The sequence below is a fragment of the Tasmannia lanceolata genome, unplaced genomic scaffold (genome assembly GCF_043159265.1).
Source record: "Tasmannia lanceolata isolate RefF3 unplaced genomic scaffold, GAP_Taslan_0.1 ptg000007l, whole genome shotgun sequence".
Lineage (NCBI taxonomy): Eukaryota > Viridiplantae > Streptophyta > Magnoliopsida > Canellales > Winteraceae > Tasmannia > Tasmannia lanceolata.
In genome coordinates, this window is record NW_027518684.1 from 14972392 (window position 1) to 15094287 (window position 121896).

Here is a 121896-nt window from a genome sequence, read left to right on the forward strand (position 1 = left end):
GTGGTTTATAGTGTTTGTAAGTGGTTTATATAGGTGTAAGCAGTGGTTTAGAGCATTTACAAATGATTTATATAGGATAAACAGTTGTTTAGAGTGTTTGTAAGTGGTTTATATAGGTGTAAGCAGTGGTTTATAATATTTACAAGTGATTTATATAGGATAAACAGTGGTTTAGAGTGTTTGTAAGTGGTTTATATAGGCTCAGCAACGGTTAAGAGTGTTTATAAATTGTTTATACAGTGTAAGCAGTATATGTATCAGACTTCCAAGACATATATGTATTTTATTCCGACATTCCTGCAGAATTTCGAGAATTGTCTCGGAGTTCCGCGCTATTTTTTTTAAAACTGTGATGTTTATTGCGGAATTCCGAGAGAAAATCTTGGAGTTTTGAGGCACAAAATTTTGAGTATGACTTTTCTGCGGAATTCCGAGAATTGTCTCGGAGTTCCGACCAAATTTTTTTCACTATGAAGTTTACTACGGAATTCCGAGATTTTTCTCGGAGTTCTGTAGTTCCGATCACTGAACTCCGAGAAAATTCCTGGAGTTCCAAGCAATATATATATTTTTATATATACCATTGTTTGTTTGCAATGATAGGCTTATACATTAAAGATACTTCATGTTTGAATTACATGTAGTATAAGATACTAGTGTAACACCACATTGAGTGCAATATATATTGGCATCGTCCCTTAAACTAAAAAAAATAACTTCTTCAAAAAAAGCATTCTTTCCATTCCGAGATAATCTGATATATACTTTATATCAGATTTTCTCTTGACATAGAAACATTGAAACTAAGACAAAAAGGTTATTGCTACACCCCTTGGTCATGAGAATTCTTTGATACGTCCAACATGAACAGTTCAAGCACGAGGGATGTTCTCATTGGAGGTCAATCAATCTACCCATTGTCTCACAAAATTTCAAGCAACACCAATGCAACCCAAAGCAATTGGAACAACAAAAATAAAAGCATAAAAGAGAAAACGGGTTGTAAACTTTATCCAAGGATAGAAAGCTCAGCTTCCTTTTTTATGAGGCAAAACAGTTGAGAGTACAACCTATAAAAAAACACAGATGGGAGTACCAAATAACTCTTAAAAATGATCACAGGATCTGTACAAAAACAAAAAGACAAGTAAGAGATCGCAGGATCTGTACATAATAACCCTTCAATGGTTCCCTCCCTAGACAAGTAAGAGAGGAGTGGAAAACAACAAAAGGACAAGTAAGAGATCACGGTCACCTGCAACAGCACCACTACAGCCCCTACAAGTTGACAACCGTGCTACACCTGCCATCTAAGAAATCCTCCAGTAGTTGTCTTCTCATGACCGTGATATCTGCCTGAGTAAACTTTGGCGGAACATCACTGGTGGTCAAAATTGCCTTGTGCAATCTTACACCTTCTAGGTTAAGAAAGCCCCCAAATGGGCTTCTACTTAGGATATCGATATGTACGTCCCTCAACTGCAGGGACTGGAAGAGGTCGTGAAACTTAGAGGGGCAGCATCTCAACGTAACATAAGACGGCTGCAAAAGAAAGCATTATCAGATATATATACCACATTAGCAGAAATACAATGCTTAAAAGAATAAATGAAGGCCTTACCATGATTTCACGAGATGATTACTATATGCAAAATATGGAATCCAAGCCAAAAAATCAGATGTGGACCTATTCAGACACAATGTGAGGAAACAAATTAACAAAGTTGTCCATTTAATTTCTCACAAATTCATCACCTTTAGACTACTGACATGTCCATTTAATTTCTTAGAAGCCTATTAGGGGGTTGAGCAAATCACTAAGGAGAATAAACCCCTAATTGTCCAATTACACAACTATTAACATGGACAATTAGGGGTTTAAACCACTGACTTCCCACAAATACATCACCTATAGACCATTGACATGTCCATTCTATTTCTTACAAGCCTATTAGAGTGTTGAGCAAATCTCTATGGAGAATTAACCCCCTAATTTATCTATTAAACCATTGTTAATATGAAAAATTAGGGGTTTAAACCCCTGATTGCTTGTAAACTCAACCCCAATATACCAGGGAGCCTAATTTATGGGCCATTGACATGTCCATTTTATTTCTTAAAAGCCTATTAGGGTGCTGAGCAAATCACTAGGGAGCCTAATTTATCAATTAAACCACTGTTAACATGAAAAAGTAGGGGTTTAAACCACTAATTTCTAACAAATTCAGCCCCTATAGAGCAATGACATGTCAATTACAAGCATATTAGGGTGTTGAGCAAATCATTATGGCGAATAAACCCATAATTTATCAATTAAACCACTGATTTGTGACAAATTAGGTTTTTAAACCATCAATAGTTACTTAAAACACCTAATTTATCAATTAAATGACCGATTTCTCAGAAATTAGGTGTTTAAATCACTGATTTCTCACAAATTAGGGGTTTAAACCAGCGATTTATCACAAATTAGATGTTTAAACAATTGTATAAACAACTGCTTTATCGTAAATCAGTGAGATTGGTTTAAACCACTGATTTCTGAAAACCCTTACTTAGAAAACGACATAGAGAGTGAGAGGAAGAGAGATGGGTTACCAACCTGTGAGAGGAGTTCCCGGTGAGATTTGCCGAGAGAGAGAGAGAGAGAGAGAGAGAGAGAGAGAGAGAGAGAGAGAGAGAGAGAGAGAGAGAGAGAGTAAAAAATAGCGTAAAAATGAGGGTATACTTGTCCGAAACTCACCCAAACCTGTCTATGTCCCTTCAATTTTGTAATTTAGAAAATACCCCCCTTGTCACGTCATAGTCAGAAGAAAGCCCTTTTTTGTAGTCATTTTCCCTAAAATTTAAATTTGAATATGAAGAAAAGTAATTGTAAAAATCATGTGCTTACAGCCATCTCAAGTAGTGGGCCCACTTCTTAAGATGATCCAATGTGATTTAAGTGGAATGGCCTATAGGATCATCCTATGGTGATGATTAATGGAGTATGATCTATTTAGTGGTGGCCCATCAAATGAACGGTCTGGATCATCTTAAGAAGTGCACCCCACTATACTTTCTAAAACAAATACTGGACTTCAGCCGCACCGCACACATCACATAACATCTCTTATTTTACATCTAGTGGTATGTGGGACCCATCTTAAAATAATCTTATCTTTAAAGAAGGCCCATCACTTGTTTTTTTATTTTTTAGAATTAGGCTAAGCCGCATTTGACATCAAGGGCGCTGTCAGCTTGTCCATCGTGCAGGAGGGCATAAGCTAACACTTGTTTTGAAGTGCACTACTTGCGAACCGGGGTGACAGAATAAAAAAATGAGCTTCCTCCTATGAAAGTAAAGAAGATGAAATGAGAGTGACATGTTTTAATTTTGCTTATTTGTTATGGGCGTGTCAATGTTCGGAAAGAGGTTGAGAATATGACATCGGAGCCCACAAGGGTGACCAGTATCAAAATGATCTCAACCAAAAAGAAACTCATTGGAAACTACCAGCATTGTTTAATCTTTTATACTTTAACACTCCCCCTCACGTGTGGGTCCTCTTTCTTTGGTTTGGCCTACACGTGCACATGTGGCCCCCACTTTTGGGTTTGGCCATTGCATGTGGAATTCACTGTCAAGGAGGTTTGAACCCAGGCATTTGCTTTGATACGATGTGCAATAACCAATTACTCCAAAAGCTTAAGCCGTTAGAGAAGGCGTTATTTAATCTTTTATATTTTAACAGATAGTTTCGGTAATCTTTAATAAGAGGCAACAGACGCTACTCAACGTTGCTAATCGCAGAATTACTCGATGCGACCATGCCACACTCGAAATTGAGTTTTCAGAGTTTTCCTCAAACAGCGCAGAGCATGGTTTTAAATTTCGACCGAAATCCGAATCCGAAAAATCGGGTTTTGGTCGTGACTGAAACCGAAATGGTACATACTCGAAAATTTGAAATTTCAGTCGGAACTTTGTGCGAAATTTTAGACATTTCGACCAAAATTCTCGATTAAATTTTTTAATTTTTATTATTTTCCTGGAAACTTCGGTAATTTTGACCAAAATTTTGTACCAAATAAAATACACTTTTTAATATTTCGTTGGATTTCGGCCAAAATTTCGGTTCCGGTGAGGTCCGATACCGAAATTTAAAACAATGGCGCAGAGTGATGCAGAAGCATAATTTAAGTCACACGTAGCATACTTTAGCTTGGTCTTGAGTCTTTTAACATTGAGTCTTTGGGTGTGACTTAATTATTCTCCTACATCAGAATCTCTTGAAGCAACTCCACGTAACTTCGAAAATCTTACTCTTCACCACCATTTGTGCTGAATTTTGAGAAACATGCGTTGCAAGTCGGATTTGTTGAATGTGATTTCTTTGGTTTCTTTCAATTTTTCACACCAGAAAATCTTCTTTTTTTTTTTCATTTTTTACATCAATGGAATCTCATCATCCATACATAACGAATTGGAATGGTATATTCATACCATAACATTTGAAGAGTAAGAACTAGAATTCTTATCGATACTGGAACTCATAGGGAAGAAAATGGATTTATGGATGGAATAAAATATGTAGTCTTTACAGAAAAAAGTATTCGGTTATTGGGAACAATCAATATACTTCTAATGTCGAAATCACGATCGACTCCTAGAGAATCTAAAATCGGCAAAATCCCTTCTTTGAATATAGTTGTCGAACTCGAACCTAACATAATTTTTTTACTTTAACCTAAACTCCTAGAGAATCTAAAACTCATATTAATCTAACTCTATTTAATTTACAATTTAGCAAGCAAAACCCCTCAGCCATATTTTCCGGTTCTTTTAGTTGTAGCGGTAACGACGTTCTAGAAGCTTAGATCGTAGATTTCTACGTAAGACATCGACTAAATAGATGTAGGTGTTGATTGAATTCTTCTTTGAAGTACTTTCAACTCTTCGGGTGGCTCTAATGGAAGTTCTAGAACTTAGTTGGTAGCTTGAGAAGACTTCTACTAGGAAATAGACAGTCATGGAGATTTTAGGCATTTTATTTTTCTTCTCGTAGAAGAATTCTCAAACGGTCTTGAGATTATTACTTGCTATGTGGGAACATGATTCATGCAAAGCCCTGTTTGTTTTGGATTATGAGAAACTATTGTGAGTCCAATACTGATTATTCGACTCAGAATTAATTACTTTTAATTTTGAGTCCAATAATCAGCTTTGGACTCAAAATCGGTTCTCACAATCTAAAACAAACCGGGTCTTAGGCCTGTTCATTTTGGATTTTGAGAATTGAGTTTAAGTCCAAAATTGGTTTTGGACTAAAAAAATTGGTCCCTTTCGTTTTGGCTTTTAAGAATAGATTGAGTCCAAAAATTGATTATTGGACTCACAATTGATTCCCAGAATTCAAAACAAGCAAGGCCTCAACACAATTTCAACTCCAATAATCAGTTTTGGACAGTAATTTTCTAATTAAAAACAAACAAGGCGTATTGGAATCAAACTTGTCTAGCGCCTTAGAAGATGCTTCCATGACTAAATTTTTATGAATTAAAAAGTTGAGACGGGTCAAAATTGAGAACTTCACTTTATGAGTTCAACCACCTAAAGCTCTATTAATGTAATGATGCGATCTTATTGGTCAAATTTGGGTCCCACATTGCACACATGTTAATTGAGCCTGTTGATTTGATGGATTCCCATGAAGCTTTCTGCATGATCATTGTTCATAGTCACCTTTCTTAAAGATGCGTTATTAATTATTTGGTTGTGGTGGAGCATAGGGCAATGAGCAAGACTTGTAGATGTTAGATATTTTAGATTTTCAAAATCTTGATTTTTGGTGAAAATCTAGGAGCCGTTTGGATGCGCGGATTTTAGAATCCAGGTTTTTAGTTTGAAAACAATGTAAAAGAAGGTTAGAGACGAGAAGAAGAGGTCCAGCCGTCATTTTTTACTCATTTTTGGCTTTTCTTCCTTCTTTTCATCAGTAAGAGAGTAGCAGATGCTCCCATATTTTCAGGTTTTAGAAAACATAGGATGTAGGAGAGATTTTTGAAACCTGATTTTCTTGCTTAAAATCCAAGAAACGCTGTCAGGACAGCATCCAACAGCTTGATTCATACCCTCTTTTACACTGTTTTCAAACTAAAAGAGGAGTGATAAATCGACCCCCACGTGTCTATCTCTCTCCTCTCGATTTATCACTGCCCAACTAAAAACCTGGATTCTAAAATCCGCATATCCAAACAGCCCCTAGGTGTTTTGGAAAGGAAAAACTTCTCTTTTGGAAAAAGTTGCTTGTTGAAAAAGGGTGTGGAAGTGTGGTGGGGAAAATTGTCCCACATTAGAAGTTTAGAAAAGTTGAGAGGGGTATATAGAGCTTTATTCATTTCTCTTTTTTGTTTTATTGCACAATGGGTTTTAGCCATGGTCCATGGGTAAACCAGCGGGACGAACCGTCCGCGTGTGCGGCGTGGGCTGTAGGGCGCTAGTGGTCTATGTATAGAGCCACCTTTCTTTGTTCTCTTTTTTTGTGTGCAAGGCCAAAAATCCTTAGCTTCATATGGAGGTTTATATATTATGTCGTCCGTCTACAGATAGAGGGCTAGGATAATCATGTGGAGATGATTTATCGGCATGGCCTATTTATGCTGGGGCGAACTCTTAGAACAAAGTACACCACTAGGCCCAAGTATATGTTTTTTAATACACTTTATATGTGTCTCCACGTAGGTGCCCATATGTTTTAAAAAATACAGCAAGCCTAACTTGTTCAAAGATCTAAACCATTCAGTTGTTAGGCCCTTCAGGTTCGGGTTTAGAGAGAGCGAGAGTAAAGGGGGTGCATGGGGACTTGTAGGGAGCGAATTCATCAGTGCCACAAAAAAACTACAATTGGCTCACCTATTTGGATGATCTAAACCAATCATTTGTTAGCCACTCCATAGATAAGCTGTGACCACAAAATGAAGGGTCAGGATCATCCTATTGAGAGGAATTCTTTTCTACGGCCCTATCTGGATTGCAAGAATTTTGTGGAAGAAAATATTTTTTTTCCTAATTTCTTACTTTTGCAATGATTACACATAAAACAAAGAGTGACTTGATCACCATAGTAGTTCAATTTATTTTTTCTAGACGGTCCTTTAGATTGCAAGAATTTTGTGGAAAGGTTTGGAAAGAAATATATTTGTAAAATTTTGTACTTGTTTTGCTCACGAACAAGATATTTAACCAGCCCTATTCAATTTTTATTTAGAGGGACCTTCTATTTATCATGTTATCCCTCTAAATTAACCATAATCATATCACTTCCCTCTAAATCATGAAAAGAAAAAACAATTCCAAGAAAATGTTTTCCATCAGAAATGTTTTTCTTGCAATCGAAATAGCTAATTTATAACGTTGCCCAAAAATTTAGGGAAATGATATTCCCCCACCCCCTAAACGGATAAAATCCCCAAAAAACCTCAACCCAATGCCCGCCCTGCAGGGTTTGGCCCAGCCCTTGCCCGCCCTGATTGGCCCTGATGGGGTCGGGCCAGCGGCCCGACCCGGCCCTGATTGGGTCAGGCCATGTACCCAGACTCATCTTATTCCAGTTCAGCGTTTTGGCAGTTATGTGGGGAATAAATATATTTGAAATCAACGGTTCAGATTTATCAGGAAAGGCTCTACAAATTAGAGACTTAGAATAATTGAATGAGATCGGATTTTTATATCATTGAACAAGTGGACCCCACAAAAGTGGGTGCCCTAGTAGTAGTATCTAATATTCGTTCGTTAGGCTGGCTTCACAGAGCTGTTGATTTAGTTCATTAACCATGTAGGGCCCATTTGTTTTATCTTTTGTAAATATTAATATTTAATATCAGTTCATTTGATAGCCTAGACCTTGCCAAGATCTTAATTGTTCCCAGCAAAAAATAAGCACAAGTGGGCCCACATTATTAATCAACAATTCAGATCTTGACAAGGGCTATCAAATGAACGGTTTAGATCAATCAAAGTCAGACCCACTATTAAGTAGTGGGAGTGCCGCATTATATTACCACGGGTTGGACCCATTGTGACTGTAAAGTGTAAACATGGTCGGGTTGGATCGGTCAGGGTAAAGTGTAAACAGGGCCGGGTCGGGTTGGCCCGAGGTATCAACCCTTAGCCCGACCTGACCCTGAGTTAGGGCCTAAAAAATGAACCCAAGCCCACCCTTAGGGTTGGAAAATCCAGCCCAGACCCTGTTCGGGCTCAGGACAGGTCAGGGCTCACAGGCCTAAACTTGCACCCCTACTGCTATTGTTGTGGTTCGAAGTCAGAGTTCTCCATATATTTGTCCGAATTAGTAGATTTCTGGAGAGTAGGTCTTGTTGGTTACTGTTATTTTTTTAATGAGGTTCTAAGTTTTCTGCTTATGATTTCTACTCTAATAATGTTTATTTGTTGTGGGGCACTTGTAATATTAGATGGGGTCAGCCAATGATTTTCATATTTATATTCCGTTGGAGATGATATATACATACCCAAATGCACAATCTAGACCGTCCATGCTCCTCACCCATAAACACAATCTAGACCATCCATTATGTGGTCCCCATCGTGGGATAGACCACAACCCCAAAATATCATCTTAGACCATCGATTTAATTCTCAGATAACGTAGAGAACTTTAAGTTTTACACCGTAAAACTAGTGGTTATTGCGTCACTCTATTTGGTTTACATCTTATGTTACAGAGTACAATGGATCAGTGAAAAAGGAAAAATTTTCACTGAAAAAGGAAAAATTTTCACTGAAAAAGTTTACCATATAAAAGTTATACTCAGGAAATTTTTTCATGAATTGGAACGACCCTCTAGAAAATGATTTCCTAATACGCCAGATAAATTTTTGTCCCAAATTTAGCTAACACAATCTTATTAGATTGTGTCAAAAAAGTACTAGGTCAAGTTGGGTCAGGTCGGGCTGAGGCCAACCTTACCTGACCCCATTTCCAACCCGACAAGTATCAACCCAACCTGACCCAAGTAACCCCTTTTTTCCAACCTGAACCCGACCCGTGTTTTTAAGCTTAAAAAATGTAAAAAAATCATTTAAAATGTAGGGTTTCACTCGGATCGGGTTGCCAAACCCACAACCCGACCCGACCCGACCTATTTTCGGGTTGAACCCGATCCGAGTTGCACCCCTAAAAACTCCACCTTGTGTTGAAATTTGTGTTAAAAAGTCCATAAAACAAAGCCAATGAATTGGCCGTTGTAATCTAAGAAGAAAATATGTGGAGAGCTTCCCGTCTCCCCTCTGTAACCTCTCCAACCTTATGCAGCCTTAAATACTACTCACTATTTCCCTCACTCACTTTCTCTTCCTTTTCTCCTCCTAAGTTCTCATCCTTTTATCCATCACCACTTTTTCTTTCCAGTACTTCCTTATCCATTTCATTTTCTCCTCCTCATCCTCCTCCAAGTTTCAGATGGAGTCCATCAATGGTGGAAAATTCAAGGCATAAGGGAACAGGTTGGTGATTCTTTTTTTTAACCCATTTGTTCTGTTACCTTTTCCCCCCCTCTTTTTGGGGGTTATTGAGTATTGAAACCTGTTAATATTTTCTTTTAATGAAAAATGGGTTTGCTTGCCTACCAAATGAAAAAGACAAATGGGTTTTTCTAACAGAGGAAAAAGACTAATGGGTTTTCTTTTATTCATGATTCTGTGGCCTAATTGTTTTTTTTTTTCTATCAGAAGTTCGTGATGTGTTTGCTATTTGGTTGTTTGCTGACAATTATATGCTTTGTAATATGAGTAAAATGCATTTCATCCTGCATTCTTGTTGTTCTTTTTCATTAATTTTGCTGAGGACTGAAGAAGGCCTTGCTCTATTCTTTAGAATGGTCTAAGGGGCATCAATTCGAGATGAAGTCTTCTTTTCTTGTGAGGTTGGTGATGGGGAGGGGATTTCTTTTATATGAAATTTTAGTAGTTGCATTGGATATTAGTTGGTAATTTAGCGCAGTGGAAAACAAAGAAATTGAAAAATCCAAACACAAGCATATAATGAGAAAAAATCCAAGAAGAAGCTCAAGCTTCTTTTGCACAAAACCAAGATTTGGCCCAACCTGATTGAAATTGCTTGGTTTTCTAGTTGACACTTGGTGCATGTTCGCGGAATCAAAAAGCGTCGGACGCTTGAGTGCTGCTTCTCGATATTAATGGCCAACTTGTACATGTTGTTGTAACTCCAATAGTGTTGTAGCATCACCACATCCTGAATCTCCTTTTGTAAGCCTCCCAAATAGCGTGCAACAATTTGTTCTTTAGGGCTCAGTCACTACGCAACACATTGTAAATAAATCAAATTCCTTCGTGTAGTCATTCACTGTTTGATTTCCTTGCTGAAGATTATATAGTTTTATGTAGTTGTCTTGAAGGTAGTTTTTTGAAAAGAACTTTAATTTCTTCTTCATCTTTTCCCAAGAACTGATCTTCTCTTTTCCCAATCTTTCTCTACGGATTTTTAACTCTCCCCACCAAGCCGAGGCATGCTTTTGCAATTTGATAGCCACAAATTTCTCCTTGCGATGATCCAACACCTCTTTGTCATGAAAAACTAGTTCAACTGCGTTGAGCCAATCAACCTTAGAGATCGGGTAGTTGTTGAAGGGGACTCCTTTAATGTAATGAAGTGGCTCTAGGGACGTCTTCATGTCCCTTGGAGATTTGCTCATTGGTTTGATGAAATTCATGATAAAATAGAACGATCAACGATTTCCTTCAACCACGTTAAGAGATCAGCCAATAGGGATGCCGATCGTATGTCTAGAGAGGGTGTCTCTAAGGTATCCCTCGAGGTTTTTGATTTTTGGCCACCTTGAGTGGCTTCTCAGATGCCTTGTCAGAAGTCTTTAGTAGGTTCTCTCCTTGTGTTTTTTCTTGTTTGTAATAGACCTTCTTGGTCACGGCATCGCCCGCTCTTATTTAATAAAGTTATTTTGCCATTCAACCAAAAAATAAAAAAATAAAAAAACTGCATTGAGCCAATCAATGAACTCATATGGTCGAATCTTCTCTTCAAACTCCAGTGTACAGTCTCATCAACATCACAATAAGGCCGATAAGGACCCGTCCGATCTTGAACTCCCCTTTCACCCGTCTCACCGCGCGGAGCACTATGCTAAAAATGATTGACATCCTCCGAGACGAGACTGTCGTCATCGCGCTTAGAGTTTCGAAACGTGTTAAACGTTTCGTGAGTTGTTGCACTTGTCTCCTTAATTCTTCGATTTCATTGACTTGACTATCCGGATGAAGAGCCTCCATACGAACACCTCGTCCGTGTCCACAATTGTTTGCCATGGTAGTCGTCCCTTCACGACCAATGCCAAGGATTAACCGTATGCTCTTATACCAAACTTAATGTCTAGGAAACATAACAGAGAACATGACAGAGAAACAGTGAGGAAAGACTTGGGTAGAAACAGTGAAGAAATACTTGATGACTAGGAACATAATAGAGAACATGACCTTGGATAGGAGAGAATGGAAGAAAATGATCTCTATAGACGAACCCAACTAGTGTCAGGATTAGATTTAGTCAGTTTTAGCTTCGTAGATTCTTTCACCTTCTTCATGAAAATTTTCTAAAGGATTCATTAGCCTACCCCAACTAGTTTGGGACAAAGGCTTAGTTGAATTGAGTTGATTTGAGTCTGATACTAAACTATCGCAATGGAAAGCGAAGAAATTGAAAAATCCAAACACGAGCATATAATAAGAACAAATCTAGGAATAATCTCAAGCTTCTTTTGCACAAAACCAACGATTTATTTTTAATCAATCAAAAGTCCCCTTCTCTTCTTCCAATCATTCATATATCTCTTTTTGACAAGGCCCAGATCCTTTCTTATTAAAACTCCTTAATACTAAAAAAAAACCACAAAAGTAAAACTCCTAAAATACCTAACTACTAGTTAAAGATAACTAGGCCTTCTAACAGCTCTCTTTTGCTGGGAATCTAGCGTGGACCTTTAGTAAAAGTTGCATTTGCATCATAATTTCAGCAGTTTCCTTTTTATTCCAGTGATTTTATGGAGACGATGAAATTTAAAGAGTTTGGGTTAGTTTTTCAATATATATATATATATGAGAAAAGTGTTCCTGCGCAACTGCTCAAATGGCTTATCTGAGCAACTGCTTCAAAAACTCATGTGGCCCCACATTTTTGGGGTGATCCAAAGCATTCATTTGGAAGGCCCTTCCATGGATACGGTGTGTACCAAAAATGAGCCCTTTAGGATCATCCTAACCCTGCCATTTGTGGAGGGAAAAAATGGTCAGAAACAGTGTCTGTCCATTTTCCCCTCCACCTTTGATTGTGTTAGGATGATCCTATAGGGCTGATTTTTGGTACACACCCTATCCATGGAAGGGCCTTTCAAATGAATGCTTTGGATCACCCCAAAAATGTGGGCCACATGAGTGTTTGAAGCAGCTGCTCAAATAAGCTATCTGAGCAGCTGCGCAGGAACACTATTCTCTCTCTCTCTCTCTCTCTATATATATATATATATATATATATATATATATATATATATATATATATATATATATATAATAGTCGTTTTTGGAGGAGTTGAAGCATAAAGGACTTGCTGATTTTTCTAATGGAAAACATTTTCCTTTTATACTTTCCCTGATTTTCTTGTGCAATTTGAGAAGGATTTTACTGTTCTTTATGGTTAATTTTGTTTCTTTTATTTTTCTTTTACATATATACAGCTTCATTTAGCACTGGAAATAATGGAGGAGGGGGTAAGGAAATATTGGTACAACACTTGCTTGTGAGCGAAGACAACCTTAAGCTCCTGGTGGAGCTTCAACGGAGAATTTCAGGAGGTTAGTATGGTCAATTGGTGATGTTCAAATGAAATAAAAATCCCAAATTCATCTCTCAGTTTTTCTTTTTCAAAAATGAGGTGTTTGTTCAGTTTCTCAAATTTTCCTAAATTGACTTTTGATTCAAGGGAAACAATGATAATTATGTTAAAAAACATCTACTGTTGCAAATATGTATGCTGAGACTTATGATGATATTGCTGCTTCTGAAAATGTCATCATTGTGAAAATCAATCTTATCTTATAAAGCGCAAATGTCATTACTCACTCTTTAGACTTCACAAAAAATGATTATATCGTGCTTGTTGAATTGGTATTGCAATGGATAATATTGACAATGCTCATAATTACGGAACAGAGGGAGAGACAATTATGCCGTTAAGCCCCACCTTCTTTGAGCTGCATGTGTGTGTGTGTGTGTGTCCTAATCTGCCTCCTAATTCTGTCCTAGACAATTGTATGCCTATGAGAAGTGCTCTAACTTCCACCTTCCTCAGATCCATTCATCCGAGTGGATTTGAGATTATTAGAAGAATCACCATTTTAAAATGCGGATGCGAGTCAATACACGGCCAAAGCAAATCCTAGTCGACTTGGCACGACGTGGTTGAGTACTCAGTTGACGGGGGGGGGGGGGGGGATTGCAGACACGGACAAGAATGCAGCCAAGGTAAAAGGGAGTTGACTCGGGAGAGTCAACGATGGTGTGGGGGAGTTTTGAAACTATGAGAAGAATACCACTGTCAGCATCTCTAAAGACTTCTCCTATGTCCGCCAGCCCGGGGTTGCCAAGGGAGCAACCATCAAACTTGAGCTTAATAAGGTTCGGGGAGGGCTTGTCTTACATGTTTTGACCTTTGTCAGACCCGCTCCAAGTAATATCTCCTTCCAATTCATAAGTAATATCTCTTGAGAGTAACTCTTAGCCTCTTTCCGACTTAACACCCAATGGATGAGTGATATTTTGATCTTCATTGCAACTGATTTTTCTGAACTGGTCTTATTGTTGAACTTGAATGTTCTATTGTGCCTCTCATTTCAAATTCCCCACAATACAGCCAAAGGCATCAATATTCCATACGCCCGAAACTTCCCTATTGTTTACATTGCCAGATCTCCAACAACTCCTTAACTGCTATTGGCAGCATCCAGCAAATACCAAACCAATCAAACATCTCAGCCCATGCTGCACTTTCTCCTTTGCAGCGGCAGCTCCATATTTTTTTCTTGATGATTCAAAACTTTTTTGAAAGAGACAAAAATACAAAAGGGATAGGGATTGCCCTATACAAATCCCTGGACAGTTTCCTAGCCAATAAATCTGCTTTTTGCATTTGTCTCGCTTAAAGAATGAAGAAATGAAACCTCTAAACAAGTAGAAAATCTCAATTCCATCAAGAGTACCCCCCAACCTCCAAATCCTAATCTTACTCTAAAGGTCCAAACAATATCACTATTAATTTCACACCAACCTCCAATTTGAATTCTTACAATATAATTATCTGTCCTGATAGGACTTGTGGGTGTTGGGATTAATCTCAGCCTTAGATGGACTTTACAATAATCTATGGCTAGTGTTGGAATATGTAACTTGCCTAAGGGCATTTAGGACTTTGTACATTCCTTTATGTTTTAGTATAAAGATATGAGTCAGGGGGAGATCACTCCTACTCATTCATTTCTCTCAGCCCCCCACCCGCCACCGTCTTCTCTTTCCTTTCTCGCCCCCTTGCAGCCACCCGCAACTCCTGGTCGGAAATTTTTTTCCAGGAACGTGGATTTGCACCCCCCAAAATTTCCCCAGAAAATATTTTCTGCCCAGACCGGAAATTTTTTTCCAAGAACGAGGATTTGCACCCCCCAAATATTTTCTAACCCCCCCCCACCCAAATTCACTTTCCTGGAAATTCCTCTTCCTTTCATCCCTCGGTAAAACCTAAAACTCTTTTATCTTTTTTACTATATGTTAGATCTTCATCTCCTATCCTACTTTGATTCTTGTTTCTCTTTGTGGCTCCTCTATGTGCCCCATGGCTTCCCTCTTTTCAAGCTTCGTCGATAACCATCATTCTTGGAGCCGCGTCTAGCTTTCTTGGCGTGTCCTAGTTTGCCCACCTATTCAGTTATCTACTGTTATTCGTCTTAGTTTGGATTGTCTGTTTCTTTCTTGCTTGTTGTTATGGAGGAGGTGCTTGACAATCTTTCCATAGGAGTGGCTCCTGGTGTTCGTCCGACACCCTCCTTGGCGTCTTCTTCGTCATCATCTCTCTTTGTGGATGGATCATTCCCACAGATCACTACTGTTAAGTTGGATGGGGCAAACTACGTTACTTGGAAAGCAGCCGTCGAGAAGTATCTTATTGCCCGTGGGAAAGCCCACGTTATTCGTCGTGATCCTCCTCCTACGACGGATCCCACCTTTGATCGATGGGAACAGGAGGATGCTCTTGTTTGTACCCTTCTGTGGTAGAGTATGGCCCCTTAACTCTCTGGGCCACTGATGCTTCTGCCTACTGCGAAACGGATCTGGGATTAGGTTACTCTTCTTTATTCTGGCGTGGCAAACATTAGTCGGATCTGCTCTACCTATTCTGAGTTGGTGCGTTTCCGCCGTGGTGATCTCCCTCTTGCCACCCATTACAATCACTTTGTTCGCCTATGTCAGCAGCTTGATGTTTACATACTGCTTACCACGGATCTCACAGAGGCTGTCCGTCAGAGGGATCAGATCCGTGTTGTGCAGTACCTTGAGAGTTTGGGTCCAGAGTACATGCATCTTCGTCAGCAGATTATCGGTTCTGGCGATATTCCTTCCCTTACTGAGGTTTACTCCCGCGTCCAGCAGTGCTCTCCTGGTGATCCAGTGATATCTGTTCCTACCTATGATGGCAGTACTCGTCCGCCTCGTGGTGGGGCCTCCTCTGGTCGTGGCCATGCCGGCCGTGGTGGTGGTCGTTCTGGTGATGGACGTGGTCGTTCTTTTTGCACTCCTTGTCAGCGCGAGGGACATTATATTGAACATTGCTATACCCTGCATCCCAAGCTTTGTCAGGCACGCTCGGCTCACATGGGTGCTACTACTGCTTCTGCTTCAGATTCCGCTCCCTCTGCTTTTGTTCCTGCACCAGCGAATTCCGCCTATACATTATCCCGTGCCGATTATGAGGAGTTCCAGCGTTTGAGGCTCAGTTCTCGTCCTCCCTCTACAAGTTTCGCCCAGCCAGGTAGTTCACCCACTACCCTTCTATCTAGCTCAGGGCCATGGATAATTGACTCTGGCTCATCCAACCACCTGACTGGTAACTCTTCTCAGCTTCATTCTTTCGCTCTTTCTCGTCTCCCTCTTAATCTATCACCCTTGCCGATGGGTCCACTACACCTATCACTGGTGTTGGTCATATCTCCCCTCATCCTGCTCTTACCTTATCTTCTGTTTTATGTGTACCAAAATCACCATTTAGTTTACTTTCAGTTAGCCAAATTACTAAATCTCTTCACTGTTCTGTCTCATTTTTCCCATCTTACTACTTGTTTCAGGATTTCTCGACTGGGAAGACGATTGGAACGGGTCGTGAGGTAGATGGACTCTATCGTCTTAACTGCCGGCCGCCTACTGTCTTACATAGCTCTGTGGATACATTTCAGTGGCATTGTCGCCTGAGGCATCCTTCACTTCAGCGGCTGCAACAGACTTCTCTGGTTCCCGGACCTTTTTCTAGTTTTCAGTACGAGTCCTGTGAACTCGGGAAACACCGTCGTGTGTCGTTTCCGTCCCGGGTCATTAGTCGAGTGCCTAGCCCATTTGAATTAGTCCATTCTGATGTATGGGGACCCTCTAGGGTCGCGTCTAGTACTGGCTTTCGGTATTTTATTGTGTTTATTGATGACTCCTCACGCATGACCTGGTTATATTTACTGAAGAGTTGATCTAACGTGTTCTTTGCTTTTCGCACATTTCATTATGAAATTAAGAATCAATATAATTGCAATATTAAATGTCTTCGTACTGACAATGCTAGAGAATACTTTTCTGATACTAATGGCTTTCAATCCTATCTCTCCCAACATGAGATTCTATATCAGTCTTCATGTGCGTACACCTCTCAACAGAATGGTGTTGCTGAGAGGAAACTTCGTTATTTGCTTTGTTAACAGGTATTTAGGTCTTTATTGTAATGCCCAAGGGTATACTTTTCTTTGTACTTCACTCTTTATTATTTATATTACATGAGTGAGGGGGAGAACCCTAACTCAATCTTTTCTCTCACTCTTTACTTTCTCTCTTTTCTCTACCTCTCTCAACATGGTACCAGAGCTCTACGGCATGGATGCCTAGGGCCATTTTTTTTTTCTTTTCTTTCCTTCTTTTTTCCCTAACCCTAACCCTAACATCCACCTCCATCTTCTCCATCCCTAACCCTAACCATAACCCCTCCATTCTTTGCTACAGTACCGCTACAGTAAATTGCTACAGTACACCGCTACAGTGAATCGCTACAGTACCCGTTACAGTAGATCGCTACAGTACCCTCTTTTTCCCACTCTTCCTTGCCCTAATCTGATCCATCATAATCTTTTCTTCTTCTTTTGGGTCATAGTTATGCCCTAGATTTTCTTGTTCGGCTTGATCACTATCTTCATGGTGTTGTTCTGGATTTGTACTTACATCATTGCGATGTTTGTGGCTCGGAGTTGTCTCGACTTTGTCTTTATGTTGTGAGGCTATCTCATGCCTACCTTATGCATATGTTGTCCTCATGAAGCCGCGGTCTATTAGCTTGCTTATAGTCTTCATCCTTGTCTCTACTGGCTCGTTGTTGGTCCTCTTCAGTCTTCTTCCCGGTCTCTTATGGAAGATACCCCTCATATTGAGGACCCTACTATTCGTACTCCAGCTATGGCTACTAGTTCCCAGTCGCGTCAGGCTGCGTCGTCGTCTTTGTCTTCGGTGGATGCGTCATTCCCACCGATTACCACTTCCCGTCTTGATGGATCCAACTATTTGACTTGGAAGATTGCTGTGGAGACATATCTGAAGGCTCGACGAAAGATTTCTATTATTCGTCGTGATCCCCCTCCTGAGACTGACCTTACCTTTGATGATTGGGATGTAGATGATGCTCTTGTTCGTACACTTCTATGGCAGAGTATGACCCCTGCCATTGCTAGCACCATGATGGATCTCCCTACTGCCAAAAAGGTATGGGAGCACACTGCGGCATTATATTCTGGTGAGGGGAATGTCGTCCGTCTCTGCGACACTTATTCGCGCTGGATGGGTCACAGGCGCGGTGATTCTACGGTCCATGATTACTACAGACAGTTTGTCTCCTATTGCCAGCAGCTGGATGCTCTTATGCCTCTCACCACTGATCTTACCACGGCAGCCAGACAGCGGGATCAGTTCCGTGTTGTTCATTTCCTTGAGGGTCTTGGACCAGAGTTCACTCATCTTCGACAGCACATCCTTGGGTCTGGTACTGTACCCACTCTTCAGGAGGTATTTTTACAAGCTCAGCAGTGTGCACTTGTCATTACTGTTCCTACTCCCGTGGATGTCTCGACTATTGCTGCTTATGGAGCCGCTGACCACCCTTCCCGAGGAGGAGGCATTTTTTGTCGCGGTCGTTGTCGCGATACTAGTCGAGGCGGACATGACGGCGGCCAAGAGGGTGGCAGTGGAGGTCGAGCTCGGCCCTATTGTACTCCTTGTAGGCGTGAGGGTCACTATCACGAGACATGCTTTGATCTCCATCCTGAGCTGCGTCACACTCCATATCCTCGTCGGGGCTGTACTGCACATCTTGCTCTTCCAGATTCGCTTGCTCCTATTGACAACCCGTCACAGACACCACTGGCTACTCCAACCGATCAGATGGTCGTCTCTCGTGCCGACTATGATGAGCTACAGCGTTTCAGGTCTGCCAGCCGCCCTCCTACTGCTGGTCTTGTTCAGCCAGGTAGTTCTCCTGCTTCGTTCCTCTCTAGTTCTAGCTCCTGGATTATTGATTCGGGAGCATCTCCTCACATGACAGGTACCCAGTCATCTTACATGATTTTCATCATGTTGTTTCACATTCTATTACTCTTGCTGATGGGAGTACCTCTCCTATCACTGGTGTTGGCAGTTGTTCCCCTTCACCAGGCATTACATTATCATATGTGCTCTGTGTCCCCAAGTCACCTTTCAATTTACTTTCTGTTAGTCAATTAACAAAGCATCTTCATTGTTCTATTTCATTTTTTCCTTCATATTGTCTTTTTCAGGATCTCTCGACTGGGAGGACGATTGGCTCGGGCCATGAGGTGGATGGCCTTTATCGTCTCAACTGCACTCCGTCCCATCCGATTCTACATGGCTCGGTCGATGCATACCAGTGGCACTGCCGTTTAGGTCACCCGTCTATGGAGCGTTTACGCAGGATTCCCTTCGTTCCTTCTTCATCTGTTAGGTCTTTTCAGTGTGAGGCCTGTGAACTTGGGAAGCATCATCGTGTGCCATTTCCCTCTAGGACTGTTAGTCGGGCTTCACACCCTTTTGCTCTTGTTCATTCTGATATATGGGGTCCTGCGAGGACTACCTCTTTATTTGGATTTCGCTATTTTGTGGTCTTTATTGATGACTATTCACGTATGACATGGACTTATTTAATAAAAGATCGTTCTAAAGTTTTTTCTGTGTTTCGTGATTTCTATGCTGAAGTTAGTAATCAATTCTCATGTGTCATCCAATGTCTTTGCACTAACAATGCAAAGGAATATTTCTCTTACTCAAATGGTTTTCAGGAATTCCTCTCTTCGCGAGGCATTCTTCATCAGTCCTCATGTGCTCATACCTTTCAGTAGAATGGAGTGGCTGAGAGGAAGCTTCGCTCCTTGTTAGATGGGGCCCCGACACTACTCTTTCAGATGCGGGTCCCTAAGACCTATTGGGCTGATACTGTACTCACAGCATGCTACTTGGCGAATAGGCTTCCCTCCGGTCCTTGGTGGCACCTCTCCGTTCTCGATTCTCCGTCCTACCTCTGACCCTTTCCCTCTTACACCTTGAGTTTTTGGCTGTCTCTGTTTTGTCCACGTTCTTGGGTCAGGATTAGATAAGTTGGATCCTCGGGCCGAACAATGTATCTTTCTAGGTTACTCTCGAACCCAAAAGGGTTATCGTTGCTACAACCCTCACCTGCGACGATCCTTTGTCTCGGCGGATGTTACATTATTTGAGACTCAGTCATTTTTTAGTCCGTCCATCTCGTTGGATCCCTCCCCCTCTACACTTCGGGAGGATTCCTCACATACTCCTGTTCTTCCTCTTTCGGTTCTTCCTGATCCCATCCCTGTTTCTACACCTCCGGTGTCCAGTTCCTCCCCTACAGTTGATTCTACTGTTATGCCGACATCAGTGCCTTGTACAGCCCCTCTACCTCCACTCAAGGTTTTAAATCTCGGTTTCGACCGAAACCGAAACGTTTCGGTTTCGGTACGAAATTTTGGACGAAATCTTGTAAAAATTTCACCGAAATTTCACCGAAATTTTGTACTTCACCGAAACGTTTCACCGAAATTTCCGAAATTTCACCGAAATTTTACCGAATTTCCGAAACGTTTCGGCGAAGTTTGGTACTTTTCTGACTCACAGTGAATTTCGTTTCGGCCGAAATTTAAAACCATGCCTCCACTATTGAAGCAGTATCAGTGTCGGACCAAATCTGTTGCTCATTCAGCCCCGCCCGAGCCATCATCATCTCAGCCGGAGATCCCCGCTTCTGAGGTACATTCTGACTCTCCCATTGACTCTCGCACTCGGTCTCGCAGTACTGCTCATCCCATTTCCTCTTTTGTCTTATGACTTTCTCACTCCTGTATTTCGTAGTTTTGTTTCGTCTTTGTCCTCTATTTCTCTACCTAAGACTCTACAGGAGGCACTTGATCATCAAGGCTGGCAGGCGGCTATGGATCTTGAGATGCAGGTTCAGGCCAATCAGACATGGGATTTGGCCCCTTTACCATATGGTGCTTGCCTCGTTGGTTGTCGCTGGGTTTATGCAGTCAAGCACCTTCCTGATGGCACAGTTAAGCGTCTTAAGGCTCGACTTGTTGCCAAAGAGTACACGCAGACATATGGGATTGATTATGGCGAGACTTTTTCACCAGTTGCGAAAATTCATTCTGTCCGTGTCCTGCTATCCCTTGCTGTGAATCATGGCTGGCATCTTCATCAGTTGGATGTAAAAAATGCCTTTCTTCATGGTGATTTGGAGGAAGAGGTCTATATGGAGCAACCTCCTGGATATGTTGCTCAGGGGGAGAGATCTTCTCTTGTTTGCCGTTTGAGGAAATCCATTTATGGTCTCAAACAATCTCCGAGAACCTGGTTTGGGAAGTTCAGTGCTACACTTATTCGCTTTGGCATGAAGCAGTGCGTAGTTGATCACTCTGTCTTCAGTTTTCAGTCTCAGGCTGGTTGTGTTCTGTTGATAGTATATGTCGATGATATCATTATCACTGGTAGCGATACAGGTGGCATTCAGAGGCTCAAATCCTTCCTTCAGACAGAGTTCTCTACTAAGGATTTGGGTCGTCTTCGGTATTTCCTGGGCATTGAGGTTGCCTATTCGACTAGGGGTATCTACCTCTCACAGAGGAAGTATGTTCTGGATCTTCTTGATGAGACAGGTTGTTTGGGAGTCAAGCCTGCCTCAACTCCTATGGACCAGAATATGAAATTACTCCCTGTGGAGGGAGTCCTGTTAGAAGATCCAGGGCGATACAGACGATTAGTTGGTAAGCTCATTTATCTTACTGTTACACGTCCAGATATTACCTTTGCAGTTAGCGCTGTTAGCCAGCATATGAGCTCACCTCGCACTTCACACTGGGCTGCTGTACTTCAGATATTGAGATATATGAAGAGTTCGCCAGGTAAAGGGTTGTTATTTCAGAGGCATGAGCACCAGAGAATTGAAGGATACACTAATGCAGACTGGGCAGGATCTCCGGCTGATAGACGGTCTACTACAGGGTATTGCACCTTTATTGGAGGTAATCTTGTTTCATGGAGAAGTAAGAAACAAGATGTCGTGTCTAAATCCAGTGCCGAGGCACAATATAGAGCTATGTCTCATACGAGTGGGGAACTCATGTGGCTACGTTCTTTACTTTCAGAGATTGGATTTCCTCCTTCTTCTCCAGCTCAGTTATACTGTGACAACAAATCCGCCATTTACATTGCCACAAATCCAGTCTTCCATTAGAGGACCAAACATATTGAAGTGGATTGTCATTTCATTAGAGATTTGATTCAGCGAGGCTACATATCTCCTGTGTTTACCAGATCTACAAATCAATTAGCAGACATGTTCACGAAGCCTCTAAGTAAGAGCTAAGTTAGTTGATAATTGTAACAAGCTAGGAATGTTAGATATCTACATTCCAGCTTGAGGGGGAGTGTTAACAGGTCTTTAGGTCTTTATTGTAATGCCCAAGGGTATACTTTTCTTTGTACTTCACTCTTTATTATTTATATTACATGAGTGAGGGGGAGAACCCTAACTCAATCTTTTCTCTCATTCTTTACTTTCTCTCTTTTCTCTACCTCTCTCAACATGCTTGAAGTAGGTCGCACTCTTCTTTTTCAGATGAGTGTTCCTAAGGTATACTGGAGTGATGCCCTTCTCACGGCGTGTTTCTTAGCAAATCGCCTTCCTTCCTCCGTCTTAGAGGGTGCTTATTCTTTCGAGATTTTATTTCCTGGTAAGGAACAGTTTCCTCAGACACCTCGTGTATTTGGATGCGTTTGTTTTGTTCATCACCTTGGACCTGGCCGTGACAAACTCGATCCCCGGTCTGAGCGTTGTCTTTCTGGGGTATTCCCGTACGCAGAAAGGCTATCGTTGCTATAGCCATCGTCTGCGTCGCCGGTTTGTCTCAGCCGATGTTACGTTCTTTGAGTCTGAGGCATTCTTCCAACATGGCGCGGCATCTTTCATCCCTTCTCTCGAGTTCGAGGTCTCGCTTCCCTTACCAGATCTACCTGCTTCTCTTCCGTCATCTCCTGCTTCCATGCAGCCAGCTTCTGCAGATTCTACTTCTTCTGCCACGTTGGAAAAGCCAGCTCCACCTAAAATTACGCAGCAGTATCAGTGGCGCCAAGTTACAGATAAGTCTCTTCTACCTCCTCTCGCACAATCATCTTCTGAGCCGATGATCCCTTTCTCTCGCTCTCAGGTATCTTCTCTTCCGCCTTCCTCTGTTGTTTCTGATTCTCCTATTGCATCTCGTACGAGATCCCGTTTCACTGCACATCCTATTTCGAATTTTGTTTCTAATGATAAGCTCACCAATACCTTCCAGAGCTTTGTTTCCTCCTTGTCTTCTATGTCTTTACCACAGTCAGTGGCTGAGGCTCTTGAACATCCTGGCTGGCGTGATGCTATGAACCTAGAAATGGGCGCTCTTCATAGTAATGATACATGGGATCTGGTTTCCCTACCCCCTGGTGCCCGTCCTGTTGGTTGTCGGTGGGTTTTCTCCATCAAATACCTCCCTGATGGTACAGTCGAGCGCTTAAAAACACGGTTAGTCGCGAAAGGATACACTCAGACTTTTAGTGTTGACTACACTGAGACCTTCAGTCCAGTTGTGAAAATTCCCTCTGTACGTGTGCTCCTGTCTCTTGCTGTTAATCATAGCTGGCCCCTTCATCAGCTGGATGTGAAGAATGCCTTCCTCCATGGTGACCTGATTGAGGAGGTGTATATGGAGCAACCACCTGGGTTTGTTGCTCAGGGGGAGACTTCCTCCTACGTGTGTCGCCTACGCAAGTCACTCTATAGCCTCAAACAATCTCCGTATGCGTGGTTTGGGAGATTCAGTGAGGCAGAAATGCTCTTTGGCATGAAACAATGGCAATGGATCACTCAGTCTTCAGTTATCACTCTTCAGCTGGTTGTATTTTGTTGATAGTTTATGTGGATGACATAATCATCACAGGGAGCAATTCACAAGGTATACAGCGTTTCAAAACCTTCTTGCAAAATGAATTCTCTACTAAGGATTTGGGTCAGCTCAGATATTTCTTGGGGATAGAGGTTGCTCGTTCTTCTAGAGGCTTGTTCCTATCACAGAGAAAGTATGTCTTGGACTTACTAAAAGAAACAGGCAATCTTGGAGTTAAACCAGCTTCTGCACCCATGGAGCCTAATGTGAAACTCGTTCTAGAAGGAGAGTTGTTGGAGGATCCTGGCAGGTATCGCAGGCTTATCGGTAAACTTATATATCTCACGGTTACTCGGTCAGATATTTCGTATGCTGTTGGAGTTGTCAGTCAGTATATGAGCTCTCCACGTACTTCTCACTGGGCTACGGTGATACAGATTCTCAAGTATTTGAAAGGGGCTACAGGGAAGGGATTGATGTTCAAAAGACATGGCCATATGACAGTTGAAGGCTTCTCTAATGCAGATTGGGCTGAATCTCCAGCAGATAGACGGTCCACCACTGGGTATTGTACATTTCTAGGTGGCAATCTTGTTTCATGGAAGAGTAAGAAGCAGGATGTTATAGCTAAGTCCAGTGCAGAGGCTGAATACAGGGGCAATGGCACAGACAAGCACAGAACTTATTTGGCTACGTTCACTTCTTTCTGAAATTGGCTTCATTTCATCTTCTCCTTCGCATTTTTATTGTGACAACAAAGCTGCAATATACATTGCCAAAAATCCAGTCTTCCATGAGTGCACCAAACATATTGAAGTGGATTGTCATTTTATCTGTCAAAAAATCCAGAAAAGAGAGATTTGTACTGTGTTTACTCGGTCAGGGGACCAATTAGCAGATATATTTACAAAGTCCTTAAATAAGTCAAAATTGAGTGATATATGTAACAAGCTAGGAATGTATGATATCTACATTCCAGCTTGAGGGGGAGTGTTGGAATATGTAACTTGCCTAAGGGCATTTAGGACTTTATACATTCCTTTATGTTTTAGTATAAAGATATGAGTCAGGGGGAGATTACTCCTACTCATTCATTTCTCTCTCTAAACTTTCGGTTAACAGCTAGGATCAAAAATGAAAAAGTAGCCCAACTGTTTTGTTAAATCCAATTACGTGATGAATTGGAAGTGGAAAACATGAACTAGATTTTAGGGGAGATCGTGTGGAGAGGTTGCACGATGTGGAGCACTTCTCCACTCTCCCAAAACCGCTATAAGAAAGCTTTCTTGGGTCCCCTGCTTACACACGTAACTATGTTTTTGAGTTTCCTTTGTTATCCACGTCAAAGGAAAGCTACAAGACGGTTCCCATCACCGAATCTCATGTAGTAAGGAGAAACCTAAGGAAGGAAGGTTTCCAGCAAGATTCAAAATTCAAGATTCCCGTCAATGGCTACCGGTAAGTTATTTTCCCGTTTACATTCTAAACCGTAGAAATAATATGTTTTCTTCAAAGTTTATCGCCAAAGATCCATGCCAATCTTCTCTAAAGTTCAAAGAGGACTTTCAGTGGGGTGCAGTGAATAATCCAAGTCGAGCTAAGTCTAAACATCTGACCTTCTATTATAAGTAACTTTGAGCGTGGTTATCGGTCATATCATGTTTATCTAGATTCATTGTTTTAGGGCTAAAATAGAAGCCAAAATTTCAATAACTAGATTATTGAGAAAATTAGAAATTTTATTGTCTGAGTTTTAAACATTCTTGTGCCTTTAAGAGAGGGTTATTACGGTTACCTTGACGAGCTTGGATTAGAACTTTTTTATTGAGATGCTGGGTTTTAGCTTGTTTAGTGCATATGCATTATATATTGAGGTGTTTTAGCCATTGTATTATTATATTTTGAGAAGTGAAGAATCAAGACATGGCTTCTTATTTGTGATCTTTTGATCACTACCTCTGTTTTCTCTAATTCTTTGCTTAGTTTTCATTTCTTGTCTCCGAAAGTTTGCATTATTTGGTATCATCGCGCAAATTCTAACCCTTGGAGGTTCATTGTATGTGGAACCCGTAGCCAACCAGAGGAGAAGTCCAAATCGAGTGGATCACTTGTAGGTTAGAACCGGTGGGAGTAATAGGGCACGATGATGGTGGTTGTGTTAAAGAAGACCAGCAAACCTCTCTTATATATGTGCGCCCTGTGATAAGGCAGTAGAACCGGTAATTGTTACCTACAATTGTCTAGTTACTAATTGTTGTTAGAGATGAATTTTTGTGTCAAAAGCCATAGAACAATAGTAAAAGTGGCTATCTTCTTGTGTGAAATTTATGGAAGCTGAAACTATTGATTGGGATGGCATCAATGAATATAAAGACAATTGATATTTTTGTTGGGAGATTTAGAAAAGAGAGGAGAAGAAGAGAAAAAGATCAGGGGAAGAGAATAGAGAGATAAGGGTTCCTCTTTATCTCATAGTATTTATATCTAATCACAAAACGGTAATTACATGAATGTCCTTGTAACAAATAAACTATGGACATCATAATCGACACCCCCCCAACCCCAAGATGGTGCATAAAATTTCACACATGCCCAATTGGCATAGCTTTTATGATTAATCCCTTTAGTCAAGATATCTGCAAGTTGATCCCCTGTTCTCACAAAAGGAGCGCAAATAAGGCCCACACTCAGTCTCTCCTTAATGAAATGCCTGTCAACCTCAATATACTTCATCCTATCATGCTTCACCAGGTTATGGGCAATGTGGATGTCTGTCTTATTGTCACAATAGAATCTCTAGTAGTACACAGATACATGCTAGGCTGGTTCCGTTAATGATAGAAGATCCACTTCAGGCTACTGTACCTTTGTTGGTGGAAATTTAGTAACATGGCAGTAGAAGCAACCAAGGTTTGAAATTTAGGTTTTGGTAATTTTGGTGGAAATTTCGGTAATTTCAGTGTAAATCTTAAAATTTTGTTCTAAATTTCTGTTTCGGTCCCGGCCGAAAACTGAAATTTCGGTATTTCGGCCAAAATTTAAAACTGTTAAAGTATAAAAGATTAAATAACACCTTCTCCAAAAGCTTAAGCTATTGGATTAACTGATTGTTTCACATGGTATCAAAGCAAATGCCTGGGTTCAAACCTCCTTGATAGCAAAATCCACATGCAATGGCCAAACCCAAAAGTGGGGCCACATGTGTCATGTGTAGGCCAACCCACATAAAGAGCGGCCACACGTCAGGGGGAGTGTTAAAGTATAAAAGATTAAATAATGCCTTCTCCAACAGCTTAAGCTTTTGGAGTAAATGGCTGTTTCACAAAAACCATGGAAGCAACCCATTGTTTACCAATCTAGCGCCTAGGTTGAGTTCAGAGCTATGAACCATGGGGTTTGTGAGAAAATCATCATGCGGGAGTTAGGTGTTAACCACCAATAGATGATCATGCTTAGCAAATAGTAGGCATTTCCTGGCGCAGATGGACATTTCAGTAGAAATCATAAAGTCTTAAAATATATGGAAACATATAAAGTCAAGGAAACATATGGACACATCCAAATGATGGGCATTTAAGATGAAACTTTACGAAGTCTTAAAATAAGCACAAATATGCACAACACCATCACATAAGGAAAAAAAACGCCCATAATAGTTTAATAACATCGAACACCTAATGTCACGGTTTGTCGCGCATGTATGGAGTGCATGCCACCTTTCTGCATAATACATGCACCACATTTCACATGCAATTCATCATATATACTGGTATACATGCTTTGTCGCACATGTTTGAAGTACATGCCACATTTACGCATTACATCACATATCACATGCGATTCATATACATACTGGTATATTATACACTAATACACTCACGGTTTTGGTTTTGGTATGTGTCAGTTTTGATATGCATTTCGAATGGGATGGAAACAAAAACATTTGGTCATTTCATTTTGATTTCGGTGAAAAGCATGATGAAACCTTAAATTTATGGAATTAATGAATGATATTTCTTTTTGCTTACAATTTTTATTTATTTGAAGCATATATTTATGTGATTGTATGACATTTTGTGGTTAGAATGAACCTTACTATTCTAGACTTGCACAATAACGCATGTCACTTGTTTGATCTTATTAAACCATTATAGATGTTTGTCTTGGTTATGTAATGATTTTAACTGTGTACTTATGCTTTTTAGACATTAAAATTCTATCATTTGCTAGATTTCCATAAACTTCCATGATTTTACAGTGTTCCCACTTCTGCGGTGACCAAAGTCTATACTGGACCTGACATTCGAGACTTTGCTTACATTAACAACCCTATAAGGGGTTGAGTACAAATTAGACAAAGGACCCTTCCCCCACCAATGATCTTCTCTTAAGCCAGAACCTAATATGATCTTCAACAACAACCCTGAAGTTAATATACTTTCTAAAATCCCAAAAATCGTTGCATGATTAAATCATGAATTGAAGATGCATGATTTTTATGGATAATATTTTGCTGTACTACCAATCAATTATATGATAAATGGGCTATTACAAAATTGAATATTATTTTTCTAACGTTTTATTTTATTTAGGCATGGATTTAAGTGACTTGGCATTGGAATACTCAATTTGTCCATCCAAAGAAAATGGTGGGATGCTTGGATGGGTTCGAAAGGGACAAATGGTACGTGGAGATCATCTAAGGTCTTGTTATGTAGTTAAATTGTGCTGAAATTCTGAAAATTTTGGTGAGCTCGAGACGAACTTTTAAGCAGTCTTGCTCCCTCTTTTGAAGTTCAAAATTTGAGACCAATTTTTAAAAACTTTTAAAGTCTTTCTGATAAAGGTCTTATCTATTCCACTTACACCCACCGCCAAAAGGAGTATCAACCTATTTTTCCACTTTTCATTATGTGGCCGCTTTCTATAAAAAAAATTAAGGGCAATGGTAAATACACCTCCAAACTTTCCCCCGGCCACCCACATTTCATGCTTTTCAAATGAAGGTCTGTTTACTGCCTGTAATTGATATAAAAAAGTGATCTCTCTCTCTCTCTCTCTCTCTCTCTCTCTCTCTCAAAAATGTTTCTCTCCCTCTCTATCTCTCACACACACAAGGAGTAACAATTGTTCTTGTTCTGTCTTGGGTCCACTCTAGAAATGGGCCAAATGGCCCGTAGAGAAGCTTGCTATTTTCCAATAACTCTAGTAAAATCCGTAGTTTTAAAACGCCCTCGTGTCATCGTGGACTCCCTTGAGTCGACTCCCTTTTACCTTGGCCACGTTCCACATTTTGCCACCACGTTCCGTCTTTTGACTCTCCCGAGCTGTGACCGCGCCAACCGAGTACTCAGCCACATCAACTGCGTTCTTGGCCGCGTCCACGCGAAGCCGACAAGGATTTTTCCTGACCACATTTCGACCTGCATCCGCATTTTTTGAATACCGGTAAAATCCATTTTCAACCTCAAATGGTTTTCCCCATGCCTACCTATTTTTCTGGTTGCTCTTTTCCGGTTCTTTGCTATATATTGTGACCTTTTAACTGTCGATTGCTAGCCTTCGTACCCGCATGAGATCCTCACTGATATGAGTTTTTCAATATAGAAGAGAAAAAGTCCCACTAAAAGGACAGAGGGACGAACCACTGTTTAAGAGCAGAAGAAGTAATCAAAGATGACTAGAACCCCATCATTGCTTCTCCGCTCTCCAACCATCTGATCTTCCATCCACAATTAGGAGGCACCCTCTTTGGAGGAGAAGGAAATCCAGGAATCCATTTTTAGGGAACCGCATCTCGAGCGATTTCTTTATATATATGGGCAAATGATGAAGAAAATGCAAAGATTATGCTAAATTGTTAATAAAGGGTAGATATTTAAAAATTATTAAAAAATGGCTGTCAGGTGAGAGAGTATAAGTATTATGACAAATATACCCTCACTTTCATTCATTTTCCCACCATTTCTTAAGCTCATTTTCTTTCTTCTTCCTCACCTTACCCAGGGAACGTAAAAAATACAGAGCCATTCCCATCCTTTGGAAGGTCTAATCCCCACGTTTTTCTTTCTTCTTCCTCTCCTCACCCAGCCAACCTGAAAAATACCAGTGCAGCCATTGTCATCCTTTGGAAGCTCTAGTCCCCACGTTTTTCTCTCTTCTTCCTCATTTTTCAGAGAATCGTGTAAGAGGTAATTTGCAGAAGAAATGGCTATCGGGTAAGTAATCTCACATACCCATTTCGGATTATATTTTTTTTTCCTTTTAAGGGTTGCTCGATTGTCTAGCTGCTAAAATCGATGATCGAGATACATTTAAACTAATTAAAAAATTAGATTTTGATTTTTTCGGTTCTTCCAGTATGTGAATTGCTTCTGTTTGGTACACAAGAATTTCAGTTCTTTCAGTAATGATAATAGATCTTTTATGGTCATATGTTCCTTTACAGCCGTTGGAATACATCGAGTATGTGCTGGTTTAGTATTAATTTGTAGAATCTTCCCCCTTTTCATGCATTCTTTTGGGCTTGCCTCATAGTATTTAAATTTTGTTTGATTAATCTCATTCTTATATTTTTCATGTATTTGTCACAAATTCATGTTTTTCTTTAGCTATCATTGGACTGCATTATGAGAGTGGGGTCTTGAGTTCATTGGTGGAAGAGATTTTAATCTCTTTTCTTTTTCTTTTTATTTTTTTGAAACTAAGCCTTTTCTTTTCAGGATTTAGAGGAGGAAATAACTGTCATGTCTTATTGGCCCAAAAGAATTATGATATTCCTTCGTTTGATAGCTTTACCAGTGATTTTATTAGATGTTTCATAGTTAGTACTAATATATTTCATAGTTGTGTGCTTGAGTATATGATCCAGGTCTCTTTGATTCGGTAGAGCATCAAAGAATGGAATGATTCAACAGTTACCCTTATCACGTATAGATCCCATCATATCAATGCTGATATACTTGATAGTTGTGTGCTTAAGTCATGTGTGCCAATTTGTTTGGTTGTTGCCGTCATTCCTTGAAGGTGTTTATTGTAATTTGTTAGAGAAATCCATCCATCTATTGTGTTAGCAAATGTGGGGATGCTTTCATCATATTAAGTATTGTGAATGAGGTGGGATCCACAATTGGATGATCAGGATCAGATCAGGATCGAAGATCATATCATCCATTCAATTGTTATACTAAGAATAGGGGAAGAAGAGATATAGAATGCCTTACCATTCATTTAGATAGTATTGGAAGGAAAGATCAAGAGGTGGGTCTGTTCTGCAGCTTCTCGTAGCATTTTTTTCGAATTTCTGTTCATAGTGCTTAATTGAATATGGGATTATACATATTAATTGAACAGGGAGTTAGGACTTTAATCTGATTTTTTTGCAAATAACAGTTATTATAGTTTTAGAAACAATATAGTTATTGCCTTCGAAAAAGGATTTATTGTCCCATTTACAAATAAGAACTAATTTTTGTGGCAGCCAAAGAGGTCCATGGAGTATGTTCATCATCTTCTTGTGCCTGATTGGATGATCTTAACCATCCAATCAATTGCCTACGAATGAACAGTAATAGAAATTTGATAAGTTTTGATCCATATTCAACAACTCAAATGCATTTAATCAAATAGTTTGAATTTTCCATTATATGTGATTTTGGGGCCTTGGAGGATCAGAGACGTACTCTGCCCGATGGGTGGTATGAAATGATCTACACTAGAGCTCGATATGCACTACATATGCACACCATTGTAACTTAATGAGGTTGCTGCTCAATCGATCTTTCCTCTTTAACCTTAAAACCTAGAAAAACTCTTCTTACATATTAGTAAATGCATAGGAAAGGTCATGTTATTTAATATTCAAAAAAAAGAAGGAAAAGAATAGGTTGATTCAAGGAAACGATTATGGATCACTATCACCGGCTCGAATTTTAGATCCAATCATATTTTCCCCATAATTCCATTTTTTATGATTATTTATGCGTGGTTATTTTCTTATGTTCTATTAGGCTCAACATACAAAATTTCACATATGGCAGTGAAAAGTAGTTGAAGCTGTGTGATCTTTTGTATAAGATTTTGAGGATGCTGCCCATTGACCCAACAAAGAGGAACTCTTTCCAGCGCTGCATATGCAATGGGGACCTGGTTCTCGTGTATGAGAGGCATGACATCATGAAGGCCATCAAAGTATGTGAAGGTTCAGAGCTCCAGAATTGATTTGGTGTTTTTAGGCATTCTGATTGGGTTGGGAGGCCTTTTGGATCCAAGGTGCTGAGCAATAAGGGGGGATTTGTTTATCTGTTTCCTCCTACTCCTAGTTGTGGACTCTGGTTCTAAGCCATAGTCCCCAGATTTTATATATTGTGGATATTAGCTTTGTGATTTCATACTTGGAAGTTATCCCTGGCTGTCTGGTTCTTGAGTCGGGCACTGGAAGTGGTTCTCTAACAACCTCTCTTGCAAGGGCTGTTGCTCCTGTTGGCCATATCTATACATTTGACTTTCACGAACAGAGGGCTGCCTTAGCCAGGTAATCCATTGACTCACTGGATGACATTGATAGAATAATGTTGCTGTCTTGTGAGACATTCGATATGCCAGTTTCTAATATGTATCTTTGTTTTTCTTATTCCCTGTTGGAAATATAAAGGATAGTCTTTGTTATTTATAGATCTTTGTTTTTCAGTAAGAGTTGAGGATAAAATGGAGGGAAAGAAGAGGGAATTTGTGGTTCATTTGGCGGGAATTGGAGGCGAGAAGACAGGAGCTGCGAGAGCCATTGAAAACTTTGCCTTTTCCCTTTTTTCCTGCTTCGGAGAAGACGAATGAATTGGGTAGTAAATGGAAGCGAATCTTTTCAAAGGAGATTATTTTGGACCCCGTTGTTTTATGCAGGGCACCCCCTTCCTTCCTGTATTTGACTACTTTGTAAGGTAAATAAATGAGAAAATCATACATGTGCATAAGTTGGTGCTTGGTGGTTGTCACCTATCCCTGCTCACTGTGACATTCCGTTTTTGGAATCTATAAGCGCTATTGAAGAGTCAACAACTCACTAGCCGTTTCATCGAGTCAATCAGCATTTGGACCTTTTAATTACTAGCATGTTTCATTGGATTTGGTATTGCCCAAAAAAGCCTATCAGTTCTTATATTTAGCTGTTTATGAATGCTAACCCAGTCATGATGTGAGTTTGGACCGTTTGGTAATTGGTTGAATAGTGCCCCAAGTTAATCGTTAACTTGAACGACTCGACTAGGTTTTACTTTGGCCATGTTTTTTCACTACAAAATCAATCAATTTTTTTTCCTTTTGGGTCGCCTAAATTAGTAAAAGGTTGGCAATGTCAGTTCATAAACTCGTACAATTAGGAGGAATGATAGATACAAGGGAGCATACAATCAAATGTGGTTCCGAGGTATCAAATGTGGTTCCGTAGAGGTTGCGAGGTAGAAAATATGGTTCCGTAGTGGTTACGAGGTATAAAATGTGGTTCCGTAGTGGTTGTGGGGTATAAAATGTGGTTCCGTAGTGGTTCCGGGGTATAAAAGGTGTTTCCCTAGTGGTTAGGAGGTATAAAATGGGGTTCCGTAGTGGTTGTGGGGTATCAAATGTGGTTCCGTAGTGGTTCCCGGGTATAAAATGTGGTTCCGTAGTGGTTCCGGGGTAGAAAATGTGGTTCCGTAATTCTTCGGAGGTATAAAATGTGGTTCCGTAGTGGTTTTGGGGTAGAAAATGTGGTTCCCTAGTGGTTCCGAGGTATGAAATGTGGTTCCCGAGTGGTCCCGGGGTAATAAATGTGGTTGTGTAGTGGTTCCGGGGTAGAAAATGTGGTTCCGTAATTCTTCGGAGGTATAAAATGTGGTTCTGTAGTGGTTGTGGGGTAGAAAATGTGGTTCCCTAGTGGTTCCGAGGTATGAAATGTGGTTCCCGAGTGGTCCTGGGGTAATAAATGTGGTTCCGTAGTGGTTCCAGGGTAGAAAATGTGGTTTCCTACTGGTTCGGAGGTATAAAATGTGGTTCTGAGGTATAAAATGTGGTTCCGTAGTGGTTGTGGGGTAGAAAATGTGGTTCCCTAGTGGTTATGGGGTATGAAATGTGGTTCCCTAGTGGTTCCAGCGTATAAAATGTGGTCCCGAAGTGGTTCCAGGGTTGAAAATGTGGTTCCCTAGTCGTTCGAGGGTATAAAATGTCGTTCCGTAGTGGTTACAAGGTATAAAATGTGGTTTCGTAGTGGTCCCGGGGTATAAAATGCGGTTCCCTAGTGGTTCCGGGGTATGAAATGTGGTTCCCGAGTGGTCCCGGGGTAATAAATATGGTTCCCTGGTGGTTCCGTGGTAGAAAATGTGGTTCCGTAGTGGTTCCGGGGTATGAAGTGTGGTTCTCTAGTGGTTCCGGGGTAGAAAATGTGGTTCCTTACTGGTTCGGAGGTATAAAATGTGATTCCGTAGTAGTTACGTGGTATAAAATGTGGTTCCATAGTGGTTGTGGGGTATAAAATGTGGTTCCCTAGTGCTTTTGGGGTATAAAATGTGGTTCCGTAGTGGTTCCGGGGTAGAAAATGTGGTTCGAAAGTGGTTCCGAGGTATAAAATGTGGTTCCGTAGAGGTTACGTGGTATAAAATGTGGTTTCATAGTGGTTGTGGGGTATAAAATGTGGTTCCGGGGTATAAAATGTGGTTCCCTAGTGGTTCCAGGGTAGAAAATGTGGTTCCGTAGTGGTTACGTGGTATAAAATGTGGTTCCATAGTTGTTGTGGGGTATAAAATGTGGTTTCGTAGTGGTTCCGGGGGTATAAAATGTGGTTCCCTAGAGGTTCCGGGGTAGAAAATGTGGTTCCGTAGTGGTTCCGAGGTATAAAATGTGGTTCCATAGTGGTAGTGGGGTATAAAATGTGGTTCCGTAGTGGATAAGTGGGTATAAAATGTGGTTCTGAGGTATAAAATGTGGTTCCGTAGTGGTTCCGGGGTAGAAAATGTGGTTCCGTAGTGGTTCCGTAGCGGTTCCGAGATATAAAATGTGGTTCCGTACTAGATACGTGGTATAAAATGTGGTTCCATAGTGGTTGTGGGGTATAAAATGTGGTTCCGTAGTGGTTCCATGGTATAAAATGTGGTTCCCTAGAGGTTCCGGGGTAGAAAATGTGGTTCCGTAGTGGTTCCGAGATATAAAATGTGGTTCCGTACTGGATACGTGGTATAAAATGTGGTTCCATAGTGGTTGTGGGGTATCAAATGTGCTTCCGTAGTGGTTCCATGGTATAAAATGTGGTTCCCTAGAGGTTCCGGGGTAGAAAATGTGGTTCCGTAGTGGTTCCGAGATATAAAATGTGATTCCGTACTGGATACGTGGTATAAAATGTGGTTTCATAGTGGTTGTGGGGTATCAAATGTGCTTCCGTAGTGGTTCCATGGTATAAAATGTGGTTCCCTAGAGGTTCCGGGGTAGAAAATGTGGTTCCGTAGTGGTTCCGAGATATAAAATGTGGTTCCGTACTGGTTACGTGGTATAAAATGTGGTTCCATAGTGGTTGTGGGGAATAAAATGTGGTTCCGTAGTGGTTCCATGGTATAAAATGTGGTTCCCTAGAGGTTCCGGGGTAGAAAATGTGGTTCCGTAGTGGTTCCGAGATATAAAATGTGGTTCCCTAGTGGTTGCGGAGTAGAAAAACTGATCCCGTAGTGGTTACGTGGTATAAAATGTGGTTCCATAGTGGTAGTGGGGTCTAAAATGTGGTTTCGTAGTGGTTCCGGGGTATAAAATGTGCTTCTCTAGAGGTTCCTAGGTAGAAAATGTGGTTCCGTAGTGGTTCCGGGGTAGAAAATGTGGTTGTGGTTCCGTAGTGGTTGTGGGGTAGAAAATGTGGTTCCCTAGTGGTTCCGAGGTATGAAATGTGGTTCCCGAGTGGTCCCGGGGTAATAAATGTGGTTGTGTAGTGGTTCCGGGGTAGAAAATGTGGTTCCGTAATTCTTCGGAGGTATAAAATGTGGTTCCGTAGTGGTTGTGGGGTAGAAAATGTGGTTCCCTAGTGGTTCCGAGGTATGAAATGTGGTTCCCGAGTGGTCCCGGGGTAATAAATGTGGTTGTCTAGTGGTTCCGAGGTAGAAAATGTGGTTCCGTAATTCTTCGGAGGTATAAAATGTGGTTCTGTAGTGGTTGTGGGGTAGAAAATGTGGTTCCCTAGTGGTTCCGAGGTATGAAATGTGGTTCCCGAGTGGTCCTGGGGTAATAAATGTGGTTCCGTAGTGGTTCCGGGGTAGAAAATGCGGTTTCCTACTGGTTCGGAGCTATAAAATGTGGTTCCATAGTTGTTGTGGGGTATAAAATGTGATTTCGTAGTGGTTCCGGGGGTATAAAATGTGGTTCTGGGGGTATAAAATGTGGTTCCCTAGAGGTTCCGGGCTAGAAAATGTGGTTCCGTAGTGGTTCCGAGGTATAAAATGTGGTTCCATAGTGGTAGTGGGGTATAAAATATGGTTCCGTAGTGGATAAGTGGGTATAAAATGTGGTTCCGTAGTGGTTCCGGGGTAGAAAATGTGGTTCCGTAGTGGTTCCGAGATATAAAATGTGGTTCCGTACTGGTTACGTGGTATAAAATGTGGTTCCATAGTGGTTGTGGGGTATAAAATGTGGTTCCGTAGTGGTTCAGAGGTATAGAATGTGAATCCGTAATGGTTCCCGGGGTATAAAATGTTGTTCCGAGGTATAAAATGTGGTTCCGCTGTGGTTCGAAGGAATAAAAGTGTGCTTCCAAGAGTAGGGAACTTATTGTTCCAATTGTGGTTGTATCATTGTAAATGGTTGTTCATATATTACTTTGTATTCTAATTTTATGGGGGTTTAATATTGGTTCTTATCCTAATAGGGTTTGCGAAAATGGTGGAAAGAATGGCTTCTTTTATGTTACACGTTGATGGGTACTTGAAGGATAAAGTATCATTTGAGTATATTGGCGGGACGAAGATGTCTTTAATTGTGAATCGGAATATAAAATTTAAAGAATTTGAGTCTCTAGTTCACCAAAAAATCCATACCACAGCAACCGGTATCTCACAATCTATACAATGTCGATATGTCGTGGATCCATATCAAATCGTGTTGTACGACATTCGAAATGACGATGACGTAGCTATGGTGATGATGCTTTTTGAGAATAGCCTCTTCAATTGTATGAGCCTGTACATAACCAAAGAGTACAGAGTAGGAGGAATTAGTTCTGCACCGATCCCCATCCGAAGGTAAAATATTCAGTAAGGTGGAAATTTTCATTCTTTGAACTCTCATTCCATTACACTATTAGGTGATGTGAAATTTGTCATTGCTCAGGAATATGAGGGATCGAATTCAACATTATGAATATCCTATTTTATATGGAAATATTTGTGATCCTTCTTCTCGTCCTCTTGAACCGCCATTGAACCTCATAAATAAATCCATCCGTGCAGCGTCAGCAACATCTAATCGAAATGACGTTGGTGCTCCGAAGAACATACAAATATTGGGCAGAAACCGAGAAGATACCAATATTCCTCGGAATCCGAATAGATATTCAGTGGACTTGAATGAAGACTATGAGGACCCTATTTTTAATGTGACAGAGGAAAATACATGGTAACATATGAGCACTGCCATGTAATCTTGTAATTACTAATTACATTTACTTCGCCAGTTCTATGTTTCTCTCATACAATATTCATTCTAACGTACTCCCTACTGTGCAGGCACGATGCAGAGTTCAGCAGGGATTTCCATAGTGATATGCATGTTAGTGATGGCATTGAATGCGAGGATGGTAATAGTATAAAGGGTGATGATTCATTTGGTGATGATGACTTCGTTGAGGACAGTGTGCGCGAAGGTGACTTTGGTAAGGAAGATGAGTGCGAAGCTGTACGCCCCCTCGTTGGTGTACAGAACGTTGTGGGTGACCCGTTGTGTAATACATATAGAAGGGAGCGGTTGGAAGTAGATGAGATGGTTGTAGATGAATTAAATGAGGGACGTATAGGACTTGAGGAGATGAAGGTGGGGGGAATCTTCCCGAATTTGAAAGTATTTAAGAACAAAGTGAAAGAGTACGCAATTGAACGGAAGTTTGTATTCGTCCCAGTAGATTCAAAGCCTACAAAGTATGCTGTTAGATGCAAGGATAAAAGTTGCCCCTTCAGAATCAGTGGGAGAATTTATTTGGATCATGTTATGGTAAAAAGGTTTGTGCCAGAGCATACATGCTCAGGTACTATGAGGGGTAATGACCATCCCCTTGTCACAGCAGCTTGGGCAGCAGACACCTGTCTTGGGTTATTTCCCTGCCCAGGAGACGTGAGGCCTACTTTGATAAGAGCATACATCAAGGATAAGTGGGGTATAACCATAAGCTATGTGAAGGCTTTCAATGCGAAGGTCATTATACACGAAAAAATGTGTGGAAATGCCGAAGCGTCTTACCGCATCCTTCCTGCATATGCTGAAGAGATGGAGAGATGCAATCCTGGTACCATTATGTGTGTATATCGAAGTCGTCAGCTATGGACGGGTGGAGATAATACATTTTGTCGTTTATTTTGGTCATTCGGCCCTAGCATTCGTGCCTTCAGTCGAACAATTAGACCACTGATACTGATTGATGGGACACATTTGCGAGGCAAGTATAAAGGAATTTTATTAGCTGCCACTGCAGTAGATGGTGACGGTGGATTATTTCCGTTAGCATATGCAGTGGTTGAGAATGAGATGTATGAGAGCTGGCTATGGTTTCTTCGTTTACTCCGCCAAAGGGTGATAGCAGCAGAAAAAAACAACAACGAATTCACTATTTCCTCTGATAGGATGAAGGGTTTGCCTAGAGCTATAGACGAAGCATTGCCGGGATCATATCATAGCTACTGTATTCGTCACCTCAATGCCAATTTCCTGAAGACCTTTAAGAGCCAAATACTTTGCAAACTTTTTTCCAGAGCCGCATATACTTTAAGGGAGAGAGACTATAAGGAGACGATAGAATGTATTAAAGCGAAAAATGCAAAAGCAGAGAAATGGATATCTGAGATTCCTAAAGAAAAGTGGGCTAATGTATACTTTAAAGGGTCTAGGTGGAATATGTTGACAACTAATGCAGCGGAGTCTTTCAACAACGTATTAAAGGGCGCACGGGAGTTACCCATCGCGGCTCTAGTCGATCACACTAGATGGAAAGTACAAGAGTACTTCCACCTTCGCCGCAAGGCTGCTTCTGAATGGAAAACGCATTTGACCCATAATGCAGAAAAATGGTTAGCCAGATCATGTCTGTATGGCAGTAAGTTCACACCCCGGCCGTGTAGTTGGAATGAATACGAAGTGATATCGTCAACTAATACGGATCGTGTGGACTTAGAGCAGAGAACGTGTACGTGTGGTCTGTTCCAAATTATGGGATTGCCGTGTGGGCATGCCATAGCAGCCATGGGAGTCAATAAGCTGGACAAATATAGGTACTGCCAGGATTGGTTTTTGGCTTCAACTTATCGGACTACATATGACGACGTGATTCACCCTACTTTAGATCGCACACAATGGCCGGAGCCATCCCATGTTTTAGAAGTAGTGTTGCCACCACGAGTAAGAAGACAGCCTGGACGACCCAAAAAAGTACGAATGGAAAGAGGGCTACAATTTGGACAACATCACAACTGCAAATCATGTAGGGAACCTGGACACAACAAAAGAACGTGCAAAAATCCCCCCCTTGTAAATCTTAAGTTAAATATGAAGCCCATCGGTCCATCCGCACCTACAGAAAATACGTATGTTCCATTATTACTCACTTGATATGATTTCTCTATCAAACCCATCATTTTATTGATTGTTGCATGTTTTTCTTGTAGGTCCGGTGTCTCATTCGCACCTCCTTTCTTTGCTTAGGGATGGAGTTGTTGGTTTGTTTGTACAAAGTGGCATTGATTTTTGGACTCTTATTACTGCACATAAATATTTACTCACAAAGAATTTGTATAAATTAAACGTTATTATAGACTTATAGTATTACATTGGTTGTACAGCTGACCGTGACTGTTGTAAAAGTTATCATTAATGTATCATTGGTGTTGGCAATATCATTGGTTTTTATACACTACCGAAAATTCAGTCGGCCCACATTGTTTGGATCATTTAAATCGTTCATTTGATACGCCGTCACATATATTGGGTGTGCTCAAATAATCAGGTCCATCGAATCGAGGTAATCCTTCCATCTGTGAACGAAGCTCCTGCGTACGAACATTTCCGGACGTTGGTTCGGAACCAACGTCCGGACTTCCGACTTAACTCCGGTATCGTTGCAAAGCTACTTGAGTTCGGTCGGAACTCCGACTAAATGTTCGGACTTCCGAATCGGAATTCCGAACCCAATTACGGACCTCCGACGGAACTCCAGTAGAGTTGCGAAGGTTCTGCACTTCTGTCGGAACTCCGGAAGTTGGTTCGGAATGCCGTTTCGGAATTCCGATCCAAGGGTCGGACTTCCGATTGATGTCCAGTAGCTTCCCAACTCTACTGGACTTCCTTCGGAATTCCGAGTATTGGTTCGGAATTCCGACTCGGAAATCCGAACCAACATACGGACGTCCGACGGAACTCCAGTAGAGTTTCGAAGCTACTGGACTTCCATCGGAACTCCGGACGTTGCTTCGGATTTCCGACTCGGATTTCCGACTCGGATTTCCGAACCAATACTCGGACTTCCGAAGGATGTCCAGTAGCTTCCCAACTCTACTGGACTTCCTTCGGAATTCCGAGTATTGGTTCGGAAATCCGACTCGGAAATCCGAACCAACATACGGACGTCCGACGGAACTCCAGTAGAGTTTCGAAGCTACTGGACTTCCATCGGAACTCCGGACGTTGCTTCGGATTTCCGACCCGGATTTCCGAACCAATACTCGGACTTCCGAAGGAAGTCCAGTAGGATGGAAATTATACTGGACTTTCGTCGGAGGTCCGGCATGTGGTTCGGAATTCCGAGTAATGGTTCGGCAGTCCAAAGGAAGTCCAGTATAACAGCATATATGGTGATCAATTCAATGGGCTTGATCACATGTATACATCATTTGTGGCGCAAGATCATTCGGATTATATATTAATGATGATCATTTCGGTGGTGAACTCATACTGTTAAGAACTTGATGTTTAAGGCACATATCTTTTTTGTCGGATGGAGAAAAGAGTGGAATTGTGGAACATGTCAATTTACCGGTCCCTACTACATTTAGCATCTTTACCCCAGTAGAAAGAGCTTTTTTCCGATCCTGCTCAGTCAGAAGCTTTTTTGTTTTTGTTGTTTTATAAATTATTTTTATGAGTAAGCTGGGGTTAGGCAGGACCCCGACCAGATATATTTATGGAAACCAAATATATACATGAAGCAAGAAAACAACCCCCTTACATAAAAGGGGGGAACAAAAAGAGGCAAGAAGCCCAAACAACAACATCCAAATACAGGACAGAACCTGCAAAAACAGCCCAAAATGAAAAAACAAAGCTCGAAGCCCCAACAAGCATGAGAGCAGGTGGCAATAGATCATTCGTCATGCAGAAGGTTGCTATTGAAGGACCAGATGTTGAAGCCATTCCTCATCCACGACTTCTTCAAGTTGCCACTAACGCTGAAGAGAGCCAGGATTTGGAAGAAGCCTTACCTGCAAACAAGCACAATTATCATAATGAATAACTAGAACATTTTGGTGTTTCCCAATTGTGTGCAAAATATCCACTCACCCTAGCAGGTTGATTTCCGCCAGCTACTTCAGGAACGAGGAGAGCAAGTATCGGATCACCCGCCAAGCAATTGAACTCTAATGCATGTACAACCAACAACAATGACTCCCAGGTAAGAATGTGAACAACTTATAGGGATACTTTCCCATAGACCCCATTCAACATTTCCGAAAGTAGGGAAGCTCGCATAGCCGTAATATCTTTCTGGGTGAAATCGAGGCTAGCGTCACGGGTAATGTATTCCATCTCTTTCAAAACGAACAGCCCACAGTCGTGGCTGCAAAACATGAAGCAAAAACCGAGAAGAAGAATTAATCGTTTACGGAGGTATCGTAAACTGGACACAGTTGCACGTAACATACCTGTTACCTTGTAGGGGCCGATCGACCACTACATCAATGGGGAATGCACTTATATCAATGTTTTTGACCATTCTGAACCATTTAACAAGGTAATCGACCTACAAATCAAGAATTCCGTACGTTAGGGCAGTAGTAACACATAATTAATTAATAATTGCCATACGAATCAAGTAAAGAGTAGTACTCACAAGGGGTTGCACCTTCCTAGCATCCGTGCGACTGTAAAGAGAATCGTAAAGAAGGAAGGTACGATGCCCCATATCCAACACGAGAAGTACCCAATGAACCATATCAATGTTAATTGGAATGAGTACTTTTCGTATCTCTTGAAGAGGGGTGTTCTCTACACGAGTTACGAATCTAGAACATGCATCGGGACGTTCACATCTTTCGTCAAGAATAACTTGCTGCAACCAGAAGAAGAAATGTTAGAATTGCCCGCAGCTTCAGAAACAAAAACCATTACTTATAAGTGAATTTGATCTCACAGGTAGATGGGTAGGAAGGCAAATGCATGATCCCTTTGCTGTTGTTCGCAAACATTCGTCCCGCAAGTTCAAGTAATCCATATATACATTAACAATCTATAGAACAGACCATAGGTCAACGAGAAGGAATTTAAGAAGATATGTGTACCAACGCATTATTCACGCTTTACGTTACTAACTGAACCAGTGAACCATATAACATCTTACCGGAGATGATATCCACCCTCTACGATCGGTTAGTATAAGCAAGTCTTCTTTACACATGTGGTACCCATCACTGTGAATGACTCTCTCACTGCAAATCGAGTAAAAAGTCACCTACCTCTATGGACCTTTGGTCATATAATTGTACTGAAACAACCTATGTATGAAATTAATCGGAGATATTAGAATTAAAAAACAATGTAGGTTGTACGAAAATTTACCTTGGTGCTAGCGCTGCCAATGCATCCACCTTCATCGCTGCAGGCCCGGTTATATTGCGAAGAGCATACATGCTTCTCCGGTTGCTTATGACATACGGTGAACTGACTGCTCTACTAGGTTGTAACTTCCTTCGACGTTGCTTCACATTTTTTTCAATGCTCCCAATAACTTTTTCATCTTCTTTCTTATTTGATTTGTTACTCTTACTGAGGTTCAAATCAGGACTGTCAAGCAAGATAACCGTTTTAGCTGCAGCATCCCTGACATCCCTACTAATTAGGCTATCAATAGAGATATGTTCTACGCTATCATCAACTATGTGTTTCCCCATATCATCTACGAAAACACCATCCCCTACTTCCCCCTTCGCAGTCACTATCTCGGCTTCCCCATCCATATTGTCGGCCTCTCGTTCCCTCTTTCTCGTTATCTTCGTTGGGATATTATTCCCTGACTCCAAACCTTCCCTCTTTCTGGAATCTCTCCCGAACAAATGAATTTTTACCTCCCTCATTTCACGTTCAACTCTGGTTAACCTCTCCAACAATGAACTATTTGTAACAGATTCATCTACTTCGGACTTCTCATGTGCCCCACTTCCTCTCCTACTCCTCCTCCTTCTTTCCATCCCCTGCTCTCCTGCAGTTGGCGCCATTGAATCCCCCACTACGCGCACAATTGGACCCATGCCATCCCCCAATGACCTCTTTGTAACGGAGTCATGTACCTCAGACTTCCCATGTTCCCCTCTTCCTCTCCTACTTCTCCTCCTTCGTTCCCTCCTCTGATATGTCGCAATTGGCCTCATTGGATCCCTCAGTACAGGCAGAGTTTGACCCATGCAATCTCCCACTGGGACCACAATTGAACCGACTGAATCGCAAGGAATACTACCATCGTCGTGTTGATCATCGAGTCGAAGTAGAGATTCTTCCCTTGCCGTAGCTTCGACCCTCCTAACCACCTGGAATACATTCCATATTACTAATTACAAATACGACTGTAAAAATAACACGAAAGACATACAACGACCAACATGCATTATACTCTCACCTCTGCGGCTTTCACCGTCCCATGAATAATACAGTTAATCAACTGTTGATGCTCCATCTTCTTCGTATTCATCTGAGCGGTCCACTTAAATAGACGCGGATACGCATCAGCAGAATTAGGTGCCCATAACGTCGTATGCTCAAATAGCCATACCTGATATCAAAGTAGATTAGATCCGCATAAGATAGAAACAAAAAAACTATATGCAATGAATGGAAAATTACCTGTAAAATGATAGAGCAACCCAATATATGTCCCTTTCCACCGAGTACAGCATGTGAATCTAATGATCTGACCAAGAACTCATGAACGGGATAAGCCCATGCAACATTTCCTATAGTCTGCAGATCAATATACGGGAAGAGGCAAGAACATGCCTTCTGGTCCCTCTGCGCAAACAAGACAGTGCTGCAGAATAACAATATCAAATGCTTCACAGTCGACTTCACGAAGTCTTCTTCGTCTGAATCCATATCGGCATGAATAACCTTGACGACCTCGTCAAAGGTGGCGGTTGGACCCCCAAACCTCCAACCATCCACAGTATCACTGCTAGACCAATCAAATTGCGGCCTTTTCCCAATCATACTTAAACCTAATATTTTAGCTACATCACTAACTAGAAATGGGAGTACGATGCGGCCCAAACAAAAAGCTTTCCGTTTGGGATCCCATTTATTTACCATTGTCGTCAAAATCTTCTTCCGCAACTCGACATCTTCGAGGCCCTCATGCAGAATCAAATCTGTAAATGGGGTATCCTTTATGAAATTCCTATGCACATCCCGTAACCGGATATTTTGTAGGGACTCGTGAAAGCGTGACGGACAGCATCTAGATAAGACATATTTCGCCTGCAAAAATGGCACTATTAAACAGTTGAGCGAGAAAGAGCAGGAGATGCAGACGGAAAATATAACAGTTACTCACCATCACGAAAATGGAAACAATTGATGGGAAAGATCAACAATTTTGTTAACTTCGTCTCTATCTGTCGAAACCACCAACAATCACTTGAAACACAATATTAGTCTATTCAAACACAGTATTACTCCATTGAAACAACAAGGATAGAGAAACCATATGTAATCACTTTAAACAACACAGGGCTCCCCAAATAACTGGAAACAACCAGACGTAAAGATCATGAACACCATATATGACAACCGTACCTAATCCCTTCAAATTTAAACAATCAAACATCGGTTCAAACAACATTTGGCTCCCCAACTAATAGCAACCATAACAAACCGTACGAGACTCAACCAAAACCATTCAAACTTAAACCACCAAAAATCACTTCAAACAACCATAGCTATATAGATACTTGCATCAAATTCATAAGAACCATCAGAAACATACCATGCAAGCAAGACACAGAAATATAACGATAATAACATTTAATCCATCCATCCATAATAACATATGAAACCCGTATATAACATAACATCCATGAACCATTACAAAAAAAAAAAAAAAAATTTAAAAGAAACATAACATCCATCTATCCATAAATGAACCACAGCAACGCTCTAATGATCTGGGGGCAACAGATGGCGGACCAAGTTGGTCAGTGAAGAAACCTCCTCCGTGAGTGAGGTGACCGCTATGCCGAAGTCCTGGCGGAGGGTGGAGATCTCGGTGCGTACCCCAGTCAAAGCTTGCTGAGTCGCCAATTGGTCCTGATGATGGGATTGTAAAAGCTGATGAACCGCGGTAAACTGCGCGTCAAGGTGCTGACGATGTGCACGAAGCTCCTGCGCAACAAACTCCTGTGATGCAAAACGCTGAGCCGGCTGACGAGGAGGGGGAGCAGGGCCCTGTATATCAAGCCGCATGGCCTTTATAGTTTTAGCATTGAACACAGTTGCGGGACTAAGGCGTTCTTCACCACCTTGTATCAACTTCTCATGGTTGAAGACATGCGTGAGAAGCATCCCGAATGGTAGACTAGCCAAGGCCTTCGTCCTCGTGTCCTCCATGAAGCTAAGGAGGATATAGCCAAGGTGAAGGGGCGTGCCGCGAAGAAGTCGGTGCATAATAAAAGCCTCAAAAGGCCGGACCATGTCAGCTTTGCCTCCGCGAGGCGTGATATTGCTCGTCAGAATCTTGTGTAGGACTTTGCACATAGGGCTCAGGGAATTGTACGATACGTTGGTTGACCCGTCAGTAGGTGGGCCTTGGCAACCAAGCTGCCCATAGGCGGCGACCGGATCATGTATACAGTCACTAATGTCATCCATGGTTCCGGGCCAAAAGTAGATTTCGTCGCCTGTGGTGGGAAGAGAGAGAACTTCACAAAACTTTTCAACTGTCATATGGATGGTTTTGTTGTTTACTCTGGATTGGAAGACCTTCAAATCTCTGTCGAATCTGTAATTGGCATAGAATTGCTTGACGAGAGTCGGGTACGAGTCACAGTGAATTTCGAGAAAATTGACCCATCCAAACGCCAGAAATAAGGGTTTCACATTATAAACTTCGACATCTTTAAAAATGACTTTCCTACCTCGGAGTATGCCCTTCCTTTCTATACGACCGAGGGACCCAACCTCTACATCTGCATCCTCATTGCCCATATCCTCATCAGAGGCAGGAGGACTAGGGGAGGGCTGACGGATAGCCTTCCCACGCCGTTTGCGGGTGGAAGACCCTGCATCTACATTCACATTCTTCTTTCTTTGCTTCGCGCGCTGCATGTCTATAGGGGTTTTGGGTTAGGTGGTTAGTGGGGTTCACAAAGTAAAAGGGGAGCCGCTTCCGGTCCTTATCTGCACAAAGCAGGAGAATAACTTGGAGGGGAAGATACTTTAAGTAGAAGATAGTTGAAAAGTTGAAATTAAAGATACTTCAAAGAAAAACATGTTTCAGAAAGTTTGTACAAACACACTATTTAGAGACTTCGAACCACTTGAAACCAATGTTGGGATAGAGGAACTACGGAACCACATATTAGAAAGTTCACAAATATGATTAGTGGAACCACATATTAGAAAGTTCAAACCACAATAACTGGATAGAGGAAGTACGGAACCACAAATTACACAGTTTGAACCAGTAATACTGGATACAGGGTCAATGGAATACTGGTTCCAACTTCGGCAGAATAAGTGGTTTCATGGATGCAACTTCCATGGAATAACGTTTCTAACTTTGAAACCCCTAATAGAAACCCTTCAAACAAATTCAAAACAATGCAACCATTGAAAAGCATTGAAAACCATGGAAACCCCAAGTGAAACCCTTGAAACCATTGAAAACCTATATGCAACCATTTAAACCCTAAATGAAACCAGGCAAACCATTGAAACCATAAATGCGAGCCTAAACCATTGAAACCCTTTCAAACCAAAAATTAAACTATTGAAACCCTTTGGAACTAAAATTGGTTCGAACTATATACATAAAGAGAAACCAGATGAACCTATTGAAAAATGCCGACATAGAGGATCCTTGTTACGTGCAGAATCTGTACCAGTTATTTAGTTATTTTCCTTTATGTTAATTTTCCCGTAGGGTCACTCCCATCTATGTAATGGAGTTGGTTTTGAGTGATTGTGGTGTCAGTTATGGAGAGTAAGTAAAATTTTGGTTCCATCCCATGTTTGGTTGCCTTTTAGCACATGGTTTTTTTTAATCCCACTCTTGTAATGATTACTTGTGGGGTGAAATTTTTAATCCCACTTTTGTAATGATTGAAATGTCATCCCATCCCAAGATAACCCCAGGAACAAAAATAAACTCAGGAACCAAAAATAAGCTTCAGAAGAATTTTTTTCTACCCAACAGTTCAAGCAACCAAACAAAGGTTTTTTTTTTTCCCACCATATCTCCCAGGGTTTTTTTTTCTCCCACATAACCAAACATGGGATTTTTATTTTACCGGGATACTTCTACGACTTTTTTTTCCCCACCTATATCCAAGGGTATTTTTTTCTCCCACATAACTCCCAGGAACAAAAAAAACCTGGCAACCATACAGAGCATAAAGAGTTCTTATTTTGGTGTTACATTTCTTGTTTTTGGTGGAGTTAAGACAGAAGCCTGTGGTTTGGCCATTTCCCACTTTTAACCTCGTGGTTTGGAAGTTACCAACGACACCACCAGGTATGTGGCATGCAACAAAAGCGAAGAATCCTAAGATCATCTCCTGCTGACTTACCAATTCTCCTATCAACTGTGTATGCACGTTATCAAGAGTTTTCGCATAGCTAGGGTATCTCAAGGATCAATCAAGAAAGTCATTCTTAATTGGAGTATAGGCCCTTTCGACGAAGCTGGTTGAATCACATGGAAGAATGTCCCATTTGTTTTGATATGTCAACTTTCGAAATAAGGAACAATTGAATAGTGAAGGAGCGCGAGAGAAAAATAGGAAGAATACTGCTAGATATCAAGATTGTTATACTATGGGGAAGAGGGAACAAGCTCAAAGCCACAAACACGGTGAGGGATATTCTAAGGGATCGGACAACGATTATCATGGAGAAGAGTGGAAAACCTAAAACCTCGCTAAAGTGGTACACCCCACCCCTTGGATCAATCAAATTCAATTTTCACAGAAGCTACAAAGGAAGCCCGGGCTGGGTAAGGATTGGGGTAATCTTCCGTAACTACGATGGGTAAACAATCCCATGCCATTAAAAAAAAATCTTTAAAAATCTTATCTTTTTCTGTACCATTGGGCATATGTGATGCAAATGAAGTAGAAGCCCATGCCTTAATTCTTTTTTTTTTTTAATGTTGAAGCTTTCATTAAAAGGAAGAAGACCAAGATGGTCGAAACTCCAAAGATTACAAGGACAGAAAAACAAGAGAAGCCCGTGCCTTACTATGGGGGCTGAAATGGTATTCAAATGCTAGACTAGAGCCAAAGATTATAAAATGCGGACTCCTCTAACGCCATCGCTTGGGCTGCTAGTAAATCGTGAGGACCTTGGAAGCAAGATGACGTAATAGCAGAGATTAGATATTTGTGCTTATTCTAGCACTTCCTAAATCTCATCTTACATGTCCAGCATTTCCATAGGTTTTCATGATTTTACAGGATTTCCAGCAAAATTTCGAACCGAAACATTTCTGTTTCTCTCACAACTAAAACCGAATTCAAAACTGAAGTTTAAAACCTTGGTTGAGCCTCGTTTAGGCCTATAAAATGATATCAAGGGAGACCAATTGTCATCGCACGACAATCCTCCCACTACGGAACCACATTTTCTACCCCGCAAGCAGTAGGGAACCATATTTTTTACCCCATGCCCACTCGGGAACCACATTTTATACCTCGGCACCACTACGGAACCATATTTTCTACCCACTACAGAACCACATTTTATACACCGGAACCACTACGGAACCACATTTTATACCCCACAACCACTATGGAACCACATTTTATACCACGTAACCTCTACGGAACCACATTTTATACCTCAGAACCACTTTGGAACCACATTTTCTACCCCGAGGTATCAAATGTGGTTCCGTAGAGGTTGCGAGGTAGAAAATATGGTTCCGTAGTGGTTACGAGGTATAAAATGTGGTTCCGTAGTGGTTGTGGGGTATAAAATGTGGTTCCGTAGTGGTTCCGGGGTATAAAAGGTGTTTCCCTAGTGGTTAGGAGGTATAAAATGGGGTTCTGTAGTGGTTGTGGGGTATCAAATGTGGTTCCATAGTGGTTCCCGGGTATAAAATGTGGTTCCGTAGTGGTTCCGGGGTAGAAAATGTGGTTCCGTAATTCTTCGGAGGTATAAAATGTGGTTTCGTAGTGGTTGTGGGGTAGAAAATGTGGTTCCCTAGTGGTTCCGAGGTATGAAATGTGGTTCCCGAGTGGTCCCGGGGTAATAAATGTGGTTCCGTAGTGGTTCCGGGGTAGAAAATGTGGTTCCCTACTGGTTCGGAGGTATAAAATGTGGTTCTGAGGTATAAAATGTGCTTCCGTAGTGGTTGTGGGGTATAAAATGTGGTTCCCTAGTGGTTCTGGGGTATGAAATGTGGTTCCCTAGTGGTTCCAGCGTATAAAATGTGGTCCCGAAGTGGTTCCAGGGTTGAAAATGTCGTTCCGTAGTGGTTTGAGGGTATAAAATGTCGTTCCGTAGTGGTTTGAGGGTATAAACTTTGACCTCAACACAATATAATCGATCCATGTTTATTGGGGCCAACAAGTGGTATCAGAGCATAGGGCGTGTTATCGTCAATCGGAATTTCCAACAAAGAGTTATTGTCAAAAGAGCACACATATGTGAAAGTTGACTGTTGTTCAAGATCTGAATGTTCCTTCAAGTGTTTGGGTTGAAAGGATTATGGTCCATTTAAAGGTTTAACGAGGAGGTTTTGTTTAAGGTTTTTTTTTTTTTGTTACAATAGAGAACGACTCTCTTCTCTATATCTATTTGTGGTATTTTCATTTCATTGGGTGGTGCAAAATTTATGGTGTGAGAAAGAGAACGATACTCTTCTCTTATTCTCAAGATTGGAAGGAGAAGTGTCATCTTTTCTGTTCCGGGAAAGAGAACGATTTTCTCTTATTGGCCCGATGAGTGTTGGGAAAAGAACAATTTTCTTCTTTATACCGTTGCTGTTGCAAAAAGGCAACGGTTATGATGTTTGATGCACCATGATGGAAACCATTATTGTGAAAGTTTTGTTCAAAGCATTTCTAATGGAAGCTTCAAAAAAGTTGAAGTTAAAACCTCCCATTTACAGTGTTTGGAAAGGACCGGACCTCAAACTTTTTTTTTCAAAGCCTCAGTTGAAGTTGAAGAAAGAGATCGTGTGGCGGATTTGAAGAATCCGCCACACGATCAATAGCTAGGTATTGATCGTGTGGGAACAAGACTAAATAATGGGAACAAGACAAGTGTGGGAACATCAATAGCCTTGAACAGTGTCAATAGCTAGGTATAACAAGTATAGCAGCACAACCAAAAGGAAAGCTGTTCTTTATGAAGCTAGACTAAATAATGGGAACAAGACAAGTGTTAAATGATGTTCAAGGCTATGATGTTTGTATGCAAATAATATTAGAACTTGAGCATTAAGAAATGCTAACTAGATTTGAAAGTTGGAAATTTGAACTTGGAATTTGCAAAGCTGATGATAGTGGATATTAAGTTTTGAACACTAGTTCAACTAATACTAACGAATGTGTGGAAGTGTTAACCTGCAGTGACGATTAACAACAATTTAAATAGATTTTAGACACAATGCCCACCAGTTAAAGTTTGGGGTTCAAGTTGTGCTAAATCTATTTAAAAGAAGTAAATGTGGAAACACCTATTAAAACCAATCATTGTTATGGGTTCTAATGATAGGTAACAGTAAAAAATAGCTGGTGGTCGAATTAACTGTTAGGCAAAATCTTAAATGCAATAAAAGATAACTACTCTAAGTAAACGGAAATCCAAGAACTAGCTAGGTAATGAGATGAATGTAACAGTAAGACAATAGCGAATCGATGAACACGAAAAAAACCCAAAATTAACAAAACCCTAGATGTAATGTTTAAAAATTACCTTTGAATAGTGGACGGAGCTGATTTCCGGCGAGAGGGGATGCTTTCCGGCGAGTAGGTGGTGCGTCACCGAGATTCACGCGGACGTACGACGGTGACAAAGGTCGTTTCTCCACCGGCGGTGAGAACTCTCGTCGGAGAAGACGAAGGTAAAAAAAAAAACCGTGTAAAAGGTTAAAAACGAAACTAATAAAATAAAAACACTGTAAAAGGTTAAAACCTAAACTAAGGGTATATTTGTCTTCATACGATTTTTCTCTCACCTCACACCCCTTTTTTATAATTTCCAAATTACTACCCTTTATTAAGAATTTCGAATAAACTTTGCATTTTTTTCATCATTTGCCCTATATATATATTTTTTTTATTTTTTTTTAAATTTTTTTTTGAAAGGTAATTTCTTTTATATTTTGGGTCATTGTCTCTCAGGCCCTCCTTTTCTTCCATATCATAGAAGAATAGAGTGGAGCTGTTTTTTCTCTCTCTAGAGAACATAAAAGGCCCTTTCCCATTTCTTACCTTCTTTTTTCCCTTTTCGTTTTTGTGTTTTTGTGTTTTTAATTTTTAATTTTCTTTTCTTTTTCTTCTAGCCATGTCCCCATTTCTGGAGGATGGGGGTTACCATGTCGACATGGACACACGACGCCCATGTCCGTGTTGACAAATCGTAGTTGTTTTTTTAACTGCTATTGAGCTAGATCAACATATTGTTTAGCCTGTTTTACGTGTCTGTGGGTCTAGATGCTTGTTTTTGTCATTTTTTTCCCAATTTTCACGATATTTTTTTAAAGTTTGGTACTTGACTAATTTTACCTAGATTGTGTACTTGCATTTTTTAATTTTTTTTTAATTTTTATTGTTTTGTCTTATTTTATGTAGTTTTGTTAGTGTATTACCTATCTATATCATCCATTTCTCTAGTTCGCTTGTTTCTATAATTTTAATTGTAGTACTAGCAAAAAAATTTACAGAAAAAAATATAAGATAGATCCTGACAGGCTCGCCAGCAAACAAGAAGCATCATACATCACATTGAAATTTTCAAAACATGGATATGTCATGTATGTTGAATAAACTATGCTCAAAATCATTAAAAGTAAAAGTAAACATAAATCTGCCGTGGGAACATAGCTGTATAGGTGTTTTTTTTTCCTACCTTGAGCAGGAAAAAGGATAACTGGCATATTCGCCAATACATGTTACCGATACAGATGGTTAAATCCTTGGCAGCAACATAGCAGGCCACCAACTCTCACTCAACTTCATGGTGGTAATGCAATACTAATATTATCAATATATAAATGCGTTAAACATCCTTGAATCAATCACATCACTTGAACTTAGGATCTCCTCAGCCATCTTGAAAAAGTTTAACCAAACTATGCGCCAAAAGCCCCCAAAAAGGCTTAAAAAGATCAAATACTATCAACATTCACAAACCATCGCATGTCAAACAGTATATTATGGGAATTGCCCCCATTAGACACGAAAAATTCTTGAAAAAAAGTTGATGAAAAATAAAGGGACATGGTAATAATACAATGCCGAAATCCTCAAACTATGACATTTATCAAGCAATATTTTTTAGCAATTGTCCAAATGAAACATGACAAAATCTTGAAAAGAATCCTCAAGAGAAAGCAATATTACAATGCCAAAAATTTCAGCAGACCCTTGATTTGAATCAAACAAAAAGAAATTCATTTTTAACCATTGATCAACCCATTTAAGGAAGAATAACTGATCGGAATGCACCACTCAAAACTCATCAAACTGTCTTTCCTGAATGTGCACTACGAAGTTCGTAGTTTTACACTGTCAAATGCTGATAAAAAGTTATGCGAAGGTCAACCTATTCCCAAAAGTTCAAGATCTATTAGAATGGGGTACCACTTGTGTGGCCACTGGCTTCAAACTGCATGACCCAGTGTTTTTAGCCCAACCAAACCTTCAATAGAAAACTCCGACATGTATACGCGATGAAAGATTCAATTGAGAAGAGGAGCGAAGGTGTATATCTGAAGTTTTAGCATCTATACTGAGGCGAAACAAAAGGAAATGGCAGGTGAAATTTTGGGGTGGTGAATCATATGAGATTCTGTCATCACATATGCATTTTATTGACAACTGATGAGTGATTGTACAAACTATAGAGGACAAAAGTACTCCTAGATATTAAGTAAAATCTACCAATTCTTAATCAGGATGACGTGCATAGTTCCACAATCAAGATTTGTTTGTATATTAATATTTGGTGCACCTCTCAATGTAGTCTTTTTGGGAGATTTTGGCAACAGTCATTGCATGCCTTGTCCTTTCTTTTCTTTGCAAAGCTTGATAGATTCTCGATGATATTTTCCAGGTACCCGAGTTTGAGGAGGCTGCATTTAGTGCACCTTTGAACAAAGTCATACGATGTAAGACTAAATTCGGGTGGCACTTGTTGCAAGTGTTGTCTGAGAGGTCTGTAATCATAGCCTTCTTTAGATTACTTATCAAAGAAAATGTAGGAATTAATTCTCTTTCTGTGCCTGTTATGCTACTAGGGAAGAATCTTTGCTTCAAGACATTGAACCAGAAGAGCTTCATTTGAAAATGCAAGACCCAAGTTTCATCGAAGAAGCTCAGCTGATAGATGTCCGGGAACCTGATGAAGTGTATGCATGATTCTTTGTTATATGTGTTAAGGACCAAACGTATCCAAATAAACTCCAATTGCCATAATTTAATCTCAACTTTTATGAACAACTAAGCTATACTTCCCAATCATATTGTTATCAAACTTATTGTTATCAAACTATTTGTACAATGATATCTATTCATGTCTTTAGATTTTCCATTTTTGTGATAATCGAGACAACAAGCAGAAAAGAACTCGTTTTCTTTCAATCTCTGAATTTTTTTCTTTTAAATGATAGTCACTTCTAATCTCTGATTAATCGCAAGAAATTATTCAATCATATTTTCATGAACTGGTTTGAATAGTGTGTTTGGTTACATTCAATACATGTAGCAAAAAGATGGAACTAGGGGCACTTGGGAAGGATACGTTGGTCATTCATGAAATTGGTATTCATGTTTTAACACTTAAGATTTTTCTGTCACTACCTTACTTGTTTCCGTGGTCTTGCTGGCTTAATCATTTGAGGTAGGCAGAGCTCAGGCTTCCTTGGTGGGTTTTAAGGTTCTTCCTCTTCGCCAGTTCGGAGATTGGGCCCCAGAAATAACAAATGAATTTCGCCCTGAGAAAGACACTTACGTTTTGGTGAGTAAATCTCCTTCAAAATCATTGTTTTTGCCTTTTTTGTCAGAATTTTTTCATGTTGAGGGATTTTCACAAATGCAAAGGTAACACTCTTGCTTATTAATGTGTGTGAAAATCCAAAACACTGTATTCTTCTCCTTGTATTTTAATATGGAAGAAGCGTTCAAAAGTTTATGGATTGGTCTTTTTATCATGTAAAATGAACTGTACTTCATAATCTACCCATGGTGGAGTTAAATGTTATGCAATTCCATTTTTGCTTCATTTCTATCAAACCTCTTCAATTGGTATCCAGTTTTCTTTTTATTACAGTGTCACCATGGGGTGAGATCATTGCAGGTTGCTAAATGGTTGCAGACACAGGTATCTCTCTCTCTTTCTCTCTCAAAATGCTATTGGTCATGGTAGTTCATTTGGCGCTTGAAATTGTTGTGCTCCTTTACGATATATGCTTTTGCTTTTATCAAATGTTTTGAACATATGTTGTTAAAGCATGTAAGAGCGAAAGCCATGTTATTGAGTGCTCATACTTGCAGATCAGTCACTAGTGTGCCAGAGATACATTTTATGTGATATATAACCGATTTTCAAATAATCTAGATCTGATTTGCATCTGGATTTAGTATGTCTTCTTTATTGTATACCATTAAAGCATTCAAAAGAATAAACTGATGATCTCTTTATTAATGTGGGAGAAGGGTCAAATAATATGATTTTAATTGTGTGATGGAACTTATAAAGAATTGAAAACTGATTTCAATGATTCAGTATTAGTCCCGTAATCCAGGCACTCAGGCTGTCAGGCATCCATCTCAAAAGAGCAGTCTTTGCTTTTGGTTTTTGTTCAAGTTAATTTGCAGGGATGTATATTTGGGTTTTCTTTTCTTTTCTTTTCTCTCTTTTTGTTTGGGTGTGGGTGGGTGGGAGGTTATATTTCTCAAATTGTCATGTCGTTTTCCAGATTCTTCTCCCTAGACTTTGTTAATTGCTGATTTCAAATGTTGGACCAGAGGAACTGTACAATGGTTTGCCTGAACAAAACAACAATTTTACTGGAACTAATAGTGGACCCCACTTTTGTCTGAGTAAAGATTGGTAAATCCTATTACAGTAAAGAGGAAAGTTACTTGGACCAGCAATCTTTACTTGACCAAAGAGGAGAGTTTTAAATTAAAAAAAGGAGTTCCAATACCAAATCAAGAGAGTATGGTATGTGTGTGTGAGGTTTTAAATTTCCAACGAAACTGACACGGAATGACCGAAATGTTTCCGTTTCCATCCCAAGTGAGGTTTTAAATTTCCAACGAAACTGACACAAAATGACCGACATGTTTCCATTTTCATCCCAACCACAACCGAAACCAAAACGACCGAAATGCATAAACCAAAATTGTAAATGTAATCGTGATATACTATATCAGTATGTATTACAGAATTATATTTATATGAATTGCATGCGAAATGTGTTGCATGTATTATGCATAAATATTTATATGAATTACATGTGAAATTTGGTATGTACTAAATTATTAGACTCATGTGAGTAACAGTGCATGTCACTATGTGTTTGATATTTTTAAACAAATATGGATGTTTATCTTGCTTACGTGACGATTTCTAATTGTGTAGTTGTGCGAATTCTTGCATTTCCTGAACTTTCATCTTTAAATTCTATCATTTGCATATTCTTCTACATGTTTCCGTGATTTTACAGGATTTCCACCAAAATTTCCAACCGAAACCGAAATGTTTCCGTTCCCGTGACGACCGAAACCGAACCCAAAATTTAAAACCTTATGAATGATCACACATATCCTGGATGCATCGTATTGCCGAATGCTTCCTAGTCTTGATTGTACATATGAGGCTGACCATGATTGATCTAAGCCATTCATGTAATAGATCTCACCCTAGATAGTTCAATTCCCAAAAAAATGTATGATTGGATGATACTAAGTATCTGATCAAGATTCGTAAAAAATAATACAAAATATGAAAATACGATAGTCCATATTCAATGACCAATGAAAGAACTCAAGACATGGTTGAAATGCTTGATTTTTTGCTAAGGCAATCTATAGTGGAACCTACAGTGTGCATCTCAATCAATACATGCTTGCGAGTTGAACTATCGTGGATTCATGTCTGCCTATATGTGGTAATTTATCAAGTCGGCAACACAACTGCATGTATGCATATGCATGTAGTGGATGTAATTTCATGGATTGGAAGGATTTATGACACACACATGCCTACTTTTGTCCAGGGTTTCACAAGAGTGTTCAATGTGGCGGGAGGAATTCATGCATATGCTGTCAAGGCCGATGCCTCCATCCCAACTTACTAAGAATTTCCACCCATTTTTATGGCATAGCCATGGATCACAGTGTAAGTCATTTTGAGTACTGCATTCTCACAATTTATGTGACGAGAAATAGAATACATGCATTTCTTCTTTTCCGCTTTTTTCTCTTGAGCTGTCATATGAATTTTCCATTCATCTTATAGTTCGTGTACACACACACACACATGCAGGAATCAAATAATTTCTGTACTTCCTTTTGTGTTTGGAATGCTTGTTACTGTTATTAATGTAGTGGAAGTGCAATGGTCGGAGTATGCATCTTGGTGATTTGATAGGCCACCCTCTGATCTTGGGTCCAAGAATCCATTTGTGATATGCATTTGTTATAACATGTTTTTTATTTGTAATATGCTAGTTGTAATAGACCTCACATTGGATGGTTTGCTGCCCAAAATATCATAAAATTGGGTGATCCCACCTGCTTGGCCACTGAACTCATGGTTAGAATGTGTGGAAACTTCCCACCTTGGACCGACCATTGCATGTGGATTTTTTTTGGTTTGTTTTTGACATCGGGGAGGTTTGGAGGTTTGAACTCGAGACCTTTGGCTCTGTTACCATGTTAGAAACTTACCAATGTCTGCTTTCGGAGAAATCAGTAAGTTTCTAGCAGAATGTTTTAGGCTCACTTGTTCTATTATCCGAATCATTCATCTGTTAGGCCTTGCTATGGATGGGCCATGCATCAAAAACCACTCCCATCGAATGATTCTAAATTTCTAACCCTCTAATTTGTATCTGTTGAATGAACACTTAGAAAACAAAGAAGCAATGGTCTACATGCAATGGTCTACATTCACGGTCACAAATTGGAGGGTTGGAATCATTAGATGGGAATGGATTTTGTTTCACGGCCCATCCATAGTATGGCCTAACCGATGGATGGTTTGGGTCACAGGACCAAGTGGGCCCCACTTGTTCTTCTACCCAATCACACATGCACTAGGTGTATTATGCATTGAATTGGACTATTATCGACTTTAATTCGGTATCTTATAGTCCTAGGATTTTTATTGCAGGAAACATTGCACATGAATAAATGGGAATAATTGAAAAGGATGTGGCTCATAATATGATCTGGAGGATACTTCATATGGTTCTGATAATTGAAGAAACTGAAGGAAGATAAGATTAGCTTCTGACAGAAACCTCTTCAAGAATTGGCCTTTAACTTCATCTCTAATTCTATATTATGTTTTCTCCCTTCATCATATATCTGCATGTTGCAAAGGATGCTTCGAAACATTTCTCGATGTTTCGCTCCATGGTGGATTCAAAAGCTAAAGAACTCCTGAATTTTGTTTAGTTTGTGTAATTTTTCTTTTTCCTTTTAATGTTGCATAATCTCTTTTTATGAACTATAAATGGTTGGGAAACAGGCTGGAATTTGCATCGAAGAAATGATCCTCACCATCTGTTTGGTGAACTGCTAACAGGAACTGTTCACATTACAAGGGCCGTAATCCATCAAAAGGTGCATTCTACATAAAACTCTCTTATCTATTGTCTCTATAAGCTTTGTGCTTTAGTGATAACAGCAGGGAAAACCTCTTAAGAGTTTCTACATGGACATTACATCAAAATCTTGGCATTTTGTGTCTTACTGTTTCTATATTGAGTTTGGCTACTTCTGGGAAGTGATTTTCTGATAATCTGATTCAACCCTGAAAGTCCTTGTTATGGTTTAGTTTTTAAGCTTTTCTGTCTTTGTAATTTTCCTCCTCTTGTGCAAATGAAATTTAGCTGGTTTGGGTCTCGTGTCATTTAAGTGTTCTGCCTGTATATTAGGGAACCAGTCGAGTGACATGCTTGACCACCCCAAACAGTGTTCTGCACATCCATTACAGGGAATTTGGATCCCAAGAAAAAGATAATTATTGAAAATACACGCAAAAGAAAATTCCAGGGTCTAACTAGGGGTGCAACTCGGGTCAGGTTGGGTTGGGTTGAGGCCAACCCGAACCCAAGTTCGAGCAATCATTTGGTCAACCCAAACCCGAACCTGACCAGACCCAAGGAACCCTTTTTGCCAACCCGAACCCGACTCAACCCGAGATTTTTAGCTTAAAAAACTAAAAAAATTATTAAAAATGTCAGGTTCACTCGGGTTGGGTTGCCCAAGCCCTCAACCCGAACTCAACCCGGGTTGAGAAAACCCAACTCGACTTTTTCCCGGGTTGAACCCGTCAGGTTCGGGTTGAGCCCACCCAAGTTCCACCCCTAGGTCTAATGGGTTTGTAGTTTTCCTTGAAAAATTATGGAAAAATTTTTATTGTCAGAAAGATCCATGGAAAATAAAGTAACAAATGCTGGAAAACTCATTTTCTTAGGAAAACAATTTCCCAAGAATTTTTTTTCCCTAAATCCAAACAGCTTCTTCAGGGTGGATCAGCTGATTCTAGTTGACTGATTAATAGCCTGTGAACAGGATTTGTTGAGGAAGAGCTAGACTCAAAATCCCCTAAACTCACAAATGGAGTTGTTTCCATATTTTTCCAAGGAAAATATGAGCAAATAAAAGTAGGGCCCACATGTTAAATAATCCAAACCATTTATTTGCTAGGCCTTGCTAAGGATGGCCCATGCACCAAAGTCCACTCTGATTGGACGATTACAACCCTCCAATTTATTACACTTTTTAATTGGCGTGGTGGGCCACTGCAACTCTCACCAAATTGCCTCCAGAATGACCATGATCTAATGATCTTAATCGTTGATTAATTCAGATGAATACCCACTGTGAACGGTCCATAGCTAAGAAATCACATCTTAACCATCCAACGGTTAGATCATGATCTAAAAAATTATGAATCGTCAAGTGGGCCCACAACATGAGCGGTTTTGGGTTATATAATAACGTAGGCCCTCCTTGTCTAATTTACCAAAACTTGCACAACCATGTAATTGCACAAACCCAACTCGACTCTTCTTTTTAATTTGCTTGTGAACAAATAACCTTGGACAGATCTTTAAATACTAAAAGACAAGAAGAGTTAGTGAAAATATCAAAATATGATTGTGCTGATATCATTTCCCATTATTTACCTTATGGGGAGGCAAAAACACTGTAAAAAAGGGAAATGATATATTGGCCCTTGTATTTGTTACCTGGGACAGCCCCCTGTTGTGTAAAAGAGTAGTGGTAAATACACTAGAGGGGGCTGTCCCAAGTAAAGAAAAGGGTTGACAATATCACTTCCAAAAAAACTTTATTTTTGAATAAAATGGTAGTGGAGGTGCGGGGAATCGAACCCCGTGCCTCTCGCATGCGAAGCGAGCGCTCTACCATATGAGCTACACCCCCTGTTGTTCTATTTTGCTTATTAAATATCCTTATATTTTATGAGTGACCAACTTGTCCGTGTAAAGAACAGCCCGAATATGACAAAATTACTTGGCCTATGTTACCTCTCGTGTACAGATTAGTCCACATAAATTGTATTGTCCGCACCGAAAATAGTCTATAGTAATCAAACGGTTAGGAATGTTCTAAAAGTTGAATTTTAAATACCCTGGCTTTTCTGGGTCGTCCATCAATTGTATGGTTCAGATTGATGGGTATCTCAACCAAATCTGATCTTAGATATTAGTTTATACACCAAATCTTGGTGCATAGTGCACACACAAGATCAATCCTCATAATTAATTTTCCTTCTGACGTAAAATGGGCGTAGAACAAATTTTACACCCATTTTTTAACTTAAAAATGAACGTAAAATTTGTTTTAAGGGGGTTAATTTATCCTCAAGCAGGGTACCATTCTCACAGAAACTGTTTAAGGGGGATTTTATCCGTTTGAGGAATATCATTTCCCTTTTTTTTTATTTTTTAAAGAAGTAGAGCCTTCTCTCCCTCTCTCCCTCAGCTCATATTTTACACTTTGGCGTTTAATATTTTTCATGGAATAATTTTTTGGGAAATGATATCCCCCCCTCCTCTTAACGGTTTCTGTGAGAATGGTTCATTGGTCGAGGATAAATTCACCCCCTATAATGTTTTTCTTGGCCTTTAAAACTTAACGAATACCGTTAAGGGGGGATTTTATCCGTCGGAGGGGGGAATATCAATAATAGGGTGCAACTTGGGTCGGGCTCAACCTGAACCCGATGGTTTCAACCCGATTTTGGCTTGGGTTGAGATAGCATTTTCTCGGGTTGGGTTGGGTTAGGGTTGAAAAAGGCCAACCTGATTTAATTTCAGGTTGGGTTAGAGTTGAGGCCTCGGCAACCCAACCCAACCCCTGTCCTTTAATTTATCATTATTTTCTTTGGATTATGTTTGTTTCTTGTATTTTTCTATTTGGATTGAACCTAACCCGAACCCAACTAGACCCGATTTGGAGGCGGGTTGGGTTAGGGTCGACTATCCTCAACCTAAGGCTCGGGTTGGGTTGGGTTAGGATTGAGGAAATGCTATCTCTAGTTGGATTAGGGTTGGGCCTCAACCCCACCAGAGTTGCACCCCTAAATATCATTCCCCCCTTCTTCTTTTTTTAAATAAAAGAATATATTCCCCCCCTTATTCACCGGCCACCCCTTGTCAAGTAAAAGCTAGGCGGCAACTCAGGTTGGGTTCAACCTCGAAAAAAGTCGGGTTGGGTTGGGTTGAGTTCGGGTCGGTATCGGTTGTCGGGCTCGGGTTGAGGGGTTGGGGAACCCGACCCAACCTGAGTTGCTTCAATAAATAATAAATAAGTCCATCCGAAAACCCATCCCGGAATACTCTCCTTCCGATTCTCAACATTCGTTCCCTCACAATCTTCAGCAGGCGGGGAGGGGGTTGTTCCTCTGCATTTCTTATCTCACAAAATTCTCCCTTGCAACACAGAAGAAGCAAAACGAACAGAGAAGAAAAACCCTAAAAGATGGATAGGGTTCACGAAAGGGAGAAATCCAGCAGAAAAACGAGAGACGAGCGGGACAGAGAATCAAACAAGGATCATCACCGTCAATCTGATCGCCATCGAGATCGGGATCACGATCACGATCACAAGCACCGAACCAGAGATACTCGAACCACAGATGATAGAACCAAAGACAAAGACGAGGAGGGTTTCAGAGTTAGGGTTTCACATTCTCGTCATTCCAATGACCAGAGGCACAAAGAAAGCGAACGCCACCGATCCATCGATTATCCGCACGATCTCGATCCAAAGCGCGAGCGATCGCATGAGCGGGATCTGATGAATGGTAGAGAAGGCAGCTTAGATAGGGTTTTGAATTCTGCAGATCGGGATAAGGGTTACAGGGAAGAATCTGTAGAGAGACGGTCTTCTTCGCATTCGCACAAGAGGAAAGAACATGGAGGGACTGATGTGCGATCGGATAAGGGAGAAAAGCGGATTAGGGTTTCGGAAGAGAGGAGAGATAAACGGCGATTCGAGGATCGGGTTGTGGAAGATTATAAGGACATGAATGGGGAACGAAAATTTGAGAATCGGAGAGTGGGGGAGGTAAGAGATATGGAAGAATTGAAACCATCAAAAGAAGTTGGGAAATTGGAGAAAAAAACATTTACAGATGAGCAGTTGGATAATGTTCATAGTGTTGCCGCCGCTTCAAATGGGAGTGGTTTCAGTGCTAATGTGAGTTTATTCTCCTTTTGTGGGTTTATTACTGCAAAATTTGTTTCATTCTATTGTGCTTCTTATTTAAGTATAGCTGCTTCAAATGGGAAGTTGAGTATAAGATGTTTATTTATGTGGTTATTGGAATTCGCTTTCTGAAAATGTATGTTGTGAATTTTGGGATTATGTGGTATTTTCTCTGACTGAATTCATGTTAATGTAGCTCAATTGATTACTGTTTATAATTTTAGTATTGCAATTGGTTACAATAAATGATAGTAAGTTTAGATGTAGGAAGATGTCTGGTGTATTGAAAGTTGAAACTTTGACATGGATTTGGAAGTAAAGAACAATTATAGGCCGATAAAATGCTCTCTTTTCCAATTTTTCGGTTGGCTGATAGAAAAGAAAGTAGGCTAGAGAATTTTCTCGGCTGTCCTTATTTTTGGCCTCTGTGTAACATTTGCTGCACTTGGTTGTGGGCCGTGTTCATTTAAATTTTTAGTTTTTAGATTTTCACTTTCATATTATTTCAAATTTAGTTGTTGCATTATTCAATATGATTTTAGAGAGATGAAAATAACGTGATGATTGTAGAGACCACAAGTTGCCAAGTCCCTGGGCACCAATCAGCTGTAAACTGTCTACATCCTAGACAACACTACTCGAGATTTATAGTTTCCTGAGTACAAATCGAGTGCAAGAAGCAATGTGACAAACAAAGGCAGGAAGTGAGAGCTCTATAGAATTGAAAATCCAGTAAACGAATTTTTTTTTTTTTTTTTTTTTTTTTGAGGAAGTGATAGGATAGGAAGCTTGCAAAAAGTGAGTGAAATGTATAGGACCATGATACGAGAAGTGAGAGAACTGATGTTGGAAGCATGTGAAATGTTTTAAACAATGAAGCACAGATACGGGTACGGGGTGCGGGTACGACACGATACCGGTACGTGGATACGCGATTTCTTAAAAAAAATAGGATACGGGTACGTTGGGGGTACGTTGAATATAATATATTTTTATATTTTATTATATATTTATAAAAATAAAAAATAAAATATTTTGTTAAAGAATTCAAACAATTTAATTGGAGAACAATCAAATAACAATAACATCACCAAAATCTGATATTACTTCTAAGTTGTTAGGTTTTTAATTATGGGATATATATATGAGAAAACGGTTCCTACACATATGTGTAGATGAGTTATCTACACACTAGCTTAAAATACAGTGAGGGCCACATTATTTGGGTGATCCAAACCATTCATTTTTAAGGCCCTCACATAGATAGGGTGTCCCAAAAAATCAGATCCATAGGATCATCCTAACCATTCGAACTGTGGAGGCAAAAAATGGACTAATTTGTGAAGGTTTAAAGACATCCATTTTACCTCCACAAATCGTAGGGTTGGGATGATCCTATGGATCTGATTTTTTGTGGACACCCTATCTATGTGAGGGCCTTTAAAATGGATGGCTTGGATCACCCAAATAATGTGGGCCCCCACTGTATTTTAAGCTAGTGTATAGAAAACTCTCTCCACATATATGTAGGAACCGTTTTCTCTCTCTCTCTCTCTCTCGATATATATATATATATATATATATATATATATATATATATATATTATAGATATTTTGTTATATTCAACCCCCCTTTTGGACAACCCATATATTGTAAATCTGTAATTTTCGATTTAATTTGAACCGGGTGCGCACCCGATACGTACACAAACCTGGGTGCGTACCCGGTACGCACCCAAAGAGCACCCGCACCCGACATGGGTACGTGGACCTCCGGAGAGTACCCATGCTTCTTAGGTTTTAAACATTCTAATCATGCACTATTCTTTAAACATTCTAATCGTGCACTAATCTGAGATTCAAAACATAGTTTGTAATTCTGCCAACCTTTTCCTTTCCTTTCGCAACCTCATCTCTATAGATTATTGCGGTCTTTAGGTCTTGTTTGTTTTGGATTTTGAGAATCGATTGTGAGTCCAAAACTGATTATTGGACTCAAATTTACGTTTAATTTTGAGAACAATAATCAGTTTTGGACTCACAATCAGCTCCCCCGCATCATCGTGGACTCAGGGTAAGTGGCACGAGAAATCGTTCTCGAAGAGGTGGAAATACGTGTTGACTTTAGCTCACCTCCAAAGTCAATTTAGAACATAGAAATTACTCATCCAATAGAATACAGCCTTGAACCACAACATGAAATTCTGCTTAGGTCCGAAGCCAGCTAATAAACTGGAATGAAGTCATTGAAGTAGAAACTAATAAATTAGCATGTCCCGAGTTCCTTCAAGATGTGAAGAATCACTAAACTTAAGTTAATATTCAAGCTGAAATTCAATTTAACAGTTCAGAGACCATGTCCCAAAATTGTGAATTGGGAATTTCCATTAGTAAACAAAAGACATCTGCTTGGTATTAGATGTGGTGCGATCACAACTAAGAAGACTTAGGAGCTCTTACGATGATGCCTTAAAGTAAGCCATTTAATCCATTTAAAGAACTTCTAGAAGCAGAATTTATAATGGAAAGTTGAATATTGTTAGGCCTCTTGATTGGCAGAGTTTTATTTACACATGCATAAGCCTATATATTCCAACTCAACAGAAGCTAAAGGAGGAAAGCTCTAGGTCAAAAGCAAAAAAAAAAAACATTTACCCAAGCCATCTCAGTTGCATTTCCAAATCATACGACTATTGTATTTTTTTGCAAATCTAACTATTTATTTAGGCTGCAAGCTAGAGTCTGACCAAACGTATCTAGTTACCTGAAGCTTAAGCTAGGACAAAAACTAATTCCATCTTGGATTGAGAACAAGATGCAGGAATAACCATGATCACTTTTGAAACTGAAAATGCCTTAGGATTAAGTATTTATAACAGATCCAATTAAAGAAATGGCATGAGTCATAATAGGAAATTCAATTGAAACAATGAAATTCTCAAGATGCCCAGACTCATGGCAATTCTCACCGGAAATCTTGCTAGGCACGGATATGAGTTACTTTTGCTAACATTTGACGGTTCCTTGGTAAAAACTTTAAAGTGATGAAAAAAAAAACCTCTCAAATGATAGCATTTCTCACTGACATAGTCATTCTTGTTGGAAATGCTAATGTTTGATCCTCAACCGAAAAAAAACCCTTTCAAATGATAGCATTTCTCTCTAACAGAGTCATTCTTGTAGGAAATGCTAATGTCTGATCCTCAACCGACTCTCTCAAAAACATCAACATCCTCTATGTTGCAATTGGCATAGATTGAACTTACTTTTCCACAATTTGCATCCAAATTTTAGGGCATTGAAGAGATACAACAGTATGCATGGATACGATCACTTACAGAATTTAATAGGAGAGAGAATCCAAGTCGACTCTTCATGGAAATTCATGGATTTCATTGATTCCAGCAGCCTCTGCAACAACTAAAGAATTTCAGGACAGAACTACTTTCCTTTGGTCTTTCAAGATGATTTTCTGAATCAAATCATAGATCAGCTAAGCAAGGCGATGCCTTGCTCCATTATCATGATGAAAACCTTGATTTTCAAGGTGAAAGGGACCAAAATTCCATGGAGGAGCGGGATTTCCAGGGTCTTGATCTCCTTGGACGAATTTGCACTAGAAACCCTATTTGCATCAGGTTTTCCCTCCTAAATGGGGCTAGATCTAGATCTAGCTCAAACTCAAATTCAATTTCAAAGTCTCCAATTCCAAAGTTCTTCATGGAAATGAGAGGGAAGGGCTATTTATAGCCAATTACAAAATGAAATGACAAAAACACCCCTAGCTACTCTAAAATGACAAAAATGCTACGACTCTAACAAAATAACCAAAATGCACCTACTAACATAAAAGGACTATTCGAGACACACAAAAAAAATGGAAAATGACCACTAATCCTAATCTAATGAGCAATCAATGGGCCGGCTAGGATTTTCTTTGACCGTGTTTTGACTTACATCTAGGGATGCAACTTGCATCGACCCGACCAGACCCGAGAAACCCTTTTTTCAAACCCGACCTGAGTTCCAACCCGATGAGGTTCAACCCGACCCGAGGAACCCTTTTTTCCAACCCGAACCCGAGTTCCTTTAGTATGGGATTGAAATGAACTGAAGAAGTTAATCATGGATCTCTTTCTTCAGTTTTCCGGATGTGGATTCACATTTTTCTAATGTTTCCTCTACTGCAAATTCCTTTAGTAAAATCAATTTGATTGAGCATATTCTAATGTTGTAAGCTATCATGGGATTTATCTACATTCTCTTTTTTCTGTCAGTGTCTTGGTTTGCAGTCAAGAACTAACTAAAGAAGTTTTCGAGTGTTCTAATTTGCCTTTGGATTTGAAAATCACGGCGCAATTTAAAAAAAAAAACATAATTAGTTGAGAACCCAACCATTGGGTCTCTGCAACACCAATGTAAACTATAGACTTTCAATAACATTTCCAATTTAACAGTTCTAAAATGTTCTGAACTGCAACATGGGTTTGTGCTTCACAAAATGGTTGTGTATAGAGAGACTTCCAAGTCAAATGTTAGGTTTAATGTTCATGGAAATAAAACTTAGAATAATATACTTCTAATCTTACAAGTACCATTAAAATTGTGAGACGTTTAATAAATGCCACTAATTTGGATATAACTGGACATTAACTGCATTATGGAAGCACCAATCACAAGGCCACCTTTCATTCTACTTCCAAGTGCTTTTGAACTTCCTTGCTATAGATGAAAGAGTTATGCATCATTAAAAACAAGATTAAAGAGTTATATTTTTTAAAGCTCAAGTGGAGAGGGATGCACATGAAGTTTTAAATAGAGACTCTTACTTTTAATTTTGTATGTTCTGATATTGCACATGAAATTACCATTTAAAAAAGGGATGCACATGAAATTTTAAATAGAGACTCTTACTTTCAATTTTGTATGTTCTGATATTGCTATAGGAATGTAAAATTTAATCCTCCTAGAACAGGGTTTGCATGTATATACTTGTTGAGCAAATTTTGGAGGCCATGACCTGCCCTCTTTTTTGTATATTGTGATATTGCTATAAGAATGTAGAATTTAATCGGCCTAAAACAATGTTTGCGGGTATTTGCTTGTTGAGGAAATTTTAGAGGCCTTGGCTTACTCCCATGGAGCCCGCATGCGCAATTGAAAATATTACTCCCTTTCCCCTTATCTAAAACCTCAAAACCGTAACTTTTCTTCTTATTTTATTCATTCCATTTCACCCTAAACCCTGCGCCCTCCTTCCATTTCACCCTAAACTGCCTTCCCGACGTGCGTCTGCGCCAAGGCTTCAAATTTCGGTTTCGGAATGCATTTCGGTCCTCACCGAAACCAAAATTTCAAATGAAATCAAATTTAGTAATATTTTATCTCATACAAAATTTCGACCGAACTTTCGGTAAAGTATTAAATAATCAAGAAAATCCCAGATTTTTTTGTGATATCCCTTAATTTCGGACCAAAATTTCAAAATTTCGCTCAAAATAAAGTTACGTTTTGAGTATTATGGATTTCAATTTCGGTCGAAATTTAAAACCTTGGTCTGCACTCCTCCAAACCTCCTCTAAGCCTACCAGAAATATTTTTCCCATCTAATCAAGTATTTTTTGTTACAAAACCCTAGTTTTCACCCTTCCTTTTCACCCCTATTTTCAAACCTATTTCCCCACATCCCTAAATCATCCATATTTCTCAATTTCTTTGAATCCAAATGGTCAAATTGAGAACCTGATTTTGTTCTATAATAGGCACATTATAAATTGTTATTGGGTTTGGGAGGCTTGAGACCTTCTACGATTTTTGCATGTGCGATTGAATTTCTTTGTGAGTTGTTGAGATTTGTGAGTTTTTCTAGTCTTGAATTCTTGCATGCTTTTATTTGGACTGATGATAAATTAATTTGCTTAGGGAAAATCTTAAGTTCTCAAAATTTGGTCGTTTTCATTCCAAAACCTCTGAATCTTATTGCTATCCAGATTTGTTAATTTTTTTTTCCATCAACTCATATTTTCTTTGAGTTTCTGAGCTGTAATTCCGGTTACTAAACAAGAATTTCGTTTACTGAACAACACTGCTTAGTTGTGATTCTTCCTACGTCACTACTTCACACTCCACTCCACTCCACTCTCACTCCACCTCCACTTACTTGGATACCACGTCACATCCTTGGTATTTCCTTCCATTTCATCTTGAGATGGCAACCTGACGGAGCCTTAAATATTGTCAACTACCCCCCAATAAAATATATAAATAGATTAATGAATAAAATTCAAGTGATCACACATATCATATCCATATTCTTGGCATTTTCTGCTTGCAATGTTGAAGGGAATCCATTTTATCCCTTACATTCTGCTATGCACTATGTGAAATTGAAACACAACAGGGATGCCATTCGTTTGAATTACAATGCATTTATGATATTAGCTTTCATTTTGACATTTTATGGCGGATTTTCACGTTCATCTTATTAGTCCAACTAGGCTGATGCCTTATTGTAAAGCATTTCCTTGCATGTTATCATATGTATCAGATATCACCATTCATACATGAACTTTGACCTCTTTTGTATTTGCATGGACTTGCAACTTGAAATGCATGTGATACCATTGCCTATATCAAACATATGAAAATCCTATTTGTAACACTCATACAACTTCTCTCTGATAAAGATTTATGCCAATAGGTTGCATTAGTATATTGGATCACCGTGGATATGAAGGGTTTTTTTACGCTTGCATGTATTTCTTATTTTACAGGGTGCTGCTGTGAAACCACTCCCTGTTTCATCAAGCCATGTGCCTGAGACTTCCTCTACATCTAATCATCTCCTTCCTATCAAGGTATCTTCAATTTCTACCACCAATGAAAATAAGGGAGTTAGTGTTACCAGATCTCATGAGGTTCCTGAAAAATCCAGTACAGATGGGACAACAACTTCAGCCGCTGGCAAAAGTGGAAGTCTCTCTCTTGATGCTTTAGCAAAAGCTAAGAAAGCTTTACAAATGCAGAAGGAATTGTCCGAAAAGCTGAAGAAAATTCCTCTGGTAAGTGCATCAGTGAACTTTCTTTACCTTATCTAGGCATACCCTTCTCAACCCTGCATAATTAATTTATTCTTCTCTTTTCGTAAGTGACTAGAGACACGTCGTTTTTTTTTATGCAGTTGAACAAAGCTGTTAGCTCAAGCTCAGATGGTAGCATGCCAGTGAACAAGGAGGGAGCTAAACCTTCATCAAACATAGATACACATTATGGATCCCAAGCCACATTAACAACTGCTTTGGCGGCCCCTCTTCCCGCAACATCAAGCATAATGACTGTGCCTGTTGGGGCTAATGCATCTGTGAAGCCACCTGTTGGGGGCATGGCTGCCCTTTCTGGGCTCACAACTATTCCTAGTTTTGAAGCCGTAAAACGAGCCCAGGAACTTGCTGCCAAGATGGGATTCCACCAGGACCCAGAGTTTGCTCCTCTCATAAATATGTTTCCTGGACAGATGACATCAGATGTGGTTGGGCAACATAAACCAGCCAAAGCTCCTGTTCTGCGTCTAGATGCACTTGGTAGAGAAATAGACGATCATGGAAATGTCATCAATATGCCTAAGCTCACAAACCTTAGCACCTTAAAGGTTTGTTAATTTCATTTTATTTCTTCTTTCCTTTTGTTGTTTTTTCTTCATTACTGAAGTTATCTTTTTGCGATTTGTGTATAAATACCAGGTCAACATTAACAAACAGAAAAAAGAAGCATTCCAAATACTTAGACCCGAACTAGATGGTGATACAGAATCTAATCCTCATTTTGATGCAACAATGGGCATCAATAAAACAAAGCTTCTGAGGCCCAAGAGGATGTCATTTCAGTTTGTAGAGGAAGGGAAATGGTCAAAACAGGCAGAGATAATTAAATTCAAGGTAATGCATATTCTAGGAGTCATTGTGTTCTCTTTTCAGCAGCTAATTTCCTTTCGCTGCTCTCGTCTGATTATTGTGCCTTGGAGTTTACAGAGTCAATTTGGGGAAGCACAAGCAAAAGAGCTCAAGACGAAGCAAGCACAGCTTGCAAAGGCAAAAGCTGAGCTCGATATCAATCCAAATTTGATAGAGGTTTCAGAAAGAGTTGTCACCAAAGAAAAACAGAAGGACCCAATTCCTGATATTGAGTGGTGGTAAGCAATTTATTTAGTTTTCTAAATCTAATTGTTAAATTTACATGTTCCTTGATGATGCTTTTCTAATCTTTCCTTATACAAAATCAGGGATGTGCCCCTCTTACTTTCTGGCACCTACAGTGATGTCACTGAAGATGCCATCACTAAAGATAAATTGAAGGTGGATAAAATCACAATTTACGTTGAACACCCTCTTCCAATTGAACCTCCTGCTGAGCCTGCCCCACCACCTCCACAGCCTCTGAAGCTAACAAAAAAGGAGCAGAAGAAATTACGTACACAACGGCGCCTTGCTAAGGAAAAAGACAGGCAAGAGATGATAAGGCAAGGCTTAATAGAACCTCCAAAACCAAAAATCAAGATGAGCAACCTTATGAAAGTACTTGGCTCTGAAGCTACTCAAGATCCAACTAGGCTCGAAATGGAGATTCGAAGTGCTGCTGCCGAGCGCGAACAAGCCCATGTTGATAGAAACATTGCCCGCAAGCTCACACCAGCAGAGCGCCGTGAGAAGAAAGAGAGGAAGCTCTTTGATGATCCAAATACGGTGGAGACCCTAGTTTCCATCTATAGGATTAATGACCTATCCCACCCACAAACACGTTTTAAGGTTGACGTGAACGCCCAAGAGAACCGACTTACAGGTTGTGCAGTAATATCAGATGACATCAGTGTTGTAGCTGTCGAAGGTGGTAGCAAATCCATTAAAAGGTACGGGAAGATAATGCTTAAGCGGATCAACTGGGCAGCTGCTGTGGCAAATGAAGAAGAGGAAGCTAAAAATGAAGATGCCCCCATTAACAAATGCGTGCTAGTGTGGCAAGGGAGCGTTGCAAAACCAAGCTTCAACAGATTTCTCGTTCATCAATGTAGAACTGAAACTGCTTCTCGGAAAGTTTTCTCTGATGCCGGTGTCGGACACTATTGGGATCTTGCAGCCAACTTTTCTGATGACCTAATATGAACGGAGAATGGGTGAGCCAGGATCTTGAGTAGGACTTAAAACTGCAGGTTAATAGTATGGATGGATGCACTAAAAGAAGAATGTTGCCTGCCTCGAGAAGGTAAGTTGTAAATTGTTGGTTGATATCAGTTTTGTTAGCCATTTTGGCATTGGTGTCTTCATGATAGGTTAGGAAGGTTATGTTGTTAGATGAGTTTGTTAGTCCATTCGGATGCGACTCAGTGCCTCACAAAAACTGTTGGTAACTCAATCCTTATACTCTCTTCTATTTTTTTTAAGTTGTCGTGTTTTGAATCATGCTTCTTCTGAAGTTTTGTGGCATTCTGTGCTTCTTTTGAGGACCATTTTGGTTTTGGGTGGCTTGCGCGATCTTCAGCGGCACAGTTTTAGTGATTGGAACTGCTCGAACACGCGAGCCCCACCAGAAAAGTATAAATTCTTATTATAGACAGGACACATCCGGCCTGCCCTGCCTAGTTGCTTGTCAAGTCACCTGCAGAACTAAGCAATGATAACAAAGTGGGTCCCACATTATGACATTATAAAAGAGGGAGATGATTTTTCCACCCCCTGCAGGAAGGATACACCCCCATTTTTTAACTTGATTGGAGGTCAGAAGGCATTAAAGTCTGCCCACAGTTCTTCACGCAACAGTGTAACAGGGTGGTGAAAAAATCATCCCCCTATCACAAAACCTCCTTGCTCGAGAAAAGGTCAAAAGAAAAATGGGTCCCATCAGATCCTCTGGACATTACCACCAAGTCACTTATAATAGGATATTTTGCCATAAGTGTCTCATCTCATCATTGGACAAGATGAATAAGTGACTCTCACACGGCCCTACCAACTAAGAAAGAAGCAACTTTGTCCACCGCCACGTGTATTTTGGGTGGGACGATACACCAAATAATGGTATACAGTCCCTTGTCCCTAGTCCCTAGTCCAGGCCCAACCCACAGCCGGTGGAGTTGGGAAAAGCCAGTTTGATAATTTTGGGTTGGGTTAGGATTTGAGGTCTCCCCAAACCCAACTCAATAGTCCTAGACCCAATTTTAAGTTTTATTCTAATTTTTTCTCCATTTTTAAAGGCTATTGATATTGGCAGTCCATGCTTTAATAATTGCACAAACTTGGCAATGTCTTTTCTTTTTTTAATTTGCTTCTGAGAGATTTTTGGGGGAATTGTAATAACGGAATAACCTTCGGCAGCTGTTTAAAAAATGAAGGGTTTTGCTAAGGGCACTCATTATGGTGCATTGAAAACCCAATAATAAAAGACAAGGTGTGTCTGTGCAATTATTAAAACATCATAAAATCATAAGATTATATTTTTGTTTTTACCTTGACCCAATCTAATCCCGGCCCAAACGGGCCCAATTTGAAAAATCAGGGAACACGAGTTGGGTTAGTGTTGAGAGATTTTAAGGGCAGTTTGGATTAAGATTGACCCTCCACACCATGGTTCCACGAGCGCTAAAGAGGAGGGACATTAGGAGGGTATTTTTGTCAATGCACCACTGATGCGGCCTTTCTTATATGGTAAGGGACAAATGACTAGGCGTTTGACTTTAAGGGTAAAGGGTAAAACCGTCATTTAGGAAAATGATTAAGATTATTCAAATCGGAAAGTGAAAAAAAGAGATATCTGGGGTGGTGCCAACTATCTAATCTCGAATTCTTGTCTTTGACGAGATTAGCCATCATATTCCTTCAGAACTACGAAAGTAGCCTATTGACGAAAATGTACTCTTCCTACCCCTTTTGCTTTTTATTTGAGTGGGTCCATTAGATTCATATCATAGGGTTCGAAATTATTTTAGAAGAAAATAAAACATAGTGGTCGCTCAAGCCTCTGTTCTTTAACCTCCAAGTCAGAAGTTCAATCCCAGCTTACCTACCAAAGAAAAGTCAATAAAAAGGGAAATTATATCTGCACCCCTTAATATGATAAGAACACTAATCTCTTCAGTTACCACTTTTCTAATTGGATATATAGTGTGACGGGCGGTCTGTACAAGGCCCGAGAACGGATTCACCGCCGCTGACCGGCCGATTCCTGCTTCATACAGGCGAGTTGCAGCCTGCAATCTGCTCTATATAACCTGGGCCGGGATTTTTAGGTAAGCTTGCCCGATTATATAAAGGGTCGCGACCTCTCTATCTATAAGGTCGCGGCCACGGTTAGAGATTTACAATAGCCCATACCCAATTCTGCAGAAAGTCATTTCGCGGCTCACTTTTCAGAGAGAAAACAACCTCCTATGGCTTTATGCAAAATTGCCTAGCAAGTCCCATTTAATAATAGAGGATTAAGAAAGTGTAAATCAAAGAGGAAGGAATTGCTAGGGTCCATCGCAAAAGGCATTTCCCGCCTGGTCTGTCACACAGCTGACCAGCCGCCTTGTGAATGGGGACAAAAGCTGTTGTCTTCATTCGCGGGGTGGCTGGTCTGACTTGATCCCAAAGAAAAAGAGTGCTGATGAGTGTGGATATAGTCTTTTGCCATGGACGCTGGCAAATACCTGATTTCCATATAAAAATTGGGATCAATGGCATATTAGGTAAATATGGTAAGTCAAAGACTTTTTTTAGTACTCTCAAAAGTTAGTTCCATTTCTATAATTTTGACAAATTAGGGGTATCTGTGTAGAGACTTTTCTTTTTTACTTACTTTTTTGGGAGATGATTTTTTCACTCCACTGCAGGATAAAGCGCCCCGCTTTTAACGTGAATATTTGGTTGCCGGATTTTTTTTGGTTCCTGGGATTTATGTAGGAGAAAGAAAATCCAAGGAGATTGGTGGGAAAAAAAAGTCCTAGAAGTATCCCGGTAAAATAAAAACTTCCATGTTTGGTTGACTGGACTATGGTGGGAAAAAAAAAAAAAAACTTTGTTTGGTTGCTTGAACCGTTGGGGAGGAAAAATTATGCGGAGTTAAAAAAATTCTAGTTTTAAAAGGCAACCAAACATGGGATGTACCAAAATTTTACTAAACACGGGCGAAAAAGAGGGGAGCGCATTATTCAACAGGGTGGGGGGCGAAAAAATCATATCCCATTTTTTTAATCACCCGTGAGAGCTAAATCTCTTTTTCAGTCTCTGTCAGTCTGCACACTAAAAAACAGTTCGTCTCAAGCAGTAAAAAAATAAAATATTCGTGCATTTTGAAATGCAAAGATTTGGGTAGAAAATGACAAATTGAGAGTGGAATGATCTAAACTCATTTATTTCCTCAAATAAAATATCAAAATTCGAGGTGGGTCGTTTGAAATTTCAGCAAAATTCGCTTGAAAGCGAGTCAAAGTTGGCGATTTTGTTCATTAGCAGGTGTCCTAAAGCTCCGGGATTTTAGGGTTCTGTGTGAAATTAGGGTTCCTGGATACGCCGATTAGGGTTTCTTTGGCTTAAGTTTTTCCAGATCTTTTTACTTTTTCCACTGATTGTACGGTTGGTGCTGCTGATTACGATGAGGTGATGGTTTTTTTCTAGATTGAAACGTTGCTGTTATAAATTAGGGTTTTTTTTTTAGGGTTTTTGGTTTCTGTTGTTTTTATGATTGATGGTATGATGAAGCTTGCTTTTTTCTTGGATTAGGGTCTTGTTTTGTAATCCTAAGTTGGAAAGTTGTGTGTTTGGATTAGAGTTTTTGGTTTTAAGGTTTTTTGGTTTCTGGGTCTTATTTTAGGTGTGGAAAGCTTTATGTTTTTAGGAATTAGGGTTTTGGACTAGGGTTTTAATTTTTTTTACCTGTTTGATGATCAAGGTGCTGTTGTTGATGATGGATGGGGAGTAAAAGAGCTAGGGTTGGAATAGTAGATGATAAGGAAGCTGCGGCCGTCATGCCGAGTTTTGTTCCTCCATCATCAGCAGTTCATTCACTGTAATTACTGCTCAATCCTTTCCTTTGATTGTTTGTGTAATTTACTGGGTTGTTTGTTTTTGTTTATTGATCATTCATTCACCAACTTTTTTGTTTTTTTTTTCATTTTCTTTATCAGTTTGCTTTTCTTGGAATCTCTTATATATTGTTGTATGCTGCAAAGAAGTTGGGGATTTTGAAGGTTTTTTGTTCTGTTTGTTTAAGTAGCCTCTGAATTTGAACTCACTTAATTTGACATTGAAATATTTGCTTTATTTATTGTTGTTGAATGGAAGAGAGTATGATTATATGAATGTGATGGTATCAACTTGTTGAACCGATGGATTTCTTGCTATTTCATTCATTGACTTGATGTGTTTGTGACGATATTAGAGTCATGCTTTACTTGCACGAACATAAAATGAAAATTTATTGCTCATAGAATTCCATCTGGTGGAGACCATACAAAGGTTCAAATTTGTATTTTGAGTCCCTTTAAATTATAGTAGATTTATTGTAGTCTTTCCATCAAAATCACTTATGTTCTTCGAGGTGTGATTGTTTTAAATAGACCCCGCACACATATTATAAAAATTCTAAATAGGAGAGTCTTTAAGTCATTAAAAGGGGTTTTGTTTAAAGTAATCGTTTTTTTAGGGTTCTAGAACTATTTAGTATTTTTTTTAGATACTGTAAGCCTTGTTTCACTTTTCTTGGGATGAATGGAATTGATGAATGAATGAATGAAAATTGGTTTTTTCTTGCTCCATTACGAATCATGGATGCAAAGCCTATTTTTCCAAGGTGTGAGGCCTTGGTCTCCTTGGTGTGATTCTTAGGTCATGCTAGACTCACACTAGCAATCTCGAGGTTTCTCACCAAGTGAACAATCTGCCCGGGAGATGAAAAAAAAGTTAGTGTGATGCCTAGAGATAAGTATCTTGTTTCTTTATTACTTACTATCTATTTTCTTCCTATTTTCTCTACAAAAACAATATGCCCAGGAATTGAAAACATTCTTTCTCCTTGCCTAAGACCTCAAGACCCCAATTTTTTTCATATTTTACCCATCTCTTTTCACCCTAAACCCTACATCCTTTAATCTTGTCCAAAACCCTTCCATGCACCTTCCTGGCATACGTTTGCAGCTTCATGACATCGTTTGCAGCTTCCCGGCATGCATCAGTACCCATCCAAACCAATTTAATCTTGCAATCGAATTACATACAGTGAAATGACCCCTGAGGTGAAACGGTTTTCTGTGTTAGAAATTTAGAGTAAGAGCACATTTAAAATCCTTTTTTTTGGATAATTACTCGGATTCTATATTTTAGGGAGAGATCTCTTACTGCTCCTTCCAGAATAACAGTTTTTTTTTTTTTTAGTACCTTCTGACCATGATTTATAATTGATCTGATCAATTCTTTTTTAACTCTACTACAGGTCTGTTTCTAGTTTTGGTGGCTCATTAAAAGTCTGTTTGGTTTCTGGGCTTGAATTTTGATTCGTATATATTGTTTGCATGCTGTCCAATACTTGAATTTTTCAGTGGTGCAGAGGGCAACCACATACATGCTTCTCGTTTTTCTGACTTTGGGGCGCTTGAACAATCTATTGGATTTTACCCAGAGGATGCTGTTGACCTTAGTAGAAGTATGTACTCGATGCCTTTTTGCTCCATATAGGTCAACTTGAATATAAGTGACTCGTAATGTATTCTAACCTTGAGCTTCTCCCTGTTTTGTCAAGAATATGTTATGTTGTGGTCAACAACGTCTAACTAGTTTTAGTTGTATTAAGTTAAATATAAATTAAATTAAATTAAATATAGTGTTAATTAAATATAAATTTTGGCCAAAATCTGAAATTTCAGTCCGAAATTTAAAACCGAAACCGGCCAAAATTATAAGATTTTCACTGAAATTTCCACCAAAACCAAAATTTCAAACCCTGGGCTAGGACATGTTACTCTTCTTCTTGCATGTGTATTGCTTTATTCATCAGCGAAATTATATTGTCAAGTTCCCATTAATTGGTGTCTTTAAAATAAGTACTGAATGCGTGAGATTTCGTTCTGGTGCTCTGACACCTCCATCTGGGTGATTTTAGCTTGTAGTATTCATTTGATTGGGTTTAAAATAGACTTTCTGGAGAAGACTTTGAATTCATCTTTTTCTGTGTCTCATGTGTTGAAGATCCTGTGTTCAACTCCAAGTCAAGTGACCAGGTTGTTACTTCTGATCCTCTACAATTCAGCAAATTTAGTAAGGTAAGCTCAGTTCTTTTCCTAACTTAAACATGCATTCTCGAGATTGATAAGTTACAGTGAGTACTCTGGTTGTTATACTTAAGGAGTTTGTTCTCATCGGTCTCTTCTCAACAAACAGTCACTCGCTTCCCCTGACATAGCTCCTTCTACAACGAGTGCTGGGCCGCAAAGATTAACTACACAAAAGGGACAACAGCCTAATCTGGTTTCCCTAGCTAGTGGACATTTTGAGAACTGGGGAGAGTCTAAAATGGCAGATACCAGTCCTAGAACAGATACCTCAACGGATGTGGACACAGATGATAGAAATCAAAGGGTGATGCTTCTAATTTTCCCCTTGATATACTTCGTGCTGAACTTTTATGAACACAGTTTTTTTTTGAATGGTATGAATACAATTTGTTTCTTCACGGAATTTTTTTCTTTGCTACATAAGTTTTTCAGTAGTTAACATACTACTGTTGTTTTACTCATATGGATGATCTATAAAGGATGCTTTTCATAGGCTAAAGCATTAATATATCTTTGTTGAGTGATGAGTGTATCATGTTTATCAGTTCTTGTTTTTTCTGAAATTGTTGAATGTGACGTGCTGGGCCACTTTTATGCTTTATACACTATATACTAAACTGTCATATGAGCAACTTCTTGTAAATGCTAAATCTTGTACAATGTTGATTTAGAGAATGGTTAGTGTAAAGTTTGATAGAAAACATGACATTTGCATATTAATTATGCAGAAGAAATAAAATAACAATCACAAGTTTCAAACTTAAACTCAATAGAGAAGAAACTAAGAACACACCTCAAAAAAAGATAAAGTGGACAGCAGAATTTCAAGCTATCTCAAAGAGAACCACAAAGAAATTGGTAAAACTACTGCATAAACTTCAATCCATGGTGAATCAAAAGCTCCCCAATCTTCTCTAAAATGCACTTTTCTTACCTAAACTATTTCTAACTATTGAGTGTTCCTGATTAAACCTTCCTACTAACATAGATTTATAATTTTGAAAATTAAAAGTGCATATTTTTAATAAAAACTAATCATATATGCATGTTAGTTTCTAAGTTTACGACATGTTCAATTCTTCTTGCCTAATCTGCCATTGACGGAATCAGATTTTATTTTCATTTTGAAAATTAATTATTTTCATTAAAAAAATCTTGTAGAAATAAGAAATATTATATTTTCGAAAATCTAGTTTTATTATATGTTCATTTCGTGCCCATCTACTGATTAAATGAGTTGTATTTTTTATTTTAAAATTATTTTTTATTAAAATTTCTTTAAATTTTAATCGTTATATTGTACTCCGTTGTATTGTACTTCCTGTTTGAAATTAATGAATGATGCGTCTTTTTTCCTACATTTTATATTTATTTGAAGCAAGTTTTTATACGGTGTAAGACCGTATAGTCTAATATTTTTCAAAACTTACTATAGGCCACACCATAGGATGATTCAAACCGTCCATTTGATGTGCGACAACGTAAATAGGTTGTTCCCCAAAAATCATTTCCATACGATTATCCCAACCATCCGATCTATAGAGTTTTCCATAATATGCAGTTCCTCTATAGATATGTATGTATTGCATAAGTATAGTAATAGCGTACCATATTAGTATGTATTGCATAATTATGTTTTTATGAATTGCATTCAAAATGTAGTGCATGACTGCATGCATTATGTATAAATATTTATATGAATTGCATGTGAAATTTGGTATGTGCTAAATTATCAGACATGCTCGACATTACATGTCATTAGATGTTCAATGTTCTAAACCATTATGGGTGATTGTCTTGCTTATGTGATACTTTCTATGTGTGTATTTGTGCCTATTCTAGCATTTCCTAAAGTTTCATCTTTAAATTCTATCATTTGCATATGTTCCCATATATTTCGTTGATTTTACAGGTTTTCCATTGAAATTGAAACGTTTCTGTGTCCCTGGCGACCGAAACCGACATTTAAAATCTTGCCTTCAAAGATTCCCTTGATCTTCCCCGATCCTCTTGAGCCTTTTACCCATGAGGGCCTGTTCACCGCTTTTAGATTTCCTATGCCAAGCCACTTAACCAAATGATATGACCTCTTGTTCTCCGAGTTATCCCACAAGAAATTTCTATGTAGCTGCCCAATCTGCCTTATTATGCTAGCAAGGCATTTGAATAAGGACAAGTAATAGAGGGGCAAGTTAGAGAAGACGACTTTAATGAGCATAATTTTGCCAACCAATGATATGATATTTTTCTTCCATAGAGAAAGTTGTTTCACTATCTTCTCAACAATGGGATCCCAAAGGTCAACAAATCGGAAGCCCCAAATAAATTCTAGGAATGCTTCCCACTGCACCCAAGAATGGTTCCGTACTCATCCTGATCTTCCACACTGAGGTGAGTTCCCATCAACGCCAATTTATTGAAGTTTGTTTCTTGACCTTCGACCACTTTGTAGCAGCGAATGACTGCCTTTAGATTTTTATGTTTGCTTTCCTCAGCACAATTGAAAACCAGAGTTTTGTCAGTGTACTAGAGATGCATAATCTCAATCTTAGTATGTCCCAATATGAAATCTTCAATCAGCCCAAAACTCTTGGCCTTATCAACCATTTTACTGAAAGTTTCCGCCACGATTGTGTAAAGGAAGGGTGATATAGGATCTCAATGCTGCAACCAACGAGAAGAAAAAACCATGGGGGAATCGTTAATCACACTAGAAAAGCAGAGTGAAGAGATACAGATGTACACCCAAGATAACCATCTGACACTGGGCACAATCTACTCACATTCCAACTCAGAACCTTCATGGGTAACCAACTAGTTGAAAGTCAACCCTTGAGGTCCTGCTACCACTATTCCGGCCTTTGGAGTTTCCTGACTTTTTAGCTGGCTGATCCACCGTCGTAGTTAACTCTAGGTTGGAGCCTCACCAGCTCCCTCACCAACGTCTTAAGATCTTTCTTTTTGGCAGGCTCAAAAGGATCTCTCATGCTCCTGTCTCAGATTTCCGCTTTGTAAAAGAGTGCTCTAGCCTCTCTTTCTAATCCATCGAAGGAGATGCTCAAAACTTTGCTCATAACCATGATGAACTCTTTGTGCCCTTTAAGGCTCATAAGATCAGATGAACTCTTGCAGCCTTACATCATTGAAATCAAAGCTTTGCCTCGGAATTACTTCATTATATGGCATCTTGCGAGGCATGCATATGTGTACATGCATATTTAAATCTTTTCCACCTTTAAATTGGTATACATGGATGCCCATGCTTGTTATTGATGTCAAAGAACTTTGTCTTAGCAAATTTGTCATCACAAGAACCCTAAAAAAAATCTTGATTAATGCAGCTGGAGCTCATCCAACTCTGTATGTATTGTATTTATATGATTTTCCTTATGTACCTATTTTTACATATGTTTGTATACATTTGAAGATGACTGATTGATTCCGTGTCACAGTATCAAAGCATCTCTGCAGTAATGGTTAAAATGTTTTATTTGTTACTGATAAATTGGATGGCTGTTATTGAGATGTAATAATTGATGTCTAATTTTTATCCTTCTTCATGCTCAGTTTGAAGGAGGCCAGTTGGTAGCGGCCTCTGATTCCAGTGACAGATCCAAGGATAAAACGGGAGATCAGAAGGTTATGGATCGACTATAGCTTTTAATGACTTCTGGTTTTTTTTTTTTTTTGAATTAGCAATTTAAGATATTTATTTTTGCAGTCACTTCGTAGACTTGCTCAAAATCGTGAAGCTGCAAGAAAAAGTCGATTGAGGAAGAAAGTAGGTCCTTTTACTATTGATATTGGTCCTTCCTGCTAATGTCTATTTGCACCGTTATAATGTTTTGAATAAAAATGTTCAAATGTTACTCTTTATAATTTCAATTAGTGGAAAAACTGCATAAAAGTAACTGCAATTCGCAAATGCTGTATTGGCAATAAACCATTGAATGAGAACTATCGATGTTGAGGGTCTCAAGCAATATTTCACGTATGTTATTGTGCATGCCTTTTTTATGTTTATTATTAGAATTACTTAATTGTGTAATCAATTAACTGTTCGGTCAAAAACTGATTATCTATTCAGAATTCACTTATGAGTTGATTTAATAAGATTCTGTGATTCCCTTCATATTAACCTCCAAACTTCTCAGAAAATTTCTAGTACGGTTGTCTTGAGTTTAGTTGTAAATCAAATAGGAATTGCTTAAATTACAATAATTTCCCTAGCAAATTTGAAGTGGCTCTCTATCATTTTCTTAATTCAGTGCTCCCCTTTCGATATTGAGTTTCAGATGCTGCTTATATTTTCTTGGTTTTTTCCTCAGGTTTTTCTTTGATCTTTCTTTTGACACTTAATTTGAAGCATCCATCTTTTTGTCAGAGTATTTTGCTTCTTTTTCCCCATGAGCAACTCTTATTTGCTTCCCATTCTGGAAATATGGTAGAAATGGAACAATGGACAGTGTTTGCATTTCATGGTGGAGAATGCTCATTTGTTTTTTTTTATTGTATAGTATTCCTCAGTTATTAGTTTTCTGTCTACCTGACCAATAAGGATTCGTTCTTCGTTCAGGCCAGAAGGTAAGTGTACACATCAAAACTTTAATGTCATAAATAAAGTTAGGAACAATACAGAGAAGATTAGGATGGCCCATGCTCAAGGATTACACCCTATTTGAGAAATGGTCCAAAATTTTCCATCAATAAAAGTGAAGTTCGGATATTATGTGTAGCATTCGTGATTCTATGGCTTTGCATTTCAGTTTCTCTGATATACTTAGATTAATTTTAAATCTGCTTGGGTTATCCCATTTACTGGTGCCACCCCTGGTGCCTATGTGACTGTGCCACCCCTTTAAGTGTACGCTCTTCTTACAGGTCTATGCATATTCCTTCAAATGATGGTCATTAGACTTTTGGTGGAAGGAATTTCTTCTAACGTGATTAAATGGTTATTCAATCATATCTCAGGCCCTTGATATTAATGACATTAATAGCAGTATTAGTGTTTTCCTTGTTCATACTGTAAGAGGGTACTGAGCTAGTGGATAGGCTTGCAAGAAGAGGGTGTAAATAAACCATTTTATTTACGGGGCACTCTGGCTCCCGCCGTATCTTTCATAAGTTTTCTGCCTTTTAACATACCTTTTCTTATTGATTAAAACAGATTCAGACATAAATTCTTTTTCCTTTCCCTCATTGGCTAGGTAAGTCGGTTGAGGTAGTTTGGAACCTATTAGTTGCTCTACTGGACTGGATACTTGATAGATAGGTTTTCAGTAGTTTCCGAGTATATGCAGTACTGCTAGGAGGCCTCTTGTATAATGAATGTGCAATACAAGAGGGAAAAGGTACAGGTACGGCCTACTTGTTCGATGATCCAAACTATTTATCTGTTAGGCTCTGCTACGAATGGGTCATGCGTCAAAATCTGCTCCCTTCAGACAATTCTATCCCTCCAATTTGCTGTCGTTAATACCGACTGTTAAACTATTGGTGGTTTACCAAGCTAAATAAATGTTTGATTATCTATTATATTTTTATGCAATCTACATCTTTATGTGATATGGTGATGTAACTTCACTAGTATCATCACGAATCGGGTACTCTTCACTAATGTTTTTATAAATTTTACGATGATCTTCATTAATGTTTTTATGAATATTACCACTCTTTTCGTTTTGAATTTTTGTAGTTACAAATTCTAGTTTAAGGGTCTGTTTTGGTGCCCCAGGTTTCGACAATGGAGTCATGTGCACCTTGTCCCATATGCAAATGAGAACAGCTTGGAGCTATTCTTCATTTACAAATGGGCAAGGTTTTAAATTTCGGTTTTGGTACCCGTTTCTGACCCCACCGAAATTCTGTAATAATTAAGAAATATTATTTAATTAGTTTCGAAATTTCGGCCGAAATTTTGTAACAGTGTTTTTTTTTCTTTTTCTTTTTTCTTTTTTTAAGTTACATTAAATCGAAATTTGGTATTTTGCGAAATTCCAAATTTCAGTTTCGGTCCCGACCGAAATTTAAAACCATGCAAATGGGTGCCTTCCTTTGCATGTGAACCCTGTGCGAATCAGTTCCTTTGCTTTTGCGGACTCTTTGGAAATCCTCTTCCAGTTCTATTTGCATCTGAACTTAACCTTGAATTCTGAGCATCCTCGGAGTGTTCACCTTTTTATTCCGTCAGTGTTATTTATCTATGCAAAATGAAGATTCAGTTTTTCTCATGGTTATGTGTATGCCTCAAGTCCTCAACACAGAAGTTGTTCTTATGAATTCTACTTGCATCCACTTTTCTTTTATCTACTTGGGCTCTTTTAGCAAGATTCTCAGGGCTCAGTAATTTGAACTTGTTGGTATGTCTATTTAATTTGTATTTTCATGCACTTTTCACTGTTTAATTCTGCATAATTTTTTGTGCAACAATGATCTCTACTAATGGTGTCATTTCTATTCTAAAGGCATATGTCCAACAGCTCGAAAGTAGCCGGCTGAAGCTAACCCAACTTGAGCAGGAGCTCCAACGTGCTCACCAACAGGTATTATTCTTATATCTATTTTAGCATCAACATTTTTGTTAGTATGGTATGGCCATTTGGTTATGCCAATTCTATATCCTGCGTGTGGCGGGTAGCCCCCTCTCACCTCATTGACATCCATTTGTAGGGCATCTTCATTTCAAGTTCAGGAGATCAAGCTCATTCAATGAGTGGAAATGGTATTGCTACTGTCTTATCCATGCATTTGATATTTGAAGAGCTATGAAAAATCGAATTTTTCTTTCGTAAATTCTAACAGATTCACTCTATATCCCGAATCTCATCAAAGATCCATGGATTAGCCATGGACCAGGCTATACTATGTAACCCAATCATTTTTTTTTTTGAGAACCAACCCCCCCCCCCCCTCCTAAGATATTCTCACTAACACCATCTCTGGCCAACTTATCGGCAATATTATTGGCCTCAACACATGTGAAAAAGAAAAACTAGTTCCCCTTCTCAGCTTCACTATTTCATTGATCATCAATCCCAGGCGCCATGATCCATACTTCTTCGGGCTCCCTGATTAGTCGCATTTGGTGTCATCCTCCACTGTTAGGTGGCCTTCAAACTTGGATGAGTAAATCTGTAGACCAGTGAGCATGGCCCTCGCTTCGTCCACTTCGGAATCAATGTTACGAATGGGGCTCGAAACCCCCTCAAAGTTACTCCATTACTCTCTGAATACACCCACCACACCTTCAGTCCTGGGTTCCATAGTGTGCATCTGTCAAATTTCAGTTTTTGCCTATCTAGAGGTGGGACCCAAGAAGCATTTCTCAGTCGTTTCCTCCCATCTTTTAAAATTTGGCTTCATTTTGTAAAGAAATCAAATCACATAACATTGTAAAGAAGCTCTCTCGGAGATCGAAAGCCCCTGCTAACTCTGAAATAAATCCCTCAATGATTGAGGAAACACTAATGATTAGCAACCAAAATCCTATCGATTAACTTTTTTGTTAATGTTTCTGCTTTATTTTCTTTCGCTGTGAACATCTCATCTGCCACTCATAATTCTCTTTGAATTGAGATTACATTTTCAAAAAAGAAGATCGAGGAAATACCCATGACTATCTGAACCAGCGCCAACACAGAACCTGTAAGCCTAGCGGACAATGAAGGAAAGGTTGCATGACGGACTCTTCATGCTGTCCACATAATGCACCTTTTCGCCCTTCGGAACCCTTTCTCTGTAGCATATCTAACGTATTGATCTTTAAGAGGATTACTATCCACCCAAAGCACGTTTTGAAGAGGATGGCTGACTCCCACATCCTTTCTTTATGACACTTTCTCTGCCCCTTTTCCACAAGCTTGGAACAGAAAAACTGAGCTGAAAAGACTCCATTGACTTCAGTGGACGGACTCTAATATCCTAATCACCTAAGGACAGAAACATCCCCTCAAGGATATGTAGTAACCAGAGAAGGCTAGAAGACTCTAACTCTTTAAAATTTCTATGGATCATCCGCCCCCACATTAGCCTCCCTCACTCTATCAAAACACTTGGAAAATCTCACCCCCTTATCCTCAAGTCTGAGAAGGTTTAGAAGGTAAAAAAGCATGGCATAATGGACACTCCTCAAGCCATAAGTCTGCCCAAATCCTAATCCTAATCCCTTTCCCATTTCCTAATCTAAATCTTACCACATATAAGTACCCACTCCTCATGATGTAGCAGAGGTCAAAAGTTCTCCTCCTTCAGCCCATCCTACTTAATAGTTAGACTGCGGCGAAAGGTGGGCCCCTTATGGCTACCAATGGGATTAAAATAACTAAAGTCATTTAATTTAAGTGATCTAAGTTAAGTGATGAGGTTTGGGTTCTAGTTGATGTGGACAAACCCCACACTCAGGCTTCCAAAAATAGAAATAGTCTCAAAATAGGAAGTGGTAAAAAGGGAAAGTGACTAAAATTGAAGTGTGCTCCAAATAGAGACTAGGCTAGATATGGAAACTACCCTAAAAATGGAAGGTGCTCATCAAGGATGGATCACATCAAAATATCACTTCTCTAGAAACAAAAGCTCAGAGCTGTCACTAAAACATAAACAAAGTTTTATTCTTTTCAAGACATATCATCCTCCATGTAGAAATCTTACTGCAACATGTCGAACCTAGGGCTTGCTCTGATACTAAACTGATGCAGGTCGTTTCTATGGAAGGGAATGCTTGACGGGTAGGAAGGTTCGGAAATTGGTTGATTAGATAAAAATGATTTCGAAAATTTCAGGGAAAAATCCACTTTGAAATTTCAAATTTAGAGAAATGATTATTTTTAGATTTTGGTCAGAAGTATCGGCAATGATCCGATCATTGGATCTCTTTGAAATTTTAGTATGTGGCAGGAAATTAATTTTGGGTGACAGCATCAAAACTCAAGGTCAATCGGATCACTAAAACTCAAATATGGATGATTTTTCTAAATATGCGGGATTTTCAATTTTAAGATCTGAAACCGATATAGATCACAATCTCACAATCGGGACCGTTTAAATTTTAACTATGTTTGGTAGACTATAGTCTAAGATAAAACTTTACAAGTTCATGGAGATCTGACTATTAGATCATCTGACTATTAGATCAACGTCTAATAGTTCACATGATCGATTCGTGTGTCCTTGGTGAGATTCGCGATCTTATTCACATCATCCGTCCTAAACTATGTCATCAACGCCGTTCAGCTAACTCTAGGGCGGATGAGCTGGCAAAGGCGGGGACTAGCTTGTAGGAGATCATGATTTCATATATGGGCATTGATGGAAATGTGGGAGATTAAGTGACTTGATCTTGCTTGGTCTTCCGGTATATGGGCCATTCTTGTAATCCTTGTTATTTTTTATGGGGACCTCTTGTCCCCGACTGTAATTGCTGGATTATTGGAATAAACTTTTGTCAATTTAAAAAAAAAAAGAAAAAAAGTTCACATGATCGAAAGTGCACGAATTTTATGCAACAAGAAGAGATGAAAAGATTGGAGGGCAGAAAAGATAGTATAAAGGAATGAATAGATTGGAGGGCAGAAAAGATAGTATCCTTGAGAAAGGAGCTACGGCATCGCACCACTGACTAGCCAAAGGCATCACGTGTCTCACCAATGGCACCAAAGGCATCACACAAATGGCTATAACATGAGTATCACACCCATGTCTAAGAAAACGGAAGTCACATCCGCCAAGAGCAAGAGCTTCTAATCTTTAATTTATTCATCTATTCAAAAAATTTACAAGACATTCTCTTTTAAGAGATGGAAAGTTTTGTTAGTTACATAATTACTTGGGATTCTCTCTTTAAAGAGAGAATTACACGTTGCAGTGGGTGGTTTTGGTAACTACTTGGGACCCTCTCTTTCAAAGATGGACTGCCACATTGCAATAGGTGGTTACTGTAGGACATAAATACTTGGGGCTCTCTTTTGAAAAGAGAGACGGACAGTCTCACATATAGCACACCATAATTGTCTCAATACAATATTAAAATTTTGCAACGATAGAATTCTATTCTCTCTTTTGAAATGAGGGACGGGCATTGTTTGTATTCTTAGATGTATTATATATAAATTAGATTAAAGGGTAATCAAACACAAATTTTTCCCTAGTCACTTCCTCTTCTCTTCTCTCTTCTCTCCTCTCTTCTCTCTTCTCGATCGTCTTCACCTCTGATCTTAATCACTCTTCTTGGACTTCTTGGGTGTCCATGTGTGCATACAAGCTTCAAATATGGTCACATTTGCTAGCATAATGACTTTTTAATATGGTCCCTGATGTATCTTTATCGTATCTCAATATAATTGATGTTTTGCATCCCAATAGACTCACCACAGCTTTTTAGTGAAAAGCATATCACTAATGATTATGATATTATTTGTTGATTCCCTGGTGCATTATTTGAGGATATGAGTGTTTTTATTGTTAAATTATTCATATGTAGATTTTTCTCCTTATTATCCAACAATGCCCTCCAATTCTAACATTATCACGCAGAATTATTTGCAGTGCTATGCAAAGAAGTCTCTTTCTTTAGCACTCATTATGAGTATCGAATGGGTTGACTACTATGAATTGCTTTGATTTTAGATGCCAGTGTTTTTAGCTTTATTTGGCTTTATTTTTATTAATTTTCCTTCTGTACAGGTGCTTTGGCATTTGACATGGAATATGCACGATGGCTTGAAGAGCATAATCGGCAGGTCAATGAGCTCAGGGCAGCAGTTAACTCTCATGCAAGTGACAATGAACTTCGCGTTATTGTTGATGGCGTTATGGCACACTACGATGACATTTTTAGAATCAAGAGTGTTGCTGCAAAAGCCGATGTCTTCCACTTGTTGTCAGGCATGTGGACGACTCCTGCAGAGAGGTGTTTTTTGTGGTTGGGGGGCTTCCGCTCGTCCGAACTCCTCAAGGTGAGAAAATTTGATGTTCAATTAGACTTATATCCAACCATTCAAAAATAAAAAAATTCGACTTCTATCCAAGCTGTTTAAAACAATGCGATGGGAAAGATGATGAATTGTCTTCAGGAACTGAACAAAATGCGATGTAGTCTCTGGCAGGAAATTAAATTTCTGTTTTTTTCTAAATCTCATTTAGAATGGGTTTGTTTGTAAACTACCGGACTACTTCTCTTTCTATTTACTACCCAAAACAATGACAACAAGCCCTAGTTGTCTGACTCCTAGGAGGCCTTTCACATTCTGAAAATCCAATATTGTCTGGGTTTCTGATGCACTTCTAGGTTGCTACTATTGTAGTTTGTGGCTGATATGATCCTTAAGAAAGCTTTATGATTAAATTTAGACGAGTTGTGTATGCCTTTTGGAGTGTAACCTTTTTCATTTTCGATGGGTTTGGAGTCCTGAATTGGTAGGTCATTTCCAGCCAGATATAAATTCTGCTGACAACCAAAGACACCACAGCTATTTTTGTTACTGTAGTCTCAAGATATATGCTGTTCTAATGTCCTGTGTGATTTTGAGATGGGTTTGTCAAATGAATTGAACTAGTCTTGGGCTTCTTTGTTGGGTTGCTATGTTAAATTAATTGCATTGGTTTGAATGTCAAACTGGGTCTTTTGCAGCTTCTTGTAAGTCACCTGGAGCCTCTTACTGAGCAGCAGTTAGTGGGCATCTGCAACTTGCAACAGTCGTCTCAGCAAGCAGAGGATGCTCTCTCTCAAGGGATGGAGGCATTGCAACAGTCTCTGGCAGAAACACTTGCCTCTGGATCTCTTGGCCCCTCAGGATCATCTGGAAACATGGCAAATTACATGGCTCAGATGGCTGTGGCCATGGGTAAGCTTGGGACACTTGAGGGCTTCCTTCGCCAGGTAATTTTCGTTCCCTTATGTTTATATCCTCCCTGACTAACCCCAACTAATAGCGAGCAGTCACAATTTTTTCTGATATTTTCGAAAATATTGTGTAGTTTGCCATTTTTTGATAAACGAAAAAATCCCAAGATTTTGCCGAGATTCTAAAAAATCACCACTATCGTCATATTTTATTTTTATTGCGAAAACATCACAAAAATATCCCGATGAATTCATGATATAATTTGTTCTAATTTTGTTCTTAAATTTATATGTTTATATATTTAAATATCTTATTTTCTCAGCTTTTCCTGATGTACACATAAAAATAAATAAATAAAATATCCTAGATACACCCTTCCTGAGAAATTCCCTGAGACAAATATTTGTCTTGTAGTGATGAGAAATTCATGAATATGCATTTTAAAATGTCCAAAACTCGTATACATACGTAGTTTGAAATGACTGAAAGATACATCAGTTCTTATTCTTTGACAAAAAAATGATCATGTGTTACACCATAGTGAAATCTTCAGGTTGTGGAAAATGGGCCCCACATGATCCCACTGAAACAAGAAGTGCAAGGAAGTGCTAGTCTTTCATCGATCACCGTCCAGTCTTTGATTGGATTGATAAATGTGATTTTGCTTTGGGTGCACTACAACATTCCTCCTTTCTGATATATTGCCATCACCATTAATCTATTTTTTGTTCTTCTTAACAGGCAGACAATCTGCGGCAGCAAATGCTGCAACAAATGCACCGGATATTGACAACCCGTCAAACGGCAAGAGCCCTTCTCGCAATAAACGAATACTTCTCCCGTCTTCGTGCTCTCAGCTCTCTCTGGATTGCCCGTCCACGGGACTGACTATCCATTGGCTGTTTGAAGCCATATTTGGTTTCTCACCAGCAATTTGGGAGGCTTGTTTTCGATACTAGGCGATCAGGGCTGTGAATTTAGAACAGGAGCTCTGCCGTGCTGCGAATTGGTCATTGATCTTCTCATCTGAGGCCACTCCATCTTAGGTGTATCATTCTTATATGTTTATCTTACGGAGTATGAAACATTAGTGGCAATAATCTGTATCACTGTATCGTACTGTTCGAATTTCGATGTGGTCAACATCGGCTCATCACAATCGTTGGATCTGGAATATGTGAAATATAATGATTGTAAGAAAAAGATAGGTGGGATTTATCCAACAGGCAAAACAATGATTTCTATTTGGAATCTTGGTCTTGGTTTTTTTTCTTTCTTCCGTTTGAAGTTTGAAAACAATGACAGTAGTCAAGATAGGAAGCAATTTGAAATAATGAAAATTTGTGTTTATAGGGTGTGTATGGGAGGCTTATCATGGTAAAATTGTATTTTTAATATTAGTAATTGGCAATCAGCAGAGAAGTATTCTAGGTCTGCTTTGGAAAATGAAATTTAAAATCTAGTTTTTTGGAAGTATTTCAGTGATTAATTGGAAGATACTTTGCTGCTGACTAGGGATTTATTGGCAAAATATCAATAATTAATGTGTTACACATCACTGAACATGTCTATCAAGCATACCGAGGTGGGTTGGGACTTTAGAATTTAAAAAATGGGTTAATCATATTTACCATCCTAATAATTATTCTAGAGTTTTTCATTGGCTACAACAATCCCCCAGCTAGCTCTGAGAACCAAGAAAGGAGTCTACCAAAGAGAAGTGTGTGCACAAAAAGAAAAATTATCAATATCCTTTGAAAATTCTTTACTGATCTGTATAACTTATTATCAAAAGAGGCTTCCTTTTGCAAAGTCCTGTTAAAACGGTCCTGTTACAGAGGATGGTGTAAATAATGAAAAATCTCCACGAATTTGGAAAATTTTTATCAAGACACTTCCCTTCTTTTCCAAATTCCTGTTAAATTGGTCATAGTTAGCATCTTCATTCTCCATAAGACCTCCGGTCAACTATCTTGCATAATCGTAACACGTAAAAAACAGCACACCTGCAAAATTATATATCCTATGAATGCCAATTTGCTGGTCAAGCCCCCGCTAAAAAAATACTCACTGATTTTCCATTAAAAGCAAGGTCCTATCTTGCATTTTATTTAAGATAATTAAGCATGTCTGAGAATGTATAGATCCTAACGTAAAAAAAAAAAAAAAAAAAAAGTAATTGACCCCCTTCCCTTCTGTCAATAATAAGTCAGTTTTACAGGTGGTTAGAGTTCTCTAGACTTGCAGTGGCAACGTGCAGTGACTAATATAGGCACCTATAAGGCTATAACTTGTTGTTTTCACATAAATATAAGCACCCATCCCCTTTCTTGTATATAGAGGAAGATAATAGACGCTGAGCTTAGCAAATTTCAAGGAGAAGCCCATTCAAAGTAACGACAGAGAGCACCTCTTGTGGCAGTCCAATTCCCACACCCAAAGAAGTAGTTCCCATGCGTGGGTCCAGGCCTTCGGACCATACGTTTGCAGCTCTTCACTCCACAGAAACAATATGTGCACCACTCCTTACTTGCGGAGTCTGCGTAGGGGTGGAATTGGATGACGGGTATCGGCTGTTTCGGCTTTTGATAATGGAGAGGGATGGGGCCCAATGGCCGATCAGGAGATTGCTGCCGTGTTAATGGGCATTCTGTGGACTGCCATGGGAGAGAGTTGGTTATGGAGAATCTGAAGCCACGGCCCATAAGGTTGGTAAGGAGGCGGGCAGTGTTCCGGGCATCGTCGAGACCACAGTGTGCACGGCCTTCCCAAGGCAAACCAGCCAATTGGACGGCCTCCTTGAGGTTACATCGGACCCCACCAAACACCTCGTGGAATGGAACCTTTAAGTTGATCCACCTGGGGATGGGTCCAAAAGAATACGAAATCATGTAAAACATCATTTCAGTAACATTTGATTGTCCAATAAAATCTTTAATGGCTGAAAGGAAAATTAAATACAACCAAACATTAAAAACAAGAAAACAAAAACTGGCCTTTTCAGGTTCAGACTTTGATGACAAAGGATCCAAACTGACAAAATAAATCATTGCCTTCTTCAGATTTCACTCTTCACAAATAGATGTTTGAAACAATTTAAATAAATGAAACCAATTCACTCACTCTAAATAAAAAGCTTTTAAGGTCCGTTTGGATGCCGAGAAGATTTTGATTTGGATTTCTCACATTTGCAGCCCTTTTTGTGCTGTGATTTGGATCCGGATCAAATCCTTTGATTTCCAAATCAGTGACTGACAGTGAAAAAAATCAGATTTCCAGATATGCTGTGGAAATAAGTAATTGGAAATCCACAGATCTGGCAGTTTCCTTCACCCTCTTTGCTCCTCAACCTCTCCCGTCCAGTTACCCACTTTCCTCTCTGTCTCCCTCAACGTGGGCTGACAGATCTATTCATTTTGTATTCAAAACTCAATTCCAAATCCAAATACAAAATATCAAGTATCCAAATGGGCCCCTTAAGGTATTCAGATTTATTTATATACCGAGGGACAGAACAGGGACAAACACCCAAAATCAACAGATGAAGGTAAATGCAAAGAAACTCCCATCATCAACCTAGAGGTGCAACTCAGGCCGGGTTGGGCAGGGTTGAGGCCAACCCTAGCCCAACTAAAGGTAGAATTCCCTCAACCCTAAACCGACCCAACCCAAGCCTCAGGTCAAACCCAAACACAACCCACCTCTTTCTTCTTCTTCCTTTTTGAAAAGAACACAACACAACCCACATCTAAATCTCTCAACCCTAACCCAACCCGACTACCCAGTTTTTTCCACATCGAGTCAGGTTGGCCGGGGCCAAAAATAGACAAAAAATACAAAAAAAAAAAAATAACACTAAAATTTTGAAAATCAAGATAAAATTAAGGGACGAGGTCAGGTTCAGGTCGTGTCGGGTTGCCCAAAACCTCAATCCTAACCCAACACGAAATTAAATCGAGTTGGCTTTTTCCCAACTATAACTCAACCCAACCCAGAGAGATGCCAACCCAACCTTAGGTGAAATTGAGTTGAACCCATCGGGTTCAGGTTGAGCCCAACCCAAGTTGCACCCCTACTTTAAGCATGACAACAGTTAATTTCATAAAAAATAACAAGGAAACCCTACACCTGCTTCAATAGAACATTTTTGTTCCTAAGTGGGAGCAACCACTGAAACCAATATATGTAGTTACCTAGTTAGGATTCTAGCAAATTTTGGTGAGGCAAATGTTTAAAATTCAGGAAATGTTCAGTCGCTCGACGTGATGGGGTTAATTAGGAGTGACATCAGATTTTTTTTTTTTACTCTTAGGGATATAAGTGGCATTTTATCTTACGGGGGTAGATTTGTTATATTGGGGTTTTTATTTTAAATGTAACCGGAAGGATTTTAGCAATTCGAGTGGGTCATTAGTATCCTAATCCGGTATGAATGTATGAACCAGATAGGGGTTTCATTCATATGAGATGCTAGTAGTTAGCTTCAAATAGGAGTCCAAGTCCCAATTAGTTACTTTTCGTTTCATTAATTTTATAAAAAGTGGTTTGAGTTGCAAAGGAAAAGAAATGCCTTGATGAATAATTTTTTTTTTCAAGAGCTTTTGAAGCTCCTTATTGTCGTGTTCAGTGTATTATCTTCTCTAGCTAGATTCCTAGAGATCAAAGGTGGATTCTTTTGATAAATGGAGCATAACCTCTAGGTGGATTCTTAGAGTGGATTCCTTTGACAATAGTATGATCTTTCCTAGGTGGATTCCTTTGTCAACCTTTATTCCCTATTTACTTTATTCTTTTCAACGTTGTTGTATTTTTTCCCTACACTCTCTCAATTACTTGAGATTTTTTTCCTTTCCAATTTATTTTCTCAATTTTGTTTTCCCTTTCCCTCTACCCTCTTTCCTTATCCCTTTTCCCTTGTGTTTTTATCCTTCCTATCTACTGAATAGTTACTATCCTACCATTGATTTCATTATCCTATTCTTTATCTTGATTTCTTGAGTTCGTTTTTTTCTTTAACCCAACCTCAACTCATTGTTTCCTCAATTTTTTCATCTTGCTATTGAAATTCAGTTCAATCGTTTGCCTTACATTATCGATTATTGATCTTGATTTCTTGAATCTGAAATTTGTCATATACAATGTGTTTCCTTCATCTAAAACCTTTTCTTGTGATTCCAACCCAATGTCCCTTCTTTCATATTCATTGTTTTCTGTATGCACTTAATCTGTATTTCCTGATCCAAGATTCACAAGCCTTCACCTAAGGTTCTTTATTCATCCCCTTTGAGTTTTCGTGCATCACCATTCCAAACACCTCATGATGATGTCACATCTAACGTACCAAGATAGGGGTATGTTATTTTATAAAAAGACAAGGATTTTCTTTTCATGAAAAATTGGTTATTATTGAACAAGTGAACATGTGGTTCAATAAAGGAGGGCGGTTCGGAACATCCCTGACATGGGTGTGCCTACCTAGCAACTCTAGATACATATATGTATGTACACGTAATAACGTTAAAAAAAAAAACATATTCATGTAATATAAAAGCCCTAAAAGTTTACTATCTCAATTGAGACAATTACGAGAAACTCAGGATTCCACCAACACTTTTAGCATTTCCACCCCCCCCTTTTTTAAACTGGTAGCCAAATTTATAAATAAGAAGGACCGAGATGGTTAGAATACAACAGATCAAAGAAAGATACAACAACCGAAAAAAGCACAGGAAAAGAAAATCACGGCGGAAGAGAGTCATAAAGCGCTAGAGAATCCTTAAGGATTCCTTCTCTAGCTAAGCTATCTGCAACCTGATTAGCATTTCCACCCTTCTATTTTTCTTCAAAAATCTTATTTTCTTAAATGACCAAACTATCCCTCTTTAATATGAGAGAGAGAGAGAGAGAGAGAGAGAGAGAGAGAGAGAGACTCCCCTATCATCTCCCCTTCAAAAACCCTAAGAAACCCAAACCCAACCTTCCCTCTCAACCCCCACGCCTCCACCCAAACCTTTTCTTCTCAATTCCTCATCCACACCTCTACCAACAGCAACACCACTACCAGCCCAAACAAACAAACAAAAAAAAACTTCACAAACCCATGCTCAAACCCTCGCTGACATCCCCACAAAATCCCTCTTCTTCGTCCAAAAATTCCACGGCAAGATAATCGTGATCGAGTACAATAGTGCGAACATGAAATCCAAACCCTCCATGCCTTCATCGTCTACGACTTCGCCCTCCCCTCCCGTGTCAAGTTGTGCCCGAATTCTCTTGCGGCAAAATTCTATGGCATGCAACTTTATTCTCATCAAGCATTGTTGCTCGATGCAGAAACAATGAAGTTTCCTTTGATTGTGGTGTTGTAGATGTTGTGAGCACATATTGGTGGCAAATTTTTTCTGGCTCTTAAGCAAGAAAGAGAAGGATGTGTGTGTGTGTGTGTGTGTGTGTGAGAGAGAGAGAGAGAGAGAGTGTGTGTGTGTGTTTTAAGCACTACCTGCTCTCCATCCTTTTTCTTCTTTTTTTTTTAATGATCTCCATCCCATTTTTCTAAGCTTTTATGCAATAACAGAAAGAATGATGGAGAGAAAGCTTTCATGCATCACCTTCTTGTCTCCCTATCCTTTGCCTTTTCCCTTTTCCTCACTTCGCATGATTAACATTAAGGGCATTTAGGTTATTTATGTAAAATAGATTTTAATAAGAAAATGAGAAACATAAAAGTTTGCCTGCCTCGATTTGGTACCGCTCTCGCGGCCCGCACCGAAACAGTGCTTTACCCCTAGATGTCCAGTTGGGGTTGAACAGGTAAGAAAGGCGGTGGAAATATCATTTTCCTATATATACGTATACATACTCAGAAATACATTTCTATAATATTACACATGTAGATCCATTGTGGTCAAGCATGTTTGGGTTGTGAGAGTTCTGGGTTCGAATCCCAGCAAGGCTGTTCAAATTAATCGTCATTTATTTGGTATCTCATGATTTATTTGTTAAATTCACGAATGTTTTGGAAAAAATATACCACTTTTCGATAATATCCATTTCGTTTTTTCCCTTTTTGAAAGATAACCACAAATATATTAAGTAAAGGGTACAAAGATGAGAGAGAAACCAGGGGCTAAGGAGGAGATGTCCAGGCAAAGAAAGATGAAAGGAAAGAAAGAAAAAAAAGTAAGACAACATAAAACAGTAGCAGAAAATAGCAAAACTGAAAAATAAATAAGCACGCATGAAAAAATATGAATTTCTTAAACAAATACCAAATTTAGTAACTACGCCAGAACACAGGGTATCCCATGGCTTTCATAGGGCCCTACTTCCTCCAATATGAAGGAGCACTTGTTCCTAGACCAAAAATATAGCGCACACTACCTGATGTAGAATCAATAAGGAAAAAACTTATGAAAAAGCTGCAGATCTTAACCTTAGGATAATTGGTAATGGAATGTTTTAGGTCTACAAAGGAATAAAATATTGACCAAATTGAGCTAAAAATTAACATGATCACCTATTGGATTTAGATGTACAAAGGAATAGATGGACAATTTAGTTGTAGAAGTAAGGAATCGAGAGTTTCAAACAAAATGAAAGAAAGATGGGGGGGTTTGCTTACAGAGAAGAAAACATATGTTCCAAAACTGATCCTAAGGATTGGAATAAGTTCTAAACAGTCTTACATGGTGTAAAACAAAACAAAAAATGAAACTATAGATGTACTGATAGAACTATGGGAAAGAAAAGAACTAGAACTTTTGTATTAAAGATAAACTACGACTATGGAGAGTAAAGATGATAGATGTGTTTTTTTCACACTAACCAGTCCACGGTGCCACACCAACGGAATGCTAGGAATCACACCATATGAGATCAAGGAGAAGATAGAGCCATGATATGGTTTCGCGTGGCAAGAAAAAGAGATACAAGAACATGGGAGTCATTGTGAGAAGCATTCCCATGTTCATCATGTGAGAGCTATGGAAAGAGGTGTGTAAGGAGATGGGAAGGAAAAGCTAAGAGTGCTAATTACATTATTTGGAAAGTCAAATAATGGATCCTTTGACTGGTATCAGTAGAACATTTTGGGATCCATTGCTTGGTATCAATAGAACATTTTGGCCTCTATGCTGGTTGTTTTTTTTTTTTTTTTGGAATGTTTAGAGGAAGACACCTTTTGGCGAAAGGAAGTGCAGTCCCTGCGACATAAGGGTCTTGTATTCCATGGGAAGCTCCTATGCTGATTTCTTGCTTAGTGTTTTGAAAATTGTAAAGGAAGATGTAAAGCTATTGGTTCAATTCCAGGAGTAAGGGATTTATTTCTTCCAAGGAGAATGTTCCTAGGTGGACCATACTATGTATATTCAGTGGGACTTCTAGTCCCCCTTGTAATTTTGCTAGTATGAATACAATTGTCATCTTTTTGTTTTAGAAGTCAAAGAATGGATCACAAGCATATGTAAGAAATTTACATTACATCCCAATAACAGGTTTGAATGTGAAGTTCTAAGATGGTAGGACATTACTCCCCAATATCACAAAGGCAATAAAATTAGTCTTATTCAGTGGAGGAGGCCAGAAATAGGAAGGGTCAAGCTAAATGTTGATGGAGCATCTAAAGGTAATCCAGGAAAGTTGGGCGGAGGGGGCATTATTAGAAATGATAAAGCAAAGATGTGTGTGGCATTCTCACATTTTTATGGTGAAGGATCCAATATGCACGCAAAATGTAGGGCCCTTTTAGATGGATTAAGACTTGCTAAGTCTTTGGATATAAAACTACTTCAGATTGAATCTGACAGCAAAATTCCTTGGGTCATTCAATACTATTGGTCAGAAATTTCCTGCCATATGCAAGAGCTTACCCCCACTATTTCTCATGAATATCGAGAGTGCAATCAAGTTGCAGATGCTTTGGCCAATGAAGCATGCCAAAGTCAGACTAATCAACAATTCTTCTTCTGGAGGGATCTCCCTAAAGAGGCAAAAGGAGCAATGAGATGCGATAGCGTGGGGATCCCTAGTCTCCGTCTTAAGGGTTGATCATGCTTCTTGCTTCTAAGTAAGCTTTAGACGTACAAGTCCTCATTGTTTTGTAAACCTGTTTGGGCCTTGTTCATTGGATTTTTCTAATAAAATCATCAGGTCCGTCCTGGGACCTCAGTGCAAAATTCTCGGCTTAAAAAAAAGTCACAAGGTATACCAAAGGTATCACACCAATGGTTTTCATAGTGCATCATGGCAAAGGAAATCAATGATAATTGTGTTGGAACCATAGAAACAAGACCAAAGGCGTCACACCAATGGTTTTAATAGCACATCACAGCCAAGGAAATCAATGATAATTGGGTTGGAACCATAGAAACAAGACTGAAGGCATCACACCAATGGTTTTCCTTGGGCATCACACCCAAGGATGGTACTAGAAACTTCCAAATAACTCAAAAGCCTAAATTGTGGGCCCTCTTTAACTTAAACAAGTAAAAACCCTATTTCTAAAAGTTTCTCTCATTAACCCATGAAAATAAAAGTAATAACCAAGACTAACATGTGGATGAATACTAACGTGAATAATGTCAAGTGAATAGTAAACTCTAAATGTAGAACAAATTATTAACCCGTCCCAGTTACATTAAAATTCCCACCAATATTTCCCTACAAACAAAAGAAAAGCCCTAAAGCACTTCTAATGGGCCCCTCTCATAATTGGCGCTTTTTTGTGAAGGTTGATCCCCTATCACTACCTCCCTTTTCCTTTTTTGTAATTCTAAAATGCAATACTATATTTTGCATTTTTAAAAAAGCCATAAAAATCTTGCAATAATATGTAAAACAGTAAAATGCAATGGTTCAATTCAAAAAGTTTAGACGGCTCTCAGAACCACTACCTATTAAAGTAAGGTGGCTTCCTGATCCTTTTGAATCTGCACTCTGATTCTAACATTACCCGACAGTCCCAGTTAGACCATGTCACTACAGCAAAATTTGTATGCTTGATTCCTTTTGCTTCCAACCATTCATCGTGCTTAAGTAGGGCTTCGCTAAGAGGAATACCTGTATCCACCTGGAATTGCATAGTTAGACCAGGTTAAAGGTTTACCGTTTAACATGCATCCCCAAATTTCTATAACAGATGAAATGAAGAGTGCAACTGAAACATATACAATAATGGTTCAGTGTACGAGTTTTGACACAATCTACCAGGAATCAACAATGACTGTTAGGTTCATTCGCAGCCTAAATATAGCAAGCACTAACCTACAAGTTTTTTTTTTTTTTAATAATAAGCATCAACCTGTAAGTTAACAGCTACCCTTCAAAAAAACCTATAAGCTAACAGCTAAGATAACAAGAACTTTGTAAACAGAGGCAAGCACAGAAAAAAGAAGTCAGGGGACGGGATGACTAATCAAAAGGAATCTAAAGTTCTAAACAAACAGACTGAGAATGAAAAGTAACATACATAGAAAAAATAAACAATCAACATAATTATGAGAACCATAGTGCCCATGTTCAATTCATAATAGGTGGTGTTCATCTATGGATTGTGTGAGATATAGCTTGACCCATAGGATCAAGAGTAAACCAAAGTTACACATGCATATGAAAAGGGCATACAAGTTCCGGATCCATGGAGTTCAGGAAAGATCATTATGAAGACTCTCGACTTTATGTAGCAAGTACTTATCTACATCTTTCAACAACATTCTGCATAGTTCAAATGCTGTGGGAGACTCTTCCAGAGGGAATAGTTTCCACAAGCATATCAAAGTCTCTTCTTGTTTACTTGAACACAATTTAACGTGCATTAGTGAATTATATTTTAATGATTCCATATAATCAGCCTAGAGGAAAATCATTCCAGAATGCATGTGTCGATACACATCCTCTTACCACATTTATTCACAACCCCCAAAGGAGATATTCATTATACATCGGACCCACAAATCACACACAAGAAAATGTGGACTAACGACAAGCATCAGGGTAGAGAAGTGGGATACAAGCAAGGTAAGTTGACATGAATATTTAATAACTGATTCATGATTTGGACTTGAGATGAATCTCAGGATTCCTAAATGCTTTGAGACTTGGAGTCATAAAATAGCATAATCCTTTTCATTACCAACCCAGCCCCTGCTTCATGCTATCTTTGTAACTAAGGAACACACATTGCTAAAGTAAGAAACTACCAGCAGAAAAACATGTCAAGTATTCTCACACAGTCTAGTTATACATATCATATAAAGTGCTGTTGAAATAGCAGGTTGTTAATCAGCAACAGGAAGACGAATTATTTACATGCTATCACCATCCCTAGTTTTAAATTTTAAAGACTAGGAACAGTATAAGAGAAATTTCATTTGAGACCAACAAACTGTCTATCTAAAAAAGAAGTTCAAAAATAGTTACCGTATATCAAAAAGCTTTATCCATAGTTAAGTGATTCCATTCCATGTACCTTCAATGGCCCCAAGAACTCAATGAAAGAAGAAAAGAGAAGGGGCTGCAAAATTTTGGTGTACCATAGATTTTCACAGCTTATAATTGTCATCAAGGCCCCAAGAACATCCCAAAATTTTCATTTTTTCATCTATAATTTGTTGTATGGCTGCAGCCTGCAGGCAACTCAAAAAAATCTTTCAGCTGGTAATCAAAAGAAGTTCAAAGCTTCTTCCATTTGGAGAGTTCAGCTCAAGGATGCATCATATGTGCCATAAACTGATGGGATGTGTATCTTGAAAAGACTTCCTAAAGTTCTCAAGAAATTAAGATATCAAGAACTTGAGGAAGAATCTCGAGATAACTAGTCAAATTTATCCATGCAATAACTATTTGATCTTTTGCAGTCCAAGATTCAAAAGTGACTATTGGATTTCCTCCAAAGATGTATTCTTTTGAATTTTCTCCCAGAATGCATTCTTCTACTCTTAAAAATCTAGAGTGGAGATCCAAAAGAGACTATTTCCATCCTTAATTTTTTCTTTGTAGATTATTATCCTTGCATTTTTCATTCATCTATATGCCTATTCTCACTCTGACTAATATGTATGCACTTCTTGCTAAAATGTATACACAACCTTTGATGCTCCATAGATTATTAATCCTTATTTCATTTAGGCTTCGTTTGGTTGTAAGTAAAAAAAATTCCATTGAATTTTTGTGGAAAAAGTGAGGAGACAAGGGAGGGGACAAGCATTTATTAGACAAGGGTGTCATTATGAGTGGAGAGAGAGGGAAGAGAGAGAGAGAGAGAGCACCATTCCCTAGAAAATTACATGGGAGACTTCCAAGGTAATGCTGATTTCACCTCCCTTTTCCACAAAAATCCAATGGATTTTTGTTTTTTACTAGCAACCAAACAAAGCATTAGGGAAATGATATCCCCCCTTAACGGTTTCTGTGAGAATGGTTCACTGCTTCAGAATAAGTTCACCCCCTTTAACGTTTTTCTTTGCCTTTAAACTTAACGAATAACATTAAAGGGGGGAATTTTATCCGTCAGAGGGGAGGGGGGGAATATCATTTCCCTTCATTTATCTATACACCTAATTTCACGCAATGAATCAACTTCTTACTAAAATATATGCACAACCTTTGACTCAACATATGCACACAACTTTTTCATTAACAAAATCAACTGAAGAAGATATTATCCATGACCATGCAGAATATACACCACTTAGACCTAGACCAATATATTCAACTTCTAACACAACCAATATAGTATAATATATATGACAGCAACTATAATAAGGGTGTAACCATATTCAACAACTATGTTAACCACAATTTGATAAAATGTAAACTCTGGGACTTCTATGTTCTTTGTTCTAAGGTCAAGTTAGGAGTAACAGACAACGAAGTCACTCCTCAACAAAGATTCAAAAAATAATTTTGACCCAGACATCAGTCTCCACTGAAGTGGAAATACTTCGTGGAAGTTTATTGAAGTCCATGAAAATCTTGTAAAAATCATGGACGTTATGGTAGTACATTGATGTGATCAATCTTTGATCATTAGCTACTTCTAGAGACTTTCTATTTTGATTAGTTTTCATCATGGTTGTTTAGGCTAGCTTTTATTTGTATGCACAATTTCTAATTTAGTCGTTGCTATTATTTTGGAGCTTAGATGTGGGGGTTGTCCACATCACCTATGGCCCACACCACCTCATCGCATATCTTGACCTTATTAGTCTTAATTGTGTTTATTCTTTTGGCAATTAAGTAGGGGTATTTAAGTCATTCACCGACATAAGTTATCTTATATCCTATTGGTCCATAGACTAGGCCCACTCACTTATGTTATATCCTATTGGTCAGAAGGGAGGGTCCACCAGCCCATCACTTAAAACATTATAAAAGGAGGCCTAAACATTATGTTATAACCTATTGATTCGAAAGAAAAAAGAAGAGGAGAGAAACCCTAATTTTTGAAGTGATTTTCGTGCTACCCCAAGGAGCAGCCACAAGTGGAGTTTCTCCACCCCTTCTGACGCAAAAAGGAGGAATATCTCTCCTCATCTGCACAAGGCATAAATATCCCTTCCCTTTTCTCTTATTTCCTCCTCTGTTTCTTCCCCTTTTCTTCTCCTCCTCGTGCTCTTCTTTCTTCTTTTTTCCTTTCTTTCTCCTTCCTTCTTTCCCCTCCAATCTCTACGGTTTCCCCCTCTAAAACAATCCCTTGACTGTGTCTAGCAGTTGTTTCTAGCAGTCTTGATTGTAACAACCCCTATTTTCCCTATCACCTTCACCTCTTAATCTTTCCTCTTCACCTTTCTCTACTTTCTCTACTTTCTCACTTTCCTTTTGCTATCGTTTCTATTTCCTACCGTCCCAAACATCCTTAGGATTGTTGGAACTGTTTTAGGGGGTTGTTCATCCTAAAACAGTCACCTCTTGTCTCCTTTCTTTACCCTTTTTGATCCTCCAATGCCTGTGCTACGTAGCTTGCTATCCGAGACAGTCTCGTGTTGATTTTCTCCCTGATTTCCACACTTTGCTGCAGATTCATATTCCTTATTGGTTATTTTATTGTTTGGGTTGCACCCATTCATATTCCATACATATTTTCGCTTCCGGGTCTCCATATTTGTTGGATGCTGATATCATGGACTAATCGGAGCCTCCCAGCTTCTCCACCGCTCTCTTGGACCTCTTTCAATAAAAAAGATCTTAAGGTGATGTGCTTCCTTACCAGGTGAGATATTACCTTTACTTCTTACAGCCTTGCTAGATTTGATTTTAATCCATTGGGACCCTTTGGCTAGTTACTTTTCGCCCCTGCTTTATTCTTGAGACCGATTATGGTTACTTCGGCCCTTGAGCTTTCATTTGCTTTGCTTTCAGTGTGTAGACAAACCATTCATGTTTGATTCCCATATCTATATATTGTTTTCGTTTGGTGTGAGCTGTTTTTTGCGGGTGCATGTTCGGGATAGATTTTGAGCATATTGTTGAATTATCTCGATGGCTAACTTAAACACCCTAACGTGTTTCGATTAACTTCTTGAATGCTTACTCTGAAATTGGGAGTGGTTTGTGCTACACTAACTTGGAGGTTAATTCATCAAACTCGTAAGGTTCTCCGGAACAACATGCGAACCCCCGGGATTGCACCATCTATGAAACCGACAGAGATTTAAGACAGGGCTTCAATAAATGCTATAATAAGCACAAATAAACATAGAAACCATCGCATAAGCAATGCATCCATCTACAAAATGGTTTGACAAGATCAAACATCTAGTGGTGTGTGTTGTGTATCTATGGAACAGTAAGGTTCATTTTAAGCATACATATTATTCCAATGTTTAGATTTTAGAAAGCTAACGATCGTGCTATTTCTTTTACCTATCAACTCGTCATTATTAATGGAATGGATGTTGATATTTTCTAGATATGTGGTTTTTTTTGTTATGTGTGTGCAAGCAAGGAATCAAATTTCGGACTTCAGTCCAAACTTACTTCCGAACGTCAGTTCCCATGGAAGTTGACACATGTAGTTGGAAGTTTAAAACCATGCTCCTCAACATGTCAATCGCTTCCAAGTTCCACTTCCAACTAATAGGACAAACAAACAGTGATTTTTTATTAACTTAAGAGTGATTATGCTAAAGAGTGACTACACAACCCCAATATTACAAGTCAACAAGATTGGATATCTTGACGAATATTGATCACATAAAAACTTTTGGATCCATTTGCATCGCATAAAGAGCATCATATAGGCCGCTCATTGTGTCACCTTTGCGCTCCTAGTAACCACAAACTTGAAATTTGAAAACCACTGTAGAAAGGAATTTGCATTCAGTTGTGACAAGGAGTAGAAATGAGAAGCATGGTTTTTCCTTTGCTATTCTCTACTTCAAATTGGAAAACACTCTCCAGTTTCATGTGAACCTCTAGAGGAGTAAAGAAATGTTGTATAGGTTGTCTTGCATTCTTGCACCAACCCCCACCCACCCGTTCAATCACGTGTCAGCATGGATTTATGTACAGATAGCTTAGGTTGCGTTCTTTAATCAATTTAAGCATATTTTTTTGTTTTTTCATACGAAGATTGAAAACAAAAAATCACGTTCTTTAACCATTCTCAGCACCTATTTTCAGATTCATTTTACTTAGCTTGATATTTTGGCAGTGACTATTCGTCACTTCGGAAAAAAATTGATTTTCGTATCTCCGTGCATACTTAATCTCAACAAAAACGATATATCTCTTTCTCTTTCTCCTCCTTACTCATACCAATCATTTTCTCCTTCTAATAGAAAATAACAAAATACCCCTATCACATAAAAATATCAAAATGCCCCTTATCTTAAAATGACCAAAATAGCCCTATCTCATAAAAAATGACCAAAACACCCATATCTCATAAAAAATTATCAAAACACCCATATTTCATAGAAAATGATAAAAATACTCCCATCTCATAGAAAATAACCAAAATATTCGAAAAATAGAAAATGACCAAAAAACACCCTCCTCGTTGAAAATGACCAAAACATCCCTGTTTCATAGAAAATGACCAAAATATTCTTACCTTCTAGAAAACAAGCAAACTACCCCTATTTCATGAGGTAGGGGTAGTTTGGTCATTTCTTTGAGGTAAGGGTACTTTGGTAATGTTCTACGAGATATAGTATTTTGTTCATTTCCTATGTAACAGGGGTTATTGTCATTTTCTATGCAATACCCCTATCGCATAGAAAACAATAAAAATATTCTTATCTCATAAATATAGCCAAAATGCCTTGATCTCATAAAAATGGCCAAAATGCGTCTCATAAAAAATGACCATATCGAATAAAATGACCAAGTCTTATCTTGTAGAAAATTGCCACAACAGAAAATATCCTTATCTCATTAAAAAAATGACCAAAATGTGCTTATATAAAATGACAAAAATATCCTTCTGGAAGACGACCAAAAAGCCCTATCTTATCGAAAATGACCAAAACACTCCTATTTCAAAGAAAATGACCACAATACTTAATATCTTGTAGAAAGATGCCAAAATAGTCTCATCACATATAAAATAACCAAAATACTCCTATCTCATAGAAAATTACCAAAATACCCTTGTCGCATGGAAAATGACAAAAATACTTCAATCTCGTAGGAAATGACCAAAATACGCTTATCTCATAGAAATGATTTAAATACTCATAACTCTTTGTTTTTTTTTAATGTGCATAATGAATGATGATTGTTGAGAACAATTAAATTTTAACATGTGGCATATAAAAAAGCCAACAGACTCCGCCGTTAGCTACGGTACTGGTTATATCTCTTGCCTTTCGTGGCATTGCAAAAGGAAACATCCAGTGAGCAGAAAATGTCATGAAGAAAGTTTTGGGTTTTTCACTGTCACTGACGGTTTGCAGCGTTTTTAATTATTTATCTATTCTAATATCATGTCTCTACAAAAATATTTGGTATGCATTGAGTTTGATTGTGGGAATATACAGATGCAGTCCACCCGCAATTTTAACATATTTGTTGAACTATGTTGATGACTTCATCACGGTGCCATTAAAAATCTTCTTCAATAGTATTTGACACATATACCACAAATTGGTACTCTAGTCTCAAGAGTTAATTTTTTATTAGTGTTAGCAGAATATGATTTTGCTCCAAATAACAAAAAAAATTGATTTTAGATGTAACTTATAAAACATGATTCCGATTTCGAAAGCACTTCAAAGAAGTGATCCGGGCTTTCAAAGTGAGAATCAAGAGAATTGTTGTTAAAAAATGTAACCTTAGTTTTCAAAGTGAGAATCAAGAGAAATGTTGTTAAAGAATGTAACCTTAGTTTTCAAAGTGAGAATCAAGAGAATTGTTGTTAAAGAATGTAACCTTAGTTTATGTCTTTTTTCTTTGTTTCTTGCCATTATTTACATATTCATGCTCCTATATTTTACTTGTTAATATCTAGATACAATTTTCTATCGTTTTATAGTAAATAAACTTTTTTTTTTGAATGATCTATAGTAAATAAACTATTATTCATATAAAGAAAAAATACTTTCAATATTATCATACAACTTCATAGAAGATCTCTCTCTAGATTTTCTAAGGACGGATGTAGGCATGCCCTAAAATCTATGCCACCATAACAGATGTCTGTATCTGACTTGTATAGCCTCCGCCCTCCACTAAACTCTCTTGACTATGTCGATTTCCAGTTCCCCAATAAAAGCTTTAACTCAACTCAACTAAGCCTTTGTCCCAAACTAGTTGGTTTGTATCGTCTTACAAAAGCTTGAAACTTCAGAAGCTTGTATCGTCTTACAAAACACAAACTTCTTGTTTTTTTGATCCGTTAAAAGCACTAACTTCTTTCTTTAGCAATGGGATATTGGGCATTGGCAACATTTTGTGACCCTGAGAAACTAGTATGTGTGGGCATCTACTGAGACATTCACAAGGATCAACTGGCAAATGACGTTTAATGAATAAAAATATACTTCATTGAAAATGAAGCTTTCTGAATGATTCTTGACATTGGAAAATTGTACCAAAGGTATACACATGAAATTGAAGAAAAGTTTCCTTTGAAAATCAGATTTCCAACGGACCAGATTCCGATCTAATGTTGCTCAATTGAAGATATAAGGAGCTCATATGGCTAAAGACGATACTGAAATGCCTCAACACTGCAGCATCCAATAAAAAACCTAGCTCCCCATGCATCCACAGTGAGAAGAAAATTCTGTTTGAAGGATAGAGGTCCCCAAAGTTCTGCATAAATGTGATGCAAAGTAAATATGGAATCAAGAACAAGGAGATGAGCCCCATAGAGATAACTGTAGTTATTACATTTTACTCATAATCAACAGTAAGATCAATTAGACCGGGATGTTTACACTCTTGGATAACAAAATGTAAATAATTGAAACCAGACAGGTGCAAAACCAGTAACATTAGCGATATCAAAAAAAAAATCAGGAGTAACTAAACAGAAAACAGAACTATAACTGCCCATAAGCTGAAAGTAATAATTCCATATCACAAACTGACGGAAGGTGAAAAGTAAAAATGCTAGGCACCTGAACTTGCTGAATGCCTGTGAGCTCCTTGCAGAAATCACTGAGAAGTTGATGATAGAAAGGGCGCACATATGTCTGAAAAGAAGCTACTAGCTGTCCAGAGCTATCCACTACAACAGATGGGAACTCAATGATCTCTTGTGGATGAGGATTCTTCTCCTTGTCGCAAGTTGCCTCAAAGTCGATGACCACAAAATATTGAAATTCTTGACATTGAAAATCATAAGGGTAACCTTGAGAAAACATCTTGAAGGGCATGTATTGAATTCTATTTTCTACAGGAAAATGGTATTCCCGGTTCATTGGATAGAAATGGTTTTCCAAGGTATTCCATTGGTTTTGCTGGGCCTTTTGAACATCAGGATGAAAAGTTGACCACATATAAAAGTCTTGTTGGTAGAGAGGCCTGTGATAACCTTCATTTGGAGGTGGAAAAGCCTCACTGCCTAATGAGTTGTCAGTTTCAACTACACCACCTGGATGAATATTGATTTCATCCTTGAGCTCAGGAAGTTTTCCAATGGCATTTCCACCATCTGAAAGATTGTAATGAAATGGCTTACTCTGCAGGCATCTAAAGGATGCCTCATGGTTCCTTTGCATTTTTTCTGTGGACAAAAAAACCAAATAAATTAAGAAAAATATCATGAAGCTCAAAAGTAATAAAGAAAAGGTTGTGTTCATATTTAAAACAAATGGTTGACCATTTTGAATTTTGGTTTGGAAGGGGTGATACTCTCTGCTGCCTATGATACTAGGATGATGGCCTTGGTTAAGCACAGTGATCTTATTTGCCAACCTGGCTCATATCTATTTATGCAATTCCATGGCAGCTGCGAAGGAATTGGTAAGAATCCGGAGGAGTTTCCATTGGATAGGAAAGTTCATCTTGCTGAGTGGAGTACACGGTAGAGCATGTGGAAAGCGAGGAGGGTGGACGAACCATAGCCTTCTAGAGATTTCAAATTTGACACAATCCATCAATTTACCAATTATATTGAATGAATAAGAAAAACCAAGCTTGTTGGGCCTGAGGTCACTTTTGGAGAAGATGATGGACAGATCTGGCCAAATGGGAACAAGAAAGCAACATTTCTTCAAAGAATTCAATTTCAGTTTTTCACCATTATGGAGAGTGAGGAACCACAGCGCTCTTTGACAAAGATAAGCTTTCCGAGCTATCAAATTTAATCAGGGAATAGTTCTTGATGTCTTGAAAGACCGTGATGCAAACCATTGTTTGGATGGGGTGTCAGCAGCTCAACTATTGATAGACTAGAACAGGCTTCCTCATAAATTTCTGGTGATAAGGCCAAAGGGAGACTTGGATGGGGGCACCTAGTGGTTTTTTGAAACTAACCTTTGTCAACAATAGCTAAGGAACCCAAACCAAGCAAGATCGAGGTATTTTCAATGAAACTAGTACTGTGATGTTGCTGGACTAGACGGGATTACTAATGCAATGGAGGCTGAGTTCTTAGCTCCTGATATGAAAATGTAAAGGTGCCTTGTAGCAAACCACACATGTTTAGCAACAATCACAACCCTCTCAAGCAAATAGAAAATCTCCTCCAAATAATCAACGAACTTTCAAGGAAAACATTTTTTATCCTTCAGCAACCCAATGATGTTGAGGGAATCACCCTCAACAACAACATGGTCAAGCTACTCCGGATAAATATAACTAGAAGCATAGAAAGCGTGTGCAGCCCTGCTTCATTAGAATCCCTAATACCAATCGGACACGAATAAACCCAAAGAGTCAGACTCTCCTCTGATCTAAGGAGACCACCAATGCTTAAAAACCCTAGATTACCGATACTGGAGCTATCAAAATTATGCTTGAAGAACCTAGGGGAGGGAATATCCTATCGGAGCATAGGCCACTCTGAAAAGCTATGACCCGACCTGATCTCCTCCCAAGATCTGTAAAAAGAAGCAGAATAACTTTCAAACGAAGGGAGGCAAGATGAACAATAAACCACAATCACAAAGATTTGTCTCTGAATGATAAAAACACTCCTGATGCCCAATCATTCCGGATAACGCTTGTAGCCTCTGTCTTACCGCAGCTGTTGGCATATAGTTAGCCGATGCCTATTCCCCAGATACCGTCATTGCTTCTTCTCCGGGAAAAGAAGTTCACAACCAGTGGCCTTCTACCTCCACGCAGCATTGCTCTATCAGGCTTTCGCCCATTGCGGAAAATTCCCCATTGCTGCCTCCCGTAGATCATCCAAGATGAGGCATTTGACCTATGAAATAGTTTTGCGTGGTGATGCCTTATCCTCAAAGAAGATGCCTTATCCTCTTAGATCCAAATAACCAATGAAACTGCAAACGGTACCATATTCCAAAGTAAGATGACCTCTCCTATCCATATGTCAACAAAACCACTCCTCCGCAAGATGAGAAATGCCAAACCACACTAACATAGATCCACACTTTCCTAACTACAACATAATGAATACATAAGTAGATGGTTACAAGTCTTGAAGTGACCTTACACATTTCAAATGATTAGATAACCAAAACTCCCCTTTAAAATATCAATAGTATTGGTCATTTTTAATGCCGCCATCCAACAAAAATAGAGTAGCCTTGGAGGAATTGGAGCCTTCCACATGTGAATCCATCAAACGAAGAGCTCTCAACAAGTATAAAGCACCCAAAATAAGATATCGTTGACAAATCATCTTGAGGCAATAGTTTCCAAAACCTTCATGTCCTCAAATAACCCAACAAAGTCATGACAAATTGTACCCTCTTCAAGTCAGAGTTGCATTTCAAGATTTATTTAACCTTGACTACAATGCCTTGTTTATCATAACTCTTCAACCCTAAAATACAACAGCAACAACAACACAGCTTTTTGTGCTCCCAAAATTTTAGTTAGAAATAAAAACAACATGAAATCCTCAACCAAGTAGTCGTGTTTCGAGATTTTTTAACCTTGATTACAATGCCTTGTATATCATAACTCTTCAAATCCAAAATACAATTACACAGGAAAAAAAAAAACTCTACATCTTGCCAAAATCAATGCCTAATCTGAGCTAATTTACAAAAACAAAATACCCAGTAGACAGAGAGAAAAAATTGGGGAAAAAAGCAGTAAAGAGTCAATAATTCCCAATCATAATCAAATAAAAGAAAATTCCAAAAAGTGTGTAGATCATCAGATCAACATAAAAGAATAATAAAAAGGGGGGAAAGATTTACAGATTTGATGCTGAGAAAAAGAAAAGATCCAACCTTTGAGTTCCGAGTCATTCATGATCTTGGAGACAGTTATGATCCATAAGCAAACAAATCAAATTGGCTTCATGATTTTCCCACCTGAACCCAAAACCCATTAAAATTAAAATGACAGAATCAAAACAAGAAAAAGAATCTACAGAAAGAGAAATAAAGAAAAGGGTTTGATTACAAAATTATTTGTTTCTCTTTTTCTCTTACATGGCTTGGAGAAGAGGGTTTGATCATCGCTCCCAAGACTACCGAATTCAGAAAGAAAATATATATATATATATATATATATATATATATATATATATATATATATATATATATATATATATATATATATGTGTGTAAAAGAGTAGGGCCCACGTTGTAGTCTAAATGAACAAAATGATCATGCTACAATGCACACGTGGCATACCCGATTGGTGATCGGGACCGTTGATCTGGTGCCGAACAGATATCTCATTCCAAGATTCTGGCATAGAAAAATCAACGGTTTTGATTCATCCGATTAGAGATGAACTGAAACACGTTTCGTTCTTAAATTTCACCGAAACTGGTAAAATGACGATTCTGCCCTCGTACGATTGTGTGTATGTTAAGAGTTTCCTTTAAAATGCTTATAAAATAAAATAAAAATAAAAAAAGGGAAAACTACTAAAAACCTCCTAAATCAAAACCTATGTACTACGACCACAAAATTTTCTTAAGGGAAAATTACATTTTCACCCCCTCTAGTTTCTGATACATCCACTTCTACTCCTATAGTTTAAAACGTGACAACTACACCCCCTGTAGTTTCAATTTGTATATGGTAGCCCCCCTCAATTGATGGTTCGTTCACAGATTGAAGGGTTAGAATGATCCGATGGAGCTGATTTTTTTAAGCGCACCCTATCTATGTCAGGGCCCATCAAATGAACGTTTTGGATCATCCAAAAATCAGCTCCATCGGATCATCCTAACCCTTCAATCTATGGACGAACCGTCAACTGAGGGGCCTACCTTATACAAATTGAAACTGCCGGGGGTGTAGTTGTCACGTTTTAAACTATAGGTGTAGAAATGGATGTGTCAGAAACTAGAGAGGGTGTAAATGTAATTTTCCCTTTTCTTAATTACCACTAATATTGTCTTGTGCGATAATTAGCTTCTTTTTTTTTTCTCTACCCATTTTTTTATTACACTTGTTAAAAGATAATGTAAAAATCCCAAAAATCTCTCTCTCTCTTCCTTCGGTTTCTCTTCTTTTTTGGTAACTTTCTCTCATCTCTTAATTTAATACATCATGGACGGGTGCAACTTGGGCGCGCTCAATCCGAACCCGGCGGGTTCAATCCGGAAAAAGTCAGGTTGGGTTGAGTTCAGTTCAGGTCAGGTTCGAGTTGAGTTCGGGTCGGGTTCAGGTTGAGGGCTTGGGCAACCTGACCAGAATCAACCCGACATTTCTAATAATAAAAAAAATTTAAGCTTAAAATCTCAGGTTGGGTCGGGTTCGGGTTGGCAAAAAGGGTTCCTCGGGTCGGGTTGAGCAAATGGTTGGTCGGGTCGGGGTCGGGTTGGCTTCAACCCGACCCGAGTTGCACCCTATTCATGGTAGCATCCTTAGCCCATGCCATGCATGTATGGTGTAAAATAATAGGCCCCACTTGAGGATGAGGGGGGTGGGACACCATTTTTCCTCATGTTTTGATCGGTGGGTCCAATATCATTTTATACCTATGTGCGGTCCCACTATCTCCACCCATATCCATGCATCAGGCCATTTTTCGTCATGTTTTGATCGGTGGGTCCCAAGACCATGCATTGGGGTGGGCCCAATATTTTACACCTCATCTTCATATGGGACCATTGTTCTACACCCACATATGCATGGCATTGGCAAAGAATGCTACCATGATGTATACAGTTAAGAGAGGAGAGAGAGTTACTAAAAATGAAGAGAACCGTACGGGTATGGGTGAGAAATGGCTTCATTTGAGATATAGAGAGAGGTGAGAGATTACAAGCAGGGGCGGAGCCAGGAATGTGCAGCAGAGGGGGCAAAAAATAGTTGTTATAAATCAATTAATAAATTATTATAAAGTAAAAAAATTAAATTTGCACAAATTTCTATTCAAATTAGTTTCAATTTTAAAATTATATGATGGGTGGCTGTACAAACCTTTCAATTAAAATATTATATGATGGGTGGCCGTACAAACTCTTATTTTTCAAAATATACAGTACGGCCCGCTAGCTCCATAAGATATCCAAACCGTCCAATTGTTGGGCTACAACACAAATATGTTGTGCCCAAAAAACCATTTCCATAGGATGATCCTAACCCTCCAATCTATTGAAGTTTCCATAATGTGCAGTGTCCCTTAGATTGAAGGGTTAGGATCATCCCATGGAAATGATTTTTTTGGGCACAACCGATTTACGTTGTGACCCAACACATGGACGGTTTGGATCATCCTATGGAATGCACCGTACTGTACATTTTGAAATATATGAGTTTGTATGGCCACCATCATATAATTTCTCGTCAAAAGGTTATTAGTTTATTACATTTTCGAAAAAGCTCTGAAAAGCCTATTAAAGAAGAAAATAGAGCTAGTCTCCCTATAGATTGAAGGGTTAGGATCATACCATGGAAATGATTTTTTTGGGCACAACCGATTTTACGTTGTGACCCAACACATGGACGGTTTGGATCATCGTATGGAATGCGCCGTACTGTACATTTTGAAAAATATGAGTTTGTATGGCCACCCATCATATAATTTCTCATCAAAAAGGTTATTACATTTCCCGAAAAGCTCTCAAAAGCCTGTTAAAGAAGAAAATAGAGCTGGGTTTGTGCAAATATCAAAATATGGTTGTGTTGATAACATTTCTCAAACTAGAAATATAATTTTCATTGTATAAAAAATGGAAAGTAATGATCTATTTGGGACAGCCCCTCTAGTGCAATTATGACTCCTCTTTTACAATAAAGTGGACTGTCCCAATTAATAAAAGGGTCGAGTATATCATTCCCTATATTTTATTCCTGAAACTTCTCGTTTAAGCGCAGCGAGTCCTCTTGTCACGTTTCGATTTTGAACAATGAATGGGACGCGCATCAAAAACCCTACCATTAGGTCCATTATGCTGTTGGCATACGTTTCGATATTGAACAACAAATGGGACCCGCATCAAAATCCCTACCACCATGCTGTTGGCTTTTCGTTAAGAGGAAAAAAAAATTGAGCTTTCTAAAACCAAACCTACCCAGTATCCAATCCCCGCAACTCTGAAATTTTTCTGCAAAAAATCGAGGGTGCCCCCCCCCACCCCCCCCCCCCCCCCGACCCCACTTGGCTCCATCTCTGATTACAAGGACTAGTAAAAGTGCACGGGCAACGCACGTGCGACTGAGGTATTTTATGTTGAGATAGATACATTCTTAAGATGTTGCTGCAACTGCCCAAAAACAAGAACTCCACATTTGGGCTAGAAAAGTTTCCTTCTATTCACGAAGTAAACTTTATGGATAACTTGGCTTTCAGAACTCCAATGGGGATACCAATGATTAGTATATGCCTAAACTACACAAGAAACCTCTCAAAGCAAAACATCGAAGAAAAAATAGGATTAAATAACAGGTTCCTCTCATGGACGTGCATATCATTACACAAAACTAGAACATTCCTAACTTCTGGCATGTCAGCCAACTGGCCTAACTTCTATCACGTCAGTAGCGCTTGACATCACATCTCCAATTAGTAGCTTATATTTATAAATGACCAGACCAGTTACAAGAATACAGCTGATAAGACATACTATCAATATTTTCCATGCAATCCAAATTAGAAAGGTTAAACCTCTAAATATATAGTTTTTTCCCTGCACCACGACCCACTTGTAAAGTTCAATTTCCTTGCCCATTTCATATTATCTTCAAACATGACTACCTAAGATCTTGATTCACTCAAGTTACCTACAGAAATAAAGGAAGCAAATCTATATGAAGCATGTTGAACAATGGCCACATATATATTCTTTATCCTTAATGTACAATGCATACACATCATCCAACAACACAATATCACTGGCACCCAGAAGCTTGTCCGTCTTGAATCAATCCAACAAATCCAACATGGGTGAGAAAGTATGACCGACCGATGGCTTGAATAAGTGACCTGAATAGGCAATAAGTAGTTTGGCAATTTAGTCATTAAAACAATCAAAATCAAGATTAACTTTTCCTAATCATTCAATCTAGTCATTTTCTTTTTCTTAACCATAATATTTTACTGCTGAGAGAATTTACCACCAACAAAATATCATATGCAATGTGTTCCCAGGGCTAAGAGGGAAGCACTTAAGAGGGGCAAAGGTTAAATTCATATTTCCTTGTGGCAGCACCATACACATGTTTTTCTGCTTTGTGACACATGTAGATGATGCTGCTCTATGGACAACCGTACCTAGACCAATCCGAAATCCTCTCTTGGATATTTGAACTCAGAAGACCACTCCAAAGTCCTCTCTTGGATATCTGAACTGGAGGAGGAATCCCTGGAACTTGTTGAGATTGATCTGCATTGGAACAAAATAATAATTTCAAATAGTGCCAAATAATTATTTTTTTTGAGCCGGTAATACTGCCAAATAATATCTTGAATGCTTTTTATGTTATTTCAAAGATTCAATAACACCAATCGCTTACTTAACATAACAGAAATGCATGAACTAAATACATATTTTTGAAGAAAATACTTCATAAAAATGCAGAAAATTATTTTTTATGAATGACAGAGGTTCCCACAATGGGAAGAACATGGTTAAAAAGAAAGGGAAAAGGAAATTAGACCTTGAAAAGTCTCCCATAACCAACAAACAAAACACATCTTTTAAACTCAACCATCTCTTGAACTCTTCATTTGATGTGATTTAAGTTTGCAAATGGCCATTGCTTAAACTCTTAATGTGATGTGGTTTGAGCTTGCAAATAGCCATGCAGCACTTGTTGTTTTGACCAAAGACTTTTTGGGTCTCATCCCCTGCTTGAGAGGCTACTGTTGTGCAATCATCCGGGCTCTGAAAAGAAATTAATAAATAGGTTAGAGACAACCAAATCCAAGAAAATTAAATAAACCCATATATAATATCCTAAGATTTCATAAGAAAAGAAAGAGTTGTATTTGTATTCATACCTGAGCCATGAATGGAGGAGAGCTCTGGAAAAGTATGACCAGTAAGTTCAATAATCTTAACCATTGAGGGGTATTTCCACAGTGTGAGTTGATTCTAAGTGAACTCATGAGAGCTCGACAATTAGAAAATGCACCAAATAAAAGAGATAAATGCCCAAGGAGGAGGAGACATGGGACAATCCGTAAATGAAAAAAAGAAAGAATTGAACGTCTAGCAAAAAAGAAAAGAAAATGAACAATAACATAGTTAGCAAATGATTTTTAAAATAAATAAGTAGATCTTTGTTACTTACAATTATATTCTTGCATTTAGATACGCTGACGCACCCTTTTCGGTTCCATCCCATCCTATTACATAGAACTGGAAGACATAAAGGTATAAAACCCAAAACTCAAATTTATGAACCCATACGAGAGTCTTGTGAATAGTTAGTAATAAAAATGAATAGTGAGCTCATATAACCTACAAATTGTACATTACTTTCAATTATATTCTTGCAACTAGTGGGATGAATGAGCAGCATGGAAGCCAAGATAGTGGATTCAAGAATCCATATGAGCCTAAACAGTGAATGGCTCAGATAATTTGGATGCGCCATGTTAATGAAGAGAATTTTGTTGTCCTTCCATTTTTGTTCATATTTCTCTCAATTATTTATATTGTTCCTCCACAGTTTACAACTGTAAGATCCCTTTCCGTGAGTCCCTCTACATGTCTTCTTATTATTTTTAGTGAGACAACGTGACTAAAGTTTTATCTATAAAAAAACAATGAGCCTAACATGATTTACAAGGGACAAATCATCAGCATTTGATGGCCATAAAAAATGATCTGAATGACTCAAATAATCTATTGGCAAACTGGGATATCAATTCAGTAGATGCTTGTGGCTGGAGAATGGTTACCTCCTCTGCTGATGGCTATGTTTCTGCTCTATAAGATGCTAATCCTCGCTCCTCTCTAACCTTCTGCAATATACTACAAAGTAGAAAGAACATCCACCATTAATATGATGTGATCCAATGGACCACGTATCCGATATTAAACTGAAGTACAGATCCATTCAGAACCATCATTCCATCTTTTATTCAGTCTGATTGCCCATTCTGAGTCTACAAATACCTCTTCAAGATTTGACTTTGTTGTCGGGCATGGGATGGGAGTTCATCATACAATTCCCGTACCCCAGTGTGGAAGTTATAAAAATGTGATTGATGTTTAAGGACTTCGGTGTGGTTACTCTTCAAAGCCCTTTAAATTGCAGTGTCAATGATTTCCTTCAACATCCTTAGCCCAATCCTTTATCTATTCTTGATAGAAGAGTAAATAAAAAAACTTGACGGATCAAGGACTTAGGATAATCCAGTCATGATATTCTTATTGGCATTTGGTTAGGCTTATAATCTCTCTTCTGATTAACATATCTTATTATGTACATGTAGGCCTACTTTTTCCCAAATAACTATATATATTTGAAAGATCTCTAGTAAATAATTAATTAGGGTTCCATTGACCGCCATTTGACCAAGGTGGAAATTATAATTTCATCAAGATTTTAAACTGTCTTGGAAGCATGTATTTTAAGCTGTGCAAATTGCAATAATGTGGCCTATGTGAGAAGCCAAATGGAGTTAGCTTCAATTGGAAAGGTTTAATGCGGAAAGTATAAGCAAACTCAACGGTGAGTTTCAATTATTTATTTAGAAAACAAAATTAAGAAAGCAAGTATATTAGCAAGCAAAATGAAGGGAAAATGGATCAAAACCCAAAAATGAAGATATTTACACCAATGAGGAAAAAGGTAAAAGATCACCTCCAACAAAAAATATCAAATAAAGAGAAAAGATATAGGAAAATCACCCCAAAATAAAGTCACGCCAAATATTCAAGGGAAAAATAAAACAAAAACAACAGTATAAAGCCTAAGAAAACCCCACTTTAAGAGGAAAAAAATGAGAGAAAGGAAAAGAATTCAAGAAAAACAGAAATTACCTGGTATCAAAGCAAAGAAAAAAAAAAGAAATATATAACGAATGATATTGCCTTAGAAGCAAAATGAGGAAAAAGAATGGAGCAAACATAGAAAATGAACCTCTTCACGGAAATCGAAATATCAAATCAATACCGTCCATTACGCCATTTTCTTATTTTGGGCACAATAAAAGAAGATAACAAAATCTAAAAGCAACGTCATTGAGAACTCAGTTTTGCCATTGTGTTTCTGCTGTATCCTTCGAGATAAAGAAGAAAGCCATTTTATAGCAGTTGAAGGATATCTATAATATTACAGTGTAATAAAAAGCTAGAGCGAAAATCCCTCCTCAGCAAATCTGCAACCCAGTAGAAAAAGAAAACTCAGATGAAGAGAAGAAAAAAACCAGCCGGCAGAAAATTCCCATAAGAGAAATAAACTTAGTAAGGGAAGCCTGAAAACCCAACCCACATCATCTTAATACCAACCTGTCTATGGAGACGGAGGTAAAAAAATTTGAATTGATAAGAGCCAAACATAAAAATTCAGCAATAAATGGAACTAACAAAAACCCATAAAACAAAATGTAAAAGGAAAGGGAATATGAAAAAATAAGCACACAACAATACATGTGGAGAGTCAACGATCTATACCTCAAGAGGCAAGAAACCATGCCTGATAGCCAAATATCCAATATACCATCAAATAAATGTTTAGTAGAACAACCACTAACAATTCTGTGTGGTATGAAACTGCCATTGAAGAAATTAAATTTTCTGCTACTGTATGTACCTGCTTATGCAGTGGACTTTCAGTATCCAATTAGATGACAAAAAATAATATATAACCACTAAGAGAAGCAAAAATAGTAATTCAGCATTGACATGAATCATCAAGTAGAATAAAAAAAAATCAAAGATGCCTTAAAAGTCCAATGTTTCATAAATTTTAAGCATATAAAAATTACAAAAATGAGAATGGAAGGTCTTCCCCTTTTTCATTTTAATAAGTATTGTGCATGTAGCATTTCCTCAAACAGTTTGTGTCCAAAAACAAGAATGAAAGTCTTTCCCTTTTGATTTTAATAAACATCGTGCATTTAGCATTCCCTCAAACAGTGGGTGTGGATAAGGACAACATGACTAAAGTTCTTTTTTTCTTTTTCTTTTTTTGAATGGTAACATGACTAAAGTTTTGACGATCTAAAAACAATAAGCCTAACAAGTTTTGCAAGGGACAAACCATGAGCAAGGTAAACTTTGAAAATGAAAAAATAAAATAAAACAAAACAAAACAACACTAATAAGAAAACAAACAAACAATATTTATCAAGAATAATGACAACCTAAAAATGAGCATCTTAAATTTAAGTGAAAGAGCGACGAAATATGGTATCACTTGAAAGTCAAAATAAGCGCAAAGGTAATACGCAAACAGAATCTGCAAATCCTGAATCTGGATTGAAGAATACGATTTCTTTGAGTTTCTTGCAAAATACAAAGAAGTGTTAATTATTTATAGAAAACACTTAGTTTATTTATTTTCAACCCCACCCAAATGCCAAAAGAAAAGGCCACTGACCAAAAAAAAAAAAAAAACATTGGACCTCTTTGGATGCTTGTAAAAAATATTTGCATGGAGAACCGTAAAATTATTTGAAGAGCCAAGAAAAAATGGCATTAGAGTCATTTTCAAGAACAAATGGCATTAGCATCAAATAAAAACAAATGTATGTGAAAAAAGACATTCAATATATAATACCTTAATGAGAGGAGTTTATGCTCTTCCAATATTGACAAACCCGAAATTGTGTCAAAATCAACAAAGAAGTAAGATTATCATGCATCCACACATGAATCAACAAAAGCACACTATAGAAATCAGGAAAAATGAAAACCGAGTTGATTGTGTGAGTGTAAATCTGTCAATGCATTGCAATCATAAAAAAATGGGAAACGGAAAGTATAAGCAAATCAAGACCTTAAGAACCCTAGAAAAAAATCGGACCTTAACGGACTCGGAAATCCTTAAACAATAAAAAAAATAATTAAAAATCCAGATGGCTTCAGAGGAACCCTAAAAGACTAGAAAGATCTCATCTAGATAGCATCAGACCCTAAAAATATACACAACAAGAAAAATCTTAGAGAATAATGTAAAATAGAACTAAGTAATGAGTGTATGCTCCATTTCGAAGAAAAATACCCACATTCTTCTTGTCGAATAGGCCTGAAGCTAGGGTTTCAGAGCACTGATTCCGCAAAACCATGGGAAGAAGAACTGCAAGCGGAGAGAAGAAAGTTGAGGCTTTGTTAAAAGGAAGAGTGTACTGCGAAGGTGGGAGTGGGACACGTATTACATTAGCGGAGAAATCAAAGCCAAGAAGGGTCTTGAAAACGCGTGGCATGACAAGGGTTACATGTGACGTGATATTTGCATGTGTCTTGGGGGGGAAAGCAACACCAAAATGGCAAAAATGCCCTAGCTAAAATTGACGTACTGGGAAGAATTTGTTAAACAGGGGTAAGGAATTGTGGCAAAAGTTGGTTGACGAAATTTCAAGGTCTAGGCTTTTAGAATAATATAATAAGGATTTGTACCAAGCGTAATATATTAAGGGTAAAGTAGGTACCTTAAAGCTAATTATTGCAAAAAGATGTTGTTATTGGTAATTAAGAAAATTTTTGGGGGTTTCTAGTATACTAGTTTTGATTTAGGGGGTTTTTAGTAGTTTTACCAATAAAAAAAGTTATTTGCAGGGTATGCACACTGTTTTGAAATTAAATATCATTATCTTACCGTCTCTATATTAATTTATCTCGTAAAAGCACATATTTATTACATGGAGGATGTTTTTTCTTGCAGTTTTATAAATGATATTTACAAATGAAGTTTTCTACTTTGTCTTATTTGCAAAAACAATCATATAGTTTAGCAATTTACAAAGGGGAAATGATAAATGCGCCCCTTTTGATCACTTGGGACACTTAGCTGCAGTGTATCAATGACTGCAGAGGGGCTGATTTACTTCATGTCAGAAGGATTCAACGGATTTGATTGCCACGTACACTGCAATTGGGTTTCCCATGTGATGAAGAGGGGCACATTTATCATTTCCCTTTACAAAGGAGTCGTCGTGATTTGGCTGAATTTTGC

The 121896-nt window shown here is 38.8% G+C and overlaps 4 protein-coding genes, 1 long non-coding RNA gene and 2 other non-coding genes across 28 annotated transcripts; 4 read left to right on the top strand and 3 right to left on the bottom strand.

The window, feature by feature from the left end:
• Positions 1-9195: 9195 nt before the first annotated feature.
• LOC143882051 (rhodanese-like domain-containing protein / PPIC-type PPIASE domain-containing protein) lies at positions 9196-58807 on the top strand. 6 transcript variants are annotated; one of them, XM_077385436.1, is made up of 9 exons: positions 9197-9505; positions 12764-12880; positions 28408-28499; positions 53777-53877; positions 53961-54071; positions 54571-54679; positions 54992-55042; positions 56946-57067; positions 58064-58807. In XM_077385436.1, exons 1-8 carry the CDS (start codon positions 9265-9267, stop codon positions 57024-57026), a joined length of 903 nt encoding a protein of 300 aa, XP_077241551.1. In that variant the 5' UTR covers positions 9197-9264; the 3' UTR covers positions 57027-57067; positions 58064-58807. The 6 variants fall into 6 exon arrangements, with proteins under 6 accessions (XP_077241554.1, XP_077241555.1, XP_077241551.1 ...); XM_077385438.1 differs by having other exon boundaries at positions 58424-58807; XM_077385437.1 differs by having other exon boundaries at positions 58481-58807.
• A 1468-nt stretch (positions 58808-60275) lies between these two features.
• TRNAA-CGC (transfer RNA alanine (anticodon CGC)) lies at positions 60276-60348 on the bottom strand. The gene has a single exon. It is a non-coding gene; the product is annotated as a tRNA-Ala (tRNA).
• Positions 60349-61678: 1330 nt separating this feature from the next.
• LOC143882052 (protein RDM16-like) lies at positions 61679-72070 on the top strand. 3 transcript variants are annotated; one of them, XM_077385443.1, is made up of 7 exons: positions 62489-62628; positions 69411-69494; positions 69572-69698; positions 69818-70285; positions 70377-70571; positions 70665-70825; positions 70916-72070. In XM_077385443.1, the coding sequence occupies exons 2-7, from the start codon at positions 69448-69450 to the stop codon at positions 71790-71792; spliced, it is 1875 nt and encodes a 624-aa protein (XP_077241558.1). In that variant the 5' UTR covers positions 62489-62628; positions 69411-69447; the 3' UTR covers positions 71793-72070. The 3 variants fall into 3 exon arrangements, with proteins under 3 accessions (XP_077241557.1, XP_077241558.1, XP_077241559.1); XM_077385442.1 differs by having other exon boundaries at positions 61679-62628; positions 69411-69698; XM_077385444.1 differs by lacking the exon at positions 62489-62628 and having other exon boundaries at positions 69577-69698.
• Positions 72071-74903: 2833 nt separating this feature from the next.
• Positions 74904-91131, top strand: LOC143882053 (transcription factor TGA2.3-like). Of its 5 annotated transcripts, none has more exons than XM_077385445.1 (12): positions 74904-75263; positions 75556-75672; positions 77201-77304; positions 77847-77920; positions 78039-78236; positions 81500-81571; positions 81654-81713; positions 84400-84477; positions 84605-84656; positions 88613-88884; positions 89559-89807; positions 90514-91131. In XM_077385445.1, the coding sequence occupies exons 2-12, from the start codon at positions 75575-75577 to the stop codon at positions 90658-90660; spliced, it is 1404 nt and encodes a 467-aa protein (XP_077241560.1). In that variant the 5' UTR covers positions 74904-75263; positions 75556-75574; the 3' UTR covers positions 90661-91131. The 5 variants fall into 5 exon arrangements, with proteins under 5 accessions (XP_077241560.1, XP_077241563.1, XP_077241562.1 ...); XM_077385446.1 differs by having other exon boundaries at positions 74916-75048; XM_077385448.1 differs by lacking the exon at positions 77201-77304.
• Positions 82526-82632, top strand: LOC143882372 (U6 spliceosomal RNA). Its single transcript, XR_013252212.1, has one exon. It is a non-coding gene; the product is annotated as a U6 spliceosomal RNA (small nuclear RNA).
• A 715-nt stretch (positions 91132-91846) lies between the features above and the next one.
• On the bottom strand, positions 91847-111854 carry LOC143882054 (uncharacterized). 2 transcript variants are annotated; one of them, XM_077385450.1, is made up of 5 exons: positions 111795-111854; positions 111591-111674; positions 108336-108943; positions 99663-99838; positions 91847-92631 (listed from the first exon to the last, which is right to left on the bottom strand). In XM_077385450.1, the coding sequence occupies exons 2-5, from the start codon at positions 111610-111612 to the stop codon at positions 92145-92147; spliced, it is 1293 nt and encodes a 430-aa protein (XP_077241565.1). In that variant the 5' UTR covers positions 111613-111674; positions 111795-111854; the 3' UTR covers positions 91847-92144. The 2 variants fall into 2 exon arrangements, with proteins under 2 accessions (XP_077241565.1, XP_077241566.1); XM_077385451.1 differs by having other exon boundaries at positions 111774-111824.
• A 3563-nt stretch (positions 111855-115417) lies between these two features.
• Positions 115418-121106, bottom strand: LOC143882055 (uncharacterized). 10 transcript variants are annotated; one of them, XR_013252083.1, is made up of 9 exons: positions 120950-121106; positions 119394-119532; positions 119057-119098; positions 117674-117746; positions 117061-117128; positions 116768-116978; positions 116425-116651; positions 116039-116150; positions 115418-115750 (listed from the first exon to the last, which is right to left on the bottom strand). It is a non-coding gene; the product is annotated as an uncharacterized LOC143882055 (long non-coding RNA). The 10 variants fall into 10 exon arrangements; XR_013252090.1 differs by lacking the exon at positions 119057-119098 and having other exon boundaries at positions 116768-116861; XR_013252086.1 differs by lacking the exon at positions 119057-119098 and having other exon boundaries at positions 116768-116880.
• Positions 121107-121896: the final 790 nt, after the last annotated feature.

Bases quoted from the DNA above. Each gene is read 5' to 3' on its own strand.
- LOC143882052 (XM_077385442.1), top strand. From the start codon at position 61,909: ATGGATAGGGTTCACGAAAGGGAGAAATCCAGCAGAAAAACGAGAGAC. The intron at 69,699-69,817 runs GTAAGTGCATCA...TTTTTTATGCAG, and splicing joins AGCTGAAGAAAATTCCTCTG to TTGAACAAAGCTGTTAGCTC. The intron at 70,826-70,915 runs GTAAGCAATTTA...ATACAAAATCAG, and splicing joins ATTCCTGATATTGAGTGGTG to GGATGTGCCCCTCTTACTTT.
- LOC143882054 (XM_077385450.1), bottom strand. From the start codon at position 111,612: ATGAATGACTCGGAACTCAAAG. The intron at 108,944-111,590 runs GTTGGATCTTTT...TTTTGTCCACAG, and splicing joins GAATGACTCGGAACTCAAAG to AAAAAATGCAAAGGAACCAT. The intron at 92,632-99,662 runs GTAGTGGTTCTG...ACCCATCCCCAG, and splicing joins AAGCCACCTTACTTTAATAG to GTGGATCAACTTAAAGGTTC.
- LOC143882051 (XM_077385436.1), top strand. From the start codon at position 9,265: ATGTGGAGAGCTTCCCGTCTCCCCTCTGTAACCTCTCCAACCTTATGC. The intron at 54,072-54,570 runs GTATGCATGATT...TGAGGTAGGCAG, and splicing joins GTCCGGGAACCTGATGAAGT to AGCTCAGGCTTCCTTGGTGG. The intron at 54,680-54,991 runs GTGAGTAAATCT...TTTTTATTACAG, and splicing joins AGAAAGACACTTACGTTTTG to TGTCACCATGGGGTGAGATC.
- LOC143882053 (XM_077385445.1), top strand. From the start codon at position 75,575: ATGGGGAGTAAAAGAGCTAGGGTTGGAATAGTAGATGATAAGGAAGCT. The intron at 75,673-77,200 runs GTAATTACTGCT...TGAATTTTTCAG, and splicing joins TCATCAGCAGTTCATTCACT to TGGTGCAGAGGGCAACCACA. The intron at 78,237-81,499 runs GTGATGCTTCTA...CTTCATGCTCAG, and splicing joins CAGATGATAGAAATCAAAGG to TTTGAAGGAGGCCAGTTGGT.